This window comes from Engystomops pustulosus, chromosome 4 (genome assembly GCF_040894005.1).
Source record: "Engystomops pustulosus chromosome 4, aEngPut4.maternal, whole genome shotgun sequence".
In the NCBI taxonomy this organism is placed as follows: Eukaryota; Metazoa; Chordata; class Amphibia; order Anura; family Leptodactylidae; genus Engystomops; species Engystomops pustulosus.
The window spans coordinates 152,843,179-152,965,074 of record NC_092414.1 but is presented as its reverse complement, the minus strand read 5'-3'; the positions used below and the strand labels follow the sequence as shown (position 1 = coordinate 152,965,074).

Sequence of the window (121,896 nt, the reverse complement as noted above, 5' to 3'; positions counted from 1 at the left end):
GGCGGAGACTCTTGAAGCAAGGCCTGGTGTCAGGGAGGGCAGCAAAGAAGCCACTTCTCTCCAGAAAAAACATTAGGGACAGACTAATATTCTGCAAAAGGTACAGGGATTGGACTCCTGAGGACTGGGGTAAAGTCATATTCTCTGATGAATCCCCTTTCCGATTGTTTGGAACATCTGGAAAACAGCTTGTTCGGAGAAGACAAGGTGAGCGATACCACCAGTCTTGTCTCATGCCAACTATAAAGCATCTTGCAACCATTCATATGTGGTGTTGCTTCTCAGCCAAGGGAATCGGCTCTCTCACAGTCTTGCCCACTATGGTCTCTTTTAAATTACCGCTCCACGCGCCTGTTTCCGGACTCCGCAACTGCATGTGTCACTTAGGGCATGCCTCCGGAAGTTGTCACTGGCGGCCGCAACATGAGTGTCGCCTCCATTTTGTCGAAGCCCGTGTGTCTTTAACCTCACAGGGCCATGGACAGACCGGGAACTCCCGGCCCGCATGACCTACAAGGGAAATAAATATTATTGTTTGCATAATGAAAAGTTACACAATTTTCCAACATGCTTTCCGTATTGATTCCTCGAGAGTAATCATAGAGAGTAACCAGAGCTTTGTGTTATAACGCGGAGTGCCCATGTGTGACCATGGTCAGATTTCTGTCCACTGAAATTAAACCTAGAAGCTTTTTATAGAATGACAGCAAGCAGAGATCTAGAAAACCGTAACTAATAGAGAACATATATTGGAAAACTGTATGACTTTTCATCATACAAACAATAACATTAATTTGCTGCAATGAGAATACCCCTTTAAGTCACAAAGTGCTTAAAGGGAACCCGTCACCACTATTTTCACAAATACAGGTAGTGGCAGGTTCCTATAGAGCTCTAGTAACTATCTGACCTCCTGCTTGTAGCTAAAAGTAGTTTCCCTCAGATCCCAATAAAATCAGAGTTACAATCTTGCCTGGTATCTATGCAGCTTTGGAGCGAGTCCACGGGGGGTGTGGCCTAATGTCATGTGACCAGGGTGACATCATCAAAGGTCCTTGAGCTACTTAATATGAAAACTGTACCCCATGTACATATCTGACCACATAAAACAATCACAGCAGCCTCCATGGACTTCTACTCATCTGCATGCAGGCTGCTGTGATTTCATGTGATAAAATATGCTGTGATTTCATGACATATATGCTTAGTGTACAGTTCCTAATGCTACAAAAGCTATAGGACCTGTGATGATGTCACCCTGGTCACATGCCATTATAGCAGCATACAGAGATAGGGATGGGGAGGAGCTGCTGGATTCAGCCCGAGGAGGCCACGCCCACCTGAAATCGCTGTAGCCATGCTTAGTTACCAGATAAAACTATAAAGTTGAATATATGGGAATCTCAGGGGAATATTTTTTAGCTACAAGCAGGGTGTCAGATAGTTACTAGAGCTCTATAGGAACCTGTCACTACCTGTATTTGTGAAAATAGTGGTGACGGGTTCCCTTTAAGTGGGCTAATGTTTAATAACTACCAAGCTTCCAACAGTACCATTAGTTCATCAACAAAATCAAACTATGTAATAAAGGAAGGGATAATGGGGGAGTGGGCTGGCTTCCCCATTCATTCCGCCACCTAGCCTTGTGGATTCTTCAGTGGTATATTACACGCCCCATTTAGATGAAACAGCAGTGAAATGTTAAATTATATTCCCAAGGACGGCAGTGAGATATTCTATAGAGCAGTGATGGCGAACTTTTTAGAGACCGAGTGCCCAAACTTCAACCATAATCCACTTTTTTACTGTGAAGTGCCAACATGGAATTTTATACAGTAACTTATTGCTCCCCGTTCTTCAACATCTTTCAATCGTATCGGGCGCCTAAGGCCAACAGTACAGTTGATAAGAGGAGGGCAAATTCAAACTATCATTGTAGCTTCTCTCCATGGCCTCTCTGTACAGGAAGAATGGTGGGTCCAGCAGGATGACCTCCAAAGATAATGCAGTTCTGACGTCACCTTCTCACTTTTCCTGCCGTTCCAAACAGCCAATAAAGTGTCACTTTAAAATAGCTAGCGCTGAGAGCAGAATCTCTTAAATTGCCTGGGACTGTAGGAAGGTTCAGTGTTTGGTGAACTCTGATGGCCTGAGTGCCCCCAGAAAGGAATTTGAGTGACACCTCTGGCACCTGTGCCATAGGTTCGCCACCACTGCTATAGAGGGTATGTCCCTGATATGAGTATGAAATTCTAGTGTAAAAGATAGACCTGGCTACAGTAGTCCAGAGTACCTTAACATATCATCAAACAGTGATGGGAATTGCAGATTGATTTCAGAAGAAGAATTGATTTCCAAACTTTATTGGGGCTAAGGATGGCAAGCACATATGTGCCACAAAACTCAAGGTCTTTTATCTACAACTATAGTTTTTCTCAGTAGTACTGTTGGCTCTGGATGTGCTAAGTACCAGTTTGTTTAAGTAGATAAGGAGGCCTATGGAAGCCGTGCAGATGATGGCTTCCAGAATTAGTCAGCAGCTCCAGTCAAATGAGGGCAGCAAGGTGATCATACCGGGCAGTGTTTTTTTTCATATGTTAAAAAAACAGAAACAGTCTCTGAAAGAAATAATCAGAGACAGTCTTTGAAAGCGATCGTCAGAGACAGGCACTGAAAGAGATGGTCACTGAAGGAGACGATCAGTGACAGTCACTGAAGGAGACGGTGAGAGACAGTCAGTGAAGGAGATGGTCAGAGACAGTCTCCTTCAGTGACTGTCACTTTGTCTATGGGGAGATTTATCAGAATTCTGAGAGCAGAACTGCTCTTGTTGCCCATTGCAACCAATCAGAGCTCAAGTTTCATTTTTGCACAGCTGTTTATAAAATTAAAGCATCAGATCTCTGATTGGTTTCCATGGGCAATTGGAACTGTTTTACCTCAGACATTTCTGATAAATCTCCCCCATCTCTGTATCCCTATTCATAATACCTCACACATTAGCTGTCTTATACTCATTGCCTATTGTAACCAATCACAGCTCAGCTTCCAAGTGCCACAGCAGCAGCAGTCAATTGCTCCTGTATATGGTGGTTAATAACTGTATTTAGGAAAGTGCAAGGTGAGAGCTACTGTGCAAACTTTGGTGATTGTAAACGCAATGGTGCAGATTCCTTTAGCGAACATACATACACACACAAACTCACACATACACTCAGCTTTATATATTAGATTACAATGTTCACGTTAGGGAAATACCATGTATATATTTTTATAGATCAGACATTTTGGACTGCAGGGTTGCCTAGCATCTTGATAATTTAATTACTTTCATCTTTTACATTTTTTTTCATAGTATTTGTTTTGTAGTATTTTGTTGTTTATATAATACAGTATGCTTCTGGCAGATGCAATACAAAATGCCTAAGGACATATGAAGTTTGCCATTTAAAGTTGAAGTGCCCTGAAGCGGTGCTGTTTGTTAGGTGCTTTGGTCCAGTTTGTTACTTGGCACTGGGGTAACCATGGGCAACCCAGTAATGTTAGGCTGCTGTTGCTGCATTATATCTGGCTGCTAATAGAGCATATGGGGGACCCCACAACATTTTTTTTTTAAATAATTGAACAAATGCTATTTTTTTTATAAGTAGTCGGATGCAGCAAAGCAGCAGCCACATATCGCTGGGTGGGAGAACCCATGGTTCTTGGGATTTCCCAGCCTAATGCCAGTTTGCTGCCACTCATATGCTTAATCATCTATAGAAAATTAATTGTACCTGGCTCTTGCTGGCACACCTGGTGGTGGTGGGTATGGATAACACTAAACCTTGGCTTAAGTAATGGGCGGCGACAAATTAGACAACACCATTACTATGGTAAATGTAAGTATAAAAAAACACTTTCTAAAAAATATTTTAATGAACTAAAACCTATACAAATCATCCTGGTTAACCATTTCTAATTCACTAATATTTATCATTAATACATTAAATTAGCTGCAAAATTTACCCACATTAACTGAATAAAAGTAGATTATCCATCAAGGAATATATTGGGCAGTTTTTTCCGATTAAGAGGACACCCTATATGTGGATGTAACCCACTGTTAGGGCACATGGAGGGGCCCATAAGGGAAGAAGCCATTGAGCTTTTGTAGTGCAGAATAGTTTTCAGGTGACATGACGGGCATGTAGGGCATAAAAGTGCATCCTGTCAGAGGGGGGACAAACCCAGCAAGTGTTCATGGTAGATTTCCTTTAAGTAATATGCATTATGCGGTTAAATTTCAAATATAGTTATAGCATGGTGATATTCTACATCCATCAAACGTTGGCTGCGGGTGCATGGAAAGAGCTCACGGGCTGAGGCCTCTCCATACAAGGTGGGCGTTTGCAACTTATTGCAGTTGTGGGAATTTGGCCCAGTAGAGACCGTGGTAGCGGGGTGCTGTGATGCAGTTCAAGACAGTGACACCAAAGTACAGTCCAAAACAGGTCTAGCCTGCGTTTATTGTAGCAGCAAAATAAAACAGCCTTTACATTCAGGCATTAAATAAACAAAAATCCTACCCGGCAGGGTGCTAACTATACAGGTGTTCACTAACTCCTAACTCACCACTATACAAAATCACTTGGCTGCTCCAGGCACAGAGGTCATGGCTGTGTGCTCTGCAGCCTCCTTCCAGAGAGAGACAACACTCTCAGCTCTGCTGAGCGGTTTAAAAAAAAAACTGTTTGGGCTGCTCCCATCACCTGTGTCCAAGGTGCTGGACACCCAACCTCAGCACTAAGGCCTTGCATAATAGCAAAACCTAGGGGAAACATACCGCCCATCCACAGTTAACCCCTTCAGTGTCTCACATACCCTCCCCCTCTGTTTGACCCTGTGGGGGCGAACACTTTTGGCCATCAGACAGTGGGTATGAGACAGGGCATCGGCATTCCCATGCAGCTTTCCTGCTCGATGTTCTACCGTGAATTTGAAATTCTGCAACATTAGGAACCACCTTGTGACCCTGGCGTTCCTCTCTTTGGCCTGACTCATCCAGGTGAGGGGAGAGTGATCAGTCACCAGTGTAAACTGTCGCCCTATCAAGTAATACCTCAGGGATTCCAGAGCCCACTTTATCGCCAAGCACTCCCTCTCAACTATGCTATAGTTCTTCTCAGGAGGTGTGAGCTTGCGGCTCAGGAATGTCACGGGATGTTCCTCACCCTCCACTACTTGGGACAGGACAGCCCCTAAGCCCACGTCCGAAGCGTCAGTCTGCACAATAAAGGTCTCGGTGAAGTCAGGGGTGATCAGTACCGGTCCCTCGCACAAAACCGTCTTAAGTCGCTGAAACGCCCCCTCAGCCTCTTCACTCCACTTTACCATCACCGCCCTGCTACCCTTGGTCAGGTCAGTCAGGGGTGCCGCTATGGTAGCAAAATCGGGGATAAATCGGCGATAATAGCCCACTATGCCTAGGAAAGCGCTCACTTGCTTCCTGCTCATAGGTCGTGGCCACTGCTGGATCGCCTCCACTTTATTTACTTGGGGTTTGATGACACCTCGCCCAATACGGTACCCCAGGTAACGGGCCTCTTCCAGACCCAGTGCACATTTTTGGGGGTTCCCTGTCAACCCTGCTGCCCTCAGGGAGTCTACCACTGCTTGCACCTTGGCCAGGTGACTCTCCCAATCGTTACTATAAACTATGATGTCATCCAGGTAGGCCGAGGCATATCTCCGGTGAGGTTTTAGGACGAGATCCATTAACCTCTGGAATGTGGCGGGAGCCCCATGTAGCCCAAAGGGGAGTACCACGTACTGAAAAAGCCCATCAGGAGTAACAAAAGCGGTCTTCTCTTTGGCCCTGTCAGTAAGGGGTACCTGCCAATACCCTTTCGTCAGGTCAAGGGTGGAGAAGAATCTAGCCTGTCCAAGTCGTTCTATCAACTCGTCAACCCTGGGCATGGGATAAGAATCAAATTTGGACACCTCGTTCAACTTCCTAAAGTCATTGCAGAACCGTAGGGAACCATCAGGTTTGGGAATCAACACAATAGGACTCGACCAGTCACTTTTAGACTCCTCGATAACCCCCAGGTCTAACATCTGCCTGACTTCTTCGGATATGGCAAGCCGGCGCGCTTCAGGGACCCGGTAGGGTTTTTGGTGTACCCGGATGTGGGGTTCGGTTATGATATCATGCTTGATGACTGAAGTACGTCCCGGTAACTTAGAGAACACATCCACATTTCGGAGCACAAACTCCTTCGCTTCCTGAATCTGGGCCCTGGAGAGGGACTCCGAGATCCGTACTTCAGGCACCTTGGCATCGGGTACACCTACCTCCGGTGTCCCCTTCTTGGGGACAGACGCTTTTTCTACTCCCACGGCCATCAGGGACTCTCTTTCCCTCCATGACTTTAGGAGGTTCACGTGGTATATCTGTTCGGGTTTCCTCCTCCCCGGCTGAGATACCTTGTAGGTTACCTCCCCTACTTTCTCCATGACCTCATATGGTCCTTGCCATTTTGCCAAGAACTTGCTCTCAACGGTGGGCACCAGAACTAGCACTCTGTCGCCTGGGTTAAAGGTCCTGAGTCTGGCTGACCTATTGTAGACCCTAGACTGGGCCTCGTGTGCCCTTGTCATGTGCTCCCTTACAAGGGGCATTACCGCCGCTATGCGGTCCTGCATAAGGGAGACGTGTTCAATCACACAACGGTGGGGGGTCCTCTCCTGTTCCCAGGTCTCCTTGGCTATATCCAAAAGCCCACATGGGGAACGGCCATATAACAGCTCAAAGGGTGAGAAACCTGTGGAGGACTGGGGAACTTCACGTATGGCAAACATCAAATAGGGCAACAAACAATCCCAGTCCTTCCCATCCTTGCTGACCACCCTCTTTAGCATTCCCTTCAAGGTCTTGTTAAACCTCTCGACTAGGCCATCTGTCTGAGGATGATACACAGAGGTGCGGAGCTGTTTAACCTGCAGTAACTTACACATCTCCTTCATTACCCTAGACATGAATGGGGTACCCTGGTCAGTCAAGATTTCCTTGGGGAGGCCTGTGCGTGAGAATACCTGGAACAGCTCCCTAGCAATATTTTTGGAGGAGGTGTTCCTTAATGGAATCGCCTCGGGATACCGCGTAGCATAGTCCAGGATAACCAGGATGTATTGGTGCCCCCTTGAGGATTTGACTATGGGGCCAACCAGATCCATTGCAATCCGTTCAAATGGCACCTCTATGATTGGTAGCGGGACCAAAGGACTCCTGAAGTGGGACACCGGGGCAGTAAGTTGACACTCAGGGCAGGAGCTACAATACCGGTTTACCTCCTCCCACACCCCGGGCCAGAAAAATCTCTGCAGGATCCTCTCCCGGGTCTTCTCAGCACCTAAGTGTCCTCCCAGCACATGTTTGTGTGCCAACTCTAGCACCAGCCTACGGTGAGATTGGGGTACTACAAGTTGCTCAACCTCCTCACCCCGTATCTGGTCGACCCTGTACAACAGCTCCCCAACAATCAGCATTCGGGGGTATATTTTGTCAGCCCCTGGTATTTGGAGTATCCCATTTATCACCTTAACATTCTCCCGTGCTTTAAACAAGGTAGGGTCCTGTAGCTGTGCAGCCCCAAAATTCTCACGGGAAACCTCAAGGTCCGGCATGTCGGCCACCTCCTCGTGGCCCTCGACCTCACCAGATAGGACCTCTAGGGGAGAGAATTCATCACATGGGGTCACCCCTACTGCTGGTGTGGGTACATCGGCCTCAAAGGGTTCAGGGACCAAGGCCGGACATACCTGACGTCCATTATCTGCAACAGCACCTGAGGTGGGTCTTCGTCTCCAGAGGTCCCAAAACACCGGTAAGTCTCTGCCGATAATAGCCTCATGAAACAGGGTCCCCACCACCCCCACTTCATGGGTAATAGTACCACAAGGGGTATGTAGGTTGATGACAGCAGTGGGATATTCGCGAGTGTCCCCATGTATACACAACACTCCCACTTTACGCCCACTGTACAGTCCAGGATCAACCAAAGTTCCCCGCACCAGGGTAACCAGACTCCCTGAGTCTAGCAAGGCTTCCACCGTGTGACCACCGATTGTGACCATACACACTTGGGGTTCTGCATCCGTGACTGACTCGGCAGCCAGAACCGGCCGGGCAAACAGTGACATTCGCCGGGTCTGGTTGCAGTCCATTGGCTCCACTGACAGGGGACAGTTGGCAGCAATATGGCCCATTTCATGGCATCGCCAGCACTGGATACGACTGTGACCTCTGTCACGAACCTCACTGGGTTTCTGTGTATCCAAGCCCCCCAGTGTACCCCCTCCCAACCTGACCTGTTTCCCTTTTTCTGCAGTAGCAGTCTTACCAGATGGTTTAATGGCCTTGTCACTGGCACTGCTTCGTGTGGGAGGGATAAGTAGAAGATCCTCCGTAGCCCGATATCTCTCTACTAGGGAAACGAGTTCCTCAGCATTTGTGGGACCGGCCTGTCCAACCCACCGCTGGAGCCGAGAGGGCAGAGAACGGGTGAACTTGTCAAGAACCACTCTCTCGACCATCTGTGCTGGGGTGCATTCCTCGGGTTGTAGCCACTTCCGGACAAGATGGATCAGGTCATGCATTTGGGAGCTTGGGGGTAGTTTTTCAGAGTATACCCACTGGTGGATCCGGCTGGAACGAACTTGAACGGTGATCCCAAGACGAGCCAGAATCTCCGCCTTTAGCTGGGGGTACTCACGGGCCTCTGTTTCACTCAGGTCGTAGTAGGCCTTCTGCGATTCGCCTGTCAGGAACGGCGCCAGGACATCTGCCCACTGCTCAGCTGGTAACTCCTCTCGCTCAGCTACTCGCTCGAACACAGTGAGATAAGCCTCCACGTCGTCGGTCGCCGTCATCTTTTGTAAAGCCTTCTGCACTGCAGCCCGTGCGGAATGCTGAACTACCGGGTACCCTTGCAAACCAGTATGGGACCCCTCAGTAGTCGTCGCTTGCGGTGCTGCCATAACGCCAGAAAACTTTTCCATCATCAGCTGGAACATGGCTCGGGACTCTTACTGCTGTTGCTGGAGCATGGCTTGCTGCAGCTGTCGATTAGCCTGGGACTCTTCCTGCTGCTGGCGGAACCTCTCCTCCTGCTGCTGGAGCATGGCTTGCTGCAGCTGTCGATTAGCCTGGGACTCTTCCTGCTGCTGCAGCCGAGTAGCTCTGGCCTCCTCCTGCTGCTGCTGCCGATTAGCTCTGGCCTCCTCTTGCAGGTATTTAATAAAGTCCTCCATCTTGGCTTTATCCTGCAATTTGCCTGCTGCTTTCACCCAGGCCATGCAATGTTGCAGGACGTAGCGAGCCTTTCAGGTGTGTGTCTTTTGAACTGCCCGCAATTTGAAGCACCATATGTGGGAATTTGGCCCAGTAGAGACCGTGGTAGCGGGGTGCTGTGATGCAGTTCAAGACAGTGACACCAAAGTACAGTCCAAAACAGGTCTCGCCTGCGTTTCTTGTAGCAGCAAAATAAAACAGCCTTTACATTCAGGCATTAAATAAACAAAAATCCTACCCGTCAGGGTGCTAACTATACAGGTGTTCACTAACTCACCACTATACAAAATCACTTGGCTGCTCCAGGCACAGAGGTCAGGGCTGTGTGCTCTCCAGCCTCCTTCCAGAGAGAGACAACACTTCCAGCTCTGCTGAGCGGTTTTAAAAAAAAAACTGATTGGGCTGCTCCCATCACCTGTGTCCAAGGTGCTGGACACCCAACCTCAGCACTAAGGCCTTGCATAATAGCAAAACCTAGGGGAAACATACCGCCCATCCACAGTTAACCCCTTCAGTGTCTCACACAGTAAACACCCACAGTAACAAACATGGTTTGTTTGGAGGCATTTAAATCCTGCCAGCACGTGTGTCACAGTTCGGCTGGGTGAACCGTCAGAGAGTCTCTGTAGAAAGAGTCTGTGGACCCTCTTGACCATCGCGGGGGGTGAGGGTAGTAGCCGCAACCCGGGACCGAAGTTTAAGTGCCCCCTGGTCTTTGCCAGAGCCCACCACAAAGCGGGATGGTCTTGCTACGGCGGGGAGCCATCAGGTTCGTTCCACGGGTGAGACTAGGCCCGCGGTGGCAGCCAAGGTAGGGAAGCAGGAAACAGGAACCACAGGATGGCACAGGAACCACACAGTCGGACCACTGGAGCTGGACACTGGAACAAATGGCAGGACCTCGGCAAGATGGCAGGACCTCGGCAGGAAGACCACAGGAATGCAGGACTGCCACAGGAATGCAGGACTGCCACAGGAATGCAGGAACGCCATAGGAATGCAGGAACGCCACAGGAATGCAGGAACGCCACAGGAATGCAGGAACGCCAAAGGAATACAGGAATGCCACAGGATTACAGGAACTCGGACGAACACTGGAGTACAGACACAAGGAGGAATCCTGGGATCGCTGGAACACTAGGAAACACAGGAGGGCTTTCACTTCAGGGAAATAATCCGGCAGTGAGTGAAGGGAGGTGCCGGATCATAAGTACGAGCCGGATTAGCCAGCGCCAATCAGAGGGATGCTGGCCATAAGAACCAGGATAAAGCTCATTACAGACATCTATATATATATATATATATATATATATATATATATATATATATATATATATACACTCACCGGCCACTTTATTAGGTACACCTGTCCAACTGCTCGTTAACACTTAATTTCTAATCAGCCAATCACATAATCACATGGCGGCAACTCAGTGCATTTAGGCATGTAGACATGGTCAAGACAATATCCTGCAGTTCAAACCGAGCATCAGTATGGGGAAGAAAGGTGATTTGAGTGCCTTTGAACGTGGCATGGTTGTTGGTGCCAGAAGGGCTGGTCGGAGTATTTCAGAAACTGCTTATCTACTGGGAGTTTCACGCACAACCATCTCTAGTGTTTACAGAGAATGGTCCGAAAAAGAAAAAACATCCAGTGAGCGGCAGTCTGTGGGCGGAAATGCCTTGTTGATGCCAGAGGTCAGAGGAAAATGGGCAGACTGGTTCGAGCTGATAGAAAGGCAACAGTGACTCAAATCGCCACCCGTTACAACCAAGGTAGGCAGAAGAGCATCTATGAATGCACAGTACGTCGAACTTTGAGGCAGATGGGCTACAGCAGCAGAAGACCACACTGGGTGCCACTCCTTTCAGCTAAGAACAGGAAACTGAGGCTACAATTTGCACAAGCTCATCGAAATTGGACAGTAGAAGATTGGAAAAACGTTGCCTGGTCTGATGAGTCTCGATTTCTGCTGCGACATTCGGATGGTAGGGTCAGAATTTGGCGTCAACAACATGAAAGCATGGATCCATCCTGCCTTGTATCAACGGTTCAGGTTGTTGGTGGTGGTGTCATGGTGTGGGGAATATTTTTTTGGCACTCTTTGGGCCCCTTGGTACCAATTGAGCATCGTTGCTGACCATGTCCATCCCTTTATGACCACAATGTACCCAACATCTGATGGCTACTTTCAGCAGGATAATGCGCCATGTCATAAAGCTGGAATCATCTCAGACTGGTTTCTTGAACATGACAATGAGTTCACTGTACTCAAATGGCCTCCACAGTCACCAGATCTCAATCCAATAGAGCATCTTTGGGATGTGGTGGAACGGGAGATTCGCATCATGGATGTGCAACCGACAAATCTGTGGCAACTGTGTGATGCCATCATGGACCAAAATCTCTGAAGAATGCTTCCAGCACCTTATTGAATCTATGCCACAAAGAATTGAGGCAGTTCTGAAGGCAAAAGGGGGTCCAACCCGTTACTAGCATGGTGTACCTAATAAAATGGCCGGGGAGTGTATATATATCAGTAAAAATCCTAAACATGTTAGATATTGCTGTATCCCAAAATGTCCGATCTATCAAAATATAATAAACTTTTTTCCTGGCGTCTAACCTTGTATTTGAAAAATAGCACCCAAAGTTGACAGTGCAACTTTTTTGCCATTTTTAAAAATATAAAAAAATCCATAAATATGTACAATACAGTCCTAAAAATGGTAGCATTTAAAACATCATCTGACACAACTCACAGCTCCGTACACCAAAGTTTGAAAAAGCAATTAGCGCCAAAAGATGGCTATATACTGGGGGTTGCTGCATTGTGTTGAGGCTACCTATATACTGAGGGAGAGACTGCAGTGTGCATGGGCTACCTATATACCGGGGAAGTGGCTGCAATGTGCTGGGGCTACCTATATACTGGGGGAAGGCAGCATTGTGCTGGGGCTACTGATATACTTGGGGGGGCTGCATTGTGCTGTGGCTACCTATATTTTGGGATGCAGAGGTGGCATTGTGCTGGGGTTACCTATATGCTTGAGGAGGCTGCATTATGCTGGGGCTACCGATATACTTTGGAGGAGCTGCATTTTGTGGGGCTACCTATATACTGGTATGTAGAGGCTGCATTCTGCTGGGGCTACCTATATACTGGGGTTGGCTGCATTATGCTGGCTCCCTATATACTGGGGGGTGGGGCAGTGTGCTAGATAGCTATATACTGGGGGCAGTGTGCTAAATAGGTATATATTGAGGGTGAAGCTGCATTGTGCTCGCTCCCTATATACTGGGGGGCAGTGTGCTGGAAACCTATATACCGGGGGCAGTATGCAGTGTGACTGGGAATTGGTCCTAGTGCTGTGTTTCTGTATAAAGCTCGGTTCTAGTACTGTACTTATGTATTGAAATCCATACTGGTGTTGTTTTTTGTACTAAGCTTTGCTCTGGTGAAGTATAAATGTAAATAGCTATCATAATAGTTCATGACAGGCACAATATTATTATTATTTGAAAGACACTGTACATTTTAATTAAAGGGGGGACACTGTAAAAGTTAGAATTAATTTTGGGGGGAACAATGTCTAAGCTTACTTAGTGGGATAGTGTGGCATATACTATATTCCATACATAAATGCATGTCTTTCATATTTTTACTTTGTGGGGGACTTTATGGTAAAAATCAGGGCGCAAAATGCTAACGACTAGAATGTCTAGTGTCAGTTATACACACACTGATCAAGCAGGATTTATGCCTAATATGTCCACAGCTGTCAACTTACGCCGGCTATATCTAAACATTCAAGCCTCCCATAGCCGCTTACCAGATGCGGCGGTCAAGTCTTTTGATGTGGCCAAAGCATACGATAGTGTGGAATGGCCATATCTATTCGCAGTACTGCGAAAACTTGGATTCGGACCAAAATTTTTAACATGTCTGTGTTTACTATACTCCTCTCCAATGGCCAGACTACAGATAAATTCGCTACTTTCCCCCCCATTTCCATTGCATAGAGGGACCCGTCAGGGGTGTCCACTGTCGCTGCTATTATTTGCAGTTGCAGTGGAGACTCTGGTGGCTGCCCTACGATCCGCAGTAACCATTAGGGGTTTCCATTACAGAAGACACCAGGAGAAAGTTGCATTATATGCTGATGACCTGTTGCTCTTTTTAGATGATTGGACCCCTTCTTTACATGCGGCAATAGATATAATAACATCCTTTGGGTCTCTATCCGGTATTACTATTAACTGGATGAAATCAGTAGTAATGCCCTTATCCCCACAGGTGTGTCCTAGACCACTTGCTGAGCATGGTCTCTCAGTGGTGTCGGTGTTTAAATATCTGGGTGTCCAAATATCGGCGGACCCCACTGAATTTATTGAGATTAATATTTTACCCCTGATCTGTAAGTTCCAAATGAAAGTACAGGACTGGTGTAAACTCCCCCTTACTGTGATTGGTCGCGCTAATCTCATTAAAATGGTTATGATGCCACAACTATTATATTTCCTTCATAATTCCCCCATTTGGATCCCGGTAAAATTATTCCACAAGGTTAATAGTATTTTTCGGGATTTGCTCTGGAAAAAAGGGATCCTGAGGATTAGGTTTACCACTTTACAGAGATGGCGGTCTATCATTGCCAAATCCGTGGCTGTATTCTATGGCAGCTCAGCTGCAGCATCTCCGTGGGTGGGGAGACACGGCTGGGGGTCTGTCCTCCCAAAAAGTGCTTTGCCATATCCTAAACAAGGACAATTTATTGGAAGCGTTAGAAGGTGGTCTATTCCAAACTGTAGATAGGGAATTTGTGACACTAAAGTGCGGAGACAAACTGTGGTGGAAGATGCACAGCCTGCTAGGGATGGAGGGCTATATCTCGCATACTCCCATATGGCCGAATGTCCAATACCCTAAACTAGGTAAGCTCACTCCGTTTCCTCAGTGGATAAGTAGGGGAATCACAACTATAGGCCAACTATATGAGGATAATACTATGAAGTCCTTCGAACAGTTACGCTCTGAGTTTAATCTTCCACACTCATGTTTTTATCAATTCCTCCAAGTGAGGCATGCAATTACTCAACAAGAACGCTCTCAATCAGTTAAGAAGTCAGCCCATAACATAGTAGTGGATATGATAAATAAAGCAGGGGATACGCTGGGTATAATCTCAATTAATTATTCGTATCTAAGAGACGCTCATATTAAAAAATTCCCTACTGAATTAAAGTCTAAGTGGGAGAAGGATGTGGTTACCATTGCTGAAGATCAGTGGCAGGAGGTCCTTGAATCTGCACCCAAAGTATCGGTTAGTGAGACGCAGAGACAATCTAACCTATATCTGCTACATAGAGTCTACTTTACCCCCGTCAGGCTGTTCAAGATGGGTTACAGAAGTGATGATTGCTGGCCAAGATGCGACAGATGTGGTGCAGACCTCATTCAGCTGATGTGGAACTTCCCCAGGTTACGTCGCTATTGGCAGGAGGTTCTTGATCTGATTGATCGGACGTACTCTACAGTTACCACACGTAATCCTCTTATATGCATCTTAGGTTGTGTGTCCGAGGTGCTGTTGTCTGAGAGTCATAGACTGGCAGTGCTGCAACTGCTGTATATAGCCAAGAAACTTACTGCTTTCCATTGGAAAGATACTGAGCCACCACAAATTTCTGAATTTATTTCTAGGGTCAATATTTTGTTACAATTAGATAAGTTTGTTTACCAAAAACGAAACTCACTGAAAAAATTTGATGCCATGTGGGGTCCATGGCTTGATGCCCCAGGATTAGCTCCTCTAACTCCTACTAGAGATAGAATAATTAGAGGCACCGTAAGGTAATGGCTATCATATTAAAAGATAATGTGATGGATAATATATGCGGAGGTCTATGACTCACAGACTATTAGCAACCGTTCTTCTACCAATACTGTTTGATTTTTGTCAATGAATATTATTCAAGAAAAAAGTAGAGTATGACCGGCACTCAAAATTTGCTAAAACATCTTCTTTTATTTCATATTCTTAAGAGGAGAGTCTCATTGTACATCCTGAGGGACCTACGCGTTTCGAACGTAAGTATCTAGTTCTTATTCATGGTCTAGGGGAATGAAACAATGCTCAGTTTAAAAAGACAAACATCAGGTGTGAGGAAAGCTAAGTAATGAGCGCATGCGCAGAGTAACGGGAATCCCGTACTGGCACAGGTAACACTCTATAATGCATAACAGCAGAGAAATATTTATATACATAAATATTTAAGGGCAGCTAGAAATAATAGCAAGAAAAGAGAAAGTATGGAAACATATTGATTAGTGTAAATATATCACTTTATATCCCGTAGAGCATATACCATTGGTAATGTGGTATCTCCATTGATGTATATTTCAGAGAAAAACAAAGTCCATCATAGGTGGCTAAGCACTAAAGGCTCCCACAAATGTGTGGGCAATAGATGCAACAACTGCTGCCATATGCGTAACACCAACATGTTTACCAGTATGGAGACAAACAAAATATGGAACATTAAAACCTTCATCAATTGTAATACCAAATTTGTGGTGTGTCTGGCGGAATGTGTGACTTGCAAGATCCAGTATGTGGGCAGTACAATTCGCACTTTAAAAAAGAGAATTTCAGAACATGTCACTGATGGAACTAAACAGATCGATAAAAATATATTGGGTCTTTTGAGACATTTTCTCAATGTACATGCAGGAGATCTTACTAGTCTGGCAGTCACTGGAATTGAAAGAGTTACCGCTCCTAGAAGAGGAGGAGATAGGACCCAGAAGCACCGGAACCGAGAAATGCTATGGATCTTACAACTGTGAACGTGCATGCCTAAAGGACTCAATAACAAAACGGACACTATGTATTTATACTAATCAATATGTTTCCATACTTTATCTTTTCTTGCTATTATTTCTCACTGCCCTTCAATACTTATGTATATAATTATTTCTCTGCTGTTATGCATTAAAGAGTGTTACCTGTGCCAGTACGGCATTCCCGTTACTCTGTGCATGCGCTCATTACTTAGCTTTCCTCACACCTGATGTTTGTATTTTTAAACTGAGCATTGTTTCATTCCCCTAGACCATGAATAAGAACTAGATACTTACATTCGAAACGCGTAGGTCCCTCAGGATGCACAATGTGACTCTCCTCTTTTAAAGAATATGAAATAAAAGAAGATGTTTTAGCAAATTTTGAGTGCCGGTCATACTCTACTTTTTTCTTGGATTATCGGTGGCTCTCCGACAAGCCCTCTACAAGACACAAGCACCAGGACTATGCAGAGGATTTTCTATTTCAACCTTCTCTGGCCCACGTGAGTGAGCGGATAGCTCAAAAAACTTTTTTTGTACTTTACTAAATGTATATTATTGTTTGCTCTGAGATACATGGTGTGAAATATGAGACTGACCGGAACCAGGGATATCCTGGATGGACTTTCTCTTGAAACCTATACCCCCAGACGGAAGACTTCAGTCATGAGCTCTATGCAAATGTCTGCTACATTGACACTTTACCCACCAAGCAGGTGAAGGGGGGGGGGGGGTTGGGAGGTCTTTGGTTTAATGTTTATACTGTTAAATGTTAATAAATGGAAAACTATTTTGCTGGTTTTCAATAAAAAATTTATTTGATCCAAACAAAAAAAATTAGGGCGCATTGTTTATATTTTAATAACCTTAGGGGGGAGGGGGATGATTCTCTGAGATTTGTCCTGTATAGCACATTAGTGCTCAGCTAATGCCCCCCAAAAGCAAAAAGTGAAAAATCACAAGTAAAAAAAACTGAAGGAGCCCTAACATTACATGACAGAAATATATATTTACTATATCTAATAGAAGAATGTGTATGAATTTACTATAAGGTGGCTTGTGCGTCTGCAGAATTTAATACTGAAATTCCCACTTCTGAATGGTACACATTATTCGTTGTTTTCATTGGAAACCATTAAACACATAACCCAGCTGTGTAATCATAGCCCCGGAAAAAAATACTTTTAAACACACTCAATGCTATGTTAGACTCATGGCTTCATTCATGAGAGAATCAGGCTATGCTCATTCCAGAAGGAGAAGACTTATTGACATTTCCGATGCATGCCTAAAATAAATCCAACCTAACGTATTAAGTATTAAGTTTGAGCACAGTCAATCATTTTCATAGCCAATTCATTGTTGTAAACATATGTATGTTGTCTGCACAAAAATAAAACAATGAAATGAAAATGTTTGCAAAAATTCCAAAGAACATTAATCAACAACTGCGGCAATAATCGGAAATTGGCCGAGTTAATGTGTTTTATTTCCAATCATTTATGACGGCTTCTGGCATTTACTACATCTTATGTATCCAGCGTACATTCACAAAACACATGCTGATCTATTTTATGAAAGTGGCACAATATAAATAGCAATTACAGGACGTTCTGTAAGCAATCAAGTATATAAAGCAAATTATATACTGGATTGTTATATATGTGCAACATCCCCCACCGGGGCCTAGCCTTTCTTCAGTGGCTGTAGACAGCCAGGGCACTGAATACTGGAGTGGCTGGCTTATGCGGCCTTGGGCACGCTATGGTCACGGTGCTTGGTATTGGGACCGGTGGGCGGGCCTACAGCCTGGCAGGTCTCCAGCAGGTGGTGTGTGCAAGAAATATGGTTGAAGAGGTGGATGCAACCGGTTTATCCCTGGGGCAACCCCTGAAGTGTACATAGGAGTCCCTGGATGATGGAGGATGGGAAGCCGATGATGGTGAAACAGCCTTATCCAGGGATTACACAGAGGCACGTTGTGCAAAACAACTTACAGTTCTTTATTCAACTTCAAATGGCAGGCAACGGCCAAACATTAGCAGCCGTATTCAGCAGACTGGAAAGCTGGAAGGAGATAGCTGGTCCGTAGGAAGAGTGGCTCGCAGCCTGGTAGCAACTTCATGCTGGGCTGGTACAGATGGAGCCGAGTCTGGAAGGTGGACCTCTGCTCAGGGGCTTAGTCTCCAGACTTGCCCTACGGGTGTCGCCGATAATGTCCCTTTACCTTCGTCGCTTCATTTTCATTTTGGCAATTTGCACATATAATGATTTCGCCGACAATATACGAATATACTGTATACTTTATACTTACTTCGTCCGATGCTTTTTAGTAACATACTTCGCCCTTTCTGTAACGCTTTTGTTAGTAAACGTCTCTGTACTCCTTATTCATGTGTTTTCATCGAGATTTAGCTTACTTATCTATAGTTATTTAATACTCTACACTACTAGGCTGCTAAGACTGGCCTTACTATCGACGCATAACATTATATGCCGCAATATAACAATCAACACTTTTTAGACTAAATATACTTTAATTTTTACTCATACCGGCAAATGTAGGATTTCTGTGCAAATACATTTGGGTTTTGGGAGACGGAAGAAGGAAAGCATGTGGAAGGGGGCAGACTCATTGGTGGGCTGCTGGCTTGTTGTCTCTTTCTGTACAGGGGAACCCTGGAGAGAAGCTAAAATTATAGTCCAAATTTGCCCTTCTTGGGTCAACTGTATTGTTATCCTCAAGAGGCCAATACAAGGGAAAGTTGTGGTAGAACATGTAGCAATAAATTACTACTTAAATTGCTTTGCTGGCACTTTGCGAAAAACAAGTGGGTTTTGGTTGTAGTGTGGACACTCAGTCTCTAAAAGGTTTGCCATCACTGCCCTATGACATAGACCCAGCTCACACCAATGTCATTATTTACATAGGCTAGTTTTCACAATTGGACTGCATTAATGAATTACAACTTTAGATGCAAATTTTGGCGCAAATTAGTGCAAGTCCCCGTCTTGGTCGATGTGCTGCGACATTTGATAGTATTTGGTGACTTTTTATGCAACTGTTGCAAACAACCTGCAAAGTGGAATAACACTGCCAGCGGATTTCAAGGGTCAAAAGCCATTTTAATGAATCTGACTGCAGCAGATTTCCGAAGACAGACATGAACTGTCACAGGGAGTCGCCTATTGATAAATTACCCCCACTGTAGTTTTAAACTGTCTCCTTAAGATGAATCTTGCCTGGAAAGTGGAAAAACACTATTCCTGGTGTTTTTAACATCCCTTACTTCATTTCCATAATTCCATATACTTCACTGCTATATAATACCCTTCATATATACATCACCACCCTTTATATATACATCACCATATACAGTATTTGGTGGTGATGTATATATAAACCATATAAACCATACACTACACTGCTATAAAATATCCTTCATATATACAGTACTACCATATACTGCACTGCTATATAATATCCCTTATATATAGGGAACTATACATGAATGCAGTATATGCAGGTGCCATATATTGATTGCTGTGATTGGTCATTTAGTACAGACTGACAAATCCCAGCAAAAAGCAGGCTTTCCCCCTCTGAACTTCCACTATCAGTATCTGATCTCCTCATTCTCCTTCACAAAGAAAGAAGATCAGATGCCTACAGTGAACCTCCACACCATAAATCACACCACACCACATACAATTATCCCCCTTCACTGCCCAGCTGCATACCTCTCCCATCTGTGCTTTCCTCTACATTTAACTTTGAAGAAAACCTAAAGCTCCTTAAAGACGTGTAATTTATGTGTTTTCTGTTGTTTAGGTCCATTAAAATTACTTGAGAAATGAAATTGCCCTTAATAAAATGAATTTAGAAATTTTCTTGAAAATAGCTACTGTCAGGCTCCAGGGGTAGTGGACCCACTAGACCACCGCAGACTATTTCGAAGCCGACACCTGGGACCGGAATCTAAGAGGTATCTAAGTTTTCACCGGGTTGTACTTGCTGTTGCGTGGTACCACCAGGTCGTTCCACAGGTGCAACTTTGTCCGTGGTGGCATTCAAGGCGAGGTACAAAGACATTGAGCAAAATCGTAGTCGGGGACAGGCAGGAGGTCAGGATGGGCAGAACGGAATCAGAGGCGGGGACTTAGCAAGTGGTCAAGGCAGGCATCGGAAGAGCATAGTCAAGAACGGAACTGGGGTCACAACAGGAAATCACAATAACAGCAAAGGGCATGGAACAAAGCTTTCTCTAGGGCACAAGGCACGAAGATCGAGCAGAGGACACAGGAATGGGCTAGAAATGAAATGGAACGGGTTGCCGGGCAGCGACAATTATCGCAGGAGTACCCTTGACAGCTACTAAACATAAAAGCCTTCTAACATCCTACAGATACAAAAGAATTTTAAAAATGTTGCCAACACAAAGCAGACATATGGTGAATGTTATTTATTAATTGATTTTTGTGTTATGACAATTTGTTCCAAAATTATATAAGTTCAAAAGTTTAAAAAAGAGCTAATTTTTACAAAGTTTTGCTATTTTTCATTTTTTTAAATATACTACTCAAATGTTTCAATTAACATGAAGTTTAATGTGTCACAAAAAATCAGCTGGTATATTAAAGAGTTGAAAACTCTGTATGTGTCTATAAGGTCAAAATAGGCTTAGTCCTCAAGGGGTTAACTGACCGTAGCAGGTCATGTGACCTTCTCCTGTCCCGAATGAAAGAGAAGAGCTTTTAGCGGTATCTAGCCCATACTCTACAGAGCAGGCCACTGTGGAAAAGTTAGGACAAATAGCTGCCACTTATTCTTCCCCTGTTCAAACTCTGCATGTCAGAGAAGAAGGGGGAGCAGGGGGATGGTGGCTGTGCTGCACCTCCGGTCTTGGCGTGAGCTGTATGCTCCACCTCCTGGAGTGGGAGAAAATACTGATCTCCGGAGGTAAACAATTGATAAATGTGGGTATGTGTGTGATTGTCTATATACAAAGAGCGCGGAATTGGACATTTAAATAGGCATGTGTATACAGCGTTGGGGAGGGGGGGGAGCCATTTGAATTTTCGGCAGCAAAAAGGCTAGAATCGGCCCTGACTACTATTGCACTTTCAAGCTCCCATGAAGCGCTGTCCTTTATCACTCTGCTTGACCCAGGCTTCTCTGATGGGCGTGTTCACATGAGGGAATCCAATCCGACAGTGGAATTTGTGCGACCATATTCATGGTGAGTTTATGGTCCATGGGAAACCAAGCTGCACATATTAAAAACTGATGTAAACATGTTATAAATATATCTGTGAAACATTAGAATTTTTTCATAACATCAAATTATTTTGTCTTTTGAATTTTTTCTTCGTGGGAATACCCCATTAATCTAAATTGTAGCTGAATAGGAAACCTATATCCCTCAATCTACCCCAACTCCCACACATAATAGGGAGATATTTACTGAGAATAGCATTCCTGTAGTTGTGCTTTTAATCTACAATGGGGCACATTTACTTACCCGGTCCTGACGCAATCCAGCGGCGCGTTCTCCGACAAGCATTCGGGTCTTCCGGCGATTTACTAAGGTCGTGTGCCCGATGTCCACCAGGTGTCGCTGCCGTGCCGAGGTCCGACGGAGTTCACCATCCTATTATGCTCCTCTGCTGCCTACAAAATGCAATAGAAAAATATGGTATTGAAATTCCTGCTCACCCGCTTGTGGCTAGTTCATATATTGTTTTCTTTGGGGGAGTGTAGGCTGGTAGGCTTTGGGGGAGTGTGAGCAAAGGCTGGTCCGGGTACAGCGACATGAATCAGAAAAGAGTAAAAAGATTCCAGCACTGGCACATTGAAAAATAGCGAGTAAAATTCCAAATTCTTTATTTCATCTTGTTAAAATCTTTCTTTCAAAAAAACTTATTAGTCCATCATGATGGAATGGAGGTCATGTGTTACGTGTTTCAAGCTCTAGCGTGAGTTCTAAGTCATACCTCACGTTCGGGGAAGAATTGGCTCCTCGGCTTGTCATCCCTCATGAGCGACTGGTTGCGGTCGCTCCAGTGGACCTTCGGCAGCTACCCTCTGGCAAGACCAATGTCCGACATGTTCTTCGGAAGAAGATATTGACTTGGGAACATTGCCCACATGTGGCTGGGCATCCTGGGGTGCTACGCTCTGTCGCCCTCATTTCCCGTTTCTATTGGTGGCCTCATCTGGTCAAGGATGTCACCGGTGCTCCCGCAATCCCATTCTGGGTTCGCAGGCACACCCATGTCCCTCTGTGTGCCCCCGCTGCTTCCTGCCCCTCCGGACTTACCTCTCGGACACTTCCTGCTCCCCAGCGGAATGCTGCCTCCTAAGGAGCCTGCACGCCGGCTGTAGGAAATTTAAAGGGCCTGCGCACCGCTGATTGGTGCACTGGCTGAACACCTCCACCTTTATTTACCAGAACCTCCCTTCCTTCCCTGCCGGATCTTTGTGTCTACGCCTGAGAGAAAGCTCCCCAGCGATATTCCTGCATTCCTGTGTGTTCTTGCTCCTGAGTCCTGTGTTCCTGTGTTGCCATGTTCCTGTATGTTCCTGCTCCTGAGTCCCCGTGTGTTCCTGCTCCTGAGTTCCTGTCTCCTGCGTTTCTGTGTTCCCGTTCGCATCTGCCTGGACCTCCCGTTGCTGATCCCGGATTGGACTTGACGTTGCATCTCTGCCACCTGCCCTGACCCTGTGCCTCGAACTGACCACGAGACTGTTTTCTGCTAAGGTACCTTGACCTCAACTGCCAATGCGGACTAGTCGCACCTGTCGAACGACCTGGTGGTACCCTGCTGCAGCAAGACCATCCCGCTTTGCGGCGGGCTCTGGTGAAGACCAGGTGCCACTTAGACTCCGGTCCCTGGTGTTGGCTAGTACCACTAATACAGTCAGTACCAGTAATACAGTCATCTGGGTGGTAACTGACCGGTTTTCCAAAATGTCCATTTTGTTCCTGTTCCTCTACAAGGTCTGTTGCTGCTCCACGTCTTGCCAGTCTGTTCTTCCTTCACATCTTCTGGCTCCATGGACTTCCCAAGCACATCGTTTCTGACTGGGGGGGTTCAGTTTGTTTCTAAATTCTGGTGATCTCTGTGAAACCTGCTTCTGGGCTGCTATCTCCTAGGGCGCACGCAGGACTGCTTTGGGAGATTCAAAACTTTTTCTGCAATTTTTTTTTACACATAGGGATAGTTAAAAATAAAATAGTTAAGGGACCTTTTACAATTTTTAGATTTTTGGGGGATTAAAGTTACAAAAACTGGAGGAATTAACACATGTGTAATTATATTATTAACAAAAAAAGTTTGAAACAACTGAAAATATGTCTTGTATTCAAGGTTCTTCAAAGTCACCTTCTGCTTTGATTACTGCTTTGCACACTCTTGGCATTCACTTGATGACCTTCAAGAGGTTGTCACCTGAAATGGTCTTCCAACAGTCTTCAAGGAGTTCCCAGAGATGCTTAGCTCTTTATCCAGCTCACCACAAACCATTTCGATTGGGGTCAGGTCTAGTGATTGTGGAGGTCAGGTCATCTGGCTTAGCACCCCATCACTCTCCTTCTTGGTCAAATACCCTTACACAGACTGGAGATGTGTTTGGGGTCATTGTGCTGTTGAAAAATAAATGATGGCTCAACTAGTCCCATCTAGATCAACATCTGCAAAGAGTTTGTACGTTCTCTCTGCGTCCTACGGTTTCCTCCCACACTCCAAAACATACTGGTAGTTTTCTTGGATTCAGAGCGCCATGGGGACAGGGACAAGCTCTGTGCAGCGCTGTGTAATCTGTATGAACTATATAAATAAAGAATTATTATAATTATTTATTATTAAATCAAAACACAAACCAGAAGGAATAGCATGTCGTCGTAAGATGCTGTGGTAACCATGCTGGTTCAGTATACCTTCAATTTTGAATAAATCCCCACCAGTGCCATCAGCAAAGCCCCCTCATCCTCCATGCTTCACTGTGGGAACCAGGCATGTAGAGTCCATTCGCTTACCTTTTCTGTGTCCCATAAAGGTATGGTGGTTGGAACCAAAGATCTCAAATTTGGACTCATCAGACCAAAACACAGATTTATGGGGATCTAATGCCCATTTTTTTGTGTTCTTTAGCCCACACAAGTCTCTTCTGCTTGTTGCCTGTCCTTATCAGTGGTTTCCTAGAAACTATTTTACCATGGAGGTTTGTTAGGATCAGTGGATCCTCTGGACCACCGCGGGAAATGTAACTAACCAACACCCGGAACCGGAGCCTAGCGGCACCTGGTATTCACCAGAGCCCGCCGCAAAGCGGGTTGGACTTGCTGCGGCAGGATACCACTAGGTCGTTCCCAGGTGTGACTAGCCCACGGTGGCAGCCGAGGTCGAGGTACCTTAGCGGATGACAATCTCGTAGACAGGTCCAGGCACAGGGTCAGGGCAGGCGGCAGAGATGCAACGTCAGGTCCAAGTCTGGGGTCAGCAACAGGAGGTCCAGGCAGGTGGGAACGGGAACACAGGCACACGGAACACAGCAACACGGAGGAACTCGGGTAACACAGGACACAGGAGCGGGAACACGCAGGAATACACAGGAACGCAGGAATACACAGGAACGCAGGAATACACAGGAATGCAGGTATACACAGGAACGCAGGAATACACAGGAACGCAGGAATAATCGCAAGTAAGCTTTCTCTAAGGCTATGAGGCACAAAGATCCGGCAAAGGTAACAGGAAGAGGCAGGCTTATAAAGATTTTGGCAATATGGCCAGCGCCAATTAATGGCGTGCTGGCCCTTTAAATTTGGAGAAGGTGCCGCACGCGCGCCCTAGCAGTCGGGGACGCGCGCGCACAGCGGAGGGGAGCGAGCCAGGACGGGTAATATGCGCTGGCGGCGCGCTGGCGGGGGCAGGGCGGCACGGGTGAGCCCGCGACCCGCGATGCGGGTCGCGGGACCACCCGTGACAAGGTTGCTGCACACAGTCTCCTCTTAACAGTTGTTGTAGAGATGTGTCTGCTGCTAGACCTCTGTGCGTCAGTGACCGGGTCTCTAATCTGAGCTGCTGTTAACCTGCAATTTCTGAGGCTGGTTACTCGGATGAACTTATCCTCCGCAGCTGAGGTGACTCTTAGTCCTTTCCTTGGGTGGTCCTCATCTGAACCAGTTTCTTTGTAGCGCTTGATTGCAACTGCAGTTGGGGACACATTCAAAGTTTTCCAAAATTCTTAAAATAATTATGGCCACTTGTTATTTTATACTTAGCTTTTTTTCGTGCCATAATACAAATACAAACAGTATTCAGTAGGAGTATAAGCTGTGTATCCACCTGATTCTGCACAACACAACTGTCTGTCCCAACCCCATTTATAAGGCAAGAAATCCCACTTATTAAACCTGACAGGGAACATCTTTGAAGAACCTAGAACATAAGACATATTTTCAGTTGTTTCAGACTTTTTCACATGCAGGGTTTTTTTTTTATTTTTCACTCTCCACCTTTATAAATCCATAACTTTTTCATTTTTCTGTGTATAGTGCTGTGTGAGGGTTTATTTTCTGCATAACAAATTTTACTTTTCAGTGACATTATATATTATTCCATACCATGTACTTGGAAGCTGGAAAAAATCCAAATGTGGTAAAATTGGGCAAAAAAACGCATTTGCGTCACTTTCTTGTGGGCTCAGTTTTCACAACTTTCACCTTGCGCTCCAAATGATACATCTACTTTATTATTGGGTTCAGTACAATCACAGTGATATCAAATTTATATAGTTGTTATTGTGTTTAAATACATTTACAAGAAGTAAACAAATGTGTAAGAAAAAAAATAGTTTCTCCATCTTCTGATGCCAATTTTTTTTCATAATTCTATGTAAGGAGTACTTTTTCTGCAAAATGACCTGACATTTTCATTACTATTTTGAGCACGGTGCAACCTTTTGATCACTTTTTATTACATTTTTTATGTTTCGGAAATTTGGACGCTATTTTCGATTAGTTTCCTCTCTGCCAGTCTCTCCACTGAGTACCCATTGCACTGCAAATTCAATTTAAAATATTAACCATGACCTACAAAACCATCCATAACATGTCCCCTCCATATATCTCTGAACTAATCAACCAATACCACCCCACACGTAATCTCCGTCCCTCACAGGCCCTTCAACTTCACTCTATTACCATCCTCTCTTCCCACAATCACATCCAGGACTTCTCCAGTGCATCTCCCATACTCTGGAACTCTCTACCAAAATGTGTCAGACTCTCCCCCACTTTTCAAACCTTCAAATGTAACCTGAAAACCCAACTGTTCATGTTCGCTTACAACACACAGTAAGGGTCATTTACTAAGGGCCCGATTCGCGGTTTCCCGACGTGTTATCCGAATAGTTACAATTTGCGCCGATTTCCCTGAATTACCCCGGGATTTTGGCGCACGCGATCAGATTGTGGCGCATCGGCGCCGGCATGCACGCGACGGAAATCGGGGGGCGTGGCTGTAAAAAAACCCAAAGGATCCGGAAAAACCAGCGTGTTTTTTTTAAAAAAAAGGTGTCGCTTGACACGCGCTTACCTGCACCCAAGCGGAGGGCGGTGAAGTTCAGTGAATTCCGATGAACTTCAGCGCAGCAGCGACACCTGGTGGACGTCGGAGGAACTGCCTTAGTGAATCCCGTCCGGACCCGATCCTCCACAGAGAACGCAACGCTGGATCGAGAATGGACCGGATAAGTAAATCTGCCCCATTAACTGCACTGCTCCCTCACCTCATGTCTCCATCTTCCCCCGTCGAGATTGTGAGTCCTGACAGGCAGAGTCCTCCTCCTCACTTGTCACTGTAGTTTTGTATTTTGTACTTGCATTTGTTTTTTTCTTAATGTAATGTATGTGAACCCCTTACTGAATGTACAGCACCATGGAATTAATGGTGCTCTAAAAATAATAATAATTTTGAGTTTCACCACCTGGAGTAAACATCTTTATATTTTGATTACCGTAATAGGATTTTTGAGACGCAGTGATACCTAAAATATTTGTGGAAATATTTGTGATATTTACTGTTTTTTACATTTTATATCAGTAAACTTTTCTTTTTACTACTATTTTTAGACCTTTTAGGGTACTTTAATTCTACATGGTCTGATCCTTGCTACTATAAAGTGCAATACTACTGTATTGCAGTACATAGCATTTTCACATAGTATTCATTATAATGAGCTTCTGGTCACTGAATCTTCAGAAACCATGCATCCTCGGGTCTGACAAAGACCCAAGGCTGTCATGGAAACCGATCGCAGCTCCCCAAGGACGTCCAGAGATAGCATAACAAAGACGGCAGTGCCCACATGCTGTTGACTTTTAAATGCTGCTGGTTAGTACTTGTGATTAGTACTAGCAACGATTGCGGGTGTTAGCGGTGGATGTTTGCTGCAATTTGTAGCCAACACCACCTCTTTATGAAGCGGGCTCATCCTGTACCTCTGTGCCGTACCGTGAAGCAGTTAAAAGTATATATGCATAATAATGATATGATATAGAAACATAAAAAAAATGGAAATTTGTATTGTTTATTAACTTTTACAAAATCATGTGTGATAGAAGAGCTACCATTAACTAGCACAGGGAACTTGCATGAAAACAACTGTAGGAATATTATTAAACCATTCCTGGTTCAACCAAGTAATCAGAAGTGCCCGGAATCTCCAGATTAAAAGATTACGTCTGGTGAAATAATTGTGGTGTTTCCAGACAATGAGGCTGATGTTTACAATTTTTTTTCACATGCTTATGAGGTTTAACATCTAAGAACCTTTGTCATATAGATAGGAAAGCTGGTGTAATCAGGCTATGCCTAGAAAAGCTATTATGCTTGATGATACAACGCTTAAAAATCCTCTGTTTTCTGTTTGCTTAATCTGTGAAAACAAATTAGAAAAAATATTGTGCTAGGAGACATATTAAATAACATATCAATATAATTACTAAAACATGGTATAACTGTATAATATATCCATATTTTTTTTCTCTGTAGGATTTCTTTTTTTTGTAATAACAAATAATTTGGTCACTATATAAAAATAAAGAAAGTTTACAAATTGTTTTCCAAATGGACATTTTGACCAAGTTCAAGAAAATGGTTAGATGTGCTTGAGTAATGTGCAAATGTAAAACCCAGTGTAATTGAGTAAAAATTATGCTCAGAGACCCTGCTTTATTTATAAACATCCCACCGAATTATGTGACAATAACTAATCCAACAAAATTGGATCCTGTGTTGATCCTCCCACTCTGCACAAAAAAAGAGTTAAAGATAAGAAAACGTATGCTGTGTAATGAGAGAAGGCATCTAGCTAGTACCTTCTTGTATTAATATAGAATTATTTTACCTACCGTAATCATAGAAAAAACATTTTATATAATACAGGCAGTCCCCTACTTAAGAACACCCGACTTACAGACGACCCCTAGTTACAAACGGACCTCTGGATTTTGGTTATTTACTGTACTTTAGTCCTAGGCTACAATAAAACAGCTATAACAGTTAGTTATAAATGATGTCAGCAATGAAGCTTTAGTTTTAATCCTGGTTCTTATGACAACCCAACATTTTTAAAATACAATTGTGACAGAGACCCAAAAAATTTTGGCTGGGTTTACAATTATACAGTTATGACTTACATACAAATTCAACTTAAGAACAAACCTACAGACCCTATCTTGTATGTAACCCGGGGACTGCCTGTTTACATATAGCAGTGGATCTGGATGTTTTTGAATATCTGTCTTCAACCAGGAAAACAAATTTTTGTCCTGAAAATAAAATACTCTTAATGTTCCAAAATGATAATTTCCTTTTTGAGCTTTCCAGTTGGTCTACGAATGTAGTATAATATTCATTATCTGGATTCATGTAAATGCACATGGGCTTATATTTATTGCAATGATTCCCTGGAGCTTACTGTCAAGTTGTTTACAAAATGTGATAACATTAGCTTCAATCCAAAGCCGTCTGTCCTCATCCACTAGGCTTTCTCTAACCTATGGCATCTTTTACTACCAGACATTCCTGGTTTTCTACACAGATACAGTGTGACATGTTGTTTTCTTCTTGGTTGTGGCCTGTGATTGGATGTTTTGTACAAAGTAAGCTTATTCTCTACCCAGCTACCAAGTCAGTATTACAGACTAGAACACAACTGGCGAGGTCAATCTGGGTTACAGTCAAAGTGATAATGCTTTAATGGAGGAAAGGTTTAAGAGTTTAATGCAGCCTCAGCCCTGTTGTTTTCTTTTTGACCTGCCGGAAAACTATGACAACAAAAACAAAAATTTGCTAAATGTCTCGGAATATAACTGGTGATTTTTAGTGTTAGCCAACTCGAGAAACCATGGGAAATATTTCAGAACCATCTCTAGCAGTCAGAGGTGATCACATCAGAGAGGCTGACAAGGAAAAATGCCTAGACCACTAGATACATTTCCTAGTCAAACTGTTTAAATGGAAAATATCTTTGTAATGCTTCCACAAAAAGCATGCAACAGTATACAGCTCTGGGTAGCTACAGCTATAAGCTTATTCACAAATGTTATTTAAATAAATATTTTGATTGAAATTGACAACATACGGTAAGATATTCAATTCAAATATTGTGTTTCTCAATTTATTTTTGTATACTGCTGAAACAGCTATATACCATCAGTAGTATTATGTGGCAGCCACCGCTAGGTTTGTCTGCATTCTGTTTAATAGGACTTGGACAGCATTCACAGTATGAAATAATTGTTTTCATAATTGTTCCCAATGTATTTATGATTTTACAAGCCCTTTTAGCGCTATTGTTGGTGACCATTAAGTTCTGCACAGTCGCAGAAAATTGCAGTTGTGCATGTGCAGGGCTGGAACACCCCGTGCTGGCCCACTCCACCACCCGCTGCACCCCCTGCATGCTTTTCCATGCATTGTGATTATTTCACAATACCAAAAAACTGCTAGCGCCATGTGATGTCATCACGTCTGCTGGCTTCACAGCACAGAGGATGATGAAAATAAGACAGCTGCTGGGGTAAGTATGTTGTGTTTCTATTTTTTTTTTCAATTACCGTATATACTCGTGTATAAGCCAAGTTTGTCCCCTCAGCTTATACTCCCCTGGCAGGCTGTATACTACTGGGGGCTGGCAGGCTGTATACTACTGGGGTCTGGCATGCTGTATACTACTGGAGGCTGGCAGGCTGAATACTTCTAGTGGCTGGCAGGCTGTATACTACTGGGGGCTGGCGGGCTGTATACTACATGGGGGCAGGCTGGCTGTATACTACTAGGGGCTGGCTTGCTGTATACTACTGGGGGCTGGCAGGATGTATACTACATGGGGCTAGCTGGCTGTATACTACTAGGGGGTGGCTGTATACTACTGGAGGGCTTTCTGGCTGTATACTACATGGGGCTGGAAGGCTGTATACTACAGGGGCTGGCTGTATACTACTGGGAGCTGGCTGAGTATATACTACTGGGGGCTTGCTGGCTACGTACTGGGGGGGCTGTGACCGATGCATTTCCCACCCTCGGCTTATACGCGAGTCAATAGTTTTTCCCAGTTTTTGGTGGTAAAATTAGGGGTCTCGGCTTATACACAGGTCGGCTTATACTCGAATATATAGGGTAATTTAAAACAAGGAAAGAATACAGAGTGGGGTCAACAATATAGTTTGGTATGAGGGTCCACAACATAAGAGGGTATGAGGGCCCAAAATATAAGGGGTATGAGAAGGCACAAAATGAGGGGCCACAAAATAAAAGGTCACAATATTAGGGGACATAAGGGGCCACAATATGAGTGGGGGAAGGCTGAGATGCCGCAATATGAGGAGGAGATGAGAAGGGCCACAATATGAGGGGTAGATGATGAGAGGTCACAATATGAGGGGAGAGGAGAGGCCAGAAGTAATGGGGTAACAAGCGCATGCTTGAAAGAAGAGGGAACAACACTACAAGAGAGAAGTTGAAGATTTTAGTAAGGTGAGAAGTAACTTCTGGGGAGAGGGACGGTATGAGACCTGAGGGGATGGGGTCAGTGATGCAGGTAATGTGGCAAGTAGAGGAAAGGAGCCTGGACACTTCTTCCTCTGTCAATGGCTCAAAGGAAGACAACAAACACGGTTAAGTAATGGGGGGAAGAGGAATAATAGAGTGAGTGAATTGAGAAATGATTTCCTGGCCAATGCAATAAATTTTATCTTTAAGGTGGCCAGATCTTCAGGTCCAAGGCTTGTGACGAGTGGCTGCACCTTTGGTGTTAGTAACGAGTATCAAAAAGCTTTTTAGGATTGTTAGAAGATACTAGATTAGTGAAATAGACCTGTTTAGCAAGGTGAAGGGGAGAGTTATCAGTTCTGAGCTCAAATTTGAAATGTAGAAAGTCTGCAGATTTGAGCAATTTTCAGACACTGTGGAAACTGGTTTTGTCCATGTCCCAAGGATGCCTGTGTCTGTGTTTGAACTGGTGAAGTGGAGATGGGGGACAGTGAAGACTGCAAAATTTCTGTGAGTTGGTGAGTGTCAATGGTACACTGGTTCCAGTATGAACGATGGGTCAAGGATAATTAAAAGTAAAAAAAGATGGTTATGGTCTGAAAGTAGAAAGGAAGAAATGATAAAATTAGATATTGAAGAAAGTTCGGGAGAAGACCTAGTCTAGGATGTTTCCCTCATTATAAGTGGGAGAATTAGAGAGAAAGACCTAGAGAGGTAGTTAGTGATAATAGCTGAGAGGCAGGCGTTGAAATGGGAGTGTTAATAGGTATATTAAAGTATCCCAAGATGATGGTTGATATCTCACAGGATAGAAAGTGAGGGAGCCAAAAGGCAAAGTGTTAAGACAAGAGGAACTGGTAGGGTGAGCTGGGAAGACGGTATACTACAGCCACAACAAGAAAAGTTTGACGGTGTCATCCTCAAAAGATAGGAAGGTGAAAGAGGGCACAGGAGGAATGACCTGGAAAGTGTATTGTGGAGAGAGGAGTAAGCCTACCGCTCCTCCCTGCCTATTCTCAGGTCTGGAGCAGTGAGAAAAGTGTAAGTAATAAGACAAAGCAGCGAGGGAGGCAGAGTCATCCTGCTGGATCCATGTTTCAGTGATGGCCAGCAGGTCAAAGGACTTAAAAATAAAGAGGTCATGAACAGATTCTAGTTTATTGCACAAATAGCAAGCATTCCATAGGAGTGGGGATACACTGAATCTTGATAAGGTTAATAGGGTTTCTGTGTGAAGTATTAAAATGAGCAGAAAGTGGATCTGGGTTAGGAGAGATGTCCCCTGCAGCAAGCAGGAGGGAAAATTAGAGAGACAAAATGTGCTTCAGAGATTTATAAGAAGTTATTTCATGCTTAACAACAGAACACTGTGATAAGTTAGTATGGTTACTTAAGGTATGGAGTGTGAGTGGTTAACAAAGGTGAGCAAAGAAGTGAGGCATTGATGTAGATAGTTGGTACTAGTGGAATAGATGGACAGTGGGCAAGTAAAACAACCATAACAAACATTAGAGAGAAAACAGAAAAAATATTTTTCTGGCATCTTACCTGTTTCCTGCCCTGTCTAACTGCAATATGCGTAACTGCAGCATACTTGTCAGAATATTATACTGTAATGAATAACTGCAACATATTTGTCAGAATATTATACTGTAATGGATAACTGCAACATACTTGGCAGAATATAATACTGTAAAGAATAACTGCAGCATACTTGTCAGAATATAATACTTAGCAGAATATTATGCTATGCAAACAATAAAAGAATGCAAGCATCCTATAGTACTACTAAATTTATACTCAGAGAAGACAAGAGACAAAGCCCTAATTTATCTCTTAAAACCAATTATCTAGGAGACATAACCCATGTGGGCTAAGTTCTAAACAGAGATAAAAAAAAATTAATTTGAAGGACATAGATGAACATTAAATCAGTTAGGACAGAAAAGGGTCAAATGTTTGCAATGGTATATATCTGTAAATTACCTTTGTTTTTTTAATCAGATAAATTTTTATTAAACATTTTCAAATTTTACATACATTAAAACAATGTCCCCCCCCCCCCACCCTCCCAACAACTCCCCCTCCCCCCCTGGTTACAGGTACAGTCTCAAAAATACAATGTATCATAGTGCACACAAAGATCTTTCAGCAGACAGTAAGAAGCCAGGTTATCAATAAACATTTTCTATTCGTTATTAAGATATAGTGTCGCCTTTTAATAATTCCTTTGTCTATCGCCAATATATTACGACCCCACTCCCGGCCACTCTCCCCAAATCTTATCAAATTTTTTAATAGCTTTCCTCTTAAGATAAACCCCCTTTTCCATTTGAAGGAGCCTAAGCATTTTATCCTTATATTCTTTTAAGGTAGGTGGATCTGAGCTCAGCCACTTCTGAGCTATCAGTTTCCTAGCCTGATATAATGCCCTTTTGAGCGCTAATCTTATACTCTCATTACCCGGTATTTCCTCAACATATCCCAGGACACATTGTAGAGGATTCTTGGGAATAGTCACTTGAAATATGCTTTCCAGATATGCAAGCACTCTACTCCAGAAACGACCCAGGAATGCGCAACCCCAGAACATATGCATATGGTCAGCCGGGCCCTGGGCACATCTGGGGCATATATCATCCTGCCTAGCTCCAATTCGGCAGAGGAAGGCAGGTGTTCTATACACCCTGTGGATGAGATAAATATGCGAAATCCTTAGGGCTTCAGACGTGGACACCTGAGGGACAGATGTTAAAATTCCCTCCCATTGGTCATCTGATATAGGACCCAAATCCCCCTCCCATTTTTGCTTCAGGTTAAGAGGAAAGTTCTTTAGATAGGCTTCCAACAAATGGCTATACAATAAGGAGATCAAGCCAGAAGTTTCCCCCCTGGCAGCTGTTATTGTGATCACAGGAGCAGTATCAGTGTTAAGTTTTGTTGTGGTCACTTGTGTATCCCACGCATGGCGTAGCTGTAAGAATTTATAAAACTGGGTATGAGGTAACTGAAACTGCTCCTGCAAATCAGAAAATGCCTTAAAAGTACCCTCAGAGTGCAGCTGATGAATAAACTTCACCCCCGCCTGTTCCCAGGGAGTAAAGCCCTCCAGCCTAAAGAATTCCGGTAACTTTGGGTTCTTCCAAATGGGGGTGAAAGGGGTACAACCATCAATCTCCATCAATTGCTTAATTTTCCCCCAGACCTTTACCATAAGTGTCAGAGTGGGGATCCTAACTCCTCCCTGTCCTGAAAACCCAGTTTCAATAGCTGCCAACAAAGGTCTATGAGGTGTCATTTCACCAACTAATGCCGCAACAGCCCCATCTCCCCCCTCCGCTCCCCAACCCCTCAGATGTTGTAGTTGGGAGGCCAAAAAATAGATCCACGGGTTTGGGGCCGCCAAACCTCCAGCCTCTTTAGACCTCTGCAACGTCTCATATTTAATCCGAGCCACCCCTTTTTTCCAGATTAGCTCCCTAAACAAAGACTGTAGCTTATGGAATATTCTAAGGGGAATCCATATAGGGGTGTTGTGCACAATGTACAACAATTGGGGCATCAATATCATCTTGGTCAAATTGACTCTACCAATGACAGAAAGCGGGAGCTTGCACCAAGTTGTAATTTTAGCCGCAAATCTCGCAATGAGAGGAGTCAAATTAAGCTGTAAGTAGTCCTGGACTCTAGCTGAGACCTGAACACCAAGGTATTTGAATGTATTCACTACCTGAATATGAGTGTCGGCCACCGCGGAATTCTCTGATAGGGGATCAATAGGTAATAATACTGATTTATTCCAGTTTATCCGGAGCCCGGAGAAATCTCCAAACTGCACTATAGTAGCAATAGCACTCTCCAGCGAGACTCTTGTGTCACCTAAGAAAAGGAGCAAATCGTCCGCATACAGAGCTACTTTCTCCGTATGCAGATTATACTTGAGTCCTGTAATCAACTGACTGTCTCTCAGCATTTGCGCCAACGGCTCAATTGCCAAAGCAAACAGCAAGGGTGACAAAGGACACCCCTGCCTTGTTCCCCTAGTTAGATCAAAAGGTTGGGACAAAATCCCGTTGGCCCTCACTCTTGCTTTGGGGCCAGTATATAAAAGCTGTACCCATTTCCTAAAGTTCGGACCCAATCCTGCTTTTTCCAAGACCACCCATAGGTATTCCCACTCGACGCTATCGAAAGCCTTTGCAGCGTCGAGTGAGAGCACCGCCCGGCCCCCCACATTATCTGCTTTCGACTGGATGTTAAGGAAAAGCCTGCGTAAATTAATCGCAGTGGAGCGGTTAGGCATAAAGCCGGACTGATCACGGTGAATCAGCCCATCTATGACAGTTATTAAACGTCGCGCCAGAATCTTGGCCAGGATTTTAATATCAACTGTCAGTAACGAAATGGGTCTATAGGATTCTGTTAGCTGCGTATCTTTCCCTGGCTTAGGTATAACTGTAATCACTGCTTCCCTCATGGATTCTGGTAACCTTCCGGCCTCAAATGCTGCCTGATAGACTTCTAGCAATTTTGGTATAAGCAATTCCCTTAGCTCTTTATAGGCTTCCACCGGTAAGCCATCTAACCCTGGCGCTTTATTATTCTGAAATGTGTCCAGTGCTTCTTCTAACTCTTCCACTAATATCGGCTGGTCCAAAGTCTCTCTTTGTTCTACTGTGAGTGTAGGTAAATTAATCTTATCTAGGTATGCCCTAATTTGTGACTCATCTTTATTCAGTCTCGAGCTATAAAGGTCCTCATAGAATCTCTGGAACTCTGTTACAATTTCTACCGTATTTACTATCAGAGCGCCAGTATCAGATCTCAAAGATGGCACATGCGCCACCCCATTTTGGGCGCTAACAATTGTGGCCAGCAAGTGGCCCGCACTTTCCCCTTCAATGAAGTAATGCTGTTTTAAAAAGAAACGCTTGTTGGCCGCTTGCTGAAGCAAATGCTCAGTAAGGAGCTTTTGTGCCTCCAGCCACCGTTCCCTATTATCCTCCGATGGCCCCTCTACATATTCCATTTCGGTGGCGTCTACTCTCCTATTTAGCGTATTTGTGAGGTTAGAGCTGCGTTTTTTAACCCTGGAAATATATTTAAAGTATAGACCTCTAAGATGCGATTTAGCGGCATCCCAAATGCTAGCATTCCCACCCCCAGGTGCATTATCCATATAGAATTCCTCCATTCCTACTATAATCTCAGGTACATTATTTAGGATGGGTAACCAATAAGGGTTCAATTTCCACATAGGCCTTTGACGATGCTCAGGAACTCCCATATTGAGACTAAGCTGTATTGGGGCATGGTCTGATAGCGTCCGCGTGCCATACGAGACCTGAGTGACCAATCTCATTAGCCTTTCGTTCCCTATGGCCAAATCTATGCGGGAGAGCGACATGTATGAGGCCGAAAAACATGAATATCTCTTTTCCTGGGGGTTGCGGGCCCTCCATATATCAACCAATTGCACCTCTTGTAACAGCCGTGCTAACGCCGTAGGGGGGCTGTCTGCGGGTATCGTCCCAGTATGGAACTTATCTAGGTGTGCCTGCAACCAACAATTATAATCCCCTATCATGAGAATCGGTACATTTGTGTCAGCCATCATGAAGGATAATACTGTCTTAATAACCCCTGCATTATACGGGGGAGGGACATATATTGCTGCTATACAAATATCAGTCTGAAAAATAGTACCCGCTAAACACACAAAGCGCCCTTCTGTGTCAATTAGGGTTCTGGAGCATCGGAATGGTACAGTTTTATGGATAAGCACACTTACCCCCCTAGAATTGGCCGTAAAATAGGAATGATACGCCATCCCAATCCAAGACCTATTAAGGAGGTGCACCGTTTCAGGGGTCACGTGAGTCTCCTGCAGGCACACAATAGAATCAGGTACAGTTTTCAGGGCTCTCATAACAGCATACCTTTTATTCGCCTCTCCCAACCCTCGCACATTCCACGAGTGGACATTAAGTATCCTCGCCATCCCGACAATAAGAAAAATTAACTACACCTCGTTTCCAATTAGAAGAAAAACCAACGTGAACACCATCCAAGATAATTACAATTAGACCAAAGTTCCTGTTATGCCATGTACCAGGGGAGTTCCCACCCATAACAGCACATACCCCAACCCTCCCATCCCACCCAACTTTTTGCCAATCCCTGGGGTAAAAACCCATAAACACCTGTACACTGAGTAACATTAGAGTATAAACATTGCACAGTTTCATATTGACCAACTTCGTAGACAATTTAAGTGCAATTCGTCAGTACCTTCCTATGCTCCTGCATTATAATAACATAAGAACACCCACTGCTCACAAAATGGTAACATCTACATTAACTAGTAGAAAATGACAAATAAGTAAAAAATGACAAATAAGTAGAAAATGACAAAGAACACTGCGTGTAATCTTACACAATCGACCATCTCGCTCGACAGTGTCCCTCAAACAGGCTCTGTCCATCAAGATAGGCGTTATATCCATTTATGGGGATGGGGCTCGCCTGCCCCTCAGCTCTCTCTCATGGACATCTATCCAGGCCGTGGCATCTGTTGCTGAGTCAAAGAAGTGAGTAGACTCCATGGCCACCACCCGGAGTCTCGCTGGATAGAACATAGCATACGGTAAGTCCAGATCCCGAAGCCTCCTCTTCACATTCTGGAACTGAGCCCTTTTCCGCTGTACTTCACTGGAAAAATCTGGAAATAGCGCCACTTTACCCCCTTCAATACTCAGCTGCTGCTTCTCTCTTGCCATTCGTAGGATCCGGTCTCTATCTTTGAAATGAAGGAGCTTTACTAATACTGGCCTTGGGGGGCCCCCTGGTGGTAAGGGGCGAGATGGTACTCTATGGGCTCTCTCCACCGCAAATAATGGCGTAAGGGCCTCTTTGCCAAATGTCTCTAGTATCCAAGCCTCAAAGAAGTCATCAGGATTCTTGCCTTCTACCCTCTCTGGGACACCAACTATACGGATGTTATTGCGGCGCAATCTATTTTCTAGATCATCTGCTTTCGCCATTAATGTTGCCACTTGACCAGATGTCTTCTTGACTTCTCTAGTGATCGGGGGTATAAGATCCTCCACCACCCCTACTCTTTCTTCTGCTGCTGACACTCTCTCTCTCACAGTTTGCAAATCGTGCCTTATTATGGAAATGTCCGATTTCACATAGCCCATATGATCAGTTAGTGTAGTCAGTGCCCCATTACATTGCATGACTGCTTTAAAAACATCAGATAGGGTCGGTTCCTCCTCCTCAGCTTCACTCTCCGTCTGCAGTGTTTCCTGCTCACTATCTGCCGGCTCACCTCGTGCCTTCTCAGGGGATTTCCCGGCCTCACTCAGGTCGGCGCCATCTTGTCCACGCGGGCTGCTGTCCTCCCCGGTCTGCAGAACATCTCTCCCCCTGCGTCTATCGGCCGAAACCGGTGAGTGAGTGGTTCGGGCGAATTGCTCCAACCGAGCCGCCACATCCAGCACCTTCGGGGCATTGCGCAGCTTCTTATTCGTGGCGGCGACAGACGCCATACGTAGGCCGCCCGACTCCGCTTTGCCTCCGGTCTTGTTTTTCCCTCTGTCCGCCTTGGTGACCATTTCGGGCAATGTAATTACAGGCAGTAATCTTTCCGGGTGCTTTCCCCTCTCTGCTCCCGCACCAATCAGCACAGAATCGGGTGTTCTCAGGATAAATTCAGGATACTGTGCAGGAGCTCAGGCTGCGTGCGACCGCTCACATACTCAGCTCGGCCACGCCCCCCGTAAATTACCTTTGTATTGCCTGTGTCTGTTTCTTTCTCAAAGGCTGTAAATGAACTGAAAGGCAGAGTATATAGTTAAAAGATGCATTCAGAAATCAGAGATGTATACCTGTAGAAACAGAAGAGATCTAATAACCCCTTTGCACACCACAACATATTATTACGTCCTGGTGCTGTGGGTGGTGTATGGAGAGAGCTTAAGGGCTGAGCTCTTTCCATAAAAAGCTGGAGTCAGCTGTATAATACTGCTGACACCCACCTGTAACTGCCGCAGTCAGTGCATACTGGCCAAGATTGCGGAATTAACCTGTTCACCTAAAAGCACTGCCAGTGGCGGCCTCTGTCTTGAATGGTCAAGCCGTGTCCCCGTGACGTCATCGTGGGATGCAGATCAGTTGCAATGGCAATCTATAGTCTTATAGAGACACGTAGGCCTGCTGTCAGAATCAGAGGTAGTGGATCCTCTGTACCACCGCGGATGATGATGTAAGATGACACCTGGGACCGGAGGCTAAGTCGTACCCGGTTTTCACCAGAGCCCGTCGCAAAACAGGTTGGACTTGTTGCGGCGTGGTACCACCAGGTCGTTCCACAGGCACAACTTTGTCCGGGGTGGCAGCCAAGACGAAGTGCAGAATGGTAAGGCAAACTCGTGGTCAGGAACAGGCAGGAGGTCAAGACAGGCAGCACAGGATCGGAGTCGGGGACGTAGCAAAACGGAATCGAGGTCACATCAGGAAATCAAGATAATCACAGAGGGCTTCGAATATAGCGTTCTCTTAGGCATGGAAGCACAAAGATCCGGCAGAGGTCACAGGAAGAGGTAGGACATTTTAAAAAAGTTATTGGCCTCAGAATTTGGCAATTTTTTGGTACAAATGATTTTCATTTTTTAAAGTCTACTAAAATCTGATAAAACCTATATAAATTTGCTATCCCTATGATCATACTGACCCAAAGAATAAAGGGGAGATGTCATTTGCGAGTAGTCAATATACAAAAAAGTATCAAAACGTGATCATGGAAACTACAGACCTGTGAGTCTAACTTCTGTTGTGGGAAAATATTTGAGGGGTTTGTTAGATATGCTATCATGGAGTTTCTCACTGTACATAACCTTATTACCATCAGCATGGGTTTATGAGAGATCAGTCCTGTCAGACTAATCTATGAGGAGGTAAGTTCCAGACTGGATCTGGGGGCCACTTCTTTTTAATATTTTTATTAATGACCTTGTAGTGGGTTTCCACAGTCAAGTTTCTATACTTGCAGATGATACTAAGCTGTGTAAAGTAATTAATAGCGAGGACGATAGTTTAGCATTACAGAGTGATTTGTGGAAGCTTGAGATTTGGGCAGAAAAATGGTTACAAAAAGTAAAATTATTTTCTAAACCGTCAATACCATCAAGAGCCAGCCAGCTGCTGCTAAAGCAAATAAAGTTATGGGATGCATCAAGAGAGGAATAAATTCTCATGATAAAGGCATAGTTTTGCCCTTATACAAATCCCTGGTCAGACCACACATGGAATATTGTGTACAGTTTTGGGCACCACTGTATATAAAGGATATAGTAGAACTGGAACGGGTGCAGAGGAGAGCAACCTGGATTATTAGGAGAATGGGGGGACTAGAATACAGTGGCAGATTACAAAATTTGGGATTATTCAGTTTAGAGAAAAGACGGCTGAGGGGAGACCTCCTTACAATGTACAAATACTTGATATATAATTGGTTATGGGGAAAAAATATTTCATTCTTTAAGTTTGGACTTGATGGACTTTTTTTCCTTTTTCCAGCCTTATGTAATATGATACTATGATTTGGAGTGCAGAATAAAAGCCATAAAAACAGAGCCTGCAAGAAAACCTCCTGCAACACCCCCCCCCCCCCCCACCTAGCTCCAGAGGTAAAGCTAAAGTGATACCTTAACAAGTAGTGTAATGTATGAATAATATTGAAAGCTAACTGTAAGCAAGTTGATAGATTCCTCTCATGTAGAAGCCACACACAGTAATGATCAGTATACTTTATTATTGTCATTGTGACTGCTCCCTGCACACACATAACGTCACTGGCGCCTATTCCATCGCTACAGCCGGGGAGACGGAGGTCACGTGAGCAACCGCCGCGTGCGCGCTCTCTCGCGATAGCCTCCTAATGTTGGTTGCCTAGCAACAGAACGCCAGCGCCGTTCTGTAACCCGAAGCCCCTGCAATGGCGGAGACCCGGAGAACCGCGACTGTCTCTAGTAAGGTAGGCGCAAAGACGCAGAGTGACTGCAGGTCCCGGGTCACCAGTCCCACATACATAGATCGCTGCTCCATGCAGTCACCGCGGACAGGTACCTGCCGACGCGTTTTCTGCTTGGTGCATGTACAGACTGAATGCGTCAATGTGTAATATAAGATCATTCATGTCATGATTTCAGATAAAGAAAAACAAAGGAGTTGGACCTCCTGCAGCTGGCGCCACCAAGAAGACCACACAAGATAATCTGCTGGCCAAAGAGGAAGAGTACAAGTGTGTATCTATAGGCACCTGCCTATATAATGTATCCTATAATGTGCCTATACCCTATAATGTAACCTATAATGTACCCTATAATGTGCCTATAATGTATCCGCACATCACACGGCTACTGCTGCCCCATCTAGCTGAATAGAGGCTTGCTCTAGAAACTAATTCCCATTCAGGTACAATGAACAAATGGTGCTTCACACCAGGAGCATAGAGGATGTATAATTTACACATCATTTAGATTCTGCGACCAGGGGCGTAACTACAGCGGTAGCAGCCATAGCAGGGGCCCACAGTGTCAGTGGGCCCCAGCATCCAACTGGCTGAACTGATGAATAAAGGATGTATTGTACAGCTGCACGTTGTACAGAATATATATGTATATAACAGTGCACATCCTCCACAGTATACAACTGAGACAAGAAATGTCGGCGGGCAGTGGGTGTGAGGAGAGAGCAGGACAGCAGGACTAGGAATCTCGCATCTCTAGCTTTTTGCATTCTACTTCCATTTGGTCAGCAGCTATAAATGTGTGTTTGAGTATAGAACTTTATGTGTGTACACAATCGCACACATTTATGCACAAAAATACACCTAAATGTGTATGTACTAATATGTATTTATCTTTTTTAGAGGAAGGGTTCCCCATGCAGAAGTCTTCTATGGGGCCCTGCCTCTCGTAGTTACGCCACTGCAACTGATGTGTTTCTAGTATATTTCCTAGTGCACATGGAGAATACACAAACTTCTCTCTAAAATGACAGATGGCTGTGAAATAGGAGAGGAATATTTGGAGAGCGAATAATTGTACGCTACACATTGGGGCAGTTTTATCAGAAGTCGGGATCTGTACACCAGATTTCATTTTTTGTTTGGCTTTTCTGCTGGTCAGAAATTATTATTATATATTTTAATCATTTTTCTTTATTGATACATCTGGTGTTTGAGGAGTTTATGTTTTCTTAAAGGGGTTATCCGGGTTTTAAAAACTAGTGGGGGCCGGGCTGGGGAGGGCTATTTAAAAAAAATAAACATCCACTTACCTCCTCCGGTGCAGCCGATGTCCCGCGCCGCCGTCCCTTCGATCCGTGCCCCTGTTGTTTACAGGGGCACGGAAGCCGCGCACAGGGAGCTTCCGGTCTGCGATGTGGCCGGCTCCTCCCATCCGTCACTATCTCTCAGTGTTGTAAGCACTGGGAGATGGTGTCGGATGGGAGCTTCCGTCCGTCCCTGTGTGCCCTTGTAATGAAACCGGCGCACAGAGAAGACCGGCCGCTGCGCGGGACATCGGCAGCGCCGGATGAGGTGAGCACATGTTTATTATGTTTAAATAGTCCGCCCCAGCACTGCCCTCAGTAATTTTTAAAACCTGGATAACCCCTTTAATGAACTTGCAACTTTTTAAAACAAAAGTTGAAAACACTAAGCTAATTCCTACACCATCAACACAGTGATCACATGTTTCTCAGTAACCTAAGGTGTCTTCAAGAGATGTTTGGAATATTTAAGATCCCAGTGGCTATTGTTACTTATACAGTGGAAATCAATGGGGTTACTGTAATTCTGCAGTCAACATCAATTGCTTTCACCTGTATGTGCTAACTTCAATGTCCAGGAGTCTGCAAAACCCGTTTCCGTAGCTTTTTTCTTTTAAAAGAATCCATTCTCTGTTCTGTTCAGAGACATAGGGGCACATTTACTAAGGTCCTCACGCCAGTTTTCTGTCTGAATTTGCAGATTCCTTTATGTGAAAACTGCCTGCACATGTATTTAAGAAGGCCCTTTTGTGCCACAGCTGCACGTGACACAAATTTTGGCACTGAAATGGGTGTTCCAGCGCACACAGCATTCACAAGGTCAGACAAAAGTGTGTTGCATGAGCCATGTGAGGGTACACCCAAAAAAGGTGTTCTCTGTTGAGGCAGTGCAGGGTGCGCCAGATTCATGAAGAACAATTCATGAATCTGGCGCCCTCTGCACACTACACAGGCACTACACTGTTTTTAGCAAATGTGCCTCATTATATATGAATTTTCAATGTAAATTTGGTGAAAGGCTACACTGGGGCAGGTACATCTTTGGGATCATGCACACAATCATGTGCACTTTTTATACTGCGTGCTGGCCAAGCGGAACGAGCCATGACCACTGATTTATTAATTGCTGCATTAAATACGACTGTGTGCCATACTTTGAAGGGAATCTTTGAAATAATCAAGCATGGTGAACCAGGGACACTTAGACATAGATGCAGGCACCATGACTGATAATCTTATATTTGTTATTCATGGCCTCCTTCCTTCCAAAATCAACTTTTAAAATGATGCTAATGAGTCTGAAGCGCTGCTGGGGGTGTTCCCTTCCGTACTGTAGCTTCACAGGCTATTGCTGCTCCTTCAGCACTTCCCTCATCCCTCTGCCTGATGTAATCTCACACAGTGGGAGGGGGAAATGCTCCTGCACAGCCTGCGGAGCTCCATCAGGAAGGGGCTCTGGTAGCACCCCAGAACCCCTCTGGCTCATTAACCTAATTGTAAAAGTTGATTTTAGAAGGAAGGCCGTCTTAGATAACAAATATAAGAGGATTACCACAGTCACGTGGTAATGAACAGGTGAAAACTTGTTATGAATATAAGAAGAGTTTAGCATCAAACATCACAAGTTTTGCATCACGGAAAGATTATTGTGAACTCTGAAAAGAAGAGAAGATCCTGTGTCTGTGAGGAATGGGTCTGTATTTACTTTCATGATGTTTTTCTGTATTAACCTCTCAGGCAGCAGTATATATATATATATATATATATATATATATATATATATATATATATATATATATATATATATATATATATATATATATATTACAGCGTCCAACGGAGTATAGGCACCCATGATACAAGACAACAGGTGCTGGTTACCAATCGCATGTGTTTCCATAGAAACGCATATGCTATCAGGCTGTGGCACCCCCCTGTGCGCTTTGATTCTGCCTCTAAACCGAGTCAAATCGGTACATGTGAAGATGTACAAGGAGCTGCTCAGCTGAGCTGCGACAACAACAGCCTCAGGGGACGTTTTGGGAGTGGGACCTTCCTCAGACATGCTTTCAGAAGAAATTTTTTGTGTGTTGTAGTTTTCCTGATCATGAATGCTAGAAGGAGCTTGGAGACTCCTTACAACATTAAAAGGGCACACTAAGGGCACACAGGTTTATATACTATACTATGGATATCTTTATTTACATTTACACCCTCTAGGCCTCATGTGCACTACCATGTGCAATTTCTGGGCTGCAAGCAATGGGCCGTGTTCCATTGCTTGCGGCCTGCAGGACTTGTCTGAGTGCTGCTGACCCCTCTATGTTTGTTGAAAATGAGTAGTCGCCCGCAGGATTATTATTATTACCTATAGAGCAATTAATTCCATGGGGCTGTAAATCAGTAAGGGGTTCACATATTACATTAACGCAAGAACAAATGAAGGTACAAATACAAAAATATTATTATTATAAAAACTACAATGATCAGGAAACAGGTAGAAGAAGGACTCTGCCCAGAATCTGTTTGGGAGGGTAAATGGAGACACAAGGTGACGGAGAAGACCAGTGCAGTTATTGTGTATTGTAGGAAATCCTAAACAAATGGGTTTTTAGATTGAGTTTGAAGGATTAGAAAGTGGGGGACAGTCTGCCATATTTTGGCAGTCCCAGAGTATGGGGGATGCACCGGAGAAGTCCTGGATACGGTTGTGAGAAGAGTGGATTGTAATAGAGTGAAGTGGAAGGTCCTGTGAGAATTAGGACCTGCCCTATAAATTGCGCCATGGCTGTTTGGCAAATGAGGCGCATGCACCATACATGTGAACAGTAGAAGTCAATGGTGCCATGAGCTAGCCACTGTTTGTGTAGACAGGTCATGGCACACATTCACAGTCATGCACATGAGGCCTTACAGAGTTACAGAGTTCTTCTTGTTCATCTTTAACACTATACATAGATATGTAGTGTTTTTTTTTTATTGTTCATTTAATTTATTTATTTAGGCGACTAAATGCTGAACTAGAAGCAAAAACAGCTGAACTAGTACGCGAGGCGGAAGAAGTGATGGTGAGTAAGCTAGACAGGTGATGTAGACAGGTAGTATCTATCTGGAGATTTGACTTCTGGGATCCTTTGAATGATGACGCTGCATTGCGGGTTAGAAAGGATCGCAGTGTGGCCTCTTTGTAGTGAATGACCATTTTAGCAAAACATGGGATGGTTATATCCCATTAACAATTAATGCCTTGTGTGACTCATTGTGAACTACACTATGAAAGGTTCATTAGCTTTGCATATGATCAACTTAAATTACATTTATTAGGCATTGAAACACCTTTTCTTAGTGTCACCACATTTTTCACAAATTCAGCAAGTGGCAGGTTCCTAAAGAGCCCTAGTAACTATCTGACAGCCTTCTTTTAGCTAAAAATGGTTTCCCTTTAATCTATATAAAAGAGGTATAAACTTGCCTGGTATCTAGGGATCTATAGAGCGACAACATTACAGGTCCTTTAGCCTCATAAAATTGGCAAACTTTACCCCATGCACACATCTGACTACATCAGTGATGGGCAACCTTTTGAGCTTGGCGTGTCAAAATTCGCGAAAAAACCGAGCATAACTCGAGTGGTGTGTCACCTCTAGAAAAAAAAACTATGGTATTCCCGTAATCGTATCGACCCATGGAATAAAGATAACATGATTATTAGGCTATACGGTGAACACCAAAAAAGAAAAAGTAAAAAATCCAGTACAGAATTGATGCTTTTCTACTCCTGCCCTAAAAAATAGTTCCTACATTTTCAACAATAGGAGATACCAACCCCAAAACGGTAACACTGGAAAAAGCATCTCGTCCCACAAAAAAAATGCCATCACATGGCCCCAATAATGCAAAAGCAAAAATTTTATAGCCTACAGAAGGGGCCAATGAGGAAACTAAACTAAACTAAAATCCTGGCAGCTGCAGGGCGCTCTGCGCCTCGCTGTGCTCCCATAAAACAAGTAACGGCCACATGTGGGGGGTCTCTGCACTCAGGAGAAATTGCAGAACAAATTGTATGGTGGGTTTTCTCATTTTATCTATTGGAAATGTGTAAATTTTAGCTTAAATGAACATATAAAGGCACAATTTGACACCCCTAAAGCAGTGCACATTAACCCCCTCTAACGCCCCTTAGTCAGAGACAGGACTGGCGGTGCTCAATTCCTCAATTGGGATCCCCCCTCCCAACAAATAACAAAAAAGCAGTGTTTTAACTAGTTTTAAGGACATTTTTGTCCTGAGAAGTTCCCCACCAAAGCAGTGTACATCACAGCACTGCACAGCCTGGTAGAGAACTCAGTAAATTAACTCACACAGGCTCCAACGACACCTCGGGCCTCCGTTACTCCTTGTGTGCAGATGTTCCCGCGCAGGCACAGCACAGGTCGCCGGGGCTGCTCTGTCTCCACGCTCTGACGTCAGTGCGCTGCCTCCGCAGAGCAGGATGGGAAAACAGGAGCAGGCTGTATCATTGACCGCCCGGCTGAACGCCTGGCCGACCGACCGCATGCCCGGCCGACTGCCCGCAGACACCGGCGACCGGCCACCGACAGCCATGGCCAGTCCGCCCTTGCAATTTTTCTCCGGCGGCCGCGTGTCAGCAAAAATGACTACGCGTGTCATAGGTCGCCATCACTGGACTACATAAAAAAAAACTACTCTCCTACTTCTATTCTCCATACAGGCTGTTGTGGTTTTATGTGATATGATATGTTGTGATTTCATAAGATATATGCTTGGTGTACATTTTGCTAATGTTAGGAGGTTAAAGGACCTGCAATGATGTCACCATGGTCACATGACATTATTGGCGCAAGCAGAGAAAGCATGGCGAGGAGCTGCTGGACTCGCTATAAACCAGGAAAAATTATAAAGTTGAATACATGAGGGGAAAAATTATTAACTAATAGAAAAGCGTCAGTTAGTTACTAGGGTTAAAACCTGCCAATAGCTGTATTTATGAAAATGTGGTAAAAGGTTCCCTTTTCTTAGTAAGTAACATATTGCTCCAATATAGACCTGTGTGTTTTAATGGATAGAAATTATCAACAAACTGTGTGATACTGAAGTAATTCTGGCTTCTCTCCGTGTCTCAGATTCCAGTTACGCTAAAATCTCATTACAATGTCTACTTTAGACCATTATTTCGCCTTATGGTAGAATAGATTTGGGAAAAGCTTAAGAGAGATTTTAGTTAAAAATAGTTTTTCTTTAAAAGCTGTTTTTGTGGAAGTTATCTTCTAACTTCTAGAATAATGTCTAAGGTAAACTGATTGAACATAACTTCTAACGTCTACAAAAAAGTAGTTTTCCTGTGGCCTCGAAGGCTGTAGCTTTTAAATTTGACAACCGTTAATTATACAAAAAAAATAGTGTTTGATTAATTTTATATTTCACACTTTTTAACAGAGAGAACAGCATCAGCTCCTATCACGACCCGCTCTGTCACAGGTTAAACTTTTTGATGAGGAAGAGGAGGAAGGTTTAAGGTAGGTTTTTTAAGCATTACATCACTTCCACTTGGATTATAACAATATATATTACATCTGTAGTATTTTACAGTACCTTATTTTGAAGGGAAGCTATCAAGGCACTTGCATGGTGAACCAACCTCAGGAGTGGGAGGGGGAAGATGGGGAGGATGTGGGAGGGGGAAGATGGGGAGGATGTGGGAGGGGGAAGATGGGGAGGATATGGGAGCGGGTTGGGGGTGAATAAAAATGAGCGGGGTGACAAGCGTTTTGAGTATGCAAATGAGCAGATGTCCGTTACCATTTGAAAAGCTTAACCCCTTGGACTTGGCGGTGTAACTATTTTCTACTTAAACTGATTATAAGATCTTTTTGGCTCAGTTCACACCTGCTTTGGAGGTTTCCATTACACTCCATACAATTAGGAAAATATCTGTTCACCATTGACTTCTATGCTTCATTGAAAATTCTGTTATAATAGCGGAAAAAAAGACGCTGGCTGCTGTTTTAATTTTTCCGCTATTACATATTGGAAATGAGAAAAGAACCTGTGAAGGTGTGAACTGAGCCTAATAAAGTTGTTAATTTGACCTCTACTACAATCTCTGCTTTTATATGGAAGTGAGTAGAGATTTCCCATATTCTGATACGTACACTGGAGATGTTCTCATTTAGAAGCCTGAACTGTAAAATAAGACTTGGTAATTTTTATGACACAAGCCTGTTGACCAGCTCAGATAAGTGGATACTCGGGTAGTAAAATTCTTTGCCTTTCAATGTTTGTGAAGGCAAAACCTTAAACAAAGGATTCAGTAGAATGTATAGGTATTTTAAAGACAACCCTTACATTGCAGTTATTTGCTGTAATAATGGTCATTAATCTATGACAAAAACAGTAACAGTACCATATTTTTCGGACTATAAGGCGCACCGGATTATAAGGCGCACCATCAATAAATGCCTGCTAAAATGTCTAGGTTCCTATATAAGGTGCATCGGTTTATAAGGATGAATGCCCAGCAGGTCCCAGACCTGTGCACAGTTCAAGGCAGCTGTTGTCTATAAGTACAGTTCATATATAAGGCGCACCTTTGATTTTTGAGAAAGTCTAAGGATTTTTTGTGCGCCTTATAGTCCGAAAAATATTGTATGTATCATCTACTAATCGGGTATGCTTATTTATTTATTTTTTTTCTACTGTTTTTTTCTAGAAATCTTCTGTGTCCAGAGGTGCCAGTCCTATCCCTTTCTCATCGCAAGGTAAATAGATCATAGTGACTAAAAATCTTAAAGGCGTTGCCCTGGGTCAGTTATTTTGAAATTAGTGGCCACGGGTGGTTTAAAAAACAAAAGTACTAATTCTTGCCTATGTCTTTACCTCTGTTCCAGCACAGCGCCTCTCTTCATTGCCATCCTCCTGACAGTGTGCCTAGTACAGGCCACAGCCTCATGCTGTAGCAGATGCATACTGTAGGCTTAGCCTCTGTATACCAACAGAGACCACTAATGTATTTATACTAATATTAGACACTTACTACCTTCATAATGTAGATGAAACTTAAAATCAATGAAACAATGTGCTGCTACATTTTAACCAGAGTGTCATAGTTTTACTTCAAAAAGATGTTTTCTGGGCCAACGTGATTATCCAATAAAATAAATCTATGGTCTTTGCTGGGGGCTACTAAAATAACAAATGTAACAAATGGTTACTTTTAATCAAGTAATATAAAAAACAAAATAGAAGAACTGAACATGTTGTACACAGACACATGCAGAATGTATTCTTGATTTCTCCTGATTTTATATCTAGTCGCACAACAAACCACATTGCTGCTGCTGCGCATCGCTCCATGTTCCAGACAGAGTCAGCACAGTACCTGGGAGCGCAGTGCCCAATGGCCAAGAGCAGAACCTAAACAATGTCTGACTGACATTGTCATTTGGTGGGGGCCCACCCAGAGAGCAAGATGTTGGGGGCCCCTGGGCGCATGCCTCAGGAGCCCTGTCTATAATGGATGTAAGGGTATATTCAGATCCTCCTGACCTATCCTTAGATCCAGATTTATAATAATAATAATAATAATCTTTATTTATATAGCGCCATCAAATTCCGTAGCGCTTTACAAATCAACAGATTTGAATACAGCTTAATACATTTTCATTCAACTATAATACACGTATATAGCTTTGACTCCCCTTCTCTAGTATAAAAATAAATATAATAATAATTATTATTATAAGACAATAGAAGGATGAAAATGAGAATATAGGGTAAGTACAGCTGCTCAGGTTTGTTCAGATTTTTTTGAAGTCGAAACAAGTCATTTTAAGTTTCTTTTCCTTTATGAATAAAGTGGTGGAACTATATACCGCATTAACAAACTCCAATGCGTGTCCTTACCCTTATGCTGTTTTTTTTTATCATAATGCTGTTTATTTTAATACAGTTATTGTAATTACCATGAAAAAGTGATTTTTTTTTCAATAAACATGGGCAAAAATTGCCCATTCATGTCCCGTTGCAACAATTTAGATGCACTTTAAGGCTCCATTCACACATCCGTATGGGGGGCCAATGTATACACATTGGATATACGCCCCCCCCCCCACAAATGGGTGCATGAAGCAGTATGGTGCGGCACCGTACTGTTCCAAATCCAGGAGAAAGATAGGACATATCCCATCTCTCTCTGGAATATGGCGCCGTGTTTCTCTATGGAGAGGGGTGAGCAGCGCTCACCCCTCCTCCTCTCCCCTTTACTTGGCCTTGTCACTGCTTCATTTACTTACAAGCCTCAGGGGTGACCACTGCACAGGCAACATATGTGGTAAAAGGAATTTGCCCTTTAATTTCTATTTAACATAATGGCTTTAATTTTACAGACTGATGGTAAATCAGGTACCAAACCTTCAGCACGGAATAGACCACACACTGCCTTAAATGCCAAAAAACAAATACTAAGGTAATTCTGAAAATGTAGTAACAATTCTAGAACATATTTCTCTTTACATTCCTTGATGTTAATTACACATTGTCTTGTATTATATGCACTGTATATATTTCTCTAAGGCCATGTTATACTGTAATATAAGAATTTTTTTAATTTGTTTATTTTAAGGCCACGTCCAAAAACAGCAGATGCACGCTCTGCCAATGACGTTGCAATCCTTACAGATATTGCAGATTTCTCCCTTGCAAAAACCATTAGCAAGATTGAAAGCAAACTCGAGGAGGGGGAACTGCCTGAAAACACTGAAGATGATGTAATACCAGGCATAAACAATGAAATTGGTGCAGGTACTTAAGTCCAATATAATAGATAGTATACAGTATATCTTGATCAAGTTGTGTAAAAACGTGGGCAAAATAGTAAATTTCCCTGGTATTTTGCTCTGTTCTTCATTCAATTCTTTCAAGTGATGCACAAAGTATTGGGAAATTATATAACTTTTCACTACATAAACAATATCAATTACTTGCTGAATGTGGACAACCCCTTTAAGACATAAATAATTATTTTTAAAGGTAGATTATTCAAAAAAATTATTTAAATAACTCATCTTTAGGACAGGTCATTAGTATGAAAATACTAAAGCCAGCATCACAAGTAGGCAGTGGGGGAATTCCTGAAGCAGGAAGCTTTGTGGACTGTGTATAGGCTTCTTTGGTGTGCTGCAGGTCAGCTTTCATTTACTTCAGTGGTTGCTAAATTGCAATCATGGATATGGCCACTAAACAGTGGATGAAACTTTCTTCCTCCATTGAAGTTGCCTCAAAAAACCCTCTAATACAGACCAGGGCACCTACATCTGGCCCTCTAACTATTTCAGACCGTCCAACATGAGCTCATGGAAGAATTTGAGCTTCCCTCCCCATCATTATATAATGATACAATCTTTGAAATGTTTCATTTAGTCAATATTATGAGGAACTATTATTAAAATGTATGCAATTCTTAGTGATAAGAAATTACTGTTGATTTTTAAAATTCTTCCCTTGAGGATTATAATCCTTTGTGGTAGAAATCAAATGCCTAGTGTAATCGGTCTGGTGATCCAGCCCTGAAGCTATAAGTTATGTTACTTGTAATGTTAATAACAGACCTTAGCAGTTATACACCTTACATGCACATGACATTGCTGAGGCTTGTAATTGCCCATGAAGTGAAGGATGTACATCACATCATTTTTGCACCACCACACAATAGATGCCAGGTGTATGATGTTCAATATAAGTTATTTCTCTATCTTATGACATTTTCTGTCCATTTTTTAGAACCTGACGCTCTGTTATAATTAAATTCACTTAAGATAATGGAGCTCATTTACTAACCAGTCCGTTGGAGTTCACAGAGAGTGCATTGTCCGACGATAATACACTGTGGCGTGATTCACTAAGATCGTGCGCCCGATATCCTGCATGTGTCGCTTCCCTGCTCTGGTCCAACATAGTTCACCATCTTGGTGGTTCATGTAAGCGCTTGATCTTGCAACGCAATTTGAAAGTTAAATCCCTCGCTCAGTCCGAATCAGTCGGTTTGTCCGACAGCCCGCCCCCCAATCCCAGCGCAGACACCTGTTAAATACCTGTCTAAGCGTGCAATCCCCGAAAAAGGCGAACAGTCCAACAAAAGTGTGATCCGCCACATTAGTAACTGAGCCCCAATATGTATAAAGTGCACAAATATGGAAAAGATTTTTGACAACATTGATGCAAAACCAATGTGTCTAGAAATTGTCATAGTGTGAGTCATATATTTGATTCATTTGATGGATGTCTGTCACCTCCTTTACTTCTCTGCTCCTTTGATATTGAGCTGCAGTGTCAGCAATGTGTATGAGCCAGTAAGATGAGACCATGATCCTCAGACCTAGAGCTGTCAGTGCTAGCAAATGATGCTTTTGTGATCAAGGAATTTTTTTATTAAGAGAGTTGGTCGGTAATAATTCATTGTTTTTTTTACCGATCATGTCTAATACTGTCTTATGTATCACTGGTTGCTGACAGTCATCCTTTACTCTACACTTGTCACATTCGAGTGTCATATATTTGACACATTGTAATGACAGCTCAAGTTGTGCGGGGGAAATAACATAATAGTAGTAATGCTTTTTTGTTAATGCCTTAGGAAGCCCTATATTGGACTGTTGAACATAGCAATAACCACCAGGAATATGTAGTTATAGTTTAGGATTAGGGCAGCTACTATTTTCATTAGGGGAACATTCACATCTATAGGATTTGCTGCAAGAAATTTTTGCAGAAAATCCACAGAAAACTGCATGAAGGTGCAGATTGTTATTGTAGACTTCCCCGCAGTCAATTAATATAAATACAAATAATTGACTACATTAATATATCTTTTTTAATTTGTATGTCAATCTTCCGTGTTTTTTCGATCTCCTGCAATGTAAAGAAATTAAAGATTATAATTAATTTTACTTTTTGCTGTAAAACTCATTTTTTTAATTGGTGCTATCTGAAGACATTTTTGAGCCTATATGTGATTGTTGGGAAAATTTTTTTGGATTTATATTCATCTATCTATACTCTCATCTATCTTCTTTGATTCCCATTCAGACTCTCTACATATGGCTTCCAGTGGAAACGTTTTGTCCCATTAGTAAACATATAACAAGTTCAATATGATTACACAAAGTGGTCCTGCCTCACAGGGTTTTATCAAGAATGCCATTATTCTGCTATGTACAGATTGAGGTTGGCCGCAGTCTCGGCCAGTCAGCATTACATAGCCCCTTCATGTTTGAATCAGCCAGTCGTGTCATTGGTGCATGTAAATGTGTAATCAAGTGTTTGTTACAAATTACAGTTAGTGATGTTTTTTACCTCATTCTATACTGGGATAAAATGATTGTGCTACTGTTTGACAGGAAACTGCTCTGTTTTACCTTGAGTAGACATTATGTTTTTTTCTCAATTTTGCAGAGGCCCAGATCAGATTTCTAAAGGCAAAGTTACGAGTCATGCAGGAGGAGCTGGACAATATAACTCATGAATGCAGTAAGAAGGTAACAGCTATTTAGCTATACTACTATTATGGAGAACCTGACGGCAGAAATTGACCTAAAGAACAATGGATGATGCCACCACACTAAGCCAAGATAGATCATCTGATTTCAGATTTTTATGTAATTAACAGGACGATGAAAATCGCAACCTTACATCTCGTGTAAAGGACCTTGAAGAGGAACGTGTAAGGCTACAGAGAACATCCAGTATACAGCAGACCCAGGCAGACAAATACAAGACTTTATTTGAAGAAGCCAATAAGAAGAGTGATGGCTTACAGCATCAACTCTCTGCACTTGAGAAGGTACGTGTGATGTCCTTGATTTTTTTTTTTAAACCCCTGCAATTTAGAAAGCAAGCTTGTACTAATGAAAGTATAAACTACATATTAATATATAACATTCATGACTGATAATAGTAGAAAAAAAGAGCACCGCATAAGCAATGTTATAAATAGACAAATTGGTCCTTTTATTCCATATGAGTGGAGACTATCCACTTTTAATAACCCATTACTAGATTATTATAATAACTATTTTATATTATTTCATTATTTTACTTGTATAATTGTTTTTACTGTAGTCATGAATTTGCTAAGCCTTAGACTGGGTAGTTCTGTATTTTTATCCTGTAATTAATGTCCCTGGTGTATTATTGGTCATCATACTGTATGCTGTTGCTACTGTTGGTAAATGCAGTTCAGAATTATCTATCCTTGCGTAGCAACCATGATACCTGCCCTGGTTGCTCTGCTCAGTTTTAGACCCATTTGCTCTTTTCCTAGAAAGTAAATCCTCTTTAGCGGACATCAGAGCTTTACCTTGTGTCACAAGCTATGACATTAACACTCAGAGATGTGAGCATTATGTTGGATGATTTTGTAATTTATATAATGGTTATGGTAGTGGGCTGTTCCCTTACAGACGAGGGAGGTATTGATGTTTTTGCCCTTGAGAATAGGGCTGTGAATAGAACATTTTTAAGCTATATGCAGCACTACTGGATAGAAATATTGTAATATGTGTAGTATCCTTGTTGGTAGAAAGATTACATATAGCTTTGGTTTAAAAATATAACTAAAATATTCACTCTTACCATAGATGATGGTTCTATATAATTCAGTAAGAATCTTTAACCTACTAGATTTTAAAGAGAACACAAATATATGCAAATAATCTTTTACCCTTTCAGAACCAGGTTTTTCTGGGTTTTATGCATTTCTGTTTTTCACTCCCGTCAAGCCATATCGTTTTCGTTTTATTTTTTTTTACAAAACTGTCTGAGGGTCTGTTATCTGTAGCCTTTATTGTACTTCTCGGTGGCACCATTTAATATGCTGTGATATGTATTGGGAAGCTGGAAAAAAATGTAAAATGTGGTGGAAATAGAAATATATATATCTTTTTTTTAATGAATTTTACTGTGCATTCCATTTGAGACATCCCTTCCATTCTAAGGGTTAGTATGGTCAGAGATGGCAAACTTATAGTACATTCAGATGTCCAGATGTCCCGTGAGCTGCAAGACTGTGAGCCCTGCTCACCCCTCCCCTCTCCATAGCGAGCTGAGCAGCTCTGTGAATCACGGCAGTTAGAGGGCCTGCTCTATCTTTTGTAGAGGAGCCGCTTGCCTCAGACACACCGAACAGTGTCCATGCATGATGCACGTCTATGGCAGCCTTGAACTAGCTGCTGTCTTTGCAGCTAGCGCACGGCCACTACTTCTGGCTGTTTGAATGTACCCTTAAATAGTTTGGTTATGTCTTAATCACCCTTTGTACACACCTGGTGACTGGTCAACATCATTTCAAAGGGTTAATTAAAAAAGAAAAACTGAAATATGTGTACATTTCTTGTAAAAAGTTTGGTAAATTATACAAAGTATTGACCGGATACAGCACCAAAGACTCTAAGCCTGAAAGCTATTCCTTCTGATAATTTTTATCCTCTTCTTTATACACATGCACACTCAGCCTAATACGAGTAGATGGAAATCACTTATTGTAGGTTGCCTCTGTCCACTGCAGGCACCTCCAATGGCTGATGAGAGCCTAAAATTTAGTAATGCGCATATATCAACTGGACATACACACAAATTAGTAAAAAAAAACTATTACAGAAGATGATCTTCAATGGTGTGAGTGCTGGAAGTGTTTCTGGCTTCCTATAACATGCATTCTGAAAGGGGAAGGTACATTGTTCTACAAGAATCTCCTGTGAAATTGCCCGTTTTTATACATGTGTAGTATGTGATCTTTAATGACTGGCTATAAAATGAGAATATCCTTCACAGAAACTCTCAGCCAGTGCTCCAATATCTAAATATGAAAATACATTCACATTCCAGTATTTGGTGCACTAATAAGGTGTCAAATAAGGACTTCTGAAAGAAGTAATGTATTATTGTTAGGAAGAACAGCCAGGAATCATCTACTATTCATATTGTGCCATCCCCTATGTATAATTTTCCTTCATAATGCCAGCAGCTTGTGGCAAAGGGTTAACCTTCATATTTCATTTCCAGGACTGATCGCGTCTTGTACTACTGAAGACGTTAAATATCACAATACGCATGAAGGTTAAAAGCAAAGCATTTCTCTGGGGATTGGGGTGAGGAGGGATATGAGGTCATTTTCTATTTTCTTGCTTTTGAAATATTAGCTGAGGTAGGACCTTGGAAGAGGCTCTGTAGGACTTGCTAATAAGGGATGATGTAATAATGTCCATGATGTTCTTGCTGTACCTAGAGAACATGCGGCGAATACAAATTGGTGTTAGTAATTTTGTTGGGAAGATGGATATTGTGATTGGCATATTTCAGTAATGCCCCTCTTTTTGTCCATTAGCTCTGTATTTATTACCTATTATTCAGATAGGACCATCAAAAACCAATGTATAGTTACGAGAACGGACTCTCATGGGCTTACAGTCTAATTCTCTAATGTCATGTACCAACTCTATACGGTCATTTCAGAGGAAGCTAATGATTTTTAGGTGTGAATCAGATTTGGTTCATAGGTTAAAATTTCCCGTAGGAGCAGATAATCTTCAGGAGATCTGCAGAGTTTTACTCCTGTGGGAAGATATTCTAAAAGAAATCTACATGTCTGCTGTCATATTTCCCTTTTTACAGGATTAAAAAATTATTCTCTCCAAGAAATAATCATAGTACAGGCAGTCCCCGGGTTACATACAAGATAGGGTCTGTAGGTTTGTTCTTAAGTTGAGTTTGTATGTAAGTCGGAACTGTATATTTTATCACTGTAACCCCAGCCAGAACTTTTTTGGTCTCTGTGACAATTGGATTTTAAAAATGTTGGATTGTCATAAGAACCAGGATTAACACTAAAGCTTCATTACAGACACCTGTGATAACCGTTACAGCTGATTATTGTAGCCTAGGACTAAAGTACAGTAAATTATCAATATCCAGAGGTCCGTTTGTAACTAGGGGTCGTATGTAAGTCGAGTGTTCTTAAGTAGGGGACCGCCTGTAGATATATTTCTAAATAGAAAAAACAAGTCCAACCAAAGTGTAAATAAAAATAATAAGGAATTCAACTCATCACTCTCTTCCTTTCACACATAGGATGGGTCAATAATGCCTTCCTACATTCACACGATGTGGTTTCACTATTCAATTTATTAGCCGTAAGTTAGGTTTATGATTAGAAAACCATAAACCATATTACTAACAACTTAAAAGGGGTTTTCCCACCAAGCAAGTTAGGCCCTATCCACAGTATAAGGCCAAACTTGCTGATCTGAGATCAGGGGGTTCCGACAGAACACGAGAACAGGGGGTCTGAGGTACCTGCATCAGACCCCTGCAATCGAGCAGACGACTGCGCATGTCCATTCTGCTTTATTCATCTCTATGGAGTTGACAGAGATTGCCAAGCGTCCCGCTCGGCAATCTCAGTCCGCTCCATAGAGATGAATGAAGCAGAACGGGCATACATGGCCGTCTGCTTCATTCAGCTTAGGAAGGGATGAAGGGTAGGGCGGCGGTACCTCGGACCCCCATTCTTGTGATCTGTGGTGGTCCGATCACCATGTTATGCCTTATCCTTTGGATAGGGCCTAACTTGCTTGGTGGGAAAAACCCTTTAAAGGCACCATAGCAAATGGATCCGTCTTGTGTCAATAAGAATATATGAAGAGGGCTCACCTGCTGCGCCCTCTTCATACTTACCGGGTGTTTGCTGCAGTTTGCAGTAAACACCTACCATTAAAGGGGTTGTACACTTTAAGCAAATAATGTCAATGGATCTTGTGTTAAAAATGTTTGACATGTCATGTTGAGGGATTCTCCCCTGCTTCAGGGAGTCACCTACTTAAGAACACACGACCCCTAGTTACAAACGGACCTCTGGACGTTGGTAATATACTGTACTTTAGCCCTAGGCTACAAAGATCAGCTGCAACAGTTATCAGGTGTCTGCAACTGAGTTGTATGGTTTTTATGACAACCCAACTTTTTTAAAATCCATTTGTCACAGAAACAAAAAAAAATGTGTCTGGGGTTTCAATTATAAAATATACAGTTCCGACTTACATACAAATTCAACTTAAGAACAAACCTACAGAACCTATCTTGTATGTAACCCGAGGACTGCCTGTATATGTGTTTGGCAGCAGTGGTCACTTGTTTATTTTCAAATTGCTGCTCAGGAACAGAAAAATGAAAAAAATAAACTTATTTTATTATTTTACGTCATTCTAATAATTTTTCCATAAAATATTATTAAGGTGAATAGTCCCTTTTTTCAAACTGTTCAGAATGTCTTTTATTTGACTATATGTCCAATGTAAATCAAAAGTTTAACTTCATGTTAAAAAAAAAGGGGGTATTCCAATTAAGGTTCTTACCACATGCTGAGCATCACTATACATGGGTGTTTCTGTCATAACCCAATTACAGATTTATATGTAACATATTTTTCCTCCTGACTTAGGAACTGGAAAACATTAAAAGAATACAGAAACAGTCTGCGAGCAATCAAAGTGCTACTGAGGTTCGTCTGAACAGAGCCATGGAGGAAACAGAGAAATACAAAATGGAACTTAATAAACTTAAGCAAAGTAACAAGGTATTTTCTTTTATTGAATGTAATCTTTTTATTTTTGTACACATTATAATATTATATTATATTATAATAGTAAGTACACTATATTGTTTGACTCAGTATGCACTCCTGGGTAAAGCTAAGATTACATTCTTTTTTCAAAATTGATTTTTTTTTATGAATTTCATGGTCTAAATATGAATGAAATTAATGTAAAAAAATCTTTCATCATTTACATAATTTACAATTTGTAATATACTTTATTAAATGAAAATGTTTCTGTTTCGTGTCCTTTTTTCTTATGTCCCTGCCTTTCTTCCTAAAAAGATTGTCCACAACAAGTTATTTCCTAAGCACAGGATAAGAGGGGGGTGATTCGACCCCCCCTCAGATCACGAGAATGGGGTTCCAATGTATCCCAATAGCTCATGCAAGCTTCTATAGAAATGAGGGAGTATGGCACTTGACTGTCTCCATCAGCGCCATAGCAATAAATAGAGCAGCAGGATGCAAGTGAGACTGCTATGTTCAATTGGGGTATAACTGACTATCGTTGGGGTCCCATTGCTGAGATCCCCACCAATCAGCTAGTTATCCAGTGGATAGGGGCTAACTTGTTGGGACTGGACAAACCCTTTAATAATTTTCTGTAAATTAGCTTTCTAACCGCTGTAATGAACATCGGGTGAAGCGCTGATAAAGCATTTCACACAATTTTAATGTGAGAAGTACCTGCACACTGCTCTCCTCTTCCTGCTGTCCTGGCATGTAAGAAACAGGACCTGCAATGATGTCAACAGGTCATGTGACAGTCTCAAGTTAGAGGGGTGACATCACTTTCTCCCAGGCTCATCTGCATAATAAAGGAAATTTGATTTGACAATGATCATTGTATGATTTGACTAGATAAATGGGGTGGATCCTTGTGAGCTGCTCCAACAGGTAGTGGTGGCTGAATTAGTCTACATAAAGTGCATAGTCTGTTCTTTCTAAGGACTAGGGGTTAACAGCTTCCCTGCTATGTAGATAAAGTGACAGGTGGGAACTGTGAGAGTGAAGATGCTGTGGAGCAGCAAAAGGTGCAGAGAGACACACAGAAAGTAATGCAGAGTCACACCTGGAGATGGAGAGACTGACAAGAAAGAGGGGAACCTCTCTATCTACACTAACCCGCTTCTGCTACACAGACAACAGCATTACATTACTTAGTCTCCTCCCTCAAGAGCAGGAAGCAGGAGCCTCTCTTGTCTGCAGTAAATATACAGAACCTGTTAAATTATTTTTACTATATGATTTTCTAATACCGGTAACATAAATATCAATACCGGTTGATAAAGTTTATACTTTAAATATGCACAAAATGAATACAGAAGTGTTACAAAAACCACTTTCTAATTCTGCCCTAGGATACCGCTAACCAAGAAAGGAAAAGGATTGAAGAATTGAAACTCGAAAATAAGAAGCTGGAGAAGCAGAAATCTGAGTTGATGGCTGGATTTAAAAAACAACTCAAGCTAATTGATATTTTAAAAAGACAAAAGGTTTGCAATAAGATGTATACAGCATGGAAAGTCCACATTGCTTACACTTCCCATAGTTCCACTATACATAATGTACTGAACTGAAGCTGTTAACAAAAAAAAAAACCTCTTGTTTATTCTGTCCAAGGAATGGGCCCATAATGGCGGTCACATCTTTCCACTAACCATCATATGGAGGGGGAGAATTTACACAGGGACATGCAGCTGATCATTGACTATGCATATTGGGGTAAATTTACTTGATCTGTCCTGTCGCAATCCCCGATCCGGACGGTCTGACAAAAATGAAGTCACGTAGTTCATGCGCCCGATTTTCTGCATCTGTCGTTTCCCCCGCTGAGGTCCGCCGGAGTTCACCTTCTTCTTCCCGGGGCTTGTAAGTAGGTGTCTTGTGACACAATTTGATTTATTTAAATCACACACGTTTTCCGAATCCGTCGGATCGTCCGATGCCCCCCCCCATTTGTGTCGCGTGAAAGACAACGCTGATGCGCCAAAATCCGATCGCGTGTGCCAAAAACCCTTTCTAAATGTGGCGCACATCGGAAATTGTCGGGTATTCCAACAATAGTGCGGACCGCGGACCCTTAGTAAATGAGCCTCATTGAGCCAGTGATCTTGTAAAATATATGTCAACAACCTCTTACTCAATGTCCAGTTACTATTTGTTATCTTGGTCCTACAACACTTCTCATAGGGCCTGCTCTCACACTGCTCGCAGAAGCTGCATAGCTTTCTTATTTGGAGAGTTTAATTTGATATGGTTGGCGATTGCTTTCCCCCCCTGAGACCTTTTAAGTTAAGTAACACCTGCCAGAAATGGGTTTGAGAGTAAAGAGCTCTGTAAATTTCAGGTGTATTATGCATTAACTACCGTCGTCTACTAAAAATATCTTTCACAAACAATTTGGTCCAAGATGCATTTTGCTCTCCTAACAAATTCCCAGAGGTCTATGAAATGTAAACTACCTTTGGTTTTTAGCTGCTCCATGGCCTGGAATAATCGACTATTTTACAAATCTTAAAGTTTATTTGTTCATGTGAACAAAGGCAGAATTGAGGATTAATTGATGACCTCTTAAAAGATTTTAGAAAATATAAGCCTATTCATTTCCCAAATGACGTCACATATGAAGGGGAAAAGCAGAGTTAATTTAATCCAGTATGAAGTATTTATGAGTTTTCATTATTTTTGTTTTGTCTACAGATGCATATTGAATCCGCCAAGATGCTGTCTTTTACAGAAGAAGAGTTCATGAAGGCACTAGAGTGGGGGGTCTCCTAAAACTTCCAGAAAAGTGAATTTGTGTACATTACTTACATAACATACTTGTTTCCTGTTGTAATTTATTTTCCATTAGATTTTTATCAGTAATAATAGATATTGCACATATAGCAATTTTGTCTGATATATTCTTGCCTATATCTCTGCTCATCTACTGCCATCAGGAATTTAAAAAACAAAAAAAATCTTATTTGTATCATTAAAACAAGTTTCCATTATTGATAATGTAATAAACTATATGTAAAACAGTACAGTTGTGTGCTGTCATAAATGCTTTTTGTGGGAAAATGTTCCTATGTGAGTAAACCATGATCCTATTGTTCTGTATTTGTCTTTGGAAAAAATAAAAAATAACATTTCCTTTAAAAAGGAAAGTGCAGCATTTATTTTTTTTCCACTTGAAATGGAACCTCTTAGGGCGATTCACAGGTTAGGTAAAAAATTGTTAGGCATCACAGTTTCCCAAAATGTCCGATATAATATCAGTTATTTCCTGCATATAACCCCGTAATGGAAAATGGCACCCAAATGTCCGAAACGCAACTTTTGCCATTTTACAACATGCAGAAAATTTTACAAAAGTGATTAAAAGGCTGTTCAGTCCCCAAAATGGTAGCACTGAAAACATCATCTCATTAGCATCAGAAAATGGCGAAATGAACATTTATAAGGTTTTAACGAATTAAAATGATTAGAATGATGTTTTTTTTTTTTTTACCATATTTGCGTGAGTAGTCTTATACAGGGAGTATATCCCAAACTCTATATTTTAACTGGAAAAGTTAGTGGTCGGAAAATATGACACTTGTACGGCACTGTGACTGTGGAAATCTTCTTATGTTTGTTATCCATGGCCTTCTTCCTTCTAATATCAACTTTTAAAATAATGCTTTTGAGCTAGGAGGGCTCCATGGAATGTTACCAGAACCCCTCTGTGTTATAGGTAGATTTCGTTTAAAGGGTTGTGTGAACTTACCATATTTTCTGGCGTATAAGACAACTTTTCAGAATTCGTGTGTCGCCTTATAACATCCACACAGGTTTTAACCCTTCAGTTCTAGGGAAAGGGAGGTGATTAAATTTTATTTTTTTTTTACATTTGTTAAAATAACAGAAGACCCGAGGCTGTCATTGAGCCCATAAATTAAAACAAAAAAAATTCAGTTTCCCAAAATGTCCAATCAAAATATAACAATAATGGTTATTCCCGTTGCTTAACCCCGTATCAGAAAATGGCACCAAAATGTCCAAAATGCCACTTTTTTGACATTTTGCGACATATATATTTTTTTTTAATAAAAAGTGATCAAAAGGTCGTACAGTCCTAAAAAATGGTAGCAATGAAAACGTCAATCTCATCTTGCAAAAAATGGTACCGTACACAAATCCATCACTGAAGTACCTTATATACTCATGTATAAGCAGAGTTTCTCAGCACAAAAAATGTGCAGAAAAACCTAACCTCTGCTTATACACGAGTCAATAAAAAAATAAACTTACATACTCACCCTCCGGCGGCCCCGATGCTCAGCCCTGCTCCCCGATGTACAGGAGGCTCCTCTTTTGTTTTCCCTGCGGCTCCTCTTCTTTAACAGCTGGCATAGACGCGGCCATGTTATCTGCCGGCTGGTGCACACTATGACGTCAGCAGCGGCCGCATTATAGTATGCACCTGCTGGCAGATTGCATGGCCGCGTCTCTGCCAGCTGTTACAGAAGACCGAAGAAAGAAGAGGAGCCCTGGGGAAGACAGTAGAGGAGCTGCACCGAGCATCAGGGCAGCCGAAGGGTGAGTATTTAAGTTTATTTTTTTTTAAAAATACTACTGGGTGCTGGCGGTCTATATGCTGAGGGGGCTGTGACCAATGCATTTCCCACCCTCGGCTTATACTCGAGTCAATAGGTTTTCACAGTTTTTGGTGGTAAAATTAGGGGCCTCAGGTTATATTCGGGTCGGCTTATACAGGTATATAAAATGTTATTAGCGCCAGAAGATGGCAAAATGAAGATTTTTTTTTTTGTACAGAAGGTTTTCACTAATAAGAATTTACCATATTGAAATAGAATACAGCCCCAGGAGGGGCTGGCAGGCTATATACTCGAGGGGGCAGGCAAGCTATATATTTGAGGGGGCAGGCTATAATAATAATATAATAATTCTTTATTTATATAGCGCACACAGATAACGGAGCGCTGCACAAAGCATTTCAAATTGGTCCCTGTCCCCATGGGGCTCACAATCTAAACAACCTAACAGTATGTTTTGGAGTGTGGGAGGAAACCGGAGTACCCGGAGGAAACCCACGCAAACACGGAGAGAACATACAAACTCTTTGCAGATGTTGGGATTCGAACCCAGGACTCCAGTGCTGCAAGGCAGAAGTGCTACTCACTCAGCCACCGTGCCGCCCTATTATTCGGGGGCGGGCAGGCAGGCTATATATTCGAGGGGGCAGGCAAGCTGTATATTTGAGGGGGCAGGCAGGATATATACTCCAGGGGGTTGGCTGGCTATATACTACAGGGGCTGGGACCAATGCATTTCCCACCCTTGGCTTATACTCAAGTCAATAGGTTTTTCCATTTTTTGTGTCAAAATTAGGGGTCTCGGCTTATACTCGGGTATATACGGTATATTATGTTACTGTTACTTTGTCTAGAAAAAAGTGCTGGGGGGGCAATTTGACTGTTCTACAAAAACATATGAATACCCTCATTGCTTTAATGAGGCACTTAAACATAATGGGGGTCATTTACTAAGGGCCCGATTCGCGTTTTCCCGACGTGTTACCCGAATATTTCCGTTTTGCGCCGATTGTACCTGAATTGCCCCGGGTTTTTGGCGCACGCGATCGGAATTTGGCGCATCGGCGCCGGCATGCGCGCGACGGAAATCGGGGGGTGTGGCCGAACGAAAACCCGACGTATTCGGAAAAACCGCCGCATTTAAAAAAAAAATTGTGTCGCGAAAATTTCACTCACCTTCATCCTGGGTAGGCCGGTGTATTTCGAGGCATTCCAGCGGACTTCAGCGCAGCAGCGCCACCTGGTGGACGGCGGAGGAACTGCATTGATGAATCCCGGCCGGACCCGAATCCAGCGCAGAGAACGCGCCGCTGGATCGCGAACGGACCGGGTAAGTAAATGTGCCCCAATATATTTTGCATAATAGATTAATAGATGACAGATGCTTCACACTGTAGCCCATAAACATTGCAGGACAGCCAGAGTCACAGTGCAGTGGAGCAAGTGTATTGGCAGTAACCTGTGTGTGGTTACCAAATGTTCACCCGATCCGCTCTCAAGGAGGTAAACTTATTACAGGTCTGCTTGTCCTGCAGGTAAACATTTATGTACAGTTTTATTATTTTTTATGCTCCACTAAAACCTTCTAGTTCTTATATAAAAGGTCACAACAAGAGCCTGAGATCTGTAGAAAATAATTTGAGGAAACCATATAACCTAGAAGTGTTCTTGTTTATTGATTGCTTATCTTTAAAGAAATATGCACCACAACGACAATTAACAGTATCCAAATAAACTGACTCCGGTATTATACATTTATAAATTAAGTATTTCCATGTAGCTGTGGGCTGACAATGATGAATGAACTGGTTATATAACCGGAAATGTTGTCATTTTAGGAATCCCAGCCATCATCAGAAAATATGTCTGCTCTACGTTTCTGAAAAGTTTTCTGGAACTCCTCGTCAAACAAACCGAGGTCTTCTTCATTTTTAAATAGACCCTGAAATTTACAAATAAATGAATTAATACAGGTAAAATATAAAAGATTGACAACAGCCAATGACCAGGTTGACTAATGTTTCCTAATCAGGAGATTCATATGTATGTAAACTGGGTGTGGACTATGGTCTAAGACCATAAGTAAAGACATTAGGACCATTTTTACAATCCCATTTATGTCAAACACTCGGGATCACAATCCATAAATCACAGACATGTTTAGATATGAGAGTCTGGAGCCCCAATGTATAATATGAAGACACTGCAGTCATCAGATGAGCACACGTCTACCAGCAGGGATGCCAAGAGTTTGGCTTCCCACTGATCTCCTAGCATTCAACTTCAGGAAATGTTAGTGTTCAGTGGCACATCTTGGTCGAATGTCCTTCCAATACATTTTGGCCTGTAAGCGATTTAAGATGAATTCCAAACTTCACAATCACATAGCCAGGACTCTCAAGCTTAGTGAATTATCTAGAATGCCCTTGTTCAGCCTAACAGACTAACCCAATCTACATGTGAGCGTGTGCATTCTCAGGCCAAAACAACAAATCCACCAATGATGTTAACCCTCAGAAATGAATTTGTCCATGTACAGTCCCTTGAATCATAGGATAGCAAATGGGGAAAAAACATCATCCGTGTACATTACATCACTTTTACTCCATTTAAACCCGTTTATGATTACAGTATTATTATTATTAATCTGTTTTCTCCTGTTTACACGGTTTACTCCTCTCATCTATGTAATCCACAGCCATGTTACTCTGCAGGCCCATGCACCTTAGATTCTGTACATGTTCATATTGGCTGGTAACTGCTCATGCAGCATCATTATTATTATTATTGTATTAATATGACCAGGCTGCACCATTCTGCAAGCACTTTAACCCCTTAACGACTTGGCCTTTTTTAGTTTTTTCACTTCCATTTTTCACTCACCAACTTCAAAAATCTATAACTTTTATTTTTCCACATAAAGAGCTGTGTTATGGCTTATTTTCTGCGTAACAAATTGCACTTCATAGTGACGGTATTTAATACCGTGTACTGGGAAGCGGGAAAAAAATTCCAAATGCAGTGAAAATGGTGAAAAACCACATTTGCGACGTTTTCTTGTGGGCTTGGATTTTACCGCTTTCACTCTGCGTCCCAAATGACATGTCTCCTTTATTCTTTGGGTCGGTACGATCACGTGGATACCAAATTTGTATGGGTTTTATAATGTTTTCATACATTTAAAAAAATTAAAACCTCCTGTACAAAATATATATTTTTTTATTTTGCCATCTTCTGGCGCCAATAACTTTTTCATACTTTGGTGTACGGAGCTGTGGGTAGTGTCATTTTTTTCGAATTTCGATGGCGTTTTCATTGCTATAATTTTTGGGACTGTGCAACCTTTTGATCACTTTTTATTAATTTTTTTTTTTGATAGATCGGACATTTTCGGACGCTGCGATACCTAATGTGTTCATGATTTTTACTGTTTATTTATATTTATATCAGTTCTAGGGAAAGGGGGGTGATTTGAATTTTTAGGTTTTTTTTTTAATTATAATTATTATTTTTTTTAAACTATTTTTCAGACTCCCTAGGGTACTCTAACCCTAGGTAGTCTGATTCATCCTATCATATACTGTCATACTACTGTATGGCAGTATATGTGGATTTTACTCCCCATTCATTACAATGTGCAATTAGCACATTGTAAAGCACGGGTTAAAACGAAGTAGCCTCGGGTATTCGGAACATCCGAGGCTACCATGACGACGGATCGCCGCTCCCCGTGACGTCATCGGGGAGCGACGATCCGCGGCAAGATGGCGGCCCATGCGATCGAGGTGAAAACACCTGCGATTGGTGCTAGCACCGATCGCGGGTGTTACCGGTAAGTCTTTGCTGCAATATGCAGCAAAGACTTACCGGCTATGGAGAGGGCTTGGCCCGCGAGCCCTCTCCATGCACCGGGACCCGGCGCGCGTCGGGAAGGGGTTAACCTCCTGTGCCACCCATTCTTTCTGATAGATGGTAAGCTCTTTTAAGTTTGCATTTCTATCATTACAACTGATGACTAGATGTCTAATTTCCTTGAATGTATATCCCATAATCTGTAAAGCATTACAGACTATGATGGTGCTATATAAAGATAAAAGGTTTATTAGTTATTTTATTAATAATATATATAAGGTACCTAAAAAGCTATTTTCAGTATAATGATGTACAAATGTATGATCAGAGAAGCCACACATAAGTCGCCCCATTACTCTCTGGCACCAGTACTTACTTTTGGAAGATACCCCAGTAGCTGTGAGGCATGCTGCTTAAGAAGTTTCTGTCTCTCTTCTTCAATGATTGCCCGGCGGAATGCTTCTCTCTTCTCCTCCTCTTGTCTCTCTTGAAGTTCACGCTCCTTGAAACAATTAAAAATGTTAATTTAAGGCGATTTTGATATCAATATTTTGTCTCAATTTTTACAATTTACTTATAGTCCATTTATTATTTATTGAATAAATGTTTTTGGGGTTTTTTTCTACTATCCATACTTCTCAGATTATTATATTCATCCACCTATCCTTATGTTAGACATCCAATAATAATCAGATCAGTGAAGAGCCAAACCGTCAAGAAACACCCTTACCTGATCAGTCGGGTTCCAGGACATCAACAATCTCTAGAACAGGACCTGCAAGTCCCCTGAATGCCCATGTGAATAAGGCACTGCAGTGCATAAGCCAAACCTGCATACTTTTCATGTCTATAAGACTTACAGGATGGCTATGTCCCACAGCTTCGCAAAAGTGGAAGGGATAGGGTTTGAGTCCCTGTGCTCCATTCACATGAGGCCCTTTGGGGTGGGGGGTGTTTCACACTGACACTCATTCTTGAAATTGCAGCTCCACTTTTATGCTATCCTGTTTCTTAAATCATTGGGTATTCACAATTCAACTAATAAAAATGTATTAATGTAATTTCCAAAACGTACTGAAACTGAGAAATGTATAACCTGGTCAGTATTTTATGATTCATTTAAATGAAATAAAATGCATTTGCCAAATCAAGGGTTAAATACTTCATCATTATTTCCCCTAAAATGGTGGAAACTTTGATATATATTATAATTACTAATAAAATAGTTTGTAAAAGATTTATAAATAAGGGACAATATATTTAACAAACAATAAACAAGTGCATTATAATAAAGAGGTAATTATTCACCTTATCAGCTATGAACTGTTTACGGCGATCCTCCAGTAGTTTCTCCACTGCTCGCTTGTGCTCAAGTTGTTTCATCCGTCTCTTCTGAGCATTCATCTGTTCAATCCTATCGTCCTCTGCAAACTTTGCAAGCATGGCCTGTCTGAAAGCTTCTTCCTCCTCTTTTGCGGCTTGTTGAACGATTTGCTTAAAAGCCATTTGTTCTTCAAAAGTCCGCTGCAATTCAAGGCGCTGACGAATTTTCTTCTCCATCTCTGCCTGAGAAAATTCAAAAATCCAAGAAAATAATGGTAATGGTGAGCTGCATAAACCTTTCCACTTATCCCTTATAAATTACAAACAAAAAATCACTTGTATGAGATCTGTTACTGTTATAAGAGGACAGTTCCCAACGTGGCTTTGCATCGGGTGCACTATGAAAGCAAATTTCGACCTCCTGCACACGAACGTATGCCTGCCCTGACAAGCATATAGCTGGGTGCTGGAGGGAGATGGGATGAGCGCTCCTCACCCCTCCCTTCTCCACTAAAAGCTGAGTGCTTTCAGCTCTGTTATGGTGCAACGAGACAGCGCACGATCACTGCACCGTGTCCAGGTGCCACAGACCTTTATGTGGGACGTGATGTAGCCGCAATCTTTTTTACAGTGCTCTATACAACACTTATCAATTTTTTGGTATCTGGGCATAGATTGAACTTTGTGGGCTAAAAGTATTAATAAGCCATCCATAAGATATATCACTATTAAATTGGGCTAGTGTACTCATTCTTATTGCAGTAAATGGGAGCTGATCCAGCAGAAAGCCTCCCAATTGGTGGGAATGCTAGGTATTACCCTCCACATCAATCACTTATTAATAATCCATCCTATGGAAAAACTCTTAAATATATTATAATATGGGCACAGATGTCTTGGCCTCAAATGGTCTAGAGTTACATTACTTTGGTTTTTAAAGGATACCATTACATCTTCAAATATACTGCACAAACTGCTTTTTAGGATTTTTTTTTATAATTTAAAAAACCTAATTCAGAATTTTTGTAAATTTGCACGTATAAATTTAAAGTTGTGTATTGGAAGCTTCATAAACATTTTGTGAATTTGTGTTAGGTAATTGTACACCAGAGAAGATCATACAGAACTACATGAATGTAGGTAAACAAGATGCTGTCTTGTTACTAGGCATTAAAGCAGCAGCTGAATTATCCTCTTAATATCGGCATTACCTCCCTCAAGGCAAACATCTCTGAACAGTAAATGCTTTAATCCCCTATTAGGCCAGACTAATCTCAAATATCTCAACCTGGTTGTTAACCAGTCAAGTTCTTTAAATGTAACAGATTGCTGCTACAAGCCATTGTTTAAAAAATAAATCAATGAATCAAAATGACATTAGGCACAAGTAAATCTAAGACGGCTTGTGCTCAGAGCCTGACAGTGTAAAAAGGATGTGTCGCTTATGAGTAGTGGCAGAGAACATGTTTGTAGGTTTTACGCTTGATACACAATCATTATTGTCATTTTGACATTTATGCTGAAACGGACTGCTTCTATTTCCCCAAATGTGGTTGCTGTGCAGGTGATCTTGGGCATCCAATCTGTTATCATTGGGACATGGGCATGACATGAGGATGCCAATAAGAGAAACTTTGGTTGAATGTAAAGAAAAACATAAGTGACACTTTTTATTCCTTACAATTTCCCTTTGCCTGGCCTCCTCTGCTTGTTCTTCCAGGTACAGCTCTTCACGCATCTGCTCCAGCTCTTCTCTCTGTAGCTTTTCTCTTTGTATGTGCTCTGCAAGCTAATAGCAAAAGTATCACTGGTTATTTATGTTCCTCTAAAAACATTTTTACTAAAACTTTTCTGAAACAAATGGAATACATTTCATCAGCTGTATTAGTGCTAAAAGTACTAAGAATAGTGAATGTTAAATATCTGCCAGAGTTTAAAGGGGTTGTATGATCACTGGTAACCTCTATCATATGCTAGAGCAGTTTCGTTACAGCTAACTAAAAAATCTCCCTGATGCTTCATTCACTTATATGGGATATTCAGGACAGTCTACAGGACAATGCATTTCGGAAGGACCATTGATCAGAAGGACTTTCCATTCCCCGTTCTATTACCAAGGGTCCCAGTGGTCAGACATTTATAAATATATGACAAAATGAAGACGGAATGGAAAAGCTTTAACAAAATACAGACAGTCCCGGGTTACGTATAAGATAGGTTCTTTGGTTTGTACTTAAGTTGACTTTGTATGCAAGTCGGAATTGTATATTTTATAATTGTAGCACCAGACAAAAAAATTTTCAGTGACAATTGGATTTTCAAAATTTTTTGCTGTAATGGTACCAAGGATTGTCAATAAAGCTTCATTACAGACACCTTACAGATGATCATTGCAGCCTAGGACTAAAGTAAATCATCCAGAGAGTTTCACCAGAGGTCACAGGGGGCAGAGGGGTCCGTCTGTAACTAGGGGTCGTCTGTAAGTCAGGTGTCTTTAAGTAGGGGACCGCCTGTACTATATGTACTGGTCTTCCTATAATGCTTTGCATCTTATGTAGTTAATGAATTGTGCAGCGAGGATGGCGATTCTAGTTGAATTTGCCACATCATAGACAGTCTTAGTGACCAATTTGTCATGCTTTGTGCAGCGCTGCGTAATCTGTAGGCGCTATTTAAATAAAGAATTATTATTATTATCACTACCATGTCTTGAAGAGCTTTTTTCTTCTCCTCCTGCTCTCGGACTTGTGCCATGCGGTCCTCCTCTCTCCTCTGCTGCATATTAGCAAAGGCCATGATCCGTCTGTTCTCTTCCTCCATCTTCTCCTTCTCCATTTTTCTCCAGGTCTCTTGTTGCTCTTTAAATTCCTCTACATATCTCCTTGTGGCATTCATTTTTTCTAGTTTTAGTTGCCTCTCTCTGTAAAATATATATTTTTACCATAAGTAACAAGGCTTATTGATCTTTGAAAACGGCAGACATTAATAATATGGAATAAGATTACAAAATATTAGTATTAGAAAGTGGAGTAAAGCATAAAGTTTGCACTAAAACAATTGACAATCTACAATATTACACTTACAAGGGGAAATGCCTCTTAAGAACATTAGGTATATCCTTGGCCCTCTGTGTGCCACAACGTCGAATCTGTGGCAGATAGAAGCAGATGATGATTTAAAGGGAGTGTACCAGCTCCATAATGATCCCACAAGTAAGCAAGTTATAGTTTACAGCACTTCAGAAAGTTAACGGAAATACTATTCCTGTTTCCCAGAGATCTGTCTCTTCAGAGAAAATACCATTTTTATAGTATTCAAATTGCATCTCAGTGCACTGGATGTGGGGGTTGTGCCCGCTTGTGCACCTATTTTCCATTTTTTATGGTGCCCATCATCATAGAAATAAGGAGCATGTGTCTGTGTTACACATGAGTGCGCAAGGACCCTCAGGGTAATAGACATGGGGCAGATTTAATAATTACATTTTATATTTTATACTTCATACATTTTATACTTATCCTAATCTAACACAACCTATTGGTTGTCTCATTTGGCGATTTCTGCATATCTGATTCACCTCTCCCTGCACTAAGAAGTGCAACTGAGCCACATGAAAGGGGATGTAAAATCACAAAAAACAAAGCTGTACTCACCTCCTCCATCACTCCTCTGGCCACCCCCACCTTATCTCGGTGCCTGGTACAGAACTGGGAGTAGGGACGGGTGGGCGTGGCTGGCCACCTCAGCGCAGCTTCCAGGCCCCTGTCAACAAACTGGGGCCCGGCCTGGCGAAACGGCGGCGGTGAGTAAAGTTTTTTTTTTTTTTTTTAAATACCCCCCCAGCCCTCATGCAGAATTTTCCAAATAGTCAGACAACACCTTGAAGTCCAAAAAAAACTAATGGAACACAAAGCATATGAACCCATTTTCTAAAGCAAATGAAGTAATTAGTTGTGTATTTTGGTAAGGTACCACAATTGCTTTATACCTGACCGCTATTATTCTGATTTATAATATTCAAATTAAAAGAAATGTTAATAACATGTCGATACAAGTTCACTATAAAACCAATTAATATTTTTATGTATTGTACTTCACTAATTGTAGGACTGATACAGCTGCCTTATTATGTTATCACGTTACTTATGTTCCATCATTTGAGCATAGTTTTTCCTAATGTGACAACAACTTTTCATTTACATTATTTTTTATTTGCTTTTTCATCGGTTATTTTAATGCCTTATACAATAATCGCACCACTATGTAGGTATTGGCTATAGCTCCTGAATATACTGGTGTGCTTGTATTTAGGAGTGTATGTTGCTGCCATCTGTTGGTCTCTTGTGAATCTTTCCTCTGTAGAGTACAGCAATGAAGTTTCCCTATCATCATGTCATATATTGCTATTGCTATGTATCTCAGTGATAAACAATAAGACAAATCCATACCATTGGATTATATCTTTTCATGCAGCATCTGTAGCCCAAGGGTCAGTCAGGCCCTTGAGTGGATCCTATCAAAAAGATGTAATAGATCATCTGAGATTGGCGTGTCCGTTTTAGTAAAAAATGTTTAGAGCTTTATGTTGGGCACTTCTTCACTATAACAACGAGGCAGCAGGCCCGTTGTCTTGGGGTTGTGCTGGACTCCGACCTCTCCTTTGCACCACATATTCAATCTCTTTGAACAAAAACATCTAAAATTCTAATTGCTGCCCCGATTCACTCTCGACTAGTGGTCAAACTACAATGTTAGCGACCAGTAAGGGGCACACTGTGTAAGGGGGCCCCGGTTTGTGGGGTAATATATGGTATGTGAATTTGCTGTATGTATATGTGTATGCTGCATGGGTGTATATGGTAATGTATGTATACTGTATGACCAAACACTACACAGATGCCTCCAATTTGTGCCAGGACATCGATGGAGGAGGCCACAGCACACAGAAGATTCCAAAGAATGAAGGCTTTATTCACATAGAAGGCATACAATTTTATGCCTTCTATGTGAATAAAGCCTTCATTCTTTGGAATCTTCTGTGCGCTGTGGCCTCCTCCATCGATGTCCTGTCTCTCAGGTTCGTGTACCAGAACCTCTGGCTGCGAGCACCACACTTTATGAACCATCGTGCAGGACTCTGATTGCTGTCTCTCCTCTTTTTGTTTGTCCAATTTGAGCCAGTCACTGCACTGGTTGCCCATCTCCTTTCAAACCATATCCAAAAAGCTCTGCATAGGCTGTACCTCCCTATCTCTCTTCTCTTATCTCAGTCTATTGCCCAACCTGTGCTCTACAATCTATCAGTGATTTTAGATTGATGTCTAACTTCATTCAAACCTCTCATGCACGACTCCAGGACTCCTCCCGAGCTGCACCAGTTCTCTGGAATGACCTTTCCTGGACTCTCAGACTAATACCCAACCTCCAAAGTTTCTCATCAAACCCATCTCTTTAGGCAAACCTATCACACTCGCTAACTACATGAGATTTCAACTCTCTATTTACTAATCCATCCTATGTCCGATCTCCCGTCTGTTATCAGGCAAACACCAGATATATATACCAAGCTCCAGGCTTCTCTGCAGTCACTTTCATCTTTGACTTTGTATATAAGATGGCGGGTGAAGGCTGATTCAAGCGCAGCATTTAAATTTATTAAATTATTTCAGTATGTTCCCTTATAAAGAATGGCTGGACCATTATATAAGCTCTTATACCTCTTGTGTCACCCCCTCATCCTCATAGACTGTAAGCTCTTGTGAGCAGGGCCCTCACTCCTATTGTTCCTTATGACTGTTTGTACTCTGTAATGTAGGATTATATGTGTATATGTCCCCTATGATTTGTAAAGCGGTATGGAATATGATAAATAAAGATTATTATTATTACAATCCCTCTTTTCAAAAAGGCATATCCTACATAGTCTGCCACTGTCAGCCCTGATTGGACAGTGTAAGAATGTGCAAGGACAAGACCCAAACTGGTAATACCTATTTAAAGGAAATCTACTATCAAAATTAAGCATGATAAACCTGGGACATACTAGGGTTATTTTACAGAAATGTAGAGGGAGTTAGTAATAGGAGAAATACATTAAGTATTTAAAGGAAATCTGCCTTCGAAAATACATCATGATAAACCAGGCAAACTGACTTATAGATCCAGGCACTGTGACTGTGGTAATCTTCTTAGATTTGTTTTCCACTGAATCCTTTTTGATAAAATCAACTTTTAAATTTATGCCAATGAGCCAGAAGGGCTCTGGTAGGTGTTACCAGAGCCCCTCTGTTCTCTGGCTTTACGCTGTCTCACCCTTTCCCTGTACTCCTGTACTCTCAGAACTTGCCTTCTTCCTCTGCCTGATCTAATTTCACTACAGCAGAGGAAGTTTCAGAACACAAAGGTGGGGGGGGAGTGCTCGTACACATTGTAACAGCATGTGAGTCTGCAGTATGGATGGGCTCTGATTACACACCGAGGAGACCCGGTGGCTAATAAGCATAATTTTAAAAGTTGATTTTAGAAGATAGGAGGCCATGGATAACAAATATAAGAAAATTACCACAGTCATGGTGCCTAGATCTATGAGTAAGTGCCCCTGGTTTATCATGGTGGATTTTGATGGTAGATTTCCTTTAAGTATTACTCCTATACCCTCTCTAATTTCTTTACATCTGTGCAGATTCACACTTATTCTAGATCACCCAGTAGTAAGAGAGCAGTCCATCGGGAAAGAGCTGAAACAAACTTACGTTTGATCTTCTTCATAAATCTTTCTCACAATTTCGTCAACCAGGATCTTTTCTCTCAGGAATTCCTGATAAGCCTCCTGCCTCTTCTTCTCTTTGTCTTCCAGCTGTGTTTCCAGTTCTCGCTGGTATCGCAGCTTCTCCTGATATCGTCTTGTCTCCTTGGCCAATTCTTCCTCTGAAGCTCTTTCATTTTCTTCCTTCATTTTGCGAGCGATTTCAGATTCTCGTTTCTATTAAGAAATATTGAAAAAGTCTATGAACTGAAAAAAAAAAAAAAAAAATGGAAAGAGGCCTAATACAGGTTAAAAACTTTCCAGTCCAAGGCTCCCAGTGGTTTGTGCCACTTCATAACGTCAAGTATAGACATGGCATCTTCCCGTCAATAAACGAGACTGAAGTGTAACCTAGTGTACATGCTACAAGTACAGTGCATGTGCAGACAAGATCTAAAAATTGCAATGTGAATGTACCTGAAGGAAATATTTTCATACATAACACTATTATTTTACTACCAATTATAATAAAATAACTGCTCCAACAGCACAGTGCTCCTAAATTCATGCAAACTCATGAAAAATGCATCCCATGCGTCACTTTGCCTTGTCCTATTTTTGTGCACAGTGTATAAAAATATACAATAAATAAAGCTTATTACCGTTTTCTCATAAGTAAGAAGTTCTTTTTCAGCAATCTGAGCAGCCCTCTCCCTTGCTAGATAGGCAGACTTCAATTTCTGCTCCAATTCTCTGAGCTCAATGCTGTGAGAAAAGGAAATCAGAGAGATCAAGACAATACAGAAAATACCACATATACCGTAATAAAATAATAATATAAATTACGGTATGTTAAAATATCTTGGATATTACTGACAAACATCTTCCTATGACAATATACTTGGTTTCACCAGTAAACCTTCCTTCCCGAACTTTACTTCTGTGTCTTTCTGCTCATATTAATCCCCACAAATGTTTGCTTTAATTTAAAAGTTATTGTCTAGCGATTTCTATTATGTATATAAAAACACTGCCTGATCCCCCCCAAGCTTTCTATTTCAGTGCTGCCCAGTTTTTTGTCTCTGTACTTCTTGAAAATGGTCACTTGAAAATCAGGCAATTTTTTTTCATTGTAATAATTTCATATTTTTGGAAAATATGTTGTGTCACTATCTGTAATTAATTAAAGTTACTGTCCACCCCCCACTCTATGGAAACTAAGCCTAGCAATAGAACATTTGGTAATTCACATAGTGTCCCATTACATTCAGGATTACAATAGAAAATAACACCTCAATAGAATATGCCATTCATACATCCACTACCTGCCCAGATTTGCAACGTGGCCTGTCATTTTCACACTCATGTGCATGAAGCCTTATTTAGAAAAGGCCAAAAACCCAATAGTACATGGATACTGAAGAAATGATGCCACAGCTTATCTTCTCCCCCTCCCTGCACAATGACCTCTATATTGATAACACTGACCCATGCTGTACATAGAGCTCAGGCAAGAGGGCAGCCCCCGTAATCATGGACATAAGAAAAAAGCAGAAAAATTTACAAGCAGAACAGATTAGAGAGAAATCTGCATGTTATGCATTCACTTTTAAAAAGGGTTACATCCCCTATTAATGACCTTACAACCAATTGAGCGAAAATCTATTTTGGTGATATTATGTAGATAGTTAATGTACATAACATTATTCCTGACAGAAAGAAACAGGGGATATTTATAGCGCAGATTTGGTATCAGTCATTGCAAAAAGGAATGTATTAAAACATTTAGAAAACCTGTCATCAGGAATGTCATTTTTAGCTAATGCTCTGCTGATTTTACAAATGCCCTTGCCAGCATTCTGAATCATTTCAATACTTTAGCTAAGTTTAATTCACATTACCTGGCTCCCTGACAACAGCTTGTGGCGAGGGAGGGGCAGCTGCGGCCAGAGTGTGTCTCACGCATTCTTCCTCTCCCCACAAAATCCCCCTCCCTCCTCAATGCAAATAAAAGGAAGTGGGGAGAAGTAAGGGAGCTGCGGGAGTGTGGAGGAGAGGAGACTGACATCGGCACACACAGGTGCTGCTAGAGGCATTTTTAAAATTATCATAGCATAGGCTATTGGAACCTGTCACCAGCTAAAAATTATATCCATTGACCAGTTCACTTTAAAGGTTGAGGTTTTATTCTTACACGTCATCTTGGCCAAGGCATCTTAGTGTTTTATATGAATAACTGGGACACATTACCTATTTTCTCGTATTTGTTGCCTCATTTTTTCATCTTTAAGTTGCTCATTCTTTATTCTTGCCAACTCCTGAGCCATCCTCTCTTCTTGTTCAAGCTGTAGCTCTTTAAAACGCCTGGTTTCCTCAGCCTACATATAAACAGAGGAAACGTGTGATGTTATTTTAAGCTACAAAATTTCTTCTGTGGCTTATCTACTATGACAAAGCTTAATTTATGAAACATGGTTTACTTGTAAGAGAGTGGTAGATCAAAAACAACTAAAGAAGCTGTTGCAAATGATATTCCCTTCTTAGTAACATAAACACTGGTTGTAATATAGGTCACCGTCACTGGTGTTATCTTCAGTAAGAAGTCAACTTCTTCCCTAAGGGCACACAGGGAAAAAATGCTGCAGAACTTACTACAGTGAAATTATGCAGCATCTTCTCCTACCAGTTGCTGCAGCAAAAAAAAAAAAAAATTTGCTACCACTGCAAATTGGCCCTATTTATGGGCTGGGGTAATTTATTCAGTTAGACTAGACAGACTTATGCTGCACCAGGAATATCACTGTGTCTGATGCTGGCTGGTCGTACTTTGCACCTCCCTCCCATTAGTTGGCTTAGTTTACACCAGAAAGCTGTGCCAAAATCCTTGCAATTTAGCATTTTTGACGCAAAGACTTTTTGATAGGCCACATCCCTTCTGTTGCATTTGTCTTATGAGTGCCTGAAATCCATCTAAAACATTGATTTTAGTATTAAGGAAGCCATGCATAACCAATATAAGAATATTACCACAGTCACAGTGCCTGGATCTATGTGTAAGTGTCCCAGGTTTATCCAGCTTGATTTTGATGGTAGATTTTCTTTAGGACATCTGCCTCCACAGGTGAAACATGTTGCTCTTTGTTTTCTTCTGGCGAAATTTATGCCAAACATCATGCTGGAAGAAACTTGTATGCCCCCTCATCTCTCAGTGGTTGCAGCACTAAGGGTACATTCACACAGCGGTATGCCCGCCGTGCGGGCATACCGCCGTGTGCTGGAGAAGAGGAGGAGGCGGCCCCTCCTCCCTCCATAGAGAATAGCGGCGCACGGCCGCACACACGCCAAAAGATAGAGCATGCTCTATCTTTTTGCGGTGTGCGGGCCGGATCGGTGCCACACATGTGTGGCACCGCATCTGTGCCGCGCCGCTATTGCCGTCTATGGGGACGTACATGCGGCCGCAAATTTGCGGCCGCATGTACGTCCCCGCAGACGGCCATGTGAATGTGCCCTAAGGCTTGACTGGTAACCTGTATTTCATTTGCCAAAACATGCTTGTACCATCACATGTAGTTTTCATCTCTGTCTACTGTATATAATTTGCGTATGTAGTGTGTTAAGGTGACTGAATATCTAAATTTAAATTGGGATGCTCTTTTATCATTTTTTTTTTTTTTTTAAACTATTGTTGGTCCGTGGACTGGGGACGTTTTCCCGAGCTCCCGCCGATATCTGGAGAAAAGAACAAAGTATCTATACCTAAAGAACGGGTGAGCCGGTGTTTTTTTCACTTTTTTGCTCTTTTATCTCGATCCATGAATTCCCTTGGTCAAACGTATATGCTACCTGGGCTGGTTTCTGGCCCCGTATAATCTCATTACAGACTAGGCTACAGACTAGGCTTATATCTAACAGGAAGCTAGTGGGAGTATTGGAGTATAGTGGGACTGTGCCCAGTCCATGAAAACTATAATAATCTGACCACACGTACCACTAGTGGCTGTGGAATGTCACAGCTTGTAGTAAAATATGCACATACACCAAATTATTTAAAGCCAAAACATAGATGGTGTAAAATAATATAATGTAGTCTTAAAATGTATCCACATTTATTATTAAAGGGGATCTGTGTGGGTCTTAGTAATGGGACCCCCACACATCACTAGAACGGAGGTCCGTAGTGTCAATTTCATAACTCAAAATCAAGAGAGCCCGATGGCTTCTCTATTCATTTTTATGGCATTGACAGATTGCTGAGTACAGCACTTGGCAATCTCTGTCAGCGCCATAGAGATGAATAAAGCAGCCTGTTCATGCGCATCCAGTTGCTCTCTTCATCTTCGACAGGGGTAGGGCGTAACTTGTATGTGGCTGGAGAAGCCATTCACCTTTAGAAACTTTGATTAATCTGGTGTGGTTTTTACACCGTCTAGTTTAACGTTGAACAGTCTTTTACACACTAATAGTAATGACTCTTACCTGCTGGATGGTTTCCTCTATCCTTTTCTCCTGTTCTTCATCTTGCAGTCGCCTTAGGAAGCGCTTCTTTTCCACACGTTCATCACTCTTTAAGCACGCTTCCAACTGCTGTTCCTGGTTCAGTTTCTTAATCTGGTCCTCCCGCATAAATTCTTGGCGCCTGGCTTCTGCTATCATCTTCTCCCTCTGGTTGTAGGTCACTCCTCTCTTTGAGACCTTGTTAGATAAACATAATGAGGAAAATTAGCAAAATAAGGATCTCTTGGCTGGACCCAATCCCTACAGATCAGGCAAGTCCCCCTTATATAACTGTGGGTTGCTGTTGTGGATATAGGAAGGCTGGCTGCACAGAAAGGAGATGCAGAATAGGAGGTCCTCTACTGGCCACAGGCACCATCAGGAAGGAAAGTTCAGTAAAATAGCTGTGCCACTTCTACAATCTGAAACTATCCCTGCTCCAGTGAGATTATATCCTGCAGAGGGAGGGGTCATAATACCTGATAAAGCATAGGGGAAGGAGAAAACTGTGTAACAGTCTGTGAAGATGCAGCAGAGAGGAGCTCTGGTAACACCCCCAGAGCCCTTCAGACTCATTTGCATAATTCTAAACATTTAAAGGGAGGCCACGAATTACACATATGAGAAGATTTCCACAGTCAAGGTGCCTGAATCTATGAGTAAGTGTCCCTGGTTTATCCTACTTCACTTTGATGGTTGATTTAATCAACAACATATGTTTTCTGGGATGAGATATTGATCACCAATATTGAAGGGTAAATCATGCATACAATATTGCTGGCAGTCTGACAACTGGGTCCCTCATGATCCACTTTTTAAAGCTACAATACAAGGTCAGGTCACGTTTCATTAGATTTTGTCATATACCATAACATTATTGGAGGGGAATAGGAGTCTATTCACAACTCGTCTCCAGTGACATTCACCATACGCATTGGAAAGCTGCCAGCACTTGTGTTAAATTGAACTACAGGCCCCTCATTATACAAATGCAGGATCTAATAGTCCCCTTTTTGTCCCTGTACATTGGTAGGTACCATGGCTGTGACGTAACACTGTAGGATGTTCTATGACAGGTTCTCTTTCATGCCACATTATTCAGCTATGTCATATATCTCTGATCCCATGATAGGGTGTTCCTAGGTCTAACCTACATATAATCTGCTGCAATTTCACCAAATCTCTTCCACCAAAATACATTCAGCACCAAGTTACCCACAGCACATCACCTTATGCGTGGCATAGGGTGAAAGCCTCAGGGTGCATTCCCTCGCATACAAAATGCAAGCTGCAGGGGGTTTGACCAAATGACGAAGCATTCGTGCGAAACGCGCGTCGGGGTATTCCTGCTGGCTCTCCCCCTGCCTGCCTCCGTGCCGTCTACATTATGCCTCTGGGTAAGTGTGGCCGCTCTTTTGACTTTGCTCTCTGACTTGAGGCATAGGCACCGGATGGTACCTCCGGTTGTATGCACAGTTATTACGACGTATAGGTCCACTGCCCTATATTATAGTCCTACTTTTTGGACATTATAGACTTTTTTGATACATCTTCTGGCACAACTTTTGGGGGCATATACAGGGTGAGGGGAGCCATAGGTTCTCTGTGTCTGTCCCATTTCCATCTGGGACACTGTCTTGTTCCCCCCTATTTTTGACTTTCAGGAATCCCTCCTGAAAGTAATTTATTAATTGTTTTATTCTATTCTGTATGTGTCATTTTTGAATAAAGTGTATTTGTTTGCCACAACTAGAAGCTCTCTTGTTTTTTGGTTTCTGTCAGTCCTGGAGTTTGGAGGGTGGTTCACATTCTATATAGGGGCCCTCTTTTGGTGTTTTTTGGTTTGACCAAAACGCCTGTGTTTCCCCCCAGGATCGCAGCAGTTTCATAAATCCGAGCCACACAGGCAATATCCCACCAAAGCAATGCCCCCGCTGTCCTCAGGTTATGTGTGGTACAGCATCTCAATGTCAGTCACTATAACCAACAGATGGGGCACAATGGTTTTGTAATTCAGGAGCCTCTGACATAACATGGTATGTAATATATATATATATATATATATATACATACATACATTGTGGCGGCCCACAACATGATACACTGTAACAGAAGCACATACATGCAGCCTCCCTCCATATCATAATCTCCATAGTGATTGCAGCTTTCTCACCATCATTGTTGCTGTGGATCAGGACCCGCGCTTCTCCCTCTCCGCCACTTCCTCCTGTTTGTCCGGGTTACTCAGGTAACCGAGTCGCCGAGGGTGTGCCCCGCCCCATGTGTCCCATGTGATCTGCCTCTGCCACGCCCCTTCATCAGAGAAGCAGCGAATTCAGTCGCCATGATATTGGTTTCACCGTGCAACAACGCTAATATTTTTTTTCTCTAACGCCGCCTAGAGGGTGCCGTCTGTTACTACAGACCGAGCTTTTGAAATCTCTCGATAATTTTAGTTTTCTCACGTAAAGATCACGTGACGTCTACAGCCGGGTCCGCCCAATTGTTGGCTGCAAGTTCCCAGCATACCTCTTGGCTGGTGTGCTGCGAGTACTTCAGAGCCTGATGCGTTTGTAGCTGCTTTTTGGAAGGTAATGTCTGTGAGGGAATAAATGTCTTCTTTCTTACATACACAGGGCAGTGTGCAGGTTTTCAGAACAGTGTGATTGGCGGTAGCAGCCGTTAGAGTAGTTGACGTTGTTACCCACCAGCATGCGCTATGACGTCTCCCCCTATGTTTTGGGTGAAAGTGGTGCTGCTCTGTTCATCTCTATGAAGGAATATGCTAGAGACCGGACCACTGTTCTCATGGAGGGGGGGGGGGGGGGGGGGTTGTTGTGGATAAGCTGCCCTGGCACAATTTCTTAACATTTATTGAATCTATAAAAGTTACCTAAAACTGTTAGAAATGATGGACATGAGGGTCCCAAATTGTTATAGGAAAATTGAAACCCTTTTAAGGGAACTTGACAGTAGAAATTGTCCAGATAAACTGCAATCGTTGTAGAGCAAATTAATACATGTTTCTGTCATGACCTGGGCTACTTTCACACTGCCGGGAGAGCAGGAGAGTAATTCCTCACCCCTCCCCTCTCCATAGCCATGCGCGGGGGCCAGGAGTACAGAAAGTTCAGGAATTATACTTTTGGGAAGATAACTAAAAGTTGGGTAAAAAAGTAAAGGGAGGATAAAATTAAAGAGGGGTTGGGGGTGTTGGCCACAGGAAGGGGGTATTATACTATGTGTGGGCTGACAATATTATACTATGGGATGGGATAGGACAATGGGCGAGGTATGTGTGTTCTATCTTTTCCCCGTGCACGGTACGGTATGGCCTCGGGGACGTTTTGTGGCTGGACATACATCCCCACACAGCCTGTGTGAAAGGGGCCTTAGGATGTGATCACACGTTGCGTTTACCTTGCATTTAGGAACACAAGGCAAACCCCCTTGGCTGGTGTTTGGCCTGATGGCATATGGATTTCCATAGAAACGTATGTGAGTGGTAACAAGCACCTGCTGTTTTGCATTGTTTAACCCTTTAAGGACCTCGCTCTTTTTTTCACTCCCCACAATCAAATCTATAACTTTTTATTTTTACACATACAGAGCTGTGTGAGGGCTTGTTTTCTGTGTAACAAATTGCACTTCATAGTGATCTCATTTATTATTCCATGCCGTGTACTGGGAAGCAGGGAAAAAAGTCGAAATGCATTGAAAATGGTGGAAAAAAACGCATTTGCACGTTTTTCTTGTGGGATTGGATTTTACGGCTTTCACGGTGCGCCCCAAATGACATGTTTACTTTATTCTTTGGGTCGGCGCAATCACGGGGGGTGGTTTAGGAATATGGCTAGCCCCAAAGTTGGGAGGTATGTGTGTCCTATCTTTTCCCCGTGCACGGTACGGTATGGCCTCGGGTCGCCATTGCTGTCTACGGGGACGTTTTGCTGCTGGACAAACCAAAGCCCAACCCTGGGACAACAGATGATTCTGTCGGGGTGCAAGGTAAGTTATAACACACAATTATATTGTAATGCAAATGCTTAGGCAGAAAGACATATTTGCACTGCAGGTGTAATGGGCTTCTGTCTTTAGTGAAAATGAGGTCCCTGGTGACAGGTTCCCTTTTAATATGTTTTTATTGTTTTTTATGTTATGACACTTTTGTTACTTTTACATCCACAGCCTTTAATCATGGATACTGAGAGTCAACCACATCGTTCCAAGGCTGATAAACCAATGGAGGATAGCAACACGTCTACTGAAGTAACAAAAAAGAAAGCAAGTAAAAAAGCCAAGAGAAAATTGGATACCAGTGATAAATCTGCCGCACGTAGGAATAAAGAGGGCAAAGTGATGGTAAAAGAACGTATCCGAGAGAAAGAGAGGAATAGCTGTAATAAATGTGGGAAGAGGCTTGCAACTCCACACACTTTAGAGAGACATAAGGCAATCCACTGTGAAGGAAGCAGAAACACTTATCCCTGCTATGAATGTGGGAAAACGTTCTTTGAAAATAGAAAGCTGAAAGCGCACCAAAAACTTCATGTAAGGGAAAAAAATTACTCTTATGTCAAAGTCAAGTCTTAATATTTGTATATATCTGTTTGGAATCATTTTTTTTCATGCAGTGGAGAGTAAATCATTGTTTTTTTTTGGTTTTGCCAATAAATACATTGTCATAATTAAAAGTTAAGTGTGAGGGTTTTGTGTGTGTGTGTGTGTTTTTTTTTTTTTGGTGGCTTTGCTCGATCTGTGATTCCAGGGCTCAACAAATGGTGAAAATTACCGGAAAGGGCAAAAGTTGATCTTCTACGTACCTCATAATGGCTCAGACTGCTTCATATATGTGGAATATTGGATTGGAGTCACTAATTTTTGCGCAACTCATTCCTAAGTATTTCCGACTGCAGGAGAGGACTTCGCACTTCATAAATCAATCTTGTACATCTGGATTCACTAATTTAAAAAGTGGAGATTTCTAGATCTTTACTTCCTTTGAATATAAACCAGTCCATGGTCACCTCTGTGACATCATATGACATCAGTGAGTTTTAGGCTGTCTGCACACGTGGATTGTCATGCATAATTTTTGCATGAAATACACTCCAATAAGCACCTTTTCACCTGATCTGACATCATTTTAAGCAAAAATCTGCATCATGGTGCAGATTTTCAGTCTCCCATAGACTTCAATGTCAAAAGCATGCAAAAATCTGTGAGTATGCCCAAGAAAAGTAACATCGTATATACTTGCGTATAAGCAGAATGCTGAAGAATGTGCTGAAAAACATCACCTCATCTAATACTAGAGTCAATTAAAAAAGAATAAACTTACAAACTCGCCCCCCGGCGCCCCTGATGCTCTGCACGGCTCCTCTTCTGTAACAGCCGGCAGAGCGGATGGCCGCCGGTCTGCCTGCTGTTGCAGCAGAGAGAAGACAGAAGAGGAGCTGCTTCGACCGGAGCATCGCTGAGAAGACAGAACAGGAGCCGCGCCGAACATCGGAACTACCCCACGGTGAGAATGTAAGTTTTTGTGTGGTTTTTTTTTTTTACCTTTTTTTTTTTTTTTTCATATTGTTGCAAATACTTACCGGTAATACCCGCGATCTACGCAGGCGGCTTTAAAAAGCTCTTGGAGACTATCGTCGCTCCAAGTCACGTCATTGAGGGGAAACGGCGATCTGTCGCCATGACAGCCTCCGGTCTTCCGCAGACCCGAGGCGGTCTCGTTTTAACCCATTGATTACAATGTGCGATTTACACATTTTAACGAATAAGGTGGAAAATCTCCATATACTGCCATACTGTAGTATGGTACTATATGGTAGGATCTATCAGACAATCTAGGGTTATAGTACCCTACAGAGTCTGAAAAATAGAAAAAAAAAAATTATAATAAAAGAAAACTCAAAATTCAAATAATCTTTATTTATATATAGCGCCATCATATTCCGTAGCGCTTTACAAATCATAGGGGACAAATATAATAAAACATGACAGAACACAGAGCTTACAGTCTAAGCGGAAGAGTGGGGTGACACGAGGTAAAATGCTTAAGTAATGGTCTAGCCATTCTTCAAAAGGGAATAGAACAAAATATAATATGATAAATAGAAGTGATGTCGCTTGAAACTTCACGCAGTTAACAAGTGTTATAGGCTTGCCTAAAGATAAGGGTTTTAAGAACACGTTTGAAACTTGGGAGGTTAGGTGTTAGTCTGATAGTCCAGGGCAGTGCATTCCATTGAATGGGTGCAGCTCTAGAAGAAGTCTTGGAGACTCGAGTGGGAGGTTCAAACTAGGGTAGAGGTTAATCTACAATCATTGCCAAAAGTTTTGAGAATGATACAAATGTTAAGTCTACTGCATCATGTTTTATTATGGCAATTTGCATATACTCCAGAATGTTATAAAGAGTGATCAGCTTAACAGCAATTAATTGCAAAGTCAATATTTGCCTAGAAAAGGAACTTTTTCCCCCAAAACACATTTCAACTTCATTGCAGGCCTGCCTTAAGAGGAGCAGCTAACATCATTTCAGCGATTGCTCCATTAACACAGGTGTGGGTGTTGATGAGGACAGGGCTGGAGAGGAATCTGTCATGATTAAGAATCACACCACTGGACACTTTAAAAGGAGGCTGGTGCTTGGCATCATTGTTTCTCTTCTGTTAACCATGGTTATCTCTAAAGAAACAGATGCAGTCATCATTGCACTGCACAAAACTGGCCTAACGGAAGAGTATCGCAGCTAGAAAGATTTCACCTCAGTCAACAATCTATCGCATCATCAAGGAGAGAGGTTCCATTGTTGCCAAAAAGACTCCAGGGCGCCCAAGAAGGACCAGCAAGCGCCAGGACCATCTCTTAAAAGTGTTTCAGCTTCGGGCTACCAGCAGTGCAGAGCTTGCTCAGGAATGGCAGCAGGCAGGTGTGAGTGCATCTGCACACACTGCGAGGAGGATACTCTTTGAGCAAGGCCTGGTGTCAAGGAGGGCAGCAAAGAACTTCTCTCCAGAACAAAACATCAGGGACAGACTGATATTCTGCAAAAGGTTCAGGGAGTGGACTGCTGGGTAAAGCTGTTATTTTCTCTGATGAATCCCCTTTCCAATTGTTTGGAACATCTGGAAAACAGCTTGTTCGGAGAAGACAAAGTGAGCGATACCACCAGTCTTGTCTCATGCCAACTGTAAAGCATCCTGCAACCATTCATGTGTGGGGTTGCTTCTCAGCCAAGGGAATCGTCTCTCTCACAGTCTTGCCTTAAAACACATCCATGAATAAAGAATGGTATCAATATGTCCTCCAAGAGCAACTTCTCCCAACCGTCCAAGAGCAGTTTGGTGATCAATAATGCCTTTGGAGCTTATGGAGCACCTTGCCATAAAGCAAAGGTGATAACTAAATGGCTCAGGGAACAAAACACAGATTTTGGGTCCAGGGCATGGAAACTCCCCAGATCTTAATCCCATTCAGATCTTGTGGTCAAGATATTGGTGGACAAACAAAAAACAACAAATTGTGACAAAATGCAAGCATTGGTTGTGCAAGAATGGACTGCTATCAGTCAGGATTTGGTCCAGAAGTTGATTGAGATCTGAAGGGAGAATTGCAGAGGTCCTGAAGAAGAAGAGTCAACACTGCAAATATTTACTTGCTGCTTTAACTAATTCTAACTGTCAATAAAAGCTTTTTTTACTCATAATATGATTGCACTTGTATTTTTGTATGTGATAAAAACATCTGACAAACACACATAAAAACCAGAGGGCAACAGATCATGTGAAAATATAATATTTGTGTCATTCTCAAAACTTATGGCCATGACTGTAAGATCATTGGGGGATCTAAGGGCATGGGTTGGGCGTTAGTCTGAAATGAGAGAGGAGACGTAGGGAGGTGCAGCATTATGCAGAGCTTTGTGGATGAGGGTTATTATTTTAAACTGTATTCAAAAGAAGACTGGCAGCCAGTGCAGTGACTGGCATGAACTGGAGGCATAGTCTGAAAGACGAGCCTGGCTGCTGCATTAAGAATAAATTGGAGAGGAGAGAGTTTGGGAAGTGGAAGACCGGTTTGTAGAGAGTTACATGTGTGGCTTAAAGGAGTGGTCGGAGTCCAGAACAACCCCAAGACAACGGGCCTGCTGCTTCAGGGGTTATGATGACCCCACAAACTGATATGTAGAGGTTAGGATAGGCTCTGTTAGTGGATGGTGGAAAGACAAGAATAGAGGTCAGTATAGAGGGAGAAGAGAAGAGGACCTAGGACTGAGCCCTGAGGAACCCCGATATAGAGAGGAACAGAAGAAGAGAAAAATCCAGGAAAGTGCTGTCAGAGAGATAGGAGGAAACCCAAGAGAGTGCAGGGTCCTTCAGGACAATGGAGCGAAGCATCCTGAAGAGGAGCTGGTGATCCACAGTATCAAACGCTACTGAGAGATCCAGAAGAATGATGAGACAATAGTCACCTTTGGATTATGTAGTGAGGAGATCGTTGGAGACTTTAGAAAGAGCAGTTTCAGTAGAGTGCATAGAGCGGAAACCAGATTGTAGGGGGTCAAACAGAGTTAGCTGAGAGAAAACGGGAAAGTCGAGAATAGACCAGACGTTCCAGGAGTTTGGAGATGAAAGGGAGGTTAGAAACTGGTCTGTAGTCAGTAGCACTGGATGGTTCCAGAGAAGGTTTCTTTAGTAAAGGGGTGACTACGGCATGCTTGAAAAATGAGGGAAAGACACCAGAGAGAGAGAAATTGAAGGTTTTAGTGAGGTGAGAAGTTACTGCTGGGGAGTGGGACTGTACCAGATGTGAGGGGATAGGGTCACCGATGCAGGTGGTGGGGTGAGCAGAGGAAAGGAGCCTGGACACTTCTTCCTCTGTGACTGGCTCAAATGAAGAGTGAACAGGGTTCGGTATCAGAGTAAAGGGGAAATATGGAGTTAGTGGACTGAGAAATTATTTCCTGGCGAATACAGTCGATTTTATCTTTAAAGTAGGTGGCCAAGGTCTGTGACAGGTTGCTGTACCTTTTGGTGTTTGTAAGGAATGAAGAGTATTGAAGAGCCTTTAGGGGTTGTTAGAAAGAGAAGATATTAGATTGGTAAAATAGACCTGTTTAGCAAGATGCAGAGCAGATTTATAGGATTTGAGCATAAATTTAAAGTAAAGTGCCCGATTTTCGCAAAACAAAAATGCCACTTTTTTGCCATTTTGAAAAATATAAAAAATTCTATAAAAAGTGATCATAAGGTCATACAGTCCCAAAGGTGGTAGCTTTTAAAATGTCATCAAAAGTCGCACAAAATTACACCACCCACGGCTCCATAAACCAAAGTAGTGCCAAAGTTAGTGCCAGAAGATTGCAAAATTTAAAAAAAAAATTGTACAGGAGATTTTATATATATATTTTTTTAAATTCTTTATTTCAATATTTTCAATAAATACACATATGCTACAAAATAGACAAATACAATCCATATGTATATACAATTCCCACCCTCCCCTAATTTACCTGACCAGGGCAGAAAGAGAAAAAAAAAAGTACAGTCATTTTCTATTAACATTGTGGCTGCCCTCTCTAATACCAACTGTACATTCATCGATATCAGATTCTCGAATCTACCTATATACTAACAAGAGATTTTAATTTTTATAAATGTATGAAAACATTATACAATCTATACAAATTTGGTATCTCCGTGATCGCACCGACCAAAAGAATAAAGTAGACATGTCATTTGGGGTGCACAGTAAAAGCCGTAAAATCCAAGTCCACAAGAAAACGCATTTGGAATTTTTCCCCGCTTCCCAGTACACGGCATGGAATTTTCAATACTATCATGAAGTGTAATTTGTTACACAGAAAGCAAGCCATGACCGAGCTCTTTATGTGTAAAAATAAAAAAGTTTTTGAAGGTGGGGAGTGAAAAATGGAAATGAATAAAACAAAAAAGGGCCAGGTCATGGTGGTAAGTGCTGGGCAAACTGAGTGCTGGCTGGCTGTATACATAGGGGTCTGTGCATAGGCTGACACAGCTAATACTCTGCAATAAATCAGTATTGCAAAGTATTATCATGAACAAGGAATCAGATGATTGTTTGATCATGTCCCATGGTGGACCTAGTTAAAAAGTAAAAAAAAAATGTTATTTAATAAAAAAATAAATCAATAAAAATGCCCATAAGCCCCAAAACATATAAAGAGACATACAATGCACATAAAGTCTAAATTGTAGCACAAACCACACATATATAATATTACCGCATCCATAACAACTCGTAGAATAAAAGTAAATAATTATTGAACCTGTACAACGAACCAAGTAAAAAAAACTGTTAAAAAACAGCCAATAATCATGATTTTTACCTATTTAATCCCACAAAAAATGCAATAAAAAGTGATTAAAAAAAATGTAGAGGCAACGATATGGTCCGGCTCCAAGACATAAAATCCACTGACGTTCTTTTTTAAAAATCCAAAGCTTTATTATCGTCTTAGAATATAAGTAAGTTCACACGGAGTCAACACATCAAGTCAAAGAAGATCGCCTACGCGTTTCGGGTAGACACTCTACCCTTATTCATGACTAACATTGCAAACAATGATCCTATGATCGCGTGACGGGATGACGTGAACGAACGTCGCTCCGCCTCCTGACGTCCGTGTTGGATTGCTGGTCTGAACTTGAGCGATCCTTCTCTATGGACTCATGGACTGGCTGGAAACTGTCTAGAAACCGTAAGCTGTTTACAACTAGTGCTGGCAGAAGGATTAGGAGACTCAACGACACAGAGAGAAAGGAAGGAGCGACCCGGTTTATGTGGCACGGGCTGAGTGGTACACCCACGGAAGGAGCCTCCAAGCGTCGGTGCCTTGCTGTGGCCGGGCATCGGCTCGGGGAATAGACCTGCGAGGAGTGTGCACCGGCTCAAGATCTGTAAAAGCCTAGGATCGCTTCTTTGAGGATCTGCCAAGCTGTTGTGTGTTCAGCTGCTCTTCTGATACGGTAACACTTTATGTTTCAGCGCACAAAGCTGTGACTTTTTCTTCGCTTGTTGGCTGAAAATCTGCTTGTTTTTCTTCTTTGCTGGACTAATGCTGTGGAACTAACAATTAATGCAATATACTACTCTCCATTCTTATAAGATTGGACTGTTGTGGACAGAAGCGCATGGCTGCTAACTTTCTGCTCTCAGGCCATTTTATGGTGGCATACTAACCCAACCCTTGGCTTCATGCTTAAACACTACTAACAGTTGCTGAGAGAACTTTATACCCCCCCCCTTTTTTTTTTCTCTTCACTCGACAGCAGCGAACTTATTTTATTTATTTTTTTCTAGTTTATTAACTATTTTAGGACTATCGCTTTATTAACTCTTGCAATGGTGTCTTCTTATTTTGGGTAACTAATCCAAAACATGAAAATTGTCGCATAATCCTGTTCTCTGTTGATGTGACTCAGATAATGTTATTAGTTATTGGCTGACGATTGGGGGTGTTCGGCAATTCTAGTAACCCATAGCAGGTTTGGCCCAATGATCAGCAGGGTCCGGGGTCTTGAACTGATCCTGATATAGTGCTGGGCAACCACAGATCTTAGTCCCTGAGCAGTGCCTATTGTATTAGCGCCTTACCTAAACCAGTATTTGATATTAAAGGTGTATTTTGGGTTAAGTGCTCATTGATATACCATGGCCCCAAAAAAGCCAGAAAGGAAGTCAGAGGGGTTAGACAAAATGTGGAAACCCTCCCCAACAAAAACAAGACAAGTCAGCAAGGAGGACTCTCATCCCCCGCCATCCAACGGCGCACGTAGTACTGGGCCGGGAAATGAGAACACTAACCCCGTGAGTGAAGATATCCTGGCTCAGATTCTTGCCACAGTGCAAGAAACTAAATCATCAGTAGTTGAGCTAAAAAAAGAGGTTGGAAGTATCAGCTCAGATAATAACATACATAATACGGGAGGATCTGAATTCACTAAGGGATAAATTTAAGGTAGTGGAGAAGAGTGTTAGGAAAACTGAAGAAGACATCAAAGTAATTCAGAAAGGCATGAAGGATTTGAGGGAGGAAAATGTATCCCTGAAAGCAAAACTACTGGACCTTGAGAATCGGTCCAGGAGAGCTAATATAAGAATATTGGGTATCCGGAGGAATCTACTGAAGGGAACTTGGTAACCAACATTCAGAAGTGGTTGTTAGAAGTATTTGGCAAGGAGGGGCTCTCCCCTAACTTTGCAGTAGAGAGAGCACATAGAATTCCATTTCAAAAACCAATACCAGGGGCTGCCCCCAGAACAATTTTGGTTAAATGTCTGAATTCACAAGATAGGGACTATATCATCCGAAACTCCAGAAAGAAAGAACAGGAAATGTTGACGGATGGTAAAAAAGTGGTCATCTTCCCAGATTATGCAAGGGAGACACAGAAGCTTAGAGTAAGCTACAAGATGGTGAAAAGCAGGCTTCATGAAGCAAATATACAATTCTCTCGGTTATTTCCTGCTAAACTGAGGGTTATCCACAAAAACAAAACATGTTTTTTTGCTTCCCCGGAGGAGGCCTCTGAATGGCTCAAAAGACAGGGGATATAATCATTGGGACAGGGAAGTTTAGGGAAAAAGACAGAAAAAGAAAAGAAATGTAAAAGGGAAAAGGAAGGAAATAGGGGGAAAAAAAAGAAAAAAAGAGGTAAAAGAATAAAAATAAAATTAAATAAATAAATGTTTTAAGGATGTATTAATAAATGCTACAAATTTGTGTAACATGATTAAACGGATGTTGGGAGGGCAATGGGAGATATAGGGATCTTATGTATGACGGTACAGATGGATCAAGAAGGGGTTTGTGAGGGAGAGGGTGGGAAAACTGGCAAGAGAGATGGGTTTTCTTTTTTTGTTTTGTTTTTTAATTTTTTTTAATTGAATGGAAAAGGTAACAAGGGTTCTATGTTCGAACATTAGAGGGCTGAGCGATAGAAAAAAAAAGATGCGCAATATTCGATGTTATCAGCAAACACTTACCGGCAGTGGTAGTATTACTGGAGACACATCTGACCCCCGATTATGGGTTCAGAATAAAAAAACGATGGGCATCTTGGGAATTTCATTCTTATGGGGACACCTATTCTAAAGGGGTTTCTGTACTGATACATTCTAGTATAGAGTTTAAATTAATTGAAAACAGATCTGATAGAGAGGAAAGATTTATATTTATGCACTGTTTCCTGAATAAAGTTGAGTATGTCTTTGCTTTCTTGTATATTCCTCCCCCATCTTCATTAGGGGTTTTGAAAGAATTCATTAGTTTTATCAAAGATAAAAACTGTAACAGAACTCTGATTATGGGAGACCTAAACATGGTCTTCGACCCGAATGTTGATCGCCTCAATCTGCAGGGGAGACAAAAATAAATATAAATGAAGGGGTAAAATTGAGGAACTTCTATCAGTACATGGGGCTATAGGATATTTGGAGAGTAAAATATGGGGGGAAAAGAGCCTTCTGATCTCTGATCACGCTCCAGTACTAGTCACGTTGGGGGGAGCCCCAATTAGCAGGAGGAAGTTGAAATTTCATTCCCATTGGTTAACCATCCTGGAACCCAGCTTGGATTTAAAATCTGCCATCTGTGAGTTTTGGGAGAGAAATATTAATACTGCAGGTACACAGGCAGTATGGGACACATTAAAACTATTTATCAAAGAAACTCTTTTTCCATGCTATTAACGTAGCAAAAAAAGAGTCTGGTAGGAAAGAAAAGGAATTAAAAAACCTGGTAGAGGAGACTGCTAAGAACTTAGTCAACCCAGGAGAGATCAGATACTCACAAGCCTATAAAGAAGCCAGGGAAAAATACCATGATTTCCTAATAGAAAAGGCCCAACATAAAGTCTTCTTTGCAGGGCAATGAAATTTTGCGGAAAAAGGAAAACCAGGTAAACAGCTAGCTAACATGATAGTAGACAACAAGCATGGGAATAGAGATATCTCAATTATAGGGGGTCATGGAGGAGAAATATGTAAAGAACAACAAGAGATACACAAGGAATTTAGACATTATTACCAGCAATTGTATGAATCTTTTGGAGATACAGACCAGACGAGCTTAAAAGATACTTGCAGGACATTAATTTCCCCCGTCTGTCTAGAAGTCAGGCAGAAATGTTGGACTCTCCTATTACTTTGAGCGAATTGGAGGAAATTATTGACTCCTGTAGTACAGACTCTGCTCCAGGCCCAGATGTCCTCCCCTTCGGTATAGGAGATATAAGGAAGCACTGGCACCCATGCTGTTGGACACAATGCAATAAATTTATAAAAAAGGGAAGGTTTCGGACTCAATGTCCGAGGCTAAAATTATTCTTATCCCCAAAAAGGATAAGGATTTGCTAGATTTAGGATCATTTAGACCCATATCGCTCATCAACACTGACGCTAAAATCATAACAAAGGTGCTGGCTAGACGACTTAAAAACATTATTACTACTATTATTCATGGGGATCAGAGAAGATTCATCCCGGGTAGGAATGTGAGTGACTGCCTGAATAGAGTACTTGTTTCCATAGAGAAGGGTGAAGGGGGTCTCCGCTCGATCCTGTCTCTGGACGCGGTCAAAGCCTTTGACAGGGTCGAGTGGGGATTCCTATTGGAAGTAATGGCTAGATTTGGATTTGGAGTTAAGTATGTGAACTTGATAAAGTGTCTCTACAGCTCTCCAAGAGCCAGGATCAGTATCAATGGTAGTGAATCCGAAAGTTTTCCCCTCCGTAGGAGTACGAAGCAGGGCTGCTCCCTCTCCCCCCTCCTCTTTGCAATTTTTGTTGAACCCCTTGCCATCAAAATCAGGGCCCATGAGGGAATAAGAGGGGGAGGGAGTGGTAGACCCGAGGATAAGTTGAGTCTCTATGCGGACAACTTCCTGCTGTGCTTACGAGACTCTCCTCGATCAATCCCCAATGTAGTTAGAACAGTTATAGAATTTGGGCAGTTCTCCGGATTAGAGATCAATTGGAGCAAATCGGGTCTGATGCCCCTGGATGGGAATAAGATGAAAGATCTCCAAGTGGAAAATATTATGCCCTGTCAAGATTCCTTGAAATATCTAGGTACTATGATCTTAGCAAAAGTTCAAGATTATAACTTACTGAATTTGAAAGGGGGGTGCGTCTTTTCTCACAGATATGGGTAAATGGGAAAGTGATATGCTTTTCGGCACTTAAATTAAAAGTATATTTGAATAATGGGGATTTTTTGAGATATTTACAGTTAGCTCACGCAATTAAAGCAATAAGGGCCCGTAGAAGCATAAAATTAGAAACACACCAATGTATGGAATTTATTAAAAATACTGAGAAAAAAAAGGTTTGGTTGCAGGGATATACAGAATATTGATTAAAGGGATTTCTGCAGGTACTAAGCACAAATCACAAGAACGTTGGGAAAATTTGTTAGAACAGACTTTGGAGCACGGGTGGGAGGGGATTTATAGGAATGTAAAGGTAGGATCGATTAGTGAAAATCACAGAATTATTCAGGTGAAAATCTTATATATGCTATATTGCTCTCTGGTTATGTTGCACAAGATGAAAGTAAGGGCCTCTTCCAAATGTTTTAAATGTGAAATAGAGGAAGCTGATTTCCTCCACACAATTTAGTCGTGTCCTAGGATAAAAAGGTTTTGGGATAAAGTATATCAGTGGATAAACAAAACCCTAAAAATATCCCTGACTCCCTCGATTAGTGTAGCTGTCTTGGGAATGTTCGAGACGAGTGACAATATTGGACCAAAAGAGCGTGTATTGGTAACAAAGCTTTTGGCAATAGCCAAAGTTCTTATAAGTCGGGAATGGGGGAGCAGTATAACCCCCGACGTAAAGCACTGGTACGGTCTTTCTCAGAAGATTAAAAGGTATGAACAAATTTACGCCGATAAAAGAGGAACAAGGGGGAAAGGGGCCAAGATTTGGAGTAAGTGGAAATAAGGAAAGGTGATAATGAACTGTGCCAACTGGACGGAACTTGTACCCAATAGATAGGTAAAATTAAGAGCTTTTTTTTTTTTTCCTCTCTCTTGCAAGTGGGATGGGTGGGTAAGGGTTGGGGGGATTGACTGTGATTTATAAATAAGTGTATAATCATCTGAAGAAATGATGTGCATAGTTTGTTTTTTCTCCATTGGATGATAAAATTCTGTCTGATTTTTGTATAATATAAGAAAATAATAAATAAAATTTTCAAATAAAAAAAAACAAAAAAAACAATGATCTTATTTTGAAGTAACATGGGTGCTATCACATGACCAGAAACAGCCGGCGCATCAGACACAATCACAAGAAGTACATCAAATATATAAAAAAGATACATTGTAATACACAGTAAAACTGATTAAAAGAGGAAGAGAGGACATAGGGAAACAAGAATGGCAGACGAATACTGGTTATTTCTTTTTTATAGCGTAGGTTAATACTGGCAAGGTTTCTCGGTTAAGGAGCTTCCTTTTATCACCCCCATGTATTGTTTGAAAGTGCCTGGACGCCATTGAAATATTACTTGCTTCTTTATTTCTAGCGTCTGACAAATGGCGACGAATGTGAACTTTCAATGGTCCGCTGGTACATCCTACATATTGTAACTGGAAAGACCTACATGTCATAATATATATATAACAAAGGCAATGTTACAATTAATAAAGTGGCCCACCTTGTAATGTTTGCCAGTACTCATAGATACAAATTCTTTTGGTGAAGCATAATTACAGTATATACATTTGGTATGGCCACATTTAAAAAAACGGTAGTAAAAAGCCAGGTAGGTTTTTTTTTTCTGCGTAAACATATATACTGGGGGACAAGATGCTTGCCAGCGTGGGGGCTTTTTCCGAAACAAACCTAATATTACCTTCTATGTGTTTTGCAATAGCATCATCAGTAGACAGCAACGGTAAGTGGTTTTTAATGATTTTAATGATTTCACTATATTGGGAGCTAAACGCTGTTGAGAAAGTAATCGGACGATCCCGAGCCTCGTGGGGGAACTCTGCTCTTGGTTTTGGTGATAAGGTCAGTTCTAGGGATGTTATTTACCATGCTCTTGGCTCTAGTCAACATCCAGGGGGGATATTTTCTTTTTATTAGACCCTGGCACATTTTGAGGCTCACTTTCTCATAAGTAAGTGGGTCCGTACATTTCCTTTTCATTCTAATCAATTCTCCTACAGGAATGTTTTTAACAGTACGGGATTCATGGCATGACGTGGCCTCCAAGATAGAATTTACAGCAGATGGTTTAACATAAGGGGTAACATAAACATATTCAACACTATTTAAAGTAATATACAAGAAATTGGTTGCCTCAGAGTTTAATCCAGAGGTGAACTTAAGATTCATCTGGTTGTCATTAATGAATCTCCATATCAGGAGCAGGTCGTCGATATAATGACCGTACCACCTGATATGGGAGAGGAAAGGGTTACTGGGAGAGAACAGGAATTTTTCTTCCCAAGCCTTCACGTAGATATTTGCTAAGGAGGGCGAACATTTCCCTCCCATAGCTGCCCCACACTGTCAAAGAAAGAACCTTCCATCAAATGAAAAATAATTTTTAGTTAGTAGAAATTCCATGGCTAGCATAATAAACTCCTTAACACAGGTCTCATAATCACTAAAGTATGTAAAAAAATATGATAGTGATGACAAGGCAACATCATGTAAAAGAAATGGATATAGGGCGACCACTTCGCACCTCAACTAGCTATATGTTTTTTTCCCATGAAAAACCATCTAATAGAGAAACAACATGTTTAGAGTCACGAAGGTATCCGGAATGTATTTTAATCGACATAGATCCTATGCCCACCACTATGGGTCTAAGGGGGTGGGGGTAGAAAGAGACCTTTATGGATCTTAGGGAAGGATTGGACACTATAAGATAATCAGCAATTTTTGTATTTATCGCACCCATAGTGACACCTTCCCCTACCAATTTCCTGAGAGATATTAAGAACACATTAGTTGGATTACTAAACAACTCTCTATATGTAGTATGATCCGACAAGATCTCCAAATTTAGGTCTCTATACAGGCCGGCTTTCATCAATACAACAGCTCCTCCCTTATAGGCCTGAGGTATTATAAGATCATTATTATATTAGTTTATATTGGTTTAAAGCAAGCATATAGGGGGCAGTGAGATTGCCAAAGGCAGTCTATTTGTTTTCAGAAACAAGGTTATTAAGTTTAATTAAATCTTGTTTTATCCTGAAAAAATCTAGGATATCTAGACGTGATTGTATAGGATAAAAATATGGATTACCAGTTCTAAAGGCTTTTGTTTCCGTCAACAATTTTCTCCTCCCTAGTCTCTGCTGCTAGCTGGCGGAGTACACTTAGATGCATTTGATCAGAAAATGAATTAGTATCTATATTTAGAGACAACATTACAGAATCATTATTATCAACCACGTCGTTAGCTGTAATATCGCTAGCACAATTAACCGTAAAATGTTTTTCAGGGTGATATTTCTAGCAAATTTATTAACATCCAACAATGTATGGGAGAGATTAAATGATGTGGAAGGAGAAAAACCCAAACCCTTCGAGAGCAAGTCCATTTGTTCTTTTGAAATAATATAACTGGAAAGGTTAATTACTGGGCAGTCTTCTACTTTTGCTGTCTTAACACATAGCGTCTTTCTGTGTTTTCGTCCGGCTCTTCTCCGTTTTTTTATGTTTTATTTTCCTTGCGCTTTTTAATTTTGCTGTTGACAGGGACAGAACCGGTGGATGAGTCGGAAGCTTCATCTGAAGTGGCATTAAACGAGGTCTCCTACTCTGTATCCAAAAAAACTCACCTTCAGGTCAGTTTTATAGCCTTTTTTATTTATATTTTTTAGAATTGATTTCTTCGTAGTATTTGGACCAGGAGTACTCTTTAATACCATTGGGGTGGGATCCCTAATCCAGAATAGCACCCACCATCGAAGTGCGACCGCACGCATTAAAGAATTTGGACCAGGAGATTTATTTTTCTTCTAGTCATATACTCTATCCAAGGCATAATCCTGAGTATCACGTTGGAACTTAGATTTCTTTAGATCCATTATGCTTTGCTCAAGTTTGGTAATGTTGTCTTTGATTTTTCTATCAAAGTCGTCAAAATCAGGATAATTTGTCATATTTTGTACTTTCCGTTGCATATCTTTAATTTGCGTCCCGATTGTAAACAGTTCTTTCTCTCCATATTCTATAATCAAATGCATAAGTTTTAATGAACAATCCGACAAAACAGTATTCTATCGTGTTAAAAATTCCGGGGTATAAACAATCATTGGAAGTTATCTCCTTATCAACATACGATTTTAAAGTAGTAGAATCCCACCACACCTTTAACTCTTTGGTGAGTAAGTCCTCCAGTTGGTGCATATAAGTCCTCAGGTTAAAAAGTTCATTAGACTCTTGAGCTGCAACATTCACGTCAAAAATACTTGCGGCTTTATGAATTCTATCGCTAGGATTGTGGAAATTTGCCAAACAAGTAGCTCCATTGTGTGACTCCGTGTTCATATTCACTGGGTATAAACTCCAAAAAATGTGCTGTGCACGGCTTCCAAGCTAGTAACACAGATGAGAGGAAATTCTAGGCCAGCTCACCTGGAGTAATATCAGTCCCATGTGGATTAATATTGCGCGGTTCCTCCAGATTCGTTTGGAGTCAATTAACAGGCAACGATATGATCCGGCTCCAAGACATAAAATCGACTGACGTTCTTTTTTAGAAATCCAAAGCTTTATTATTGTCTTACGATATAAGTAAGTTCACACGGAGTCAACACAGCAAGTCAAAGAAGATCGCCTATTTGTTTCGGTAGACACTCTACCCTTATTCATGGCTAACATTGCACACAATTATCCTATTTTTAAGTAACATGGGTGCTATCACGTGACCTGAACTCCAGAATGTACTCCAGAATTAAACTGTTGCAAAGTACAACATGTCCCGTAAAAAAACAAGCCATCAACCAGCTCCGTAGCTAAAAAAGTAAAAATGTTATGCCACTTGGAAGACGGCAATGAACAAATGATAGATTTTTCCCCACATTAGGGTTTTATTTGGCAAATTTTGTGGGCAAATTTATTTGCCCACAAAAAAAGTTTAAACATTTTCAGCAATAGGGGATTCCAACCACAAAATGGTGACACTGGAAAAAGCATCTCCCCCCCCCCCCAAAAAAAAAAATGCTGTCACATGGCCCTAATAACGAAAAGGCTAAAATTTAACAGCCTGCAAAACGGGCCAATGAGGAAACTAAAATCCTGGTGGCTGCAGGACGCTCCTTCCCTTCTGCACCTTGCTATGCACCCATAAAACAAGTAGCGTCCACATATGGGGGTCTCTGTACTTGGGAGAACTTTCATAACAAATTTTAAGATGGGTTTTCTCTTTTTATTTTTTGGAAATGTGTAAATTTTAGGGATAAAAGAACATACAACCGACAAAACTTGACCATTCTGAATTTTACCTCCATTTTGATTTAATTACTATGGAGATCTCAAGGGGTAAACAATCTTCCGAAAAGCTGTTTCTAATAGTTTGAGGGGTGCAGATTAGAGATGAGCGAACATGCTCGTCCGAGCTTGATGCTCGTTCGAGCATTAGCGTACTCGAAACTGCTCGTTGCTCGGACGAATACTTCGCCCGCTCGAGAAAATGGCAGCTCCCGCCGTTTTGCTTTTTGGCGGCCAGAAACAGAGCCAATCACAAGCCAGGAGACTCTGCACTCCACCCAGCATGACGTGGTACCCTTACACGTCGATAGCAGTGGTTGGCTGGCCAGATCAGGTGACCCTGGGATAGACTAGCCGCTGCCCGCGCTGCTCGGATCATTCTGTGTCTGGATGCCGCTAGGGAGAGAGCTGCTGCTGGTCAGGGAAAGCGTTAGGGTGTTCTATTAGCTTACTGTTAGGCAGGAGTGATTCTCCAAGAACTCAACAGCCCTTCTTAGGGCTACAATAACGTTCTACTTTTTTTTTTTTTTATTTGCATCTAGTACCATTTTGTGAGGAATTAGCAGGGGGACTTGCTACCGTTGTGTTTAGCTCTTAGTGGCACACATATCCACCTCAAACACCAAAGTGGGAAAATTTAGTAGGGGTTGGATTTCAATTAGGCACAGTCTGCCATTTTTCCTTTTTTATTTTACGTTTATTTTGTTTAATAACTCAGTGTCATCTCATCTGGCATAGTAGTGTGCTTTCATACTTGGCTAGAAAATAGCCATAGGAGAATCCAAACGGCTTACGCCTACAGTAGCGTTATATATTTGATTTCTGGTTGATCTGCTGGTGGCTGTACTTGCTGCAGTGCATCTACTAGCCAATTGTGAGCAATTTGTAGTGAGACTTGCGACCGCTGTGTTTTGCGCTTAGTGACGCACATATCCATTGCAAAGACCGAAGTGGGAAAATTTAGTAGGGGTTGGATTTCAATTAGGCACAGTCTGCCATTTGTCCTTTTTTATTTTACGTTTATTTTGTTTAATAACTCAGCGTCATCTCATCTGGCATAGTAGTGTGCTTTCATACTTGGCTAGAAAATAGCCATAGGAGAATCCAAACGGCTTACGCCTACAGTAGCGTTATATATTTGATTTCTGGTTGATCTGCTGGTGGCTGTACTTGCTGCAGTGCATCTACTAGCCAATTGTCAGCAATTTGTAGTGAGACTTGCGACCGCTGTGTTTTGCGCTTAGTGACGCACATATCCATTGCAAAGACCGAAGTGGGAAAATTTAGTAGGGGTTGGATTTCAATTAGGCACAGTCTGCCATTTGTCCTTTTTTATTTTACGTTTATTTTGTTTAATAACTCGGTGTCATCTCATCTGGCATAGTAGTGTGCTTTCATACTTGGCTAGAAAATAGCCATAGCAATAGGATAGCATTGTTTGGTTTTAAAAACTCAAAAACACAAAAAAAAAAAAAAAAACACAAAAAAAAGTTAAAAAAAAATTAAAGCTATAACTCTCATTTTAAAAATGTTTAACCCGAGGGCTAGGGGTAGAGGACGAGGGCGGGGACGTGGGCGTCCAACTACTGCAGGGGTCAGAGGCCGTGGTCCTGGCCGGGGTGAGACACCACCTGCTTATGAGGGAGCAGGGGAACGCCGCAGAGCTACACTCCCTAGGTTCATGTCTGAAGTTACTGGGACTCGTGGTAGAGCACTGTTGAGGCCAGAACAGTGCGAACAGGTGATGTCGTGGATTGCTGACAATGCTTCGAGCAATTTGTCCACCAGTCAGTCTTCCACGCAGTCCACCCATGTCACCGAAATCGCCACTCCTCCAGCTCCTGCACCTCAGCCTCCTCCCCCCCAGTCTGCCCCCTCCCAGGAAAATTTGGCATTTGAACCGGCATACTCTGAGGAACTGTTTTCTGGACCCTTCCCACAGTCACAAACCACTTGTCCGGTTGCTGCTGAGCAATTTTCCGATGCCCAGGTTTTCCACCAGTCACAGTCTGTGGGTGATGATGACCTTCTTGACGTAGTGGAAGTGTGTAAAGAGGTGTCCGACGATGAGGAGACACGGTTGTCAGACAGTGGGGAAGTTGTTGTCAGGGCAGGAAGTCCGAGGGGGGAGCAGACTGAGGGATCGGAGGATGATGAGGTGACAGACCCAAGCTGGGTTGAGAGGCTGGGTGAACACAGTGCTTCTGAGACGGAGGAGAGTCCTCGACCAGAACAGGTTGGAAGAGGCAGTGGTGGGGCCAGACGGAGAGGCAGGGCCAGAGCTGGTGCATCAGCGCCAAATGTGTCAACTAGTGAAGCTCCCGTGGCGAGGGCTCTTGCGGCGAGGGCTAGATCTTCAGAAGTCTGGAGGTTCTTTAAGGAAACACCGGATGACCGACGGACTGTGGTGTGCAACATTTGCCAAACCAGGCTCAGCAGGGGTTCCACCACTACTAGCTTAACTACCACCAGTATGCGCAGGCATATGAATGCTAAACACCCCACTCAGTGGCAACAAGCCCGTTCACCTCCGGCCGTGCACACCACTGCTCCTTCCCCTGTGTCAGCTGATAGTCAGCCCCCTGCCCAGGACCCTGCCACAAAAACCCCATCGTCGCCTCCACGATCCTCCACAGCATCCACCAGCGTTCAGCTCTCCATACCCCAGACGCTGGAGCGGAAACGCAAATATAGTGCAACCCACCCGCACGCCCAAGCCCTTAATGTGCACATCTCCAGATTGCTTAGCCTGGAGATGCTGCCCTATAGGCTAGTAGAGACCGAGGCCTTTCGCAACCTCATGGCGGCGGCCGCCCCTCGGTATTCGGTCCCCAGCCGCCACTACTTTTCCCGATGTGCCGTCCCAGCCCTGCACCAGCACGTGTCAGACAACATCACCCGTGCCCTGACCAACGCCGTTTCTGACAAGGTCCACCTGACCACGGACACGTGGACGAGTGCTGCCAGGCAGGGCCACTATATATCGCTGACGGCACATTGGGTTAACTTGGTGGAGGCTGGGACCGAGTCTGACCCTGGGGCTGGTCATATACTGCCGACGCCGAGGATTGCGGGGCCTACCTCGGTCCAGGTGTTTCAGGCCTACTATGCCTCCTCCTCCTCCCACCCCTCCTCCACCTCCTCCTCCGAACTACCATCCGTGGGCACGGCGCCATCAGTCGGTAGCTCTAGGCACAGCAGCAGTGCCGTTGCTAAGCGACAGCAGGCGGTGCTCAAACTGCTGAGCCTAGGCGATAAAAGGCACACCGCCCAAGAGCTATTACAGGGCATCACGGCGCAGACTGATCTGTGGCTGGCACCGCTGAACCTGAAGCCAGGCATGGTTGTGTGTGACAACGGCCGTAACCTGGTGGCGGCTCTGCAACTCGGCAGACTGACACATGTGCCATGCCTGGCCCATGTGTTAAATCTGATAGTTCAGCGTTTCCTCAAGACATACCCCAATCTGTCAGATTTGCTCACGAAGGTGCGCCGCATCTGTGCGCATTTCAGGAAGTCCAGCACAGATGCTGCCACTCTCAGGGCAGCGCAGCGCCGCCTCCAACTGCCCGCTCACCGACTGTTGTGCGACGTGCCCACGAGGTGGAATTCAACACTGACCATGTTATCCAGAGTTTACCAGCAGCGCCGAGCCATTGTAGACTGCCAGATGTCAACTTCCACCAGAACTGGTAGTCAGGTCAGTCAGCTTCCTCAAGTCTACAATGAGGAGTGGACGTGGATGTCTGATATCTGTCAGGTGCTGAGTAACTTTGAGGAGTCAACACAGATGGTCAGTGGCGATGCCGCCATCATCAGCCTCACCATCCCGCTGCTTGGCCTGTTGAAAAACTCTCTGATCAGCATGAAGTCAGAAGCTTTGCGCTCGTCACAAGAGACGGGGGAAGAAGATTCCCTTGTTGATAGCCAAAGCACCCTTAGGTCTGTTTCTCAGCGCATATCGGAGGAGGTGGAGGTGGAGGAGGATGAGGAGGAAGAGGAGGAGAATGTTGGCGAGACACAAGAGGGGACCATTGTTGAGTCCTTTACTGTTCAGCGTGTATGGGCAGAAGAAGAGGAGTTGGAGGAGTTGGAGGAGGAGGAAATGGACAGTCAGGCCAGTGAGGGGAGTGAATTCTTACGCGTTGGTACTCTGGCGCATATGGCAGATTTCATGCTAGGCTGCCTATCCCGTGACCCTCGCGTTCAAAGAATTTATTCCAGCACCGATTACTGGGTGTTCACTCTCCTGGACCCACGGTACAAGCAAAATCTTTCCACTCTCATCCCTGCAGAGGAAAGGAGTGTGAGAATGCATGAATACCAGCAGGCCCTGGTGCACAAGCTGAAACAGTATTTCCCTTCTGACAGCGCTAGCGGCAGAGTGCGTAGTTCTGCGGGACAAGTAGCGAGGGAGAGTAGGCGAGCAGGCAGCTTGTCCAGCACTGGCAAGGGTACGCTTTACAAGGCTTTTGCCAGCTTTATGTCACCCCAGCAAGACACTGTCACCTGTCCCCAGTCTCGGCAGAGTAGGGCTGATCTTTACAGAAAGATGGTGAGGGAGTACGTAGCTGACCATACCATCGTCCTAAATGATCACACAGCTCCCTACAACTACTGGGTTTCAAAGCTGGACATGTGGCACGAACTGGCGCTGTACGCCTTGGAGGTTCTTGCCTGCCCTGCCGCTAGCGTCTTGTCCGAGCGGGTTTTCAGTGCAGCTGGTGGCATCATCACCGATAAGCGTACACGCCTGTCGACTGACAGCGCTGACAGGCTGACGCTTATTAAGATGAATAAAGCCTGGATTTCTCATAATTTCCAATCTCCACCAGGTGAAGGAAGCTCAACCTGAATAATTGATCCACTCCTCCTCCTCCTCATTTTCCTCCTTCTCCTCCTCTTTGTACAGTAAAGCAGAGGAAACTGGCTATTTTTTGACAGGGCCCACTGGCTCTTGCTATAGTACTTTATGCATTAAATTTTTCTGGAGGGCCACCGACCCGGTCCTCTGTTTTAAACAATTTTTGGGAGTGCCACATACAGGCACTCACTTTTTTAAATTGTTCTGGAGGGCCACCGACCCGTTCCTCTGTTTTAAACAATTTTTGGGAGTGCCACATACAGGCACTCAATCTATTCTATTTTTCTGGAGGGCCACCTACCTGCTCCTCTGGTTTGAAAACTTTTTGGGACTGCCACATACAGGCACTCAATCGATTCCATTTTTCTGGAGGGCCACCTACCTGCTCCTCTGGTTTGAAAACTTTTTGGGACTGCCACATACAGGCACTCAATCTATTCTATTTTTCTGGAGGGCCACCTACCTGCTCCTCTGGTTTGAAAACTTTTTGGGACTGCCACATACAGGCACTCAATCTATTAAATTTTTCTGGAGGGCCACCTACCTGCTCCTCTGGTTTGAAAACTTTTTGGGACTGCCACATACAGGCACTCAATCTATTCAATTTTTCTGGAGGGCCACCTACCTGCTCCTCTGGTTTGAAAACTTTTTGGGACTGCCACATACAGGCACTCAATCTATTCAATTTTTCTGGAGGGCCACCTACCTGCTCCTCTGGTTTGAAAACTTTTTGGGACTGCCACATACAGGCACTCAATCTATTCAATTTTTCTGGAGGGCCACCTACCTGCTCCTCTGGTTTGAAAACTTTTTGGGACTGCCACATACAGGCACTCAATCTATTCTATTTTTCTGGAGGGCCACCTACCTGCTCCTCTGTTTTGAAAAATTTTTGGGACTGCCACATACAGGCACTATCCAAATTAAATTGTCTCCATAGCAGCCTCCACACGTTGTCTCCATTGCTACCTCCAAAAGTCGTCCATATAGCTGCCTCCATACATCCTCCCTTTATCAAACGAGGTGTGTCAGGCAGAAATTTGGGTTGTTTTCATGGATTCCACATCAAAGTTGTTAACTTTGTCGCCACCCAGCTGTGTTATCCACAAAATATACTAATAAACTTTTATCATTTACCAATATTATTTCAGCGCTTCTTGCGCATCTGTTTACATTCCCCTCACCCGCCATATCCTAAACTTATAAGAACGCTACTACACTTGATCTTATACAAAAGGTTCTTAGAAGTGCTGTTTGGGGAGTAGCCTAGAGACAGGGGCTTGGATTGGCGAAAGCTCGCCTGGCAGCGGAGCGCCAACTCCATGCCAAGATCCAACTAACATAGTTTTAACTGCAGAACCTTTAATCTACTACTAGTTCACTGCCTCCATACATGGTCCCCTTATCAAACGAGCTGTGTCAGGCAGAATTTTGGGTTGTTTTCATGGCTTCCATGTTAACTTTGTCGCCACCCTGCTGTGTAATCCACAAAATATACTGGCAAACTTTTATCATGTACCAATATTATTTGAGCGCTTCTTGCTCACCTCCTTTGGTTCCTCTCTGCCACCCATTGGTTTGAAGCCTGAGTCCATTTAGGGTATGTCGCCATGCCACTCTCTAGCCTGCTGCCGCTGCCTCTGCATGCCGTCCCCTATAGTGTCAGGGTCAATTATTGCATGTTTTAGATGCTATCTAGCTTCATTCTGTCACTCTGTCATGGCCATGCTGTTGCCCATAATTTTGGCATAATGGTGCGATTAAGCAGCCTCAGAGGCATCCATGCATGCTGCCCCTGCTGTTTCCTGTCCATTTCCGTGGTGTTTCCATCCTTTTCTGAGGTTCCCAGGTGTTTGGCCAAGCTTCCCTGTGCAGAGCCTTGGTCCCCTTGAAAAATGCTCGAGTCTCCCATTGACTTCAATGGGGTTCGTTATTCGAGACGAGCACTCGAGCATCGGGAAAAGTTCGTCTCGAATAACGAGTACCCGAGCATTTTAGTGCTCGCTCATCTCTAGTGCAGATTTGAAAATGGGTTGATTATACACAGGTTTTTTTGTGATAAATATTTAAAATTACATTCAAAACATCGATCGTGCCCAAAATAGTTAATTCTGAAAATACCGAAAAGCAATATTTTATTTGTAAGCCACGTGACATCAAAGTGTATTATCCAGTCATTTCCAAAAATTATGAAAATGTAAAGTAGACATATGGGAAATGTTATTCAGCAACTTATTAAGGTGGTAAATCTATCTGCCTGAAAGCACGATGATTTTGAATTTAAAAAATGGCAAATTTTGGAAATAATTTATTATTTTTTTCTTTTTTTGTAAATAAACGCAAAACCTATCAGCCAAAATTTACCACTAAAATGAAGTACAATAAGTGAGGAAAAAAACAATCTCATAATCGCGATATTACCATGTCAGAATACAAAAATGGGGCTGAGCCTTAGGCCACAAAATGGCTGCGTCCTTAAGGGGTTAAGCCACCATGACATTGGGGAACATCATGGTGAGCTTCTGTTTGGGCCACCATGACGTTCCCCCAACTCTACTTCTGAGCGTATGCGATCTGTGCAGGAGGCTAGCTGTATGCAAAAGTCGTGATCACTGCTGTTTAACCCTTTAGGTGCCACTGTCAAACATGACTGCAGCACCTTAAGGGTTAACCCACCTCTCCTCCTGGCAATCGCCCCCTCCTGTGCCGGGGGGGGGGGGGGTTCTGATCGTCTCCACGGCGGCAGTGCTAGGGTCCTATGAAGGACCCCAAGCCTTGCCTTGGTTGGACCCAGCAGTGCAGTTGTTAGCCTGTGCATTTGCATAGGCAGAGTGTTCTAATACACTGCCATACATCAGTATAGTGTAAAACTCCCAAACACAATAAAACATGAAAATCACCACACTAACATCACATATTGGGGATTGCCAGCAACCCGTACAATAAAATTAAATCATTACTGAACCCGTAAGGTTATTTATTAAAAAATAAAAAGAAAGCACAGCAAAAATTATGATTTTTGCATATCCAACAACATAAAAACACCATTAAAAGTGATGAAAAAGTCACATTTATCCCTGCATGATACTAATAAAAATTATAACTCATCCCACAAAAAATAAGCCCTAAAACGGCTCAATCAATAAAATATTCAATATTACGCCAATTAGTAGACTGCAATGTAAAATCAAGGGATTTTTCTCTCAAAATGAGTTTTTATTGTGTTTACATGAGACATTAGTTAGACATAAAAAGCTATATAAATGGGATATCACCATACTGACACATAGAACATAAGTAACATGTTATCTTTGCTATTTGGTCTGTAAAACACAAAATTAAAAATTAAAAATCATTTACCGAATAGATTTTTTGTGACTCCTCCCCCCACCAAAAAAAAGCTTATAAAGGTTAAACAACGTGGAATTACACCCCGAATATAGTGTTACTGCAATCCTTCAGGGGTCTAGATTTTAAAAAGCCTCTTTAGGGGATCAGCCGATGGGACATAGCGCCTGAAATCTGTTCCAGCAAAATCTGCCAATAGACACTCCTTCCCTTCCAAGCCCCGCAGTGCGTCCATACAGCAGTTTTTGATCACATGTGGGATATTACTGCATTCAGGAGAAACTGGGTAACCAACTATAGAGGGCCCCTTTAGCCCCTTCTAAAAAAAGTGTATGGGCCAAAGCAAGGAAAAAGATTTGGAAAACGATTTTCACTTACTCAAGCCAATGTAATTACTTTCTATAAAACATCAATATTTGATATATTCTCTGGGTGATGTAGTTTTCAAAATAGGATCATTTATAGGGGGGGGGGGGGTCACTATTCTCATAGCTCACGAACTTTTAAAATATATAATGGCCCCATGAAAACAACGTCATCGAAATCTGCCCTCTAAAAGCTCAATCCCTCCTTCTGTTCTGCGCTCTGCTGTGGGCCCATAAAGTACAGGCGGTCCCCTACTTAAGAATGCCCGACTTACAGACAACCCATAGTTACAGACAGACCCATCTGACCTCTGGTGAAGCTTTCTGAATGCTTTACTATAGTCCCAGATTGCAATGATCAGCTGTAAGGTGTCTGTAATGAAGCTTTATGGATAATCCTTGGTCCCATTACAGCAAAAAATTTTCAGACTCCAATTGTCACCGGGGCCAATTTTTTTTTTGTCTGGATCTACAATTATAAAATATACAGTTCCGACTTACATACAAATTCAACTTAAGAACCTCTGCACCCTATCTTGTACGTAACCTGGGGACTGCCTGTAGTTTACATTGACATGTGGGGTATTGCTCTATTCGACTGAACATTTTATTGTCAAAATTCAATAATTCCAAATAGAACCTCCATTTTGTTTTCATTCTTGTGAGATGCTTAAAGTGTTAACAAACTTAACAAAGGCTGTTCTGTATAGTTTGAGGGGTGCAGTTTTAAAAATGGGGCGATTTGTTTGAAATGTAAGCCTTCTAATGTCCTAATAAAATAAATTAACATATAAAAAACTAGGTCTGCATACAGCAGACATATGGTTAATTTTAGTTAGCAACCAATTACATTTAGAAATCAGAAAAACAGGAACATTTTTCAAAATTTCGCCAAATTTCCATTATTTTTAGAAATAAGTGCAATATATTTCTACTAAAATATAGCATAAATGTGAAGTACAACATGAAATGAAAAAATAGTCTGAAAAACGTTCCGAAGTTTTAACTACATATAGTGACAAAGGCAGATTTGAAAAACTGGGCTGTGTCCTAAGGGTGCAAATGAGCTTAGTTCTGTCCTGTCACCCTCAAAAACGGCACTAGGAGCTGCTTACTTAAAACAGACACAGCAGTGTTACACCACTACCGCTATCGGAAACCTCCGATAACGCTAACAAACACTGCAGCGCTGTACACCGCTCTCAAAGCGGTCCAGCGTATTCATGAGGGGCGGGATTAGGGGCGGTGACTGCCACATGACATGTCACCTCTGGCCTATGGAGCGCTGCCTCTTCCCCGGACCGCAACCTCATGAATACCACTTTGAGAGTGGTCCTGCGTTTGTACTGTACAGTGCTGCAGTGTTAGATGGCTCCTAGTGCCATTTTTGAGGGTTTAGCCACTTAACGCTCTGCGCCGTAGCTCTACAGCGCAGAGGTATAGGGAATGTATGAAGAGGGCTCACGGGCTGAGTCTTCTTCATACAAAGTTGGGGGTTGTTGCATATTGCAGCAAACCCCCACCACTAATAACCGCGGTCGGTGCTTGCACCGATCGCGGCTATTAACCCTTTGATTGCCGCCAGCATCTTTATTACGATCGCCGCACCCCCGAATGTCATCGGGGTGGCGATCGGTTGCCATGGTAGCCTCGGGTCTTCGTTTGACCCAAGGCTTAATGGATTCTGCAGATTCGTACAATGAGCCAGTGGCTCATTGTAATGAATGAGCTGCAAAAATGCCATATATTGCAATACTGTAGTATTGCAGTATATGGTAGGAACGATCTGACCATCTAGGGTTAATGTACCCTAGATGGTCTAAGAATTAGTGAGAAAAGTTTAAAAAATAAAAAAAATTAATAAAATATTAAAAATTCAAATCACCCCCCTTTCGCTAGAACTGATATAAAACCTAATAAACAGTAAAAATCACAGACACATTAGGTATCGCCATGTCCCAAAATGCCCGATCTATCAAAATATAAAAACGGTTACGGACGGCGGTGACCTCTGAGACAGGAAATGGCGCCCCAATTGTCCGAAATGCGACTTTTACACCTTTTTACATCACATAAAAATGGAATAAAAATGATCAAAATGTCGCACAGACCTCAAAATGGTAGCAATGCAAACGTCGGCTCATTTTGCAAAAAATGACACCTCACACAGCTCCGTGCGCCAAAGTATGAAAAAGTTATTAGCTTCAGAAGATGGCAAATTTTTTTTTTCTTTTTTGTACACATTCGTTTAATTTTTGAAAATGTATTAAAACACAATAAAACCTATATAAATTTGGTATCACCGCGATCACACTGAACCAAAGAATAAAGCTGAGGTGTTATTTTGAGTGCACAGTCAAAGTCGTAAAAACTGAGCCCACAAGAAAAAATTCCACATTTGGAATTTTTTTTCAGCTTCGCAGTACACGGCATGTTAAAATAAATAACATTACGGGAAAGTAAAATTTGTTACGCACAAAATAAGCCCTCACACAGGTCTGTACACGTAAAAATGAAAAAGTTATGGATTTTTGAAGGTGGAGAGCAAGAAATGAGCGTAAAAACCCTGCGTCCTTAAGGGGTAAAAGAAAACAATTGATACATGTTTCAGTTGTGTTTATATAGGAGGAGTTGTCAACATATTTTCTGCTGGTTAGCAAGGCAAAACATTGATTGCTACTTTCCCAAAGCAAATTTTGAAACATTTTAATTACATTTCAAAACACAAAAAATACTGAGCCTAGTTCACATACAATGCAACACGCGGTATGGAAGGCCAACAGGAATGGGCCATGCCACTGCTGATCCATAGTACTAACTACTGTAAGTCCCCTTGCAGCACAACTTTATGTCTCAGTTTCCCCTGATGAAGGTTACATTGTATATGGTACCAGAAACGCATAGGGAACGCTGTTGTCTTTGGATGTATAGGGCCTATTAGGGTATTCTTACCATTAGGGACAACTTGGAACCGTCCTTCTAAGGACGGGAGCATTTTTCGGAATATGAGGGCGAGTATAGTATAGGGCACAATAGGGGCAGTGAATTCATCTCTCTCCTGACCTAGATGTGCCTATGACTACACCACTAATGGCCTTCCTCTTCACTCCCTGCTGGACCTCTGCTGGATGGGTGAGATCTTAACATGTCCTATGACCTTATCTAATGTGTTCTAGTGATCATATGTTTGTGCTATCTGTGTATGCATAATAGGTTCACCTTGCTTCCAGATGTGGATGACACTAGTTCATTATTCATTTGAGTTCATGTACCTGGTGCTGTTTGTGTTTGCCTAGATACATACTGCATCCTTTGGATATACAGGCTGTTTAAGGATGGCTAATTGATTTTTATTATGTGATGGTTCTTTTTGTTTTTTAATAGAATTATTAAAAGCTATGTTTTAAATGCCCTCACCTATATATTACATTTCAAAACACAATTCAAATGCAACACATGAAAGAAGCTTTTGGCTGCATTGTTGGAGCATTTAAACCTTTGTGTGTGCCATTCCTAAAATAGCAACTGTGGCCTAATTTATTACTATGCCATTTCAACACAATATTCAGCGCATCTCATTATAATTTTTCATTTAAAAGAAATCTATCATCAAAATCAAGCATGATAAACCAGGGACACAGGGTAATAGATCCAGGCACCGTGACTATGGTCATCTTATATTTGTTATTTATGGCCTCCTTCCTTCTAAAATCACCTTTAAAAATATGCTAACTAGCCAGAATGGTTCTACCAGCCCCTACTTGCACTGTATTCACAGGCTTTTATAATGCAGGGTGGGAAAATTTGGGGCAGGGGTGAGACATACTATCAGCTTGTGAAGAAAGAGGACAGAGAGGCTCAGAGAAAGCTCATTACCATAATTTTAACAGTTGCTTTTTTAAAGGAAGGGGGCAATGAATAACAAATATAAACAGATTGTCACAGATGGTCACAGTGTCAGTAAGTGTAACGGAAAGATAGTGTTCCAGCTCACCAGCCTCTGTAGCCACAGTCTCCTCGAGCACGGTTCACCCCACTGCAAGGGGCATAGTAACATGAAGCGAAAAAATGTGAATCCAGCTCATGGAGATCTTGTGAAGTAGCATTCTTTATTTGCGCGTAGGTGACATCCAGCTGTACAAAAATAAAAGTCTACGCGTTTCGAGCAGTTCAACCGCTCTTATTAATGCTCGAAACGCGTAGACTTCTATCTTTGTACACCTGGATGTCACCTAAGTGCAAATAAAGAATTCTACTTCACAAGATCTCCATGAGCTGGATTCACATTTTTTCGTTTCTATCAGTAATTGTCCCTGGTTTATCATGCTTGATTTTGATGGTAAAAGATCTACAGCCTTCTTGCACTTCCATCAAGTCTGTGTCAGGCTAACAAAAGCTGTTCTAAAGGCAGATTGCCATGTAGAGTTTACGTGCATTTTTAAACGTATCAGAAACGCAAGTGGGAGAGGGTTTGGCCAAAACTCAAATGCGTTTCCCATGAAACAAATGCTTTTCATGGTAAACGCAAATGCGTTTTGACCAACCCCCTCCCACTTGCATTTTGGATTAAAAACGCTACAAAGATGCCATGTGGGAATACACCCTAGGGGAGAATATCTTAATGTGCTCTAAATCTATTTGTATACACACCAAAATAATAAAAGGCACTGATGTCATTGAAGTTTGTTTTGTGATACTTTATTACTATTACTATTATTGAGCAGACATATATGTGTAACATTTCATTAAATATTGTGTTCTTCAGCTGGACACCACATGCAGAGGACTCTTTAAGCACTCACTGAGCGTTGCACACATATCCTTAAAATATTGATAACACCATTTTTCACTTAAGTGATGTGAGTCCCCACAGGGAATAATTATGTTAATAAACCTTAATGATTCTTGCAAATAAATGATCAAACCAAATTGCTACTGTTGATTTATATTAATGGCTGCCTTTAGGAGGAGATCTGTCAAGATGTGCTGTATCCTGCATCCTGATTCCACTAGTAAAGTATTCATATTCTTCCTTGTGGCTAGTATATAGCTGCGTTCTTTATATGGGAGATGCTTTCTCTTTGAAGATTTTTTTTCTGTGTGAAATAATTTTGCTCTAGCAGCTGCTCCACCATATTAACTATTCAGTATGTTTTTATTTTCTACTTTTCCTAATAACACCCAAATTTAAATTTGCAGACAATGAAAAGTACTGTAACAATATGCTACTTAAACTTTTAGAATGTATACTACACCTGGGGCGAGACCTGGGTGTAGTATATGGCCGACTGGAGGTGCAGAGGGATGAGCGTTCCTTACCTTCCCCCCTTCATAAGGAGCTGTTTAGTCGAGTCATAAGTAAAGTGAAAAATGAAGCATTCTCTGTATTTATGGCACAGTACAGTGACACACTCATGTGCTCACTGTACTGTATACAATGCACTTCTTTGGCAACAGTATGCTAGCACCTTTAATATAGCTAGAACACGCCCGCCATATATATTTGTGTGCATGGTGCCTTACTTATTGAAGATTTACTCTTAATATCTCAGTGGTATTCAGCTTTTATACTTAAATTTCCAACCACAAATGTTACATGCCAACCATTAGGATGACTTGAACAAAGGAGTAGAATTGTCACATACAGCTAGGCCAGTGATGGCGAACCTATGGCACGGGTGCCAGAGGCGGCACTCAGAACCCTTTCTTTTGGCACCCAGGCCATCACCCAGCACACCAGACAGGACTCAAAGAATCTTCCTGCAGTTCCAAGCAACTTAAAAGAGGCTGCTTTCAGTCATATTTTGATATTTACTTTGCTACCTGGGACTGTAGGAAGAGGCAGAATGAGTAGACAGGGCCAAATTATCTTTGGAGGCCCTCCTGATGGACCACAATTTTCTCTGTACAGAGGGACACTGGAAAGAAGCTAAAATGATGAAACTTTTCCATCTTTCTATTGTGTTGCTGTCCAACAGGGAGCAATAAGTTACTGCTTTAATTTTTGGTTGGCACCTCGCGATACATAAGGGGGGTTTTGGGTTGCAGTTTGGGCACTCGGCCACTAAAAGGTTTGCCATCACTGAGCTAGGCGGTTATAGCCAGCTTCCTTCTGATGTGGGGATACACAGGCTGCACTTGCTTGACCACCAGCATTCTTGTTATTCCTGGGGCACAATCTGTCCCTTCATTATGACAAACATCTACATCAGGGGTCAGGAACCTATGGCTCCCGAGCCAGATGTGGCTCTATTGATGGCCGCATCTGGCTTGCAGCCAGGGCTCCTATCCAGGGGCATAACTACAGCCATAGCAACTGCTATGGGGCCTGCCAAGAACTGGGGCCCATATTCAGCGTGTGTCCCAGGCCCCTGTTGTGCCCCTGGCTGTAGTTACGCCCCTAGATGCAATGCGCAGGGCAGGGGTACATGGGGTTAATTCAGGGGAGGAGACTGTCTGCCTGCAGCCAATCCTAGCACTCGATGTCAGCAGCGCGGGAGACTTGGCCTCATGGAGAAGGGACTCGGAGAACGTCCAGCACCTGAGGAGAAGGGTCAGCAGCCCCACTGAGATTCAGCCAGAGATAAGTCCTCCCTCCCCCCAGTGTCTCCTCACACTCTGCCATAACCACTTAGTGTCCTGTGTGCAGCAGCTGAGATACGTAATAGTTAGGACCCAAGACAAAATTGTTGTGCACGTCAGTAATAAATGTGGTGCACGGTACGACTAAGAAGTAACAGCCCCTTTAGGTGCAGATTTTTCTGTCTTGTGGGACACAGAGCAGTTGCAACACAAAACGGGCGCAGACGCGTTATAAATACATGTACAAGCTCCAAAGATGTTCTATACAGTACAAAGTCACCAGAAAACTGGTGCAGACACTTTAAACTCATAAAGGATCAGAACAAAATCACAACATCCCTGATCCTAAAAAAGACGGCCACCAATAACAGCCTACATTTTGATAGTTTTCATCCCCTACACCTAAAAAAGGTATACCATGCAGCCAATTTTTTAGGCTGAAAAGAAACTGCAGCAATCCACAGGACTTCAAATTGCATGCCAACGAATTAACCTGTAGATTGAGAGCAAGAGGCTACCCTAAAAAAACCATCTCCAATGCCAATATGCAATTAAACGGTATAAACAGAGAAGATCTACTTACACCACAGAAAAAATCAAAAACCAACAATCCGGTTGGGCTCATTACAATCTACAACAACCAGTGGCATGACCTATATCAATAATTGGGCAACAACTGGAACATACTTTGCAGTGAATCCAAGCTACATGATTTCATTAGTATGAGACCTCTGTTAACAGCCAGAAGAGCTAGAAACCTCAAAGACCATCTTACAAGAAGCCATCTTGTCCAGCCCACAACCAGTACAACGGGTGGACACCGTCTAAAAGGAACATATGCATGTGGCGAATGCAGCATCAGCCAGTATACGGCAAATACAGATATTTTCATTAATCCAATTAACAACAAACAATACAAGGCAAAAAAATAAATAGAAAGATGCAATGATATGGACACGCAACACTAAGGTTCACTTCTTGCAATTATGTAAAATTATGTTTACTGCACTCAGGTTTTTTTTCAGAGTAGTATTGCAAGTATCATATACTGTACCTGATGTATTACCATTTATTACCAATATACTAGTTGAATGTAGGGTTGGCCACTTGTTTCTTAACCCATAGGCCATGTACACCTTGCCATTTCTTTGACTAATGGCAAAGATATTCTTATGCATGCTCTTATACAAGTTTCCTCTAGTGATTGGACTTTCACTTACTGATAGTATCCAGATCACTCGTAATTGCGATACAGCTTGGTTGGATGTGTCAACCCGGTGACTAGCGGCCAACACAAGCGGGAGGCGGAGGATTGTGTCATGAGACCTGGGGTGGCGCAAGGGTGGCGAATATCCACTGCACACAGGTGAGACCCCACCTCCACAATCTATCTTGTATATATTTTGCAACGTTCACTTTGCATTCATTCCCCTGAGGAAGCCACATTGCGGCTGAACGTGTGGGGCGCTTGGCTCCTACCCCATCGGGATCTGGTGATATCCATTCTTGGGAGGTTCTGTAATAGATGGCATGTGTACTGGGGGTGCTGCAGTGGCTCCCACGCATATTGGGGGGGGGGGTGCAGTGGCTGGCGCACGTATTTGGGGGTGCTGCAGTGGCTGGTGTACATATTGGGGGGTGCTGCAGCGGCTGGCACGCTTATTGGGACCATTGTTTCAGTCCAGTGGAGGCTTAGTACAGGGGGAGGAACACTCCTTGCTGTACTAATGACTGCTGGAGCCATTGTTCTGTCAGTGGCCCTTTAAACATATTGTACGGCTCTCGCAGAATTATATTTAAAAATATGTGGCGCTTATGGCTCTCTCAGCCAAAAAGGTTCCTGACCCCTGATCTACATTAACAGGTCAAAATAAGTCTGAACTTGCTGTTCATTTCTTGTCTATGAAACTGTCCTAGTTCACTGATCAGCATGGGAGATAGATCAATGCCATCCTGATATATTTGACCTATTCTAAGGATAGGTTAACACTAATATACTACTGGCATACCCCTTTAAGCAGTGCAAATGATGGGGAAAGGTTAGTGACAGCTAGTTTCACCTTTTATTATTTTCACCTCGCATTAATTAGTTTAATGCAATACTTTTTCAATGATGTCCTAGAGGGTTTAATATTTGATTTTGGGGAAATCTACCATCAAAATTGAGGAGGTTTAACCAGGGACACTAACTCATAGACCCAGGCACTGTGACTGTGGTAATTTTCTTTTTTTGTTTTTTTTATGGTCTACTACTGCATAGTGTCAGGCCAGACAAATTACTGCAGGGGCCAGGAGTTTGTTTTCCCCAACAAATCAGATAGTCACGGGTGCTCCCGCGATCCCGGTCTCGGATCCCGGGCACACCCGTGGCTCTCCGCATACCTCCGGTGCCCGGTGCCACTTACCTCCCCTGGCTCCAGCGGCGATCTCTGCTGCTCCCGATAATTGGCGCTGGCCTTATTTAAATTCCAGCCTCTTCCTGTTACCCTTGCCGGATCTTCTCCTTGGATCTCCTATGGTTTCCATGCCAGGCTTCCCAAATCCGTTCCTGTGGAAGAGAAAGACCATTAGCGTTTCCAGATGCTTTCCTGTGTGTCTCCAGCGTTCCCATACGCTCCTGGTTTGTCCTGTATTCCAGCATTTCTAGACGCCTCCGTGTCTCCTGTCTCCAGCGTTCCCATACGCTCCTGGTGTTCCTGTCTCCAGCGTTACCAGTGTACCTCCGTGTTCCTGTCTCCAGCGTTACCAGGGTACCTCCGTGTGCTCCTGCCATCCTGTGTCAAGTCTTCAGTCTGCCTCTGTGCTTCCTGCTGTGCCCCCCAGGGTTCCAGTCCAGCGGTCTCTGCAGTCCGTGCCAGCGTTACCAGTGTTCCTCTGTGTTGCTGTTGTCATCCCAGGCTTAGACTGTTTCCTGCACATCCCTGTACCTTGGCTGCCACCGGGGGCCTCATACCATCTCCCGCGGTGGTCCAGAGGGTCCACAGACTCCTCCCTCCGGACTCTTCCCATAGAGACTTTTAGTTCTGTTGTCTGTGTGACCCGTTACACAGATATTAGTTGCCGAAAAAGTGGTCTGGAAAATTATGCCGAAAATGTACTTGCTACTGATTCATGATTGCTTTCATACATAAATGCTATTTGTGTGGATTGTATACTGTTTGCTTAAACCTTTTTATCGATACAATCTAACAGACATTACTTATTTACCATCTACTCATCCCTAAATGAATTTGTCACTGGTAGAATAATGAGCCTAGGTGTCCAGTCTGGTAATCGTTAAAATGTCTATATGTTCTCTTACTGGCGGAAGAAAGGATTAGAAATGCAAAGTTTTAATTTGCCGTAGTTGATGAATAATTAAATGCAGTTGAGGATAATATTCCATTTACAGGTTCTGCTCCAACAGAGATAACACTGTGTCAGCCTGTAGATAAAGTAGCCATGGGAGTTTGTTAGGACATTAATCTTATACATTGACTAAGAGCCTGGATTGCAAGGGATAATGATGGCAGAACCTAAATTGTCTTTAAAAGTTACCGCTGCTATGGAAGTGTAACACTATACTATTGTAGACATTTTTGTGGAAGCAGTGTGAAAAAAGTGTACAGTATTTCTGGCCAATATATAATATGTATTATAGAATAATACTCATCATCAGCAGTGTAAATAAAGTAACCTGTGTTCAGTAAAACCTTCCTATTTAGGCCAACTGTCTCTGGGTTATAATTCACCCATTGGAACTTCTAAAATGCTTATTGTTGCACTGATTCACTCTCGTCTCAACTACTGTAACTCCCTACTAAATGGTCTTCCACTAAACTCTCTCCTCTACAGTCTATTCTTCATACAGCAGCCGGGCTTGTCTTTCAGACCAAACAATACACAGATGCCTCCAGTCATGCATCAATCATTCTTTGATCTGCCAGTGATCTTAGATTATTATCTTCCTTAATTCGAATCTCCAACTCACGTCTCCAGGACTTCTCCCAAGCTGCACCAGTTCTCTGGAATACCCTACTCTGGACTATCAGACTAATACCCAACCACCAAAGCTTTTAACCCATCTCTTTTACAAGCATATCACATGAAACTGAAACTTAAACTCTCTCTTTACTAAAACATACTGTGTCCCAACCCATCCCAACCAGTGGTGACTGATTCCAGCAGCAGGATTCTTATTCTTATTCTGTCCTCCTATAAAAAATGGCTGGACCATTATATAAGCTCTTATACCTCTTGTGTTACCCGCTCATCCTTGTAGACTGTAAGTTCTTCCCAGGGGGGGGGGGGGCTCATTCCTATTGTTCCATAGTATTTTATTTGTACATGTGCCTCCTCTAATGCGCCTCCGAGTTGTAAAATCCCTCTCCTATTGTTATTATATTGTTGTTAAATATAATTTTAAATATACTTATACTATCCCACTGCACCCTTTCTTCTTTCTCTGCCGCTCGCAGCAGCTTAACTATATCATTACACACAAGACAAAACAGACAGAGTTTACTCAAGCACAAATGCCATCCAGGGTACAGGGGCAGACTATGAAATCTGGGACTGTCCCACTGAACCTGACACAGTTGGAAGTTATATGTATATGGGCACTCTTGAGGTGCATTGATTTATAAACTTTAATCACACAAGGACTACAGACTGTCCCCTGTGCCATGCAATTGATAATAACCAGGGATACATCTACCGGTATATATGCATGATAGGAGCAAGAACACATGTAGGGGAAGTGCTCCACTATTGCCACTGCATTCAAATCTATTTGCATTTTGATATTGCAGATAGAATAAAAATCAGGAATGTTGGGGGCTCAGCCTGCAACATCCCCCACCGTGGGCCTGATCTTGTTGGGCTTAGGGGCATCTAGATTCCCTTTGGTACCTTAGTGGCTGGCTAAGTGCGAACTAGCGCTCATAGGGGTCACCGTTGATGGATACCGGAGGAACAGGCATCGTCCACGACAGGTATATGGCAGCTAGATTGCAAGAAAAGGCGGGAGATGCTGCGGATGACTAGTAGTTCTCCCTGGGCAACATCCCCGCCGATGCAAGGCAGAGAGGTGGTTGCGAATACGTACCACCATGTAGCTTGCAGCCTGTGTAGGGTCTGATCAGCCCAACAGCATGTAACTACATAACACAGACGAGCACTGCAGTGGTAGATCCTGCCTGGTAAGGCAGGAGTTAATTGTTTTCTGTGATGTAATTGGAGGAGTAGCCACCACCTGACCAGTGGGAGTAACAAAACCCCTGGTCAGAAAACTTCTAGAGTTCAGTAGAAGCAGTCAGTCAGACCTAGGAGTCTGAACAGAGCAGATTAGAGACTCAGAGGAGTCAGTGCAGCCAGCACACCAGACAGGAGCAGGAGAGCCCAGCTCCCTGCCTGAGTGTAGTGTGTTAGTCAGTGTGGAAAGAGGTATCATCCTACCTTCAAGGGTGATACCTGAAGCAATCCAGGACAAGCTGAAGCATCCTACTAGGACACAGCTACCTCCCATCCTGCCCTTTGCATCCAGGCTGATGATCCATCCTGTGGCTCTCTCCAACTACATCTCCAGCATTCCACCATTCTGTTAAGGCACGTTGCTACTGTTCCTGTCGGTTCCAATAAAGAACTGTAAGTTATTTTTGTTCAACGTCTGCCTCCGTCTGGTCCCTGCTACTACGGCTGTCACCACCACGGGCACCCTGTCCACCACACAGAGACTCATACTCTTGACACCAAAGGGTTGCCCCAGGGAGAACCGCTATAGCAGCCCCTCCCTCATCATTTCTTGCCAACACCACCCTGCTGGAGACCTACCAGGCTGTAGGACAGCCCTCCGGTTCCCCATACCAAGCACCGGGACACTAGCGTGCCTAGGCCGCAACCGCCAGCCACTCAGGTACTGCAGGCCCCGGCTGACTCCAGGCCCCAAGAAAAGGCTAGGCCCCGGTGGGGGATGTTGCACTCAC

At 42.4% G+C, this 121,896-nt stretch overlaps 2 protein-coding genes and 1 long non-coding RNA gene across 8 annotated transcripts; 2 read left to right on the top strand and 1 right to left on the bottom strand.

Annotated features, from left to right (window-relative positions):
* The first annotated feature begins 21,119 nt into the window (after nt 1-21,119).
* On the top strand, nt 21,120-62,283 carry TEX9 (testis expressed 9). 4 transcript variants are annotated; one of them, XM_072148155.1, is made up of 12 exons: nt 21,120-21,142; nt 41,460-41,551; nt 45,590-45,653; nt 48,043-48,122; nt 49,316-49,364; nt 50,991-51,070; nt 51,227-51,405; nt 54,055-54,137; nt 54,269-54,442; nt 59,096-59,230; nt 60,613-60,747; nt 61,955-62,283. In XM_072148155.1, the coding sequence occupies exons 3-12, from the start codon at nt 45,651-45,653 to the stop codon at nt 62,030-62,032; spliced, it is 996 nt and encodes a 331-aa protein (XP_072004256.1). In that variant the 5' UTR covers nt 21,120-21,142; nt 41,460-41,551; nt 45,590-45,650; the 3' UTR covers nt 62,033-62,283. The 4 variants fall into 4 exon arrangements, with proteins under 4 accessions (XP_072004256.1, XP_072004254.1, XP_072004255.1 ...); XM_072148153.1 differs by lacking the exon at nt 21,120-21,142 and adding an exon at nt 41,130-41,284; XM_072148154.1 differs by lacking the exon at nt 21,120-21,142 and adding an exon at nt 41,138-41,372.
* A 3,228-nt stretch (nt 62,284-65,511) lies between these two features.
* Nucleotides 65,512-82,954, bottom strand: MNS1 (meiosis specific nuclear structural 1). 3 transcript variants are annotated; one of them, XM_072148152.1, is made up of 10 exons: nt 82,887-82,954; nt 80,237-80,452; nt 78,008-78,135; nt 76,420-76,522; nt 75,765-75,994; nt 71,716-71,932; nt 70,694-70,801; nt 68,998-69,255; nt 68,066-68,191; nt 65,512-65,779 (listed from the first exon to the last, which is right to left on the bottom strand). In XM_072148152.1, exons 2-10 carry the CDS (start codon nt 80,411-80,413, stop codon nt 65,672-65,674), a joined length of 1,455 nt encoding a protein of 484 aa, XP_072004253.1. In that variant the 5' UTR covers nt 80,414-80,452; nt 82,887-82,954; the 3' UTR covers nt 65,512-65,671. The 3 variants fall into 3 exon arrangements, with proteins under 3 accessions (XP_072004253.1, XP_072004250.1, XP_072004249.1); XM_072148149.1 differs by lacking the exon at nt 82,887-82,954 and adding an exon at nt 82,784-82,866; XM_072148148.1 differs by lacking the exon at nt 82,887-82,954 and adding an exon at nt 82,428-82,574 and having other exon boundaries at nt 65,514-65,779.
* On the top strand, nt 82,427-84,953 carry LOC140127442 (uncharacterized). The gene is made up of 2 exons (XR_011854991.1): nt 82,427-82,845; nt 84,443-84,953. It is a non-coding gene; the product is annotated as an uncharacterized lncRNA (long non-coding RNA).
* The last annotated feature ends 36,943 nt before the right edge of the window (nt 84,954-121,896 follow it).

Excerpts from the sequence above, each read along its gene's own strand:
- TEX9 (XM_072148153.1), top strand. The coding sequence starts at position 41,246 with ATGGCGGAGACCCGGAGAACCGCGACTGTCTCTAGTAAG. Across the intron at positions 54,138-54,268 it reads CTCATGAATGCAGTAAGAAG|GACGATGAAAATCGCAACCT; the intron begins GTAACAGCTATT and ends TGTAATTAACAG. Across the intron at positions 60,748-61,954 it reads ATATTTTAAAAAGACAAAAG|ATGCATATTGAATCCGCCAA; the intron begins GTTTGCAATAAG and ends TTTTGTCTACAG.
- MNS1 (XM_072148148.1), bottom strand. Across the intron at positions 69,256-70,693 it reads AGGCCAGGCAAAGGGAAATT|GCAGAGATGGAGAAGAAAAT; the intron begins GTAAGGAATAAA and ends GAATTTTCTCAG. Across the intron at positions 65,780-68,065 it reads TACTGGGGTATCTTCCAAAA|GGTCTATTTAAAAATGAAGA; the intron begins GTAAGTACTGGT and ends TGTAAATTTCAG.